We start from the raw sequence: 144,179 nt of genomic DNA, 5'->3' as shown, positions 1-144,179 counted from the left end.
TTTTAATAATGATTCCTAATTATTAATAATAATTAATTAATAATTATTTCTTCCCGATACTTTGGACCTTAACATTGCAAGTCTACAATTCTACAATTAGGAAAGATAATAGTAGGCAAATTGTTCACCACCATTTTAATTCTCTCATTACTCTTTAGTGTTGCCCATGGGACGAGACGGGACAGGCTTTTAAAAATTCGAGACGAGACGAGCTTGACCATGTGTCATAAAACAAACGAATATTTTCGAGACGAGACAGCATTTCCACGAGACTCCACGAGACGAGACAGGCCAAAGTCTCGTCTCGTGGGCAACACTACTCTACATCCTGTGTTCTTCTAAGGGGTCATTCATTCTTTTGATGCGAAGCTTATGTTGACTGCGTTTCTATTTCAACCCATTATCATGACACTGTGGAAAACAGACTGAATGAAAATACAGTGGAGATGGACATATTGCTTTTACCGTTGGGTGTACACTTAGCACTATACGAGCTACGAGCTAGCACTAGCTCGTACAATAATACTACCGAAACATTGGTGGTCACATCCAGTACTCCCAACAGCATTTCACCGACCAGGGTCGACCACCTGGTTAGCACAACGCGCTACGACGCTGTGGGTTACGGGTTCGAATCCAGGGTTGGGCATGGACGTTCTTTGTGAGTGTTCCGTGATCAATTTTCATCATATCATCACTCATCTTCATCATCGCGATCAGCCAAAAGTGTCAGAAAATCGACGTAAAATAACCTAACTCAACAAATCCAATAGCATTTCGGATGTTCTCTTTTGTTCCACATTTTCGGATCTGTCTCCAACCTCCTCAAACAAATTCTGGGTACGGGCCTGTTCTAGGAAGGAATAAAACAACGCAAGCGTTTAAATGTCTCGCGCTTGCTTCGTGCCAGTTAGAGGTGTTTGTTGTTAACTTATTAAAATCGAAAGTGCAAGGTCAAGATATTGAAGAGAATACAAGACAAAGGAAGTTCTATTCAATGAAAGAATAAATGTGTAAAAATGTCTAAGCAAGTTTTCGTAAATTTTTCCTAACTGTTTCACATGAGAAATACGACGATCATTTTTTACTTCTTTCGTGCCCCTTAGACTTAAGACCTGCCTGCCTGTATGTTATGTCTCTGATTGGACGTATTCATTCAAATTATAACGTTTAACTAGAATTTAAAACCAGATAAATACAGAATGTTTTAATATTGCTGCCCACAAAAAAATAGCATTTTCCATGACCCCCCCCCCCCACTTCTATTTATAACATTTTTCATATCAAGCTCCTTTAAGCGCGAAGTCCCGTGCGGTCGCGCACTTCTTCCACCCCTTGCTACACCCCTGCCTCTCAATGCCTTGGATTGTCTCGAAAGTGAATATTCTTTACGTTGCTAAACTAACATTTCCCCCCTAGGATGATCCTCATTAATGAAGCGACTGAAGAATGCGACGTATGTTTACGTTAATTTTAAGCGTTTTTCTACGTCGTAGGTTAATCGTTAATGAGCATTAATGGTGGAATCCGAATGAACACGATGATATATTCATTCCTCACCCAGGATTCAAAAGTAGGGCTTCTGGCTTCGTAGCCACTTCTTCATGGAGGCTGGAAGGTAAGTAATGAATACATTTGATTAGATGATTTTTAGCGTCGTTTTTTCATTTTTGGCTAATCCAAACGACGAGGATGAGTAATAATATGATGAAATTGATGAAGGGCACCGTCAAGGGAACACCATGCCATGTTCCTCCACCGCGTGTCGAACCCGCGACCCCTAGATACATCAGAGCGTTGTGTGTATCATTCATGTATCCTTCACTACGGCAGAGATCGAGAATGTGTGGAGCCATATCATTTGCTCGAATGGTGTCACGGCAGACTGCCATACACTGGGGAGAACTTTACCTTTTGTAGCAGTCGCCACATATATTTTGATGGCATAAAATCTTCGCTGTCCCTTCAAGTACAGTTGCTTCTGTAACTTTGTAAATATTGTTATATAAAGACCACACTGAGGGAAGGAATACGCTATCTTTCACTAAACCTGAATACTGTGTGACCATTTACTTCATTGCATTATTAATTATAAAATTCAATCAAATACACGGCTATAAATTATCAGGTTTAGAAACGGGAAGAGTATTTATGTCGTTTACATTTTATTTTGCCATCTAGAAAGTAATGTTTACTACAGTGGATTTAATATTTTCGTTAAGGTCATAGAAGGCAAATATGTTGTTTTCAGGCATTATATAAAAAATTAAATCGATGTCTTCAACTCGAGCTTTTTCCCTCAAAGTTTTCTGGTGGGGAACATTATCAAATGTACATGTCATTGTTCTCTCGGTTCTTTTATGCATAAGATGGCGCAGTGGTAGCGTCGTTGCCTTGTAATCAAGGGATCCCGGGTTCGATAACCGGTGGAAGCTCATAGTGGTTCGGATCCCACTTTAAACTGTGGGTCCAGTCCCGATTAGCCTTATTGTGCATAAAGTGGACTTAAAACACCAAATCAATCAATCAATTATGTATAAGCGAATATCTCTGCGTAAGCATTTGTATAATCTGCGTAAGCATTTGTATGTTATCTTTTTACATTTGAACTATGAAGACACACACGCAAACCGAAGTGACGAGCAGGACACAGTTCCTACTTTGTGAAAATAACGCAATGGAGAGATCAAGCGTAAGATACCGTGACAACAGACACAGCTGGGAAAATGCGCGGTGAACTTACTACAAGCAGGGAAGCGAATGTTTTGCCCCTGCGACGTTTTGGGGTAAAGACTTTCCCCTCTCGTTTAGTCGCACGTTAAACAGAGTGAGCGAGTACAGAAGACGTCAAATACGTGTAGCATGCAACGTCGCAAAAATACATCGCAGCTCTCTGTCCACGGTTTCGGCGCGGCTGCAGAGGCGAGAGTGAAAACTTCGCTTCACTTATCAGTGTTGCCAAACACGACTGTTAAAAAAAGAACTGCATTGAAATTAAATGTAGCTAAGGATTGCAATCAAGCCGTTAACTTTGAGAAGTATAAACGTTTGTCTTCGTGTTCTACGAATAGGGATCCTATGTTCGAATACCGTACGAGTCTTGGGATGCTTTCAGACCGAAGCGAGAAGCGACACGTGTCACTTGGAAACAAACACTCAATAATATATGCTATGCTGCACGGGTAGTGTTACTTCAGTGAGAAACCCCTCGTTGCTCGTCGCTTCGTCCCAATGGAACTTTCGTACCGAAGCGATAAATGGCTTTGGAAACAAAAATTCTTAAATAAATAAAACTTTCTAACAAATGTGATATGACAAACTACACGTGCCACTTGCATGTTTCACGCACTGGGGACGTTATGGTGTTACTTCGGTCTGGTGGTCATGCCTACGCATTGAATGCTTTCTTGCAGAGAGATTTTAAACCGAAACGACAGGCAACAAGTAGCAAACGACGGCTGCAAATGACACTGAAGTTCATACCGAAGTGACAAGCGAAAAGAAAGACAAGCCACTTCAGTCTTCAAGTAAGCATTCACTGTTAAAGCCCGAACACCAGACCTAGGCGACCCAATTCAGGATATTGACAAACGGAAGTAACAGGCGAGAGTTGCTTCTTCGTTTCGAAACGTGTCGCTTCTCGGCTTCCGCTTCTGAAAGTCAATGATGTCATGCAGCGTGTCGCCTTGGTCTGTTAGAGCATTTGAGAAAAACGCTTGCTTGTAGACAGAGGTATCGTGTCACTTGTCACTTCGATATGAACACCCCCTCCCTTTTGCCGGATCGCTTGTCGCCTTGGTCAGAAATCTCCATTCTTATCCTCATCATGGCCGAAAGGAGACAAGTAACGAGTTTCTACTGATAGCATCGTTTCCTGGTAATGGAAGAAAATGAGCTTTACAAATGGATTTCTGTTACCAGTATTATAGTAAAACCCAACTAATAATTTGTTATAGGCACATATAGAAGGGTCACATTTGGAGGAATAAATTCTATTGTAGCATTTTGTTTGATTGCAGGATTAAAGCCGACCCCCGTGGTGGAGTGGTTAACACATCGCTCTACGACACCAGGGTTCCCGAGTTCGAATCCCGGTTTGGGCATGGATGTTGTGGGAGTCGATTCATCAATTTCATGATATCATCAGTCATCCCCATCTTCGCAAATTAGCCATCAGTGGTACAAAAAGCGAAGTAAAACAAAACAAATCAATTACAATTACACTTGGAGGGTTAGAAGATAATAGAAAAACAGATCTGGTTCCAAAGTTTTAAGTTGGCAACATTGACAGCTCGGAAGCAACAAGACGGCCAGGCGAGAGGGGAACCCCGTCGGCATTTGCACGTACCTTTCCTCGCCTCTCAACCCCCTGGGATGTTCGGTACCAATACATGCGAAATAGATCCCAGATTTTACACACCCACACTTCCTGGTCCCAAGAGATGCGATTAAACCCCACACTTTTGCACAGACGTGAAGCTTCCAGAGCTGGCAGAGTTTAACACACACGTTAACACACAAATCGAACAAATAGCGACTTTTTGGTACCTTCGAAATACTTCGCGTACATGTCGAAAGGGGTCTCAGGAGTCTCGCAATGGCCTTCTCGCTGTTGGGACCGGCAAAAAGTCCCAACAATTTTTTTGGTCCCATTAAGAAAGGTGTTTAAACATACGCTGGTTCCCACAAGAATATATCTGCGTACTCACACACACACACACACACACCACACCCACACACACATATTTACTTCCGGTTTAAGTTCAATTGGACCCCAGGCTCAATTTGATTATCTAATATTAAAACAATGTAATTCTTCTAGAATTGCTCTCTGACTCTCTCATTTCTTACATCATAAACATATGATTTTTCCCCTATGAGAATAACACTACATATGGTGTCATCAGGTAATGCCTCATGGAATTCACAGATAATTTTAATGTTTGTCCTGTCATTAACCACAACTTGTTTCCTTTTTGAAGTGTTGATGACAAACATGGGTCTCTGTGCTTTGAATTCATCTGGTGTGTAATACATGTCAGTATTGCCAGTAGTGACCCTTTTGTATGCTGTAAATGCTTCATATAATTTAAGGAAATCATCCTTGGACATGTTTAAATTATAATTTTCTCTAGGGAATACCTCATTTCTGCCATTTTTAAGATATATGTTCTTGATGTTGCAGTTATCAAATCTACTTGAATTTTTTTCCTGATTATTATGTCTTCCAGTCTGAAACAAAACCACCACAAAATCCGGCATGTCATATTGTATACTGGAGAATGAATTTGTAGCATCAAACTCATAATAAGTACCAGTTGCAGGCTTCTGTACATATTGATATGTATAAAATTGTAAAGGAATTTGTGGATTTTTTATTATATCTGCTTTGTATTTAAGAGCATAACTGGCCTCATATTCAACAACCGGGATTCTTAGCTCCATAGTCTGAATAATGCATTTGCCTTCATCAGGTAGGGTATTTGGCAGAGCTTCCCCTGTAGAGTTTAATGTGCTGTACTTCATCAAAGCATTATTATCATTGGCAGCTCTTCTAAATGTGATTCTTAAACCACCCTTCCACATAATATATTTGTAATCTGAGAAGAATCCTGGCAACAGGCGCATAGGGAACAGCACTGTGTGGCTCTTGGTTAATATTTTATCACCAGCCTCAAATCCACATATTTTGTAGTAAGAAGCCTCGGTCTTGGATAATTTTAGTGTGGCCAAAGCTGTGGAGGTAATGCCGGGATAATCCACTCTGTTTATAACAACACCATGCTTTCTGATCTCAATTTCAGAGAACAGATGCGGCACAAATTTATCCACCAATCTTATATTTGAATTTGCCGGATAATCTGTTCCATCGAGCTTTACAACATCAAATTTGATGTATAGATCTGCTCTGTGGGGGTGTATAAAGCCATCCCCTACATCAAGATCAACCTCAATCTCTGTGTTGGGTTGATTTAAATTTGCAAATGTCCTCCTGCTTGGGGGGAATGATTGTAGCTCATAACTCTCAATATTTTCCATTTTTTTTGTATGTATTTTTATTTAAATATTAATCTCTATGATAGCAGTTGTTGTGGCTCCAGCAAAATCAACTAATTCTTCTTTTTCATTAGTGACCATCAATTCAATATTATCTATTCTGTTATGACACAGGAAAATATAATGTTGGGGATGGAGTGTAGATGATTGGCTCCATAAATTCAGAATTAGGTTTAAATGTTGCAATGATCCCAGTTTGTTTGTGAGTGCCTATGCCATTTGATTTTGTGATCATACCCTCGGCCACATTACAGTGAATATTCAGAGTCTCTATGGCTAAGAATTTAGGTATATTAATAGCAATGTGTTTGATGGCTGGTTCAAGTTTTGTGTTGTTCTCAAAGCCTAACAGCTCTCCTATAGTACCCAGATCCACTGTTTCTGTAGCAGATACAATCTCTACTCTGTGAGTGACAGAATTTTGAGTTAATACTATACCTCTGTGTAATTGAGCATTTAGAGTGGACAGATTATATTGCCCTGGAGTGATGACAATTTTTTGATCCCCTACTGCAATTTTGTTGTTGTGGTGTGTAATATTAGGGATTAAGTACATGCCATAAAATGCTCTGAGAGCTATTGTTTTGGGATACACTATGTCATCATGCAATTTGAGTTTCAATATTGAATTTTGGCTGGTGAGATGGAATACCCCCATGATGTTTTAAATACCACAGGGCTTTTTGAAAATTTTCAATTGATGGTTTATTTATTTGAGACATGTATCTGAGAACAGATAAACACAAATGTCCACAATTAACATCTTTGAAGTTTTGAACACGGGCATTATTGTAATAAAGATTAGCTGATTTTAAATATTTTACTAAATTTTCAGGTGGAACACCTCCAAATGAATCAAACACAAATGCCTCATTGTTTAAATATTTAAGATAACAGATCCAGTGAGTGCCCTGATTTTTGAACTTATCCAAATTAACAATGCCACACTCTTTGTTGAGTGGTTGCTCTGGTAAAGAATCAGACATGTACACACCTCTAAAATTTTTGATGCCCAGTGGCTTGATTAAAGCTTCAATATCTTGGTTTGTAAGCGGCTCTTGTTTTTTTTAAACTTATTCATGGCTCTCTTAACACCTTTGCCTTGTTTCTCCATGGCCAGGTTATGGCGCCTCTGCTCATCTAATTCTGCCTTATTTTTCTTGGCATCTATTAATGTTTTTGCTATGGCAGCTGATCCCCCGGCCAAGCTCCCCACAGCCCCGAGAGCAGCTAAGATGGCAGGGATAGTAAATATAAATCCCCCCACATGTGATTTTTTCCTGGATTGTTGTAATTTTTTTAATTGGGGGGTACTAAGCAACAATTTCATACCGTGGCCCTTTGCAAGACAAGAGCTTTTTTTCTTGCGCTGCTTTTTGGTTAAAAGACTATCAATAGTTTTAAGAGATTTAAGACCTGCTTAAGGTATTTGATACGTAACACCATTGGCCTTCATTGTAGGTTTATTATATACATATTCACAGCCCCCACCCCAGTTTTTGTTTGGTGTTCATAGCTATGGTAGTCCCAAATGCTGCTATTTTTTCACTTAAAGAAGCATCTTTGCTTACAAATCTACCAAATGCAGCCTCTTCTAATTTCTTGTCTGCAACATGTCTTTTGTCAAGATCAGAATGTGTGTTGTATGCTATGTCATGGTCTCTACAAGCCAGCATCTAGGGGATTAACACCAGGATCACCTCTGTTTAATCTATGGTCCAATTTTGTACCGGGACCACAATACTGATAGCCTGGAATGTGTAGTTCAAATGGCAGCTTGTTTATAATGTCATTAACCAACCCCCGACCCTCAGAAATATTCCAAAATTTAGGTGGTAGAGTATTAATAATTTTTATAAGATATCCAATCCCCTTAGTATCATTCACTATAAAATTAGACAATTTGGTGCTTATCATGTCCATAATTCCAACCTTTTCATTGTAAAAATTGTGGTTGCCAGCATTTTCCTCCCCAGCTATCACCAATAACCTATCTACAAGTTTTCTGACATCATCAACCCAGACAAATTCTTTAGGCAGGGTGTTGTATTGTTTGATTCCACTGCCAGTCTTGACCTGAGACCATATGGGCTTGATTAAATTGTTGTATTTTGCCCCACTGCTCGACTTGACTCTTTTTTGTGTGGGATCATTGTTCTGGTATAGAGCATCTGATTTTATTAATATTTCTTTGTAATATTCATAATCTTGATCTGTATAGCTGCCAGGCCTCTTCCTAGTCATCAGTTCCCACAATCCAGGCGTGCCGGGGTACTTAACAAAAGCACCTTTTTCTCCGAGACGAGATTCTGAATAAACAATCAGATCATCCCCCATAAATGTTACTCTGAAATTGCCAATTCTATGTATGATGCTACCATCACGCTCTGTGGCAGCATATAAGCCAAAGACCTCATCTTTGTTGTCTTTAGGTGTGGTTAAATATTTTTGAGCAAGAAGACCTAATTCAATAGGATCCTGAGTAGCTTCAATTCTTCTAGGAGCAATAGGACTAGGTGTATGAATACTGGAAAGTGGGGTGAATGGATAATCTAATATGTTCCTTGCAGCTACAGGTACAAGCTCTGTGATCAAATTTTGATTTTGCTCTGTAACAGTTTTGATATTTTTACCTAAATCACTAATAGCATCAATGATGGGCTGTTCTGTTTGTTTGTGTTTTTCATAAATTCCCCGGTTCTCTGATTTTTATCCCTTAAATCTTTTTACAAGATAATCTCTTAATTTAAGATCATCAATGATTGGCCTTTTCATGGTTATTTATTTATGTTTCAATGTCTAGAAAATTGTTGATTTTATTTCTGTATTTGCCACTATTGGGTTTTCTTGTCATATCAATTGTGACAAACCATAACTGTCCTGGTTCCAGCACCTACTGCAAAACTTGGAAAAATCATTGTAGCTCAAGTCCCCACCTACATATTCATCATGTATGTGTTTAAGGTTGGTATGATCTTGATGAAACACACATATAAAATTGCTGTTGTCTCGGATCAGCTGCTTCGGTATTTTTGAAAATGTCTGTGCCAGGTAGAAACAATCAATGTTTTTGTGCCGGCCCTGTGTAAAGAAATTTCTAACCTTGTTTTGATTATCCAGTATAATGTCATCAAACACAACAACAGAATTATCGAGACATTCATGAAGTGGCTTAACATCTGGTTCAAAAGTGGCTATATCCAATCCATCATATAGCTTCATCAGCTGCTGATATTTTAATTGTTCCAAGCTCTTAGAGAAGACATACAAGTGCCTATTTTTCCAGTCTAACCAGTTGGGTGCCAATAAAAAATTATCAACCATTAGTGTAGTTTTACCACAAGCCGATGGCCCAACAATAAGACATCTAATATTTTCAGGCAGCAACTTGCCATTTCCCTTAATCTGCTGTTCAGGTTCTGGCGGCCTTTTTATAACATCCCAGGTGCTCATATTATCACTTTGTCTGCATCGATCCAGCTGTGTTCTGGGAGTCCTAGCCATTTGACAAGTAACTTGTTGCCTTTTCTGCGGATGATTTTTTCTATGAGATATGTGTCAGGCTGTTTAGTTTTGCTGAGCTCTTCTTCATAGAACCGGCCTTTGAGAATTTCTCCTCGGTGATCTTTTATTATATATGTGTTAAGGGTCCCAGGTTTAACTTGAACCACTGTAAATAATTCAGTGCTCCAGTTTCTTGTAAAGCCTCTTTTGAATAAGTGCTTATATTTGCTGATTCTTACTTGATCACCCACCTTGTATTTGGCCTTTCTTGTTGTTGGCTGGTATCTAGGATAATAAACAGTCCTGATCAATTTTTGCTCATCAGATGAAGTTACTTCAGAGGGTTTCATGTTGATTGTGGAATGGACCGAGTTGTTATATTTATGTAGAAGTTCTGGAAGAATATTAATCCATTTATAATTACCTTGAAGTGTAAATTGTTTATACATAAGATTTTTTAGGGTTTTGTTGAATCTCTCTACAATTGCGGCTTTGAGATCACTGTAACTCGAATAATGTTGTATTGACTGGCTTTTAATAAATTGTTGGAACACAGAATTATAAAATTCTTTGCCATTATCTGTTTGCAAATAGCGCGGTGATCTTCCACTCTGATTGATGATTGTCCTGATGGCTTCTGTAACACATTTTCCAGTCTTGGATTTGAGTGGCACAGCCCAGGCAAATTTTGAAAATGTGTCTATTACAGTGAGTAGATACTTGTAGCCCTTGTTGATTTTGTCTAAGTTTTTCAGCAGTCCACTTGCCATCTCAATCAAGTCCCCTTGCCATAAATCATCTATGCCTTTTGTGACTACTGGCAGTCTCTTATAATTATGTCTGGCTTGTCTGTGTAATTCATCAACAATAATTTGTCTAGACATAATATGAAAACAAGAATATTGCAACTATGGGGTGTTCAGCAGCTGATACTACAGGATTTTCTAAATATAATTTGTCCCCTATTTGTATTTTAAATTCCAGAGAGCCATCATCTTCAACATAGGCTGTTTCTAATGTATTGGGATCTGTAAAATCTTCTAACTCTACACTGGTGATTTTTACTTTGTTGTCAGCATTTGTTATTGATAAGGTAGGGTAGTGGTGTGCCTGTGGTTGAAGCCAATATTTGATCTTGATTGGTCTCAGTGTGCCCCCAACAAAAAACTGGTAATAAAATTGTGCAGGGGACAGCATATATATTTTGCCACCTGGTGTAAATGGTGAATCATATTCTTTGTTGGGGATGCTGTACAATTCAAGAATTACTGTATGTTTTGGATTCTCGATTATGCCTGTTATTTCTTTTTCTGCTGTAAGCAATCTGCTTGTTACAGATTCAAGATGCTCATTGATGGTTCTAACAACATCATCATGGCCTGGCTTGATCTTTATGTCCACAACAAGTTTCTTGTATTGTTGCACAATCTCTTGAAGCTGGGTGGCAAAAACAGACAGAGCATTTGCTTGATTGAATTCCATGGTCCCTAGCTGTTGCTTGATATTAGCTACAATTTGTTGCAAATTTTCAATAACTGCCAATTTTGAATTTTGAGAAGTAAGATCATGGACCTGTCTTATGATATCCTCAAACAGGGCATGCAGTTCATTAATATGTTGATTAGTTGGTAGAGTGGCCACTGTCTGAGTGAGTCGTTTGATCTCTGTCTGGATATTCTTGATATCTTCTGATTTCAATATGCGATTCACTGCCCTCTTTATATTTTTAAGTTCCTGTGATGTAGGTAGATTTGATACAGTATTTTGCAAAGATTCAAGTGCCAATTTTACATTGTTTAATTCAGAAGCATCAGCCACATTTTGCATAGCATTTTGGAGCAGGGCTATATCTGCCTGAGTGGGTGTAGATTGTTGTAAAATTTCAAGTTTTGTTTGGATGTCATCAATCAAGTGATGAAAATGAGATAGTTCAGATTCAGTGTTGAGGTTTTCAAGCTTTGTGATCTGTTCCTGGACACTAACAAGGGTATCTACAATACCGGGCAGGCGGGATTCTAGAGATTCTTGTATATTTGTCAAATCATTTTGCACTGCTGCTATTGTACCCTCAAGATGGGTTATGGTACTTTGAATTTTTCCAAAATCTTCATATGTTTCAAGTTGCAGCTTGATATTTGCAACACTCCGAGTTATTGCACTCAAAGCATCAGAAGATGGCAAGTTGTTCATAAAATTTTCGAGTGTCTCAATTTTTTCTTTAACCTCAGCTATGGCATTGTTCAGAGGGTTCAGATTAGGTATTTGGAGTGATTGAATCTGTTCTTTTAGAGTGGAAATCACTAGATCAAAATTTTCTTGTGATTTTATGCTTTTGACAATTGTTTGGAGCTGTGTCTGGACATTATTTATCTGCTCTTCCAATTGCTGTTTCAATTGCTCAGAGTTGGTGGCCTTGGTCTTAAATTTGGCTTGAAGAGCTGCTACAGCCTCTTCTAAACTTTGAAAATTATCTAATGTGGCCAAGTCAGTATATTTTTGAAGCAGCACTTTGAGTTCAGAATCAATTTTAAGAAGAGGGTCCATGCATTGTGATTGTAAATTTGTAATTTCTAATTGAAGACTGGTATTGAGTGTGGTTTGTAAAGCTTGTAAATCACTTCTTAATTTCTTGACTCTGACATCAAGCATCAGAATCTCATCACTGTGATCTTCATGACTTGTATGGCCAAATATATCATTAGGCATTTTGTTTTAGTGGTTATTTATTATTGAATATCTTATTCTTAATTCTATAAAAAAGGGTATAAGCTTGTCATATGATCCCGGGACCTCAATATATAAGCAGTCACCAGCAGAAACAGTATATACAGTGCCAGAAATCATGTTTGAGTGCTTAATTCTATAAATATTTCTCCCCACTGAAATCTTGACATCACCCTCAGGAGTTGTAATAAATTGCAATTGACCACCTACAGGTAATTGGTAATGATTTAAATTATTGTTAAATATGTACAATGTTTTGCCTGTTTCATCATCAATATCTGTAAGTATGCTGTTCAGATGAATAATTAACAAAGCACTTAGTTTAGATATCATATCAGAAGAGGGTTGTGGTGTTGGCAGCTCCATAATAGCCTGTTTTTTGAACCCAAATAAGTTCATAGGCATGTTTATTTATTTCAAATCATGCTCTGTAATTGGGCATTGATTGCCATTTTTCAAATCACAATGCCCCCATGGTAGAGTATGTATGCCACATGATAAAATGCATCTCTTATCATCATGTGGGTCCAGAGCAACTTTTCTTACAATATTGCTAGTCAATAAGTGATCCACACTCTGAATTCTATTTTCTGATGTTCTGGTTGTGCTACATGATTTGAGACAATTTTTGTAATCCTCAAATTCAAGCTCTTTGTCAACAGTCACTCTGCCAATGCCCTTGGCCCTTTTTGGCAACAGCGCCACTACATGTTTCAAAACTGTACATCTTGGCCCTTAACCCAGCAAATGCCACAATAACATCACCAAGTGTCTCATCTTTTAACTTGCAAGGCACCTTTTTGTTGTGGTGTTTAATTTTTGTATGTTCACTGGTATCAAAGTATTTAAACAATTCAGGCTGTGTTATATCTTGATAAACATCTTCTGTTTGAATATCAAGAACAAAACTATCCGTGTCCATGTACATCAGTTTTACACAATCACCATAAAAAGGTTTCAACACATCATAATACAATTTTAACATGTGTAATTTCTCCAATTCCAATATCACAGCCCCTACATAAATAGGCTTATCAAATTTAATATTTGTTTTTTTCATGTTGAAAAGTGCCATATTTTCATCATAAATTCTTCTGTAATTGAAGTTGGGCTTTGCAATCAATTTTTTGCTCCGGCTGGGGTCAGTAATTATTTTAACATCAGTATGTTTTCTGACATTTTCAATTGTTTTGCCATACACAGAATTGACCATCAATTTAAACAAAGTTTTATCAAATTGGCTCAATGCAGATGTTCGAAGCTCTGTGTTTGTATCAATATATGGCTTCAACCATTTTGAGTGCCTGAACCTCAAAACATTTCCAACTTTGGTCACTTGAACACCATGATTCATCAGGAACTGGAGGTTTTTGTAATATATGACATAACCCTGTTTTGGCTCCAGAGTCATCATCAATTTCTTCTGTTTAGAGCCAGGTGAGCACTCAACCTCAGGAATTGGGGGCAGATCAGAAAGTATGTTGTGTAAATCATCAGGAATTGTCAGATCAACCTCTAAGAACAGGCCATAGTTACTGTCATCAAAGTCCTGAAGATCTTCAATATTAAAATCTTCAACCCACTCAAGCCCTGCATGTGGCAGTTTTTTCATCATAGCATAACCATAGAGGCTGTTTGCATCTACATACAGTATGTAATTTGATATCAGTGCTGGATCATAATCGGGAATATATTTGTTATTTGCTCTGGCATATCTCTGAGAACATTGCACCATGCCTCCTCTTATACATTGTTCCATAAACAGATACATATCTTGATCCTGGATCAGATCCAATTGCATTTTAGTGTTTAAAAATATTGCAGACCATGCTAGGCCCGGAGCACTGTAAAAATATATTGGATCCAGCTCATAATTTTCCATGGAAGATTTTCTGAATGCCTGCAATATATCAGCTAAGAGGGTCACATCAAGTTTTAAATAAGCCTTGTGATAATCACCAAATGTCTGGCATTTTAAATTGTTCCACATCAACTGGGCATGGTGATAATCTTCATCAGTGATTCCAGATCCTCTGATTTTGCTGTAAAACTCTTGTTGTGGTGGCAGAGAACACTCATCAAATTTAGAAAAATCTGTAACATAATCATATGGATATACACCCTTCCGCCTAATTAATTTCAGGTCCTGATTTGGAAACAAAGCACATGTGATTTTGAATTGATCATCAGATAATTGAGTGGCCAGTGTAGCCAGGCTAGCCGATAAAGTTCTGTAAGAATCAAGAAATCTTAAGTGAATAGGAACACCATTAACTTTAATTATTTTGTTAATGGCAATATATTTCTCATCATTTTCAGCTACAATATTTAAATTCTGCTTGTCAAACCCCTCGTACCTGATCAAATGATGGAAATCATAATTGGATGCTCCATGGCAAAATATAGGGACAAATTTTGGTCTCTGGGTCAGAATATTGCAGCTATTACACAGGGCCACTAAGAATTTACCATCTGTATGAGAATGGTGATGAACCTTGATATTTGTATCTGAAAATTCAGAATCACATACCGGGCATTTTTCTACATTGTTGAAATCTTCAATCTGTTTCTCTGTTAAAGGCAACATGGGTTTTGATTTTAATAAGATATTAGATGCTATGTCATGCCACTCATTTTCTATTCTATGTGCAAATTCTTTGATGGCATCTGCTCCCATGTATAAATATTCTTTACTAACCACACCACTATGTACAACCACATAATAAAAACTGGAAGGTTCATGTAGCTGGTATGGTGTAATTGAAGATTCCTCGGGGTCTGGGCTACAGAATGCAAGAGGTTTGAGGTTTGATTCAAAATCACAGACTATATATGCTGGGTGTTCCAACAGGGCTTCAAATGTTTTGAATTTGGCATTTTCACTTGGCTTTGGCATCACCATATGAATAGGTTTATGATTCCCACAGTATTTCAGATGCTCAATTAACTTGTTTTTAGCAATTTCTGCATTTTTTCACGAACCCCATTCACCATTTTTTGACCATCAAATACAGACAAACATCTTCTGCACAACTTGAATATTCTATTAAATTTGCCTTGTTGTGTTCTGACTAAAGCTTCAATATTATGAATCAGAGTGTAATGATTTGTACCATCCCCTTTAATTAAGAGCAGATCAATCGGAATAGCAGATTCATCATCAAGTGTACTGATTCTGAGAGGATCTATCAAGCAATTGTCACGGCCAGTGGAACAAATAAATACATTAATAGATAATTGTTTGCCATTGATGTGCCTGGCCTTTTTTTTTCAAATTTATCAATATTCTGAACAGACATTGGATATTCTAAACCCTCCATTGCCTCATCAAAATCATTTTCATGTTGTTTATAATAAGTTATTCTATCAGGATTCCTGGAAACTGGATACAAAGCAGCTAAAATACACCACAAAAAGCATTTCTGGTCATTATTTTTTATATTAACCACGGCAGTTTTGTTTTTGATATTGGCAGGTAATGGCACATAAGTGGAACCTTGTAATGGGTTGAATTCAGAAATATTAACATATAACTTGTGTGAAGATCCGCATAGGCTCCATCCTGACTCTTTTGCATTAAATTCAGAGTGTTTAATATTCAATTGATCTATCAAACTGCCTATTATTTTGTCTGAATTTGCATTTGAATATACAGGTACAGTTTCTGTTATGTGGGGCTGTGTAAATTTTGTGCCATATGGCTTCTTATATTGTGTAAACAATTTGAGAGACAGCTTATAAGAGCCATTTTGTGCATTTAGAATTGCCTGCACATCAGGATTTACACTGTTCAAAAAATTCTTAATACCACATCTTGGCTCTGATACAAACCGGTAATCCCTTAATTGGCCATTAAAACTGCTATGGATGGGTTCATAGCGTGGCTGCTTTGCCGGTGAAGCATTAACAGGTGTTTCATGCTTTCTTTTCAGACCAGATGTAGATGGTTGTGGGGGCAATATTGAAGACTGTGCAGAGCAAGTACCTTTATGTGTATATGTGAAGTATTGCATGCTATATTCTCTATGGCATTTAGGGCATATTTTTGTGGGAGTTCTGCATTTGTCTGGATTACAATTCCTTTGATGCCTGGCCCAATTGGGGCTGGTTATATTCTTTTTGCATTGATTACAATATTTTTGATTTGACATTTTTTGTTGTTGTTTATTATATAAAATTTCTTGGGGTTCAAATCAAAATTCTATGCTTAATAAAAAATATCAGTTGGGTTCAGCAGTGTGATTTTTATACTTAATGTGTGTGTGTGTGTGTGTGTGTGTGTGTATGTGTGTGTGTGTGAATATTTTTGGCTTTGGTATTTATATAAAATTTCCTGGGGTCCAAATCAAAACTCTATACTTAATAAACCTATGACAGGTTGTTAAAAATTCTATATATTAAATCAAATAGATTTGTAATTCAATTTTTACAAAAGTAGTGCAGTTTAGAGAGTTCTGGAACATCAAGTGGTGAGCTGAAGTGGTGAGCTCGCCTTAATAAATTTCTCTCGTAAGGCATGAGCTCTATTTGATAGCGCAGTGTTGCTAGCTTCTTACTCGAAAAAATCACCAAGGTTTTTGGGGTAACCTAACCTAAAACAAGGAGCTGGCAACTTTTTTCTTGCAGTGTTACCAACTCCTCACTCGAAAAAATCACCAAGGTTTTTGGGGTCTAACCTAGCCTAAAGCAAGAAGCTGGCAATTTTGCTTGTGCAATCAACCCGGTTGACCGCCCTCAAGTAAAAATCAGCGTTGCCAACTCCTCACTCGAAAAAAAAATCACCAAGGTTTTTTTTGGTCTAACCTGGCCTAAAGCAAGGAGCTGACAATTTTGCTTGTGCAATCAACCCGGTTGACAGCCCTCAAGTAAAAATCAGCATTGCCAACTCCTCACTCGAAAAAAAAAATCACCAAGGTTTTTTTTGGTATAACCTAGCCTAAAGCAAGGAGCTGACAACTTTGCTTGAGGCTTGCCTTACAGCGCATAAAGCAATGTTGCCAACCTACACACACTAAACAAGGAGAGCCGACAACAAATATGTACTGCCGTAAAAGAGAGAGAGATGGGTGGATGGTAATATAGTATGTGTGTGCGTGTGTGCGTATAATATGTAGCATTATTAACTAGAGTGTGTTGGCAATTTACTTACAACTAAAAAAAAAAATAGAGATGCCAACTTTGCTGTAAGATGAAGAGAGAGAGAGAGAGATTTATGGCCGGCAACAGTAACGAGCGAATGCGCCATATCGTAATTTTCCAACTCCGTATATCGTGACTTTTGTAAACCTCTCTCGGGGGAACGTTGTGACGCAAACAAACAAACAAAATAATAATTGTTGTTTTTTAGGATGCCTGGCCCCTATAACCTCGCCAGGGTGCGTGGTGCCCAACCAAAAATGTAAAAGTTTTCTAAAGGCTGCGGTTATAGATTACCGCACCTCTGTAGAGTTTCACGTGTTTTTTTTTTTATCTACAATCATATTTTTCTTATATATTTTTTTTTAAATTTTTTTACAGAGTTGATTAAAACACATATTTGAGGAAAACAACGCCACTCATATATAAATAAACCCCTCAAACTAACACTAATTAGAATTAGCCTACAAAATTTTTCTCGTAAGGCATTTTTTTTTGTAAACACTCTACCACCAACAGATCACATATAAATAAACATACCCCCCAAAAAAAATGCAATCAGAGAAAAGTTGCCCTGTATGCAAGATAACCATATCAAGCGCACATTTTGCAAGACATTGTCGTACCTGCGCACCTGGTAAGCGTGTAACCGCTAAAAAACCATGTCCCAGGTGCGGTATACATATTACCATTAATAATTTGAAGAGGCATATAACATCATGCAAAGTTGTCGTCGGAGCACCTGTTCCCCAACCGTCGACCAGCTCGACCAAGAGGAAGGCGGAAGCAGCCTCCATCAATGCACCACCCACGAAACGCGTCAAGCCTGTGGCGAAAGCGAACCAGTCTGCTTTCCAGCAGTTGTTAGAGGATTTTGTCATCACTTCGGAGGGCTCATGCGACGTACGTAGCTTTTTGGAGAACGTGCAAGCCAAAATCATTTCCATCCTCGGCGATGCGCTTGCAACGCACTCTACTAAATTCTACGCATCGCTACGTTGCCAGTACAAGAAGCCGTCTGACGAAATTTACAGCTTCTGCCACAATACTAAGGCGAAGACGCTGCATCTGGCGGATGTCGACAACCTCGAGGTCATCTACAACCAGTTTGCCGATGAGCTGGTGGCAAAGCAGGAGGAACATCAAGCGAAGGGCTCGGGGGGTTCACTGTGTGGCGATCCTCACGAACTATGCATCAAACTTTGCAAGTTCGTGCCTCTCTCCGCCTCCAGCTACGCCCCCTTACCACCTACCATTGCGGCAAAGAAGGCCGTCCTGAACATTCAAAACAGTGACGCCAAGTGCTTCGTCTGGTCGGTGCTTGCAGCGTTGCACCCTGTCGACCGGAAAAACCAACCACGCCGAGTTAACCACTACCTACCCTATGAGGCAGAGCTGGAAGTTGCCATGGCTGGGATCGACTACCCGGTGGCGCTTTCGGACATTCGAAAGTTCGAGGCTCGTACACACAACCCTCGGTTGGCCATCAACGTTTACGGTCTCACTGACGAAAATGCGGTGTACCCCATCAGGGTGAGCGACGTAAATGTTGATGGTGCGCAGGAAATCCATCTCCTACTTATCAAGGACGAGACCAATCACCACTACACCCTCATCCGTTCCCTCTCCCGGTTGGTGTCGAGCCAAACAAGCAAGCATCATGGTAGCATAGAAGTTTGTCGCAGGTGCTTGTCAACTTTTGACAATCAAAAACAGCAGGATTATCAGCACATCAAAGGTCCCAACATCGCTGCAGAGAAGCTTGACAGCCACAAGTTCTACTGTAGTAACAACGAGCCTGGTGTGGCAGTCTTACCCAAACCTGGCACCGTGGAGCGTTTCCACATGCACGGTGCCATGGTGGAGCACCCCGCTATCATCATCGCGGATTTCGAGGCCTTCCTCAAACCCCTGTCCACTTGCGATCCCGACCCTGAAGTTTCTTCCACCACCCCTTACCAACTCCACGAGGCTTCGAGTTATGCATACGTTGTGGTGCGACGTGACCAGCACATTGCCCCCGAGCCCTACGTGTATCGCGGTCCCGACGCAGCCAAACACTTCCTCGAGAGGATGGTTGTCGAGGCCAACGAGATAGGGAAGGTACTGTTGGCCCCCAAGTCTATGCTCCCACTGTCCCCCGATGATCAGCGTACACACGACGAGTCCATCGCTTGCCCTGTCTGCGTCAAGGAGTACACTGCCAAAAATCGTAAAGTCCAACACCATGATCACTTTAACGGTAGGTATGTTGGTCCTTGGTGCAACGGATGCAACCTCATGGCCCGGGACCCGCGATTTATCCCTGTGTTTTTTCACAATGGCTCGGGATACGACTTCCACCACCTCGTCAAGCATCTTGGGTACGACGACATGCGAATCAACGTCCTGGCGCAGAACGAGGAGCGTTACATCAGTGTGAGCAAGTGGGTGCGAATCCCAGGATCACACTCTACCGTCGAGCTTCGCTTCCTCGACTCCCTGAGGTTCCTCCCGGCCAGCCTCGATGCTCTCGCAGGGAAGCTTAGCGACGAGCAAATGCTCATCACCTCCGCGAACTTTCCGAACTTGGACGCAGGTCTCTTCAGGCGTAAGGGGGTCTATCCCTACGAATACGTCACAGATTCTTCCAAGTTCGCGGAGACGACGCTACCTTCTCGAGCAAACTTCTATAGCAAGCTGCGAGGCTCGGGCATCTCTGAGGATGACTATCACCATGCCCAGTCCATGTGGCGCGAGCTGGGCTGTCGAACTCTCGGGGACTACCACGACGCCTACCTCAGACTTGACGTGACGCTCCTTGCCGACGTGTTCCAGACGTTCCGTGCGACCGCAATGAAGATCTACAAGCTGGACCCCGCCTACTTCTACAGTCTCCCCGGACTGGCGTGGTCAGCCATGTTTCTGGTGACGAAGATCAAGCTGGAGCTTCTTTCGAACGTGGACATGATGCTGTTTGTGGAACGTGCCGTGCGGGGTGGAATGGTCCAGGTGTCGCAGCGACACTCGCACGCCAACAATCACCACATGGCCACCGGATGCGACCCCTCACAACCGTCCAGCTACATCATGTACACGGACGTCAATAACCTCTACGGACACTCCATGATGCAGCCACTCCCCTTTAGAGGCTTCGAGTGGGCTGACCCTTCCAACTTCGACGTCGAAAGCTTCGACGATTCGGAACATGGGTTCTTCGCCGAGGTGGACCTTGAGTTCTCCGAGAAGCTGCAGGATTTGTTCTGCGATCTTCCCCCTGCACCCGAGTTCAAGTGTCCACCCGATTCCAACCAGAAGAAGCTCGTCATAGATTTCGAGCCCAAAGAGCGTTATGTCTTGCATTACCAGAATCTCCGGTGGTTGATGCAGCGAGGGGTCACGGTCCGCGCAGTTCACCGCATCCTCAAGTTCGAGCATTCTCCATGGTTGAAGCCATATATTGAAGTCAACACCAAACACCGCACTGCAGCCACGTCCGAGCTTGATAAGGATTTCTTCAAGCTTATGAACAATGCGGTGTTTGGCAAAACTATGGAGAATGTACGGAATCGCATGGACATAAAATTGGTAACGAGGAAAGCACAATGTCGCAGGCTCGTAGCAAACCCATTATTCAAATCGAGGACCATTTATAATGAGCAGCTTGCTCTGGTGCATATGAGGAAGGGTGAGGTAAAACTCGACAAGCCAATTTATGTTGGTGCCTCAGTATTAGACCTGAGCAAGCTGCACATGTTCGAGACGTACTACGACATATTACGCCCACATTATAGCCACAACATCTCGCTTCTCTACACGGACACGGACAGCTTGGTGTACCACGTCCACTCAGCCGATGCATACAGGGATATAGTCACGGTACCAGCTTTGGTTAACCTTTTCGACACCTCGGGCTATCCCCAGCCGAACCGGTACGGCATCCTGCCCCGAAACAAAAAAGTGCCTGGCAAACTCAAAGACGAGAAGGACGGTGATGTAATTCTCGAGTTTGCAGGTCTTCGCGCCAAGGCCTATGCCATCAAAGCCGAGGGCAGCGTTACCAAGAAGGCCAAGGGTGTCGGCAGACAGGTGGTTCGGGAGCATCTCGCATTCGAGGACTTCGTCGATTGCCTCAAGACCAGGTCGTCGGTTCTAAGAGAAGAACAGCGCATCCAGAGCGTCGGCCATATCATCACCACAAACAAAGTTAGAAAAATTGCCCTGGATCCCAACGACGACAAGAGGTGCGTTCTCGAGTGTGGTATTCACACACTGCCATGGGGGCACTATCGCTTAGCAGAAAGCAAAACCTGCAACATATGTCCATCTTCAACAGAAGATTCATAAAACAAAACAAAACAAAAAAAAAATCATGTTGTTAGTTATTACAAAAAAAAACATTGACCGTATTCTTAAATAACCAGCATGCCTATGAATTTGTTCGGTTTCAAAAAACAGATCATTATGGAAACCATACCAGATCATGAAGTCTTACCTTCCGTGTTACCTAAACTCAACGGTCTGTTGATCATTCACCTCAACAGCATTTGGACGAAACTGAATGACGATGTGGGCAAGATGTTTTATGTTTTTAATAACAATTTACATTTCTACGAAATTCCGATCGACGGGAAACTTCAAATCACCGTGAATCCGGAAAACGCAGGCGAAATCAAAATATCTACCGGCAAGAATATTTTTCGAATGAAGCACGACAAGATGCTTTCTAACATTACGTACGATGTGTCCGCAGGAGATTATCTTTACATGGAACTCCTCGGAGATTACGACAAACTTATTCCTCTCTTCGTAGAATTACGAATCGTCTATCCTATTATAAATAACCGTTAACCAAAAATGCCTAACGACATTTTCGGCAACACCAAGCGTGTGGACCATGCAGAAGAGATTCTCATGTTGGACATTCGAGTTAAGAAGTTGAGGACTGATTTGATCGCTTTGCAGGAAACCTTAAACAAAAGTTTAGAGTCGGAAATCGCTACGCTCCAAACGCAATGTCTCGACCCCATTCTGAAAATCGATTCCGAACTGAAGACGCTGATAAAAAATTATGTCGACGTACCTTCTTACGACAGCGTTCAAAATATACAGTTGAGCGTGGATTCGCTTCAAAATGATTTGGCCAAATTACAGCAATTTCAATCGAAAAATGAAGATTTGGAAAAATTGAAACTCGAAATCGAAGAACGAACTTCCGCAATCGAAAAGAATTTCTCCGAACTTCAAACCGTGGTGAACGATATAGACGCAGAACGCTTGCATGTCGTCGTTTCCAAATTACAAGAAGAATTCGCCAGCACGTTGGAAGAAATTAAATCCAAGTTGCAGACTTTGGAAGATACCATGACGAACCTACCATCGTCAGACGAACTGCAGGTCATCGGCAAAAGCGTCGCGAACATAAAAATTCAACTGGAGGCTTATCAAGATTTCGAACACATTCAAACCACCATCGCTACGCTTCAGGCATCCTTGGAATTGATCAACGAAGAAATTAAAAATATTCACGCCGAAGCGAGAGCGTTGACGAGCATTCAAGACACGTTGAGCACGGTTCAGCAGAAGATCGAATATTTAGAAAATTTAAACGTCGAAACGAATCTCGCTCATTTTCATCACGTACTGGACAACATACAGGGTGACTTGGAATCGTTACGGACGAGCGTGCCTTCGAGCGAAGATTTGGAAAAATTGAAAACGGCCGTGACGGCACTATCCGATTCGAGCGACATCAAAAGTTCGTTGAGCGATCTCGAGAGTAAAGTAGCCAATCTCCCCACCTCCAAAGAATTACATGCTTTGAAAAGGAACATATCTCGAATGCTAAAACGACTGGAAACGGAAACGGCGAACGTGGAACAGATTCGAGACGAAATTAGTTCGCTGGTGTCGACGCTGCCCACTTCGCAGAGCGTCACCGACCTTCACACGCAGTTTACAGAAATGCGAAGCATCGTGAACGATCTTACCGAGAAGAGCTCGAAATTGAATCAAGTCGAGAACCTTCAGAACATCGTCGTCAACATCAGAGATCAAGTTGGAGTGCTGGAATCAACGCAGGAATCAACGCTGACCTCTTTCGGTGCTAAGTTGCAAGAACTCAACGAAAGCTACAAGCAGTTGAACGTGGAAGTGAAAATCAAACCGTCATTTTCTACCGTAACAGATACCATAGTCGAGCATTTGGTGCCCGTACAAAACACACTGGGTCAGCTTCACAGCAACCTCGTTAGCGTCGATACTAAATTCGCTAAACTGCATTCTCTGCAAGCCATCGAAATCAACAGCGTACCCAATCAACAGAGAATCTCCACATTCGTCGAAGGTAACAAACTGTACATGCTACATCCTTATCATCCGTACTACAAGTTTCTTCTCGATGGTACGATTCAGATAAACGAATTTTCGTACTGGTCTCACGGCAGAAAAGCTAGCGTTCCCACCATGACTTTGATATCGAATCGTGGTGTCCAGAAAGCAGGAAACATTCCTCTGGCACGTTGGAACGAAACGCGCAACATATATGAAATACACGAAGACGAAGATCTCACCGTTTTCGACGTGAGTGCCGGCGATAAGCTGATCATTCAAAACACGAGCGAAGTGCCACCCTCTTTGAATCCCATCACGCTTGTGCTTCTCTTGAAACGTAATCTCTAAGAAAATGTCTAGGCAAGCCATCGTCGAAGAATTGCATAAACCTGCACGCCGTAACTACGAACGTTTGGCTGTGGTAACCAAGGGCATCGACGACCTCTGGCAAAGTGACCTCGTGGAGATGAGCAGCGGCAATTTGAAAAACGTGCATAAATTGAACAAGGGCAACAAGTACCTCCTCACCGTCATAGACACGTTTTCGAAATTCGCATGGGCTCTACCTTTGAAGGCGAAAACGGGAACGTGCGTCACGGAAGCATTCAAGACAATTTTTCGCGAAAGCGGCGGCAGACGACCACGGTTTCTGCAAACGGACAACGGTAAAGAATTTTACAACGCCGTATTCCAAAAGTTTATTCAAAAACACAAGATTCGACATTATTCGAACTTCAGTCACATCAAAGCCAGCATCGTGGAAAGATTCAATCGAACCTTGAAAACACACATGTGGAAACGATTCACGCTTCGGGGAAATTACAAATGGGTCGACATCCTGCCGGAACTCGTCGACACCTATAATGAAACGGCACACAGAACAATAGGCATGAAGCCAGCCGACGTCACCAAGTCTGACGAGCAGCGTTTAATTTCTACCGTTTACTGTCCAAAGTACACACCCACGACAAAAAAAGCTAAATACAAAATTGGAGACCAGGTGAGGATCAGCAAATTCAAACGCACCTTCGAGAAGGGATTCACAAAAAATTGGAGCACGGAACTCTTTACGGTGGTTCGAGTTCTACCCGGAAACCGACACACGTATATAATAAAAGATAGTAGCGGCGAGATTTTGAAAGGAAGATTTTACGAAGAGGAACTCTCTAAAACAAAACACCCCGACACGTACCTCATCGAGAAAGTATTGCGTAGGAAAGGTGACAAACTGTTTGTCAAATGGCTGGGACTTCCAGAAAAGAGTTGGATCGACGCGGACGAAGTGATCTTGTAAGTACGTGGAACGTGGTGAAGCGTCTACCGGATCCGAAAAGTCAAACAAAGAAAAAGAACGGCGAGTTACTTCCCGACAGCATCCGCTGTCTGATCGTAGGTCCTTCGGGGTGTGGGAAAACGACACTGCTCGTGGACAATTTTCTCCTCGCACCGAATTGGTTAAATTGGAAGAACAGGCACCTGTACGTGTTCTCGAAAAGTTTGGAGCAATCCAAATACCAGCAACTGATGAAACTGTACGATGGTCTGGACATTGCAACGTTCGCCTCGGAAATAAAACCACTCGACGATTGTCGTGAAAATTCAGTCGTTGTGTTCGACGACGCCATCCTGGAAAATCAAAATGAAATTCGCAACTTTTTCACGCAAGGTCGTCACAAAGGAATGGATTGCTTCTACCTAGCTCAAACGTTTTCCAAAATTCCAAAACAGTTAGTACGCGACAACGCTAATTTCATATGTTTGTTTCGTCAAGATCACACCAACCTCAAGCACGCGTACGATGACTACGTAGGCGGAGACATGAACTACAATCAATTTTCGGAAGGCTGCTCTTCTTGCTGGAACGGTGACGATTTCGGATTCGTGACGATCGACATGACGAGAAAGCCCAACGATGGAAAATACAGAAACAAAATCAACGACTTTCTAAACGTTGCAACGTTGTGAGAAACGACGTATATAAATAACGTCATGAGGAAACGAAAAATCGAAGACGAAAATCTCAAGCTTCGCGATTACCTCGCGAAACGCTTCAAAGGTTGGAAATCCGAGAATCGCGGATTCTACGAAGAGAAGAAACGTCAGGATCAACCTGTGATCGATGCCATCAGCGGTCTAGGTAAAGAAATTAAAAGTGTCACGGAACAAAATAAAAATTTGATTAATGAACTCGTACCGCTCGCAGCTAAAAGTTACGCCGTACCCACGCCCATTTCGAGCATTCCTTCGACGCCGTTCGAACTGAAGGATGCACCGGCACGACGTCGAGCCATTGGTAGCACGTCGTCGTCTTCGGATAAAATCGAGTTGGGACCTTTGGCACGAGACTACCTGAGCACGGGGAAATTCGACAAGGATGAAGTGTTCGGATTGTATCCCAGCATGGAAACCAGCGAAGGCGGCGGTGTGGTGTGGAAGATTGGGAAATCGAAGGTGAGCTTCGAAGGCAACGACATTAAAATCAATTTAGGCGACAAGGATAGTTGGAACAGGTATCCGGGTACGGTGGGACTGTGGGAACTCGTCGCCAAAAAGCAGCCGAAAGATTACACCGACGAAGATTACCAAAGTTACAAGGAAATTCTGATCATGACGGATGCCTTGTACCAGAACAACGACGCCTCGCAGAATAGGGTGAAATCGAGCAGCGGCGAGAAGTACAGGAATCTCATCAAACCGATTTGGAACCAGGTCAAAACAGGCAGCGGCGTCAAACGCTACAACACGTTACCCAAAGAATTCGTTTGGGTGGACGACGTTAGGAAACTCGTGGACCGATTGTTGGTGATAGCCGGCGAAGAGAATGCAGGCAACCGTAATTTCTACAACGAGAAGGTTGGCATCGTGGACATGATCAGCACGAAACTTTCCAACTTCATCGTGAACGACGACAAGGGTATAGGTTACCTGATCAAAATCATCAACACGCTGCCTCCGAAATTTTGGAACGTGGCCGAAGGAAAGGGACTCGTGAACGACATCATCAACAAGTTACCTTTCGAGATGCATTTACCTGGCTACCAGTACTGCGGGCCGGGTACCAAACTCGAGAAAAGATTGGAGAGAGGAGACAAGGGTGTGAATCCGTTGGATGCGGCATGCAAAGATCACGACATCGCCTACAACACCACGCAGACGGATCTGGATGCACGTCACGAAGCAGACAAAAAATTGGAACATGCAGCTTTCGAAAGGTTCGTGAGCAGAGACGCATCGCTGGGTGAACGGGTCGCCGCACTGGGTACCACCATCGTTATGAACACGAAACAAAAATTGGGGTGGGGTATATAAATAACATACCGTAAAAAAAATAAACATGTCTCGCATAACTGATTTGCCACCCGAGCTACTATCTAAAATATTCAAAAAGATAGTAAACGGAGATGTTAATAAACTTCTAATCATAGCAAGAACAACGCCGGAATTTCGCATCCCTTGTGAAATGGTTCTCAAGGACCTTCTTCGGGAGATCAGCGGCCTGAGGTGCGGTGATCTCAACATTCTGCTTTCGGCTGCAGGGGAGAAATTAAACGATAGGTCGGACGAACTGTACGAGGCAAGGCAGGGAAGAAGACGGTATACTGATGATTGGTACAAGTCTATGCAGGAGACGGAAGATATCACTACGCACATCCTCGCGTTTTCCGAAGCACGGACTTTCTTCCTGTGTTAAAAAATAATAATATATATACGTGTCAAAAAAACTTGATATATAAATAACACACATCATAAAAAAATATTCTTCGGTATATATAAATAACACACATCGTGAAAACAATTAAATTTCTCTAACACACACACTGAAATTTTTCTCTTCTTCGATATGACAACTGAAAAAATAAGTGATCTCCAAGCATTAAAACAAATGCTAAATTTGTCAGTCGAGTATGTAAAAATTCGGGAATTAGAAGTCGACAAATCTTACACGATAACTTCCGGTTCAATCGTTTCTACCCAGTATGGTCCCAAGGTACGCCTGTTGCTCAACGCACAATACAGTCTATTTTTACCAGATCGATACGCTAACATGTTATCGGATGAGAAGCTATCTATTTTAATCGAGAACAAAACTCGAATCGTGTACAAGGGGACAAAGGAACTTCTTGGCAAGAAAACAAAGCACGTAATAGAATTTGTGTAACGACTGCGAGGCCTTGAAAATATATAAATAACATACCGTAAAAAACTACACAAAAAAAAATCTCAGAATATATATATAAATAACATACCGTGAAAATAACACATAGAGCATCAACATGAAGCCCAAGGGTGTCGTGTACCAGATACCATACTCCAATCTAAAAAATCTAGGTGCTCTCGATGGGTTACTCACCAAGAAACAACGCGAGAAGAAACGTTCTTGCTTGTCGAAAGGACATGGAATGAAATTACTGCTCAGCACACCTCAATTGAAAAGATTGCAGCGTTCGCGGAAACAGCAAAAGATCGGAGGTTTCATATTCAGCATCCCGGCCATCCTGGCAGCATTGGGGGCCGTTGGAAGTTTGGCCGGTGGAAGTGCCGCCATCGCGAAAACCGTCATCGACTCGAAGAAGAACAAGGCGGAATTGGAAGAACAGAAACGTCACAACCTGGCCATGGAGAAGAAGGGGAAAGGTATAACCAAAAAACAAAAAAGCAACCTCGATGCTTTGAAGAAATATAAAAAAAGAAGAAGCCCTGTCCAACTTCGATATTGAATCTCTGATCGAACCGTTGGGAATAAAAAACTTCAGAGGTGTTTTCATGTCCGATTCTCTACCCTCTGCTGTGAAGAAAAAGGAGTATGGCGTGGTCAACCTGGACAGTTACAAAAATCCTGGTACACATTGGATATGCTACCTCAAAATTGACGATAACAATGCATTTGTTTTCGATTCGTTCGGTGGCACACCACCTGTCAGGTTGGTGAAGTATCTCAGTGTTGCCAACCTCTACTACAATGACAAACGCATCCAGGGTTTCACCGATGTTAACTGCGGCCACCTATGCCTTTCCGTTCTCGCATACATGTCTAAAATAAATAACCCGTCGGTGGAACATTTTCAGAAAGCATTGTGGAACCTCAAACAGCATCACTAGGATGGGCGTGTTCCATCTCACGAGCGAATCTTCAATCTTGAAACTCACGCTGCACGACGACATCGTCTATCCTAAATCCATAGCTCTGCGTGCATTCTACAGCATGTACCTCATACCTAACGTCACCCAGCACAACAACAAAATTAGCGTCGGAAGCGAACACATCGTCGTCACGCCAGGACAATACAATCTTTCCACTTTGCAAGCTCAATTACCCAAAGGCACGTACCTTTCTCAAAATTCGGTCACGCACAGAGTGGAAATCCTATCCGCGACGGAGACCGTGGACCTGGGCACCATAGGAGAACTTTTAGGTTTCGAGAACGACACCAAACTCGAAGCTGGCATCAAGCACGTAGCAACCAACATTCCTAAATTCTTGGCCATAGAGACTCTGAACGTGCACTGTAACGTGGCCGAAGGTATGATGACGAAATCTTCGGACGGATTATTAGGAAGTCACAAGCAGACGGGAATCATAGCCACTTTCAAACCAAGTTCCGAGTTCATGGAACCGATCATCTACACGCCTTCTTCGCCGATCTATTTTCCAGTATGTCGCAACCGCATAGACGACATAGAGTTGGTGGTGACGAACGAGAAAGGAGACGTGGTGGATTTCGCAGGTGCCACTACGACGGCCATCGTGGAGATCAACGTATAATAAATAACCATACATGTAAAATGGAGCAAATCGAAAGTTACGAATTGCAATCTTTCCCTCCCAACCGTCGCACGTTCGCCAATCTGAACGAGGCAAACAGGGAGATCGAATACGACGTGGACGTAGGCGATGGGTTTGTTCATCCTCACAGAGCAGACCTCTACCTTCAATTCGACGTGGTGAAGAAAGAAAGCGGAGACGCGTTTCCCGCAGCAGCAAACTTGATACTCGTGGACAACTTCGTGCCTCACCTGTTCTCGCAGGTGGAGGTGAGGAAACACAACACCGTCATAGACAGAATCGATTATCCAGGCATCACGTCGACGGCAGTGGGAACTTTGAAATTATCCAAAACGGACGCAGCATACTACCAGGCCGGGGGATTCGAAGCAGGGACCAAAATATCGACGAGAAGTCACACGGTGCTCTTTCCCATGCGTCTGCTGCCTGGTTTCTTCTCGGACTACAAGGAGATCATGTGGAAGGGAGGACTGAGGATCACGTTTCGAAGAGCGGCCAACGACAACGACGCACTGATGCGATACGCTACTTTGGGTCCGGACGGCACCACGCCGATAGCCAACACTTTACCCGAAGCGGCGAAATGCGTCATCCGGAGCATGGAATTGAGAATGCCGGTGGTGGAATACGAAACGAACTACGCCCTCAAGTACAAAGCGGAGATCTTGAAAAGTCCGCAGGTGGCGATTCACTTTCACGGTTACCAGTGCGTGCAGAAGATGGCGTCGGGAAGTCACATGGAATTCGACGTGACGACGCAGTTCAACAACATACAGTTCGACATGCCAGATTTCGTGGTGGTGCTCTTTCAGACCGGGAGGGACAAGAATCAGGAAAAAGATTCCAGCAAATTCGACGACTGCAAGATCAAGAACGTTTATCTGAAGAATGGACGCAACGAAGTGTTCCCGCGCGAGAATTACAACCTCGACGTGACCAAAAACGATTACCTCAAACTTTACGAAGCTTACACGGCTTACAAGCGCGTGACCGAGGGAAGCGTGGACATGTACTACACGCCCAGCGAGTTCAAAATCCGCAGGCCGATGTTCGTCATCAATACATCTAAGAGGAAGAAGGTTGTGGTCAACGATCGAACCAACATCAAGGTCGTCTGCGAGTTCCACGATGCCTTGCCCGAGGATACCCTATGCAGTGTCATCCTGATTGCAGAGAAGTCCTTCGCCTACGACGTGAAGAACGAGAGGGTCACAGAGCAGTTTTAACAAGTTTTTTAACATCTATTTTCTTGCACAATAAGAAATTTTCTGCACTAGCACAATCAGTTACAATGGCACAATACGAATTTCACTAGTTCAGATCACTTACAAATATTAATTTCATTAGTTATCAGTCACAATATCTTTTTTGCACTATAGCACGAGACAATCAGAAAATTTGCACAAAAAAAAATTTGTTGTTGTTTTTTACACGTGAAAATTAACAATAAAATTTTTTTATCGTTTCAGATGCTGTCGAAACATCAAAAACACATACACACACTAAAAAAAAGCATGCAATTTTATTTACATACATTCTCCATCTTCATCAAGAAAATATTATAATAAACATAATCATTTTTTATCTATATCTCACAATAAAACACTATATCCAAAAATATCACAACATCAAATAACACTAGAGTCGTTAGTACACGTTGCATGCATTACGGAGGTCCTCTGTAGGGTTTCATGGAAGTTTGGGGGAAAAAAAAACACGTGAAACTCTACAGAGGCGCGGTAATCTATAACCGCAGCCATTAGAAAACTTTTACATTTTTGGTTGGGCACCACGCACCCTGGCGAGGTTATAGGGGCCAGGCATCCTAAAAAACAACAATTATTATTTTGTTTGTTTGTTTGCGTCACAACATTCCCCCGAGAGAGGTTTACAAAGGTCGCGATATACGGAGTTGGAAAATTACGATATGGCGCATTCGCTCATTACTGTTGCCGGCCATAAATCTCTCTCTCTCTCTCTTCATCTTACAGCAAAGTTGGCATCTCTATTTTTTTTTTAGTTGTAAGTAAATTGCCAACACACTCTAGTTAATAATGCTACATATTATACGCACACACGCACACACATACTGTGTTGCCATCCATCCATCCCTCTCTCTTTTACGGCAGTACATATTTGTTGTCGGCTCTCCTTGTTTAGTGTGTGTAGGTTGGCAAAAATTGCTTTATGCGCTGTAAGGCAAGCCTCAAGAAAAGTTGTCAGCTCCTTGCTTTAGGCTAGGTTAGACCAAAAAAACCTTGGTGATTTTTTTTTCGAGTGAGGAGTTGGCAACGCTGATTTTTACTTGAGGGCGGTCAACCGGGTTGATTGCACAAGCAAAGTTGTCAGCTCCTTGCTTTAGGCTAGGTTAGACCAAAAAAACCTTGGTGATTTTTTTTTCGAGTGAGGAGTTGGCAACGCTGATTTTTACTTGAGGGCGGTCAACCGGGTTGATTGCACAAGCAAAATTGCCAGCTTCTTGCTTTAGGCTAGGTTAGAGCAAAAAAAGCTGTGGGTAAGCTGTCGGTTGTTTAACTCTTCCCTCTCTCTTTTTTTTCTTGTAAAAGGCTATGGCAAAAATACCAGTGGGTTGGCAACCTTGCTTTATGCACTGTAAGGCAAGCCTCAAGCAAGGTTGCCAGTTCCTTGCTTTAGGTTACGTTAGACCAAGAAAAAAAACCTTGGTGATTTTTTTTTGAGTGAGGAGTTGGTAACACTGCGAGAAAAACGTTGCCAGCTCCTTGTTTTAGGTTAGGTTACCCCAAAAACCTTGGTGATTTTTTCGAGTAAGAAGCTAGCAACACTGCGCCATCAAATAGAGCTCATGCCTTACGAGAGAAATCCATTAAGGCAAGCTCACCACTTCAGCTCACCACAAGATGTTTGTGAACCGGCCTTATTGGACTACTTACAAATCTGCAATATTTTTGTGTTTAAAAAATATGAGCAGCACTGCAACAACACATCTGTACTCTTTAACAACTCTCACAATACTGGCTGATATGCAATGCAAAATCTCTTTATATACCCTAAGCACGGACCGCATTGAAAATATCTGAAACAATAAGCCAATCAGAATATAACACATCATCACATTATGTCATAACCAACCAATCAGAAAACAACACATGTCTAATACATAATATTGGGTAATAATTTGTTGCAAAACGTGATGCAATATAAATAAACCAGAAATAGGCCACAAGTGGACCAGAAGTAAATATGTGTGGGTGGTTGTGGGTGGGTGTGGGTGTGTATGTGGGTGGGTGTGAGTGGGTGTGGGTGTGTATGTGGGTGGGTGTGGGTGTGTGTAGGTGTGTATGTGGGTGGGTGTGGGTGTATGTGGGTGGGTGTGGGTGTGTATGTGTGTGGGTGTAGGTGGGTGTGTGTGGGTGTGTGTGGGTGTGTATGTGGGTGTGTGTGTGTGTGTGTGTGTATGTGGGTGGGTGTGGGTGGGTGTATGTGGGTGGGTGTGGTCAAGGTCAAGGTCAAGGTCAAGATCAAAATAATCGAAAAAATAATCGAAAAAATAATCGAAAAATAATCGAAAAATAATCGAAAAAATAATCGAAAAAATAATCGAAAAAAATAATCGAAAAAATCGAAAAAAATAATCGAAAAAATAATCGAAAAAATAATCGAAAAATAATCGAAAAAATAATCGAAAAAAAAATAATCGAAAAAATAATCGAAAAAATAATCGAAAAAATGGTCAAGGTCATCTCAAGGTCAAGGTCAAGGTCAGTGTTGTGTGTGTGTGTGTGTGTGTGTGTGTTAATACGTTTGCGTAGTTTTAGGTGTGGTCAAAAAAAAATATGAAAAGGGGCATATTTTTGACAAATTTATGGACAACAATCTCACAGAAGTGCCTTTTATAAGTGTAGGCAAATCAATCTGAGGGGGGCCATCATTTCTCGGGAACTTCCCGAGGGCATTTTCACAAAAATCTTGGATTAGACGGGGTTCCACACTTGAGCAAAAAGCTCATATGGGCATGTTGAGCCTGTTTTAAGTGTAGCCAAATCTGCCTGAGAGGGGCTCATTATTTCCTGTGCTGGTTATAGCATCAATTACACTACTTGTGTGCGTCACCAGTTAGTTAAAGATTGTCGCATCTACGAAGAAAATCCAAAACGCATTTCCACATCACCGTCCTCCATGGCTGAGTGGCTAGCATGGTGTGATGCAATGCCAGAGGTCTGGGTTCCAATCCAGGGCTGCGTTATTTGTGAGTGTATCTTCATCATTTTCATCACATCATCACTCATCCTCATGTTCGCAATTAGCCAAAAGTAGCATAAATGCAAAGTTAATGAACCAAATCAATCAATCAAACATTTCCACTTCACTTCCAAACACCTTGTGAAACCAATCCAAATTCTAGAAAAAACTTCAAGTGAATGTGAAAGTGAGTTCAATGCCATTAACCTAACGTTAACGGATTAGGAAAGGCATAGTTTTTAAACATTCATTTCCTTTCAATAAATAGCTGCCCAGTGCATTGCTTTGATGCAGAAACATTTTCAACAAATTGGATAAAGTCTAAGTATCACAATATCCTTGACAAGCTATCTGGCAAAGCAGTGAGCTTCACTTATTTGGTGCATTCATCTGACAAATGCAATTTTCTAACAGTTTGACTTTAGGGTGTAACGTAAATCAGCATTGTGTTTGTTTTGCATTCCATATCAAAATTAGATTTTAAGAAATTAATGTCCAATTCTAATTATACATAATACATAGGCAAAAATAAGTAATAAATTACAAATTCCATCATCTCGTTCCCTGTGTGGTGAGGTCCTTCTCGTTCTTTTTCTGCTTGTTTGTGTTTCGGTATCAACTCAGAAGTTACAGAAACTTATTCTATATTCACTTCATGGTTAGATAGACTGATCCAATATACGTATATAGGCCTATAGCCCAACTCCCATCACTACCTGACTCACTGACATAAATGTTCTCCATGAAGGAAGCCCCGGAGGCGAAAAATGCCCGACTTCGACCCCCATGAAATCGTCCCAAAAGACCGACAAAATTCAAAAATCACTCGATTAGCTCTTCCTTAAGGGTTAAAATGCCTTTTTCACGTTCCTAGCAACCGTTTACAGGGGCATTTTTTTGCAGCACACATTGTTTCCTTCAATTCTGAATTGTGTAGTTAAATACATTATATTTCTCACAGATCAAACACAAATGAATCAACTCCTGGTTCAAAAAGGTGCCCAAAACAAGGGTGACATCTACATAAGGAATTTCAACCCAGCCACAATTACTTACGTATATATTCGTAAACTCAATACAAAAATATCTACATCGTGGTTGATTTAATTAAATGTTTAGAGGTATAATAACATACAATTACTGTTTAGAGGTATAATAACATACAAATACTTAGAGAGTTTGTGGTGTTTGTTGTTCACCATGGAAACGGACGTTGCTAGGGAATTTTAAAAAAAGAAAGTTCATTTTCACCCCGAAAACTACTGTAAGTGAATTATGATAGACTTTCCGAATTTCAAAATATGACCGGCAGAATTTATTACAGAGGAGAGGTAGGAATTCGTGGGGAATAACGGAAAACAATTATTTATCAATTTCGTTTAAAAATGCGAAAATGACAAGAGACGTTACGGATTTAGTGTCGCTATTAAATTCGTTTATACAAAACAACCAACTAACTATCTTGAAACGGTTATTACTTACTTAATTTATTATTAAGAAAACATACAATATTTGTAACTTATTAGAGACTATACACACGTTGAAAACTTTTCAAATAAGCTAACCACGTCGGCGAGAGCAATAGACGCTCGCTTAGCCATTTTTAAAGGGTTAAAATTCCCATTTCATACTCCCTAGCAACGTTTGTTTCCGTCCTGGGGCTACAAATCCGCCATTTCTCCCTCATGGCTTTTACAACTTCTACATACCATAATTGCATTTGAAATTGACATACTATCTTTAAATATTTTTTTTAATTGCAAACGAAATTGGAAAATAGTTAATCTTGATATCTAAAATAACAGCAAATCTCCAACATATTTTTCGATTTTTATGAATCGCACAGATTAATGTAAGCGCAGATGTTGCAATGCTTGATTAAAAATATACACGGTCATATTCGACTGAGGCGACATATGATGTCCAAGAAAATAATAACAATTCAAGTAACTTGCACTTTGTATCTTTCGGTGCTTAGTTGAGAGTTTTTAGTGCAATCGAACATTTTTATTTTCCTCCAGGTAATCAATATCACATATGATTATATTCATAGTTAGAAAACATGCATCAGACAATAGTGACATCTACATACGAAGATTTAGTCCAGATATAACGTAAACAGTCATGTTTAAATTACTTAATTAGTACTCAAAATTCGATACATCTTGGTTATTTTAACTAAATGTTTTAGACATGTAATACTGTCTTGTTAGCCATGCCTGTAATTGAACTTGGAAACAGACGTTAAAAATGGTACCTTAATGTAATATTTCCAGTTGTGACGTCACGTAAAATATGACTCGTATCGACTTTCCACACCTTACGGAAAATACATTTTGTGAGGTAAATTGACTTCCAGAAGAAACCAAAGAATGTGGCCCATGTTGTTTAAAAGTGATTCATGTGCACAATAAGAATTTCTAACAATGTACCGTATAAAATTATGTGCAGTATCTAACAATTGAAGGTAACATATATTTCCTTAATTTTCATGTACGAAACACAAATGAACACGGATGTATAGTATGTTAGATATAACTAGAATTACCTTTACCGTAAGTTTAGGTTTTAAGTTTTGTGCAGAATATACATTATTGTGTTATCTTAAAAATCGACACTATGGAACTTAATAACCTTTATTTTCACCCCGGAAACTACTGTAAGTGAATTATGAGACACTTTTCGAATTTCAAAATATAAGGATCAGAATTTATTACAGAGGAGAGGTAGGAATTTAAGGGGAAGGAAGCAAAACAATTATTTTTCATTCACGTTCATAAATGTGAAAATTACAAGAGACGTAAAATATTGCTTTTCCGATATTGAATTAGTTTATACAAAATATCTAACTATCTTGAAGTGGATATTGCTTACCAATTTATTGTTAAGAAAATAGAAAATACTATTTTGAATGCTAGTAGCTACCATATTGAAGCCCATACACACATAACGTTACTTTCAAAACTTCCCAAATCTGCGAACCACATCGGCGAGCGCGCGGAATGACGGATGACAATTATTATTAAATTACGTTTAAAAATTAAAAAATGACAAAAGACGTAAATACTGCTATTCCAATATAGCGTTGCTATTCAATTATTTTATATGAAATATCTAACTATTTTGAAACGGAGAATATTTACCCAGTTTATTATTATGAAAATAGACAAAAACGTGTTGAATATTTGTATAATACCAGATCACTTCCACACATAAAGTTACTTTCTAAGCTTTTCAAATAATCCTCTTCATCCAATACAACATGCAGACATTTTCAAAGTCATTAAGATATATGAAGAACCCCATCTATAACATGATTGCGCTCACAACGTGGCCGAAGGTCACACATGCGTGCGTACAAGACGTGGCCAAGGGCCACGTTGAAAGTACGCGAGTCCGTACTGGATATACATATTAATGTAGATTCCAATGCACTGTACATGTGGGACCCCTTAATTACAAGGAGAGATATTTCTGCATTGACCTACGAAATGTTAAAGATAATAGACACATACGCTTTTGTCTCACCACTTAAAGTTTCACGACGCATGTGTGTTATTAAAGCAAATCTTTTTCTAAATAACGTTTCTTTGCTTTACGTCTTGTATCGACATTGCGAACCGTCGAAATACAGAATTTTATCCTGAATAGATGAAAAAGGCAAGACGGGATATCTATCAATTGTCACTATTGGATTAACTTTGCAGTTACAATAAACAAGACAGACTAACACTTATTTGAAAACAAAAATCAATAAACTATATGCTTGGTATGTCTGGAAATGAAGAAAAGTACAACCTTGGTGACAATGAAGTTCGACCAGAAAGGAATACGTGATTAAATGCACAGAGGCATAGGCGGTAGAATGGGTGACCCGCAGAAGTGACGCATGTGTGTAAGAGGAGGCGTGTGAGCAGGCAAGAATCGTGATCCCAGCATGTTGCACCCAAGGTCACGTAAAGAACGAAAACGGGGAACAATACGCGTGACATTGAACTTCGGCCAGGCACCAGACCCATACGGGAAATTCCAGATAGTGGCGTATTCGACGGAAGCATGACGTCACGGACACGATAAGGGTGTCCGCCGTACATAAGCGCGTGCTGTGCACCGAGGAACCGCAGTGCATCATCACCATGGCCAGGGGCAAACCTATTGAGAACACCGTGAGGAGAAGAGTGGTGGAGTTGCAACGGGATGTACTCAGTGAACGGGAAATAGGGCGCCAACTGAACTTACCCAAGTCAACCGTCCACTGCATCATCAAACACCACCAAAATACGGGTACTACAGAGCCAGGTAGGTGCGTGACCTACGGATATTTAGGCGCTATATCCAGACCAACAATCATGTTTCTGTGGCCGAATTACGACTGTGGACTCGAGAACGCTTTCACATTAAAGTGTCAACCAGAACCATTCGCCGTTACCTACAGCGATGCGGTTACCGAGTGTACAAGGCGAAACGTAAACCCTTCCTTTCCATGTTGAACAAAGGCAATCGACTACGGTGGGCACGAATGTACCGGGGATGGACATTTCGGCATTGGAACAGGGTTTTGTGGACGGACGAATCCATTTTCAATGTTGTGTACGGGAAAATACGAAAACGGTCATTCGTCGGAAGGAGGAACAGAATCAAGCAAAATGTTATGCACGTCGGGTACAGAAACCTGCGTCAGTGATGGTATGGGGATGCATGACGGGATCTGGGGTTGGCCCACTACACGTCTGTGAGGGCATTGTGAATACACACGCCTATACACGCATACTGGAGCGGCATCTTCCCACAGTGCGAAGGCACCTGTTCCACAGGCGGCGTCTCATCTTTCAACACGACAATGCCAGGCCTCATACAGCGCGGCTGACAAGAGAATGGTTGACTCGCCATCACGTGCGAACTCTGCCATGGCCACCATCGAGTCCCGACCTCTCGCCCATTGAGAATGTGTGGCGTGTTCTTAAGCGACTTGTGCAACAGAGGGGACCCACGACAGTGGCTGCTCTTATCGCCTGCCTGCAGGAGGAATGGCACCGCATCGATGTGGAATACCTTGAACGACTCGTCCGCAGCATGCCCCGACGCATTGCCACAGTTATTCGCCGACGGGGCGGCGTCACACCATGGTAACCAGGATCCCCTCTAACAGTGGTCGAACTTCAATGTCACGTGTAGATGGACGAAAATGTTTTATTTTGTGTGGACACCATACATTGCTGCGTTGCAGCGGAAATTTATGTTTTCCTTTGTTCCATGTAGCCTGCTGAATAAAATATGTTCAGCATATGCATGTGTTCTCCTTCTTTCACAACGCATTTGTGACTGGTCGAACTTCATTGTCACTAAGGTTGTAATTTAAATTTATTTGAAGCAATTTCTTCACGTACGATACCAGAGTTTCAAACGAGATCGTCTCGGACATCAACTATCGCCTCGCATTGATTTTGCAAAAATTTATTTTAGTCTTGTCTCGAAATTTGATAGGAAACAGATACTTTTCTTGTCTCAGTACCGTATAGCTTTCCGAACACATTCTTACAAATTACTGAAAATTATGGGTGAGGTACAGGAGTACATTTCACTGCCGAATTTGGTCTGTCGTTGTGTTGTTTTATTTGCATAAGTATTTATTTTGGGAAAATTTTATTTGAAAAATTCAAGAGATGAGAGGTTAGTCATACACTCTTCTGAAGAAGATTTGTATCTTCTCTTCGAATCGACGCAACCACTTCTCTAGAAAAGTCTCCCCACCCCCCCTCTCCCCTACGCAAATGAGCATTAATCTGAAGCGTGATTTTCAGAGAGTAAAGTTTATGAGATCCCATCGTACCACACATATTTTAAACATTTTCATCTTCTTAAAGAAGTATCCAAGAACACAGGTCAATGCAATAACTAGAAGCAAGCACAATGTAGTAGAAGAAGTTTACAATGGTTTGAATTCCTGTGGTAAGGAAGGTAATGCTTATCTCTCTATATATATACAAATTGATGTATGTGTTGATTTGGGTGTTTTAAGTCTACTTTATGCACATATAAGGCTAATTGTGACTGGACCTACAGTTTAAAGTGGGATCCGAACCACTATGTGCCTCCGTCGGGTTTCGAAACCGGGGCCCCTTGTTCACAAGGCGACGATGCTACCTGGATTTATGCCTGTATATGTATATGTGTGTCTGTATATGTGTTTTTTCCAGCATAATTCTCGAAATACTGAAGCTATTTCAACTAAACTTGGAACACGTATCACTTGCAATCTTGAAAGATATACTGTAGTGTAAGACACCCCTGGTACCCCTAGGGGTGTGGGTGGGAGGGCGGTGACATGTTAAAATAATCTAAAACGACCGATATTAGTGTGTAATCCACTGTTTGCCGGGTCGCTAAGATAAATAGTGACTATTCCAATGCCTCAACTCCAAGACACCCGTGGCACTGTCACGGGTGGGGTGGTAAGGGGGTGACATGTAATAATAATAAAAAAATACCTATATTACTGTGGAGTCCATAGTTTTTGGGGTCGATAAGATGAATAAGGACATTCCAAATGATGCTTAACTCCAAGAAACCGCGGGCACCCCTACGGCGGGTGGGGTGGGAAGGGAAGTGACATGGAAAAATAATCCAAAAGACCTATATTAGTGCGGAATCTATAGTTTTATTTGTCGATAAGTTGAATAGGAACACTCCAAATGCCGTTCAACTCCAAGACACCTCTGTTTCCCCAAGGGGAGGGGGCGGGAAAGAGGTGACATGTAAAACGATCGATATTAGTGTGGAAAACATAGTATTGCATAGTTTTCGGGGTCTCTTAGATGAATATTGACTCTCCCAATGCCGTTCATTATACAGGGTGGTGCAAAATTCCGTTTACAACGCGGAGGAGGTGAATCGCCAAGTGAAATGAAGACGAAAATGTAAATGGAATTTTGTCGAATGACGCACCGTGTCAGAGCTAGAGAATGCCGCAATCGTGTGAAAATGGACTTCACACCTCCATATGCCGACAAATAGTACTCATATAGAAGATGCGCACGATATGCCCTAAGAAAACACACCTGGGCTAGCGAATGATGCACAAATCGCGTGTCGAAAATGAATGCGGCAGGGATTCCGCACAAGAAGTGAGAGATTCCCTTCAATATGTCCGACATGGAACGCTATTATCGAATGGGGGTACAACGGGAAATGACGGATGTCACAGCACATGAAGAACATTTCGCCAGGAAGTGTCCGAAAAGCAGGCTGCAGAAGGGGATTCCCCAGAGAAGAGGGTACGCAGACAACATGTGCAAGAGGTGTATGATAACACACACGTACACAAGTATTATTCTTTATTGGCTGTGGAAATGACATACGATACCTAGCACAGACGTTGTTGAAAATGTCCGCCAGCCACACCTACACACACACACACAGCGTAGCAGGGACGCTCTGGTATGCTCAAATACGTTGGGCATGTCAGTGATCATCCCAGCAGCGAAGGTAACTCGAGCAACGATGTCCTCCACACTTTCCACCGGGGTTTCGTGGACCAGCCTCTTCATTTCACCCCACAAGAAGAAATCTAGCATTTTGAGGTCGGGTGACCGAGGTGGCCACAGAACAGGTCCACGGCTACCAATCCACCTATCATCGTATTTTTTGTTGAGTACAGCTCTGGCTCGGCGGTCAAAATGTGCAGAGGCACCGTCGTGATGATACCATACATCTTGCCTAATTGCAAGGGGTACATTTTAATACAGTTCAGGTAGAACTTCCCGTAGGAACACACAATAGTTCCCGCCGGACAAAGTATTCGTCAACAGGTACGGACCTATCAGGTTGTCCCCGACAATGCCACACAACACATTCACTGCAAAGCGTCGCTGAAAATGACGCTTAATGATTGCATGCGGGTTTTGCACATCTCACACCTAACTATTATGGGTATTGAAGATCCCTTCTGTGGTGAATAGTCCCTCGTCTGTCCACAACACTGCATTTGTAAAATTGTGGTTTGCAAGGGTTTGTTGCAAATACTACTGACAAAAATGAAGACGTAGGGTAAAATCCGTCGGCTGCAGGTGTTGCACCCTCTGCACTTTGTATGGGTTCATACCCTCATCGTGCAGCACGCGTAACACATTGGTATGGTGCGTGTGTCGCACATGGGAAATGGCACGGGTGCTGGTGCCTGTCGTCTTCCGTATCCTGTCCAACATTTCCTCCTCAAATTGGACACTGTGCACACTTCTTAGGGGATATCGTGCCGCATCTTCTGTATGAGTACTATTTGTCGGCATATGGAGGTGTGAAGCCCATTTTCACACGATTTCTGCATCTCTAGCTCTGACACGGTTCGTCATTCGACAAAATTTCATTTACATTTTCGTCTTCATTTCACTTGGCGATTCACCTCCTCCGTGTTGTAAAGGAAGTTTGCACTGCACCACCATGTATTTATTCTTGATCTTGGAGGTGGAGCGAAAAATGTTGTTCATAAATTCTTGTTAAATTTATATTTTAGTGAATTTGTAAATTATGTTACTTTATAATTTGTATAATGTACTTATACTTTTAAATACCTGTAAGTAAAATTAGTAACATTTTACGATATGGTTAGAATTCATTAAACACCCGGACAACTCTACGTATTCAGCTAGTAAGTTATAAACAATATAAACTTTTTTTATTGAGCGAATTAAAAATAGGTTATTTGAACAGTAGCACTTTGCGTCTGTTAAATTATATAAGGGACGAAAGGTACAGGGTATAGAATTGGATTTACGGATTAGGAAGTATTGTTCCCCCTTCAAAAATTGGGGGGGTAAATGTAGCTCTGTAACCCGATCCTCCGTTCCTACGCCACTGCTTACAAATCAGATTTTCACAGCGTGCCATATCATTATTGAAATACTGTTGTAAAGTGGCAAATTAACGAATATAAAAGTTTGATTCTTAAGTTTTATGGGGATAGTGCCCAGTTCTCTGCTTTTGGTATAAATTTTACTTTCTGGTCAAGAGTACAGGTTTTTATTTTCTGTTCTCCATGGCCGACGAGTAGCAACTGAAAAGGTTCACTAAAGGAACCGCTGTTCTGTCTTGTTTTATTATGGAACACGGCAAGCATAAGTTATCGGAATTTATTTAACATGTGTACTTTGGTATCACGATTACATACAAAAGAATATGCATCTCATGTTCTGTTTAGTATTTGAAACTCACCTTGTGCTTTTGTAAGGACAAGAAATGTATACTTCTGTGACAATGTTGTTGCTTTGTTTCGTACAAATCAACTGTAATATATGAAAATTTGTATGTATAATACCAAATTACGTTAACTCTTTGAGGAGCAGTGGTTACCTACGCTGTTCAAACTGTAACGGTTATTTTCCTGTTCGGTGGTTTACAAAACTAGCCACATATGTAGTATATACATTCAACACTACGTAGATGGTAGGTATTTAAAATTGGCTGTTTCGTTTGAGATTGGTTAAGCTTGTATCATTTCTTAAACAGTGCAGTGCTTGTAATCAATGTGCGTGGTAACGTCTTACATTCTCTTTCGCTTTTCCCAAAAACAAGTCCCACCTCAAAGTGATCGTGGATATTTTACACGTAATTGAGCTGCACTACTTGCACGTAAGAATTTGTGATTTGACTTCAATATGTGCCGTGACACTAATTACCTGCAACATTTGTATTCATCACCACCAACAGGCAACCCTTATGACCACCCTCGATTTCTTTGAGGAAAACTCCCGGGAGAAATCGAGGCTGATGTGACCGCACAGTGGACCATACTATATGTCTCGAGGATGTTCATTGGAAAGTAAAAATTACTACCAGCATGCTTCAAGGAAAACGTTATAAATATTAACATGACTTTTATTACACGTCTGTTGAACACAAATTTCAAAATGTACTAAAGTTAACAGAAATCCTTTGGAACCATTCTCACGATCCATTAAACACCTAAGTCAACTTAACTACCAGAACAACTATCTACTGTTTCACTAATTAGATCTAAGGAACTCTACCTTTACATTAATGTCGTTAGTGAACGTGCAGTGTATCTGTTACCCAGACGTCGACTGTTCCAGCCTTCCTGGTAGCTCTTGAACACTCGAGCTCGTATTACGCAGCACCAGTCCGATCACCCCTGACGTCACATCTACTTCTTATATTTAACCTTAGAGTTCGCTAGTAAACACAAATATATTAAGGCTTTCATTTCACTGGATCGGGGGTAATTTAAAAAAATTACACCTTCGGTTATGATGCCGTCCTAATTTAAGTAAGTAAGTTGTGCGTAGCCAACGCATTTATTCAAATAAATCTGGTTTTGACTGTCGCGACATAAAGCTAGTTGTGCAGACTCCACCTGAAATATACAAAACAAGAACAGTATCTTCGTAACTTTTTATGAACTGCCTTTTAAATTGTTATACAATAATTATATGTTAACCACAGTCGTGAACGTTTTGGGCACTAACACAGTCATGCGGTCCACAGGACCTCTATGAAAGAAAGGAAATGTATCAACAAATTCTTTAAATGATGTGAATTTAATCATGTCTTGCGCTTTGTTATTCACTGAACACAATTACGTAGTTTTGAGAGTAAAAATTATTTTTTAACTTCCCTCAAAAAATATTTTGTTTATATTGTGAGTTTAAGCAAAACAAATACATCAGTAGATAGTATTTGTACCTTTGATGACAACTCTGATTTCTTGACCACACGACCACCAAAACCTCAAAATCTCACTTTCTCTCCACGTTCCGCGCCTCATTTATTGCGCTGACGATGTTTCACAGCGTACAAAAGCCGGTACGAGTAAATTCACTCTCTCATCCTTGAAGTACGAATGCACCTTATCGTAATTTTCCAAGTCCGGGACCAATGTTTATATATCGTGACCTTTGTAAACCTCTCTCGGGGGAACGATGTGCCACACACACGCGCGCGTGCCTCTCATTATTTCCGTATTGTGACGCAAACAAACAAATAATAATTGTTGTTTTTTTAGGATCCCTGGCCCCTATAACCTCGCCAGGGTGCGTTGTGGTGGCGAAATCCTCACGAGTTTGGATTTGTATTGCGAATGTTGCCAAAAATTCAATCAACGTTGTTTATTCTCGATGTTTGAATCTTATATAGATTATTCCATGAAACATAAATCGATAATCCTGTGCGAAGCCCCCCAAAAGCATTCACGCAATTTTTGATGTTCGCGTGGATAGCGACGCTCGGTCGAACTGAATCTTTTCCGATTCCCGTAGAGAAATTGTGTTTTGTCACTCAATGTAATATTTTCATCACGGACCAAACGCTTTTTTCAAACCGATCCAAAAAAATGTTCTGCAGAACAAAACATTCGAAAATATCGAATGTCCTCGCTCGAGAGTGGTGCGGAAAAATTGAAATCGATTTTCGATTCGATGAGAGCATCACCCCAAACGTTAGTGACCATTCCGGAGCTGGCACGGCAAGAAACGTCCGGGATGTTGTTTTCGCGCAACATACAAAATATCTTGCAAGCGTTTCCGAAACTAACATCGTACAACGATGCAATTTTGGAAACAACGATATGTGCAGGTGGTAGTAGTGGTGCACAAATCCAACGTTCATCGTCATGGCTTCGGAACCTTACTCATTTTTTCTGCTCCGCGTCCGCATATTGGAACGATTCGCAATTTCGCTCGCAAAGCTTTTTTTTGTGTTTCCTGCAGGTGTGTGCTCGACTGGGTTTTTATTCGAGGACGCAAGAAATAATTGTTTCATCCGCATCGCAATCCATGCCCGCTTCCTCAGTGGACGACTCCACCCTCGGCAACACCCCCAGCAACCACAACGGAAACATCTCCCTCGAACCTATTCATCTCGCATCCGCTTCCACCCTAGGCGGATCTATTTTTTTTTCCGCCTCCACGGTCATGAATGAAGAATCCACCACATACCCCGATAACAATAGAATCAGAAGCGGATGCGGCGGAAGCGAGCACAGCAGCATCTTCCGCTTTGGAAATTTTATCTATCCACATTATGCTCGACCAACAAAAAGCTGCATTGTTGCACGTGGAATTTTTCAACCTTTTCGCGTATTATTTTTATGGAATCACAAGCACGAAACGAAGCGTCCACCGTTTTGTTTCAGGCATGGTTGAGTTTTGTGCTGGTTCTCACAGAGCTGGGGGGGTCGCCCGTTTCACACACCAGACCCTGACGGGGCGTGGAAGAGACCGAGGAAAAATGATCGACAACATGCATGGGTGGAACTGTCAACGCCCGTTCATTGCTATTTGTCCCCACAGGATATTGTGCGCATCGAAAAGTCTTTTGTTGAAAAAAAAAGTATAGCATTGTTCGTTTGTACCACATGCAAGAGTGAATCGGTCAACGGGGGTTTTATTTGTTAGGACATTGACTATAGCGCTCATTGTGTTTTCACCAAAGGGGGGGTCGCGTGGGGGTGGGGGTTCCTATATAACGTACCAGTTTCCTCTTTTGTACATCGTTATCATAGTGAACGTCAATCGTGGCAGTTCAGTATTCTTTAATTTGTTTGTCTGGCAGTATACATACGTACATATCATCGTGGAAGTTTTTTTAGTGAGCTACAAGTTTTATTTTTTGAAGTCTCTCTATCTCTCTTGAAAGGTAAGTTTTTATTTTTTCATGATATATTTATATTTTGTTTTGCGTCTGACACACACATATTCAGAGGAGTCATAAAAAATTGACACACACTTACATGTCGCATATTTTTTACCTCCTACAACAGTGCACACACACACACACACATACATACATACTGTTCGCGTCTAATATATATATATGTGGAAGGAAAAAAACGTCTAGCATTTTTCAACTTTTTTTTTCCTTCTGTTTCAGTGCGCTTTCCCCTACCACCACCACAACCCCCCCAAAAAAATTTCTCTGTATATATAAATAACAGAGAAAAAATGGAACCGCAACCAGGTCCCTCCGGTCTTTGCGGGAAAGTGGCATGTCGAAACTGTGGGAAGTTGATTTCCAAATCGAAATCGAACAAATCGAAGCATTTGAAAAAATGTCGTCTACCTGAACTTGATGTCGCCCCCCCGGCAAAGAAATCTCGCACTGATGCGCATGAAGGCGGTGCTTTGAATAAAAGTGCACGCATCATGACGTATATATCTGGAAGCGACGAAAAATGTGACTCGAGCACCTTCCTCGACAATGTGAAATCTCTGGTAGTCGATCAATTACGTGATTGCCTCGTTAATGTTGCAGTTAAAATTCATCTCGTCTTGACCCTGCTGTATGAGAAAGTTGTCTCGTCCGAGTCAAGCACTTTCAGCTTTTACGTAGGGTGTGAAGGCTTACACGATGACAATAACGAGGATCTTGACGAGATAGTGACACGGCTATTTGAGCACCTGACACAAAAACAAGAAGAGTTTGAAGGTAGAGGAAGTGGATGGAGTCTTTGCGGTCGCAGTCACATGTTAGAACTTCGAGTCTGCAATTTCAAACCGTTACGCAGCGCTCAAAAAAACAAACAAAAAAAAAAAGCAAAATGCAGTGTTAAACATAGAAAGTAACGATGCGAAGAGTTTTTTATGGTCTGTCATCGCCGCATTACACCCGGCTAATAATGATAAAAACCCGAAACGCCTGTCCAATTACAGAGGATATGAGGGAAGATACGAGAATATGATGAGAGGAATTTCCTATCCTGTGCCTCTGAATAAGATCAATCAATTTGAAAAAAACTATAGAGAGGAAAAAGGAGAAGATATCGATATTTCTGTCTTTGGGGTTGACGATTGCGACAACATTCGTGTGTTAAGACCTGCGAGAAGCCAGAATAATGTAATTCGACTCTTGCTTGTAGATGGCCGTTACAGTTTGATACGGAATTTCTCACGATTAGTAGGAAGACAGATCACCAAGCATCACGATAAGATCGAAATTTGCGATCAATGTTTGAGAATTTTTCGCGGGGGTAAGAAGATGAAAGAACAGCACAAGTGTTTTGGCTCCGTGAATGCAGAACCCGAAGATGTCATGCCGGAACCCGGAACCAAGATGAAATTTCAGAAACACCAGGCTCTTCTCCACCATTCCGCTGTCCTTTATGCCGATTTTGAAAGCTTCCAAGTTCCTATGACGTCTTGCAACCCTGATCCCTCTACCTCAAGTACAATCCAAATTTTTCACCACGAGCCTTGCAGTTTCTCCATCTACGGAGAAAAATTGAATGATGTCATCTTGTATTGCGGACCTGATGCGGCAAAACATTTTGTTAAGAAGATAGCGGAATGCGCGAGAGAACTTGCACCCAGGCTGAAAGGCTCTTACGTTTCTCCACCTGCTCTCACGACGGAACAACAGCGGAGACATGACGCGGCGACAAGATGCGCGGAGTGTAACCAGGCTTTCACCCCCGAAAATCACAAGGTCGTACACCATGACCATCAGAATGGATTATTCCTGAGCACGATTTGTAATTCGTGCAATCTCAAGATTAAGGAGTCGCATTTCGTTGGCGTGTTTCTGCACTACACGGAGAAGTACGATACGCATCTGTTCGTCAAAGAGCTCTACAACATAACTTCTCGAATCAGCATCATTCCGAGAACGAGCGAGAAGTATATTGCGGTGAGAGTGTGGATCCCTCTCGAAGAAGGAGGAAGTGTGGAAGTTAGAATCCTGGACTCTTAAAATTTCCTGTCCTCCAGCCTCGCCACTCTTGCATCTCAACTTGGCGACGAAGATCTTGTGGCCACCAAGCAAAAATGTTTTTCGGGGAGAGATGAAAATTTGAATCTGTTGCGTCGCAAGGGCGTCTACCCCTACGAGTACGTCAACGATTTCGACAAATTTGACGAGACGGAACTTCCACCCCGGGAGGCATTTTATTCTCATCTCACGGAGGACGTCTGTTCCGAAGAGGACTACGAACACGCTCGTAGTATGTGGACGGCCTTCAATTGCCAAACTTTTCGTGATTATCACGATCTCTATCTCAAATTGGACCTGACACTTCTCATGGACATTTTCGAATCGTTTCGCAAGAGATGCATCTCGATCTACAAGTTGGATCCTGCGTATTTCTTCACGACGCCGGGATTGACTTGGGAATCGATGATGAAATACACCAACGTGGAACTGGGGCTCATCGCAGAGAAGGAACAGTATGCCTTCACGGAGATTGCGATACGCGGTGGCATCGTCCAATGTCCCCGGCGCCATGATCAGGCAAATGATCCTCATACGCCTGGTTACGATGCATCGAAGCCCAACACCTACATCGTCTACTGGGATGTCAACAACTTGTATGGCCATTCCATGTCCCAATGTCTTCCCATCAGCGACTACGCGTGGATGACCGAAGAGGAACTCTCCTGCGAGGATTTTCTCAACTGGAGCGAAGATAATGAATGGGGGTGTTTCTTGGAAGTGGATCTCGATTATCCCGAAACGCTTCACGAGAAACATCGCGGATTGGCCCTGGCCCCCACCAAAGAGAAGCCACCTGGAGGATCATCGGAGCCAAAACTAATACTAAGCATGGAGAACAAGTTGAATTACGTTCTGCACTACCGACTCCTCCAATTCTACGTGAGTCACGGCTTGCAGTTGAAGAAAGTACATAGAGGATTGAAGTTCCGACAGAGCAAGCGGCTGGAACCCTACATAGCCGAGAACACGCGACGCAGAGCTCAATCGACATCGCCTGCAGACAAGGATCTGTACAAACTGTTCAATAACGCCATCTACGGCAAGACGATGGAGAACGTGCGGAATTACATCGACGCAACGTTGGTCACGGACGAAAAGAAATTCGAGAAGATAGTCGCGTCCCCCTACTTCAAAAACTTCACCATTTTCGATGAGAATCTGTTATTCGTCGAGAAGAACAAGAAGCAAGTGATGCTCAACAAGCCGATTGCCATAGGTGCCACAGTCCTTGAACTCTCTAAATTGCACATGTACCAATCGTACTACGATCAGTTTCAACCTTTTTTATGGAGATAACATCCAAATATGTTACATTGACACGGATAGCTTCGTTTTTCTCATCCAAACACCAAGCCTCGAAAATGATCTGACTAAGATGAAGCATCTTTTTGATTTTAGCAACTTACCATCAGGCCATCACCTGCATTCGACAGAAAATAAAATGACCATAGGAAAGTTCAAAGATGAAGCGGCTGGTAATTACATCAGCGAATTTGCGGGGCTTCGTGCCAAAATGTACTGCGTCAAGATTGCAAAAGAAAAAGAGATCAAGAAAGCGAAAGGGGTAGGAAAAATAAGTACCAGTAAATTCAACATGCAAGACTACAAAGAATGCCTGTTTCAAGGTAAAAGAAAACTCAGCACAGATCATCGCATTGCGAATAAATTACACGAATTGTACACGACGTGCGTAACCAATGTAGCACTGGATGCAAGAGACAACAAGTTACGTGTTCTCGATTGTCAAATCCACACGAGAGAGTGGGGCCACTGCAATGGAAGCGATAAATGTGACGTGTGTTAACTGTAACCCCATAGCCATGAAGTCCGCTGTGTCTTTTGCCATTCTTCAAAATTATACGGAGGAAAAGAGGGGCCCTCGGGCGATGAAAAGTTGCAAGTTGTTATTATGTCGTTAAGCCCTCTCTAAACGAGGCTCATTAAATTCAACTCTTACTTTTTTCTTCTTCATCGTGATTTAATGACATAATTACATGTTCGAGCCTTTTGAATTCATCGCCGCAGAGGAAAATCTTCTCTTGAAATTTAAATAACTAACAAGAACAATTAATCTTTTTGGTTTCCGGAAACAGACCATCATGGACACTGCACCACCAAATACCAATAACATCTTACCTTCCGTGTTATCTAAACTCAATGGTATACTAATTGTACACCTCAACAGTATTTGGACGAAATTGAACGACGATGTGGGCAAGATGTTTTACGTCTTTAATAACAATTTACATTTCTACGAAATTCCGATCGACGGGAAACTTCAAATCACCGTGAATCCGGAGAACGCAGGCGAAGTCAAAATTTCTAGCGGCAAGAACATTTTTCGAGTGAAGCACGACAAGATGCTTTCTAACATGGCGTACGATGTGTCTGCAGGAGATTGTCTTTACGTGGAACTCCTCGGAGATTACGACAAACTCGTTCCTCTCTTCGTAGAATTACGAATCGTCTATCCTATTATAAATAACCGTTAACCAAAATGCCTAACGACATTTTCGGCAACACCAAGCGTGTAGACCACGCAGAAGAGATTCTCATGTTGGATGTCCGAATTAAAAAGTTGAGGAGCGATTTGATCGCTTTGCAGGAGACCTTAAACAAAAGTTTAGAGTCGGAGATCGCTACGCTCCAAACGCAATGTCTCGATCCTATTCTGAAAATTGATTCCGAACTGAAAACGCTCATAAAAAATTACGTCGACGTACCTTCTTACGACAAAGTTCAAAATATACTGTTGAGCGTGGATTCGCTTCAAAATGATTTGGCCAAATTACAGCAATTTCAATCGAAAAATGAAGATTTGGAAAAATTGAAACTCGAAATCGAAGAACGAACTTCCGCAATCGAAAATAATTTCTCTGAACTTCAAACCGTCGTGAAGGATATTGATGCAGAACGCTTGCACATCGTCGTTTCCAAATTACAAGAGGAATTCACCGGCACGTTGGAAGAAATTAAATCCAAGTTACAGACTTTGGAATACACCATGACGAACCTACCATCGTCAGACGAACTGCAGGTTCAGGCGTCTCTGGAGTTGATCAACGAAGAAATTAAAAATATTAGAGTTCAAGCGAGTGCGTTGACGAGCATTCAGGACACGTTAAGCACGGTTCAGCAGAAGATCCAATATTTAGAAAATTTGAACGTCGAAACGAACCTTGCTCATTTTCATCACGTACTCGACAACATACAGGGTGACTTGGAATCGTTACGGACGAGCGTGCCTTCGAGCGAAGATTTGGAAAAATTGAAAACGGCGGTGACGGGACTATCCGATTCTATCGACATGAAAAGTTCGTTGAGCGATCTCGAGAGTAGGGTGGGCAATCTCCCCACCTCCAAAGAATTACACGCTTTGAAAAGGAACATATCTCGAATGCTGAAACGACTGGAAACGGAAACGGCAAACGTGGAAGAGATTCGAGACGAAATCAGTTCGCTGGTGTCGACGCTGCCCACTTCCCAGAGCGTCGCCGATCTTCACATGCAGTTTACAGAGATGCGATCGTGAACGATCTTACCGAGAAAAGTTCGAAATTGAATCAAGTCGAGAACCTTCAGAACATTGTCGTCAACATCAGAGATCAAGTTGGAGTGCTGGAATCCACGCAGAATCGATGTTGACTTCTTTCGGTGCCAAGTTGCAAGAACTCAACGAAAACTACAAGCAGTTGAACGTGGAAGTGAAAATCAAACCGTCATTTTCTGCCGTAACGGATACCATAGTCGAGCATTTGTTGCCCATCGAAAATAAACTTGGACAAGTTCACAGTAATCTGCTCGGCGTCGACACTAAATTCGCCAAATTTTTCACCTTGCAAGCCATCGAAATCAACAGCGTACCCAGTCAACAGAGAATCTCCACGTTCGTCGAAGGTAACAAACTGTACATGTTACATCCTTATCATCCGTACTACAAGTTTCTCCTCGATGGCACGATTCAGATAAACGAATTTTCGTACTGGTCTCACGCCAGAAAAGCTAGCGTTCCCACCATGACCTTGATATCAAATCGTGGTGTCCAGAAAGCAGGAAACATTCCTCTGGCACGTTGGAACGAAACGCACAACATATATGAAATACACGAAGACGAAGATCTTACTGTTTTCGACGTGAGTGCCGGCGATAAGCTGATCATTCAAAACACGAGCGAGGTGCCACCCTCTTTGAATCCCATCACGCTGGTGCTTCTCTTCAAACGTTATCTCTAAAAATGTCTAGGCAAGCCATCGTCCAAGAATTGCATAAACCTGCACGCCGCAACTACGAACGTTTAGCGGTGGTAACCAAGGGCATCGACGACCTCTGGGAAAGCGACCTCGTCGAGATGAGTAGCGGCAAGTTAAAAAACGTACATAAATTGAACAAGGGCAACAAGTACCTCCTCACCGTCATAGACACATTTTCGAAATTCGCATGGGCTCTACCTTTGAAGGCGAAAACAGGAAAGTGCGTCACGGAAGAATTCAAATTAATTTTTCGCGAAAGCGGCAGACGACCTCGGTTTCTGCACACGGACAAGGGGAAGGAATTTTACAATGCCGTATTCCAAAAGTTTATTCGGAAACACGACGTTCGACATTACTCGACCTTCAGTGACGTCAAGGCCAGCATCGTGGAAAGATTTAATCGCACTCTGAAATCGCGCATGTGGTCACGCTTCACGCTTCAGGGAAGCTACAAGTGGGTCACCATTCTTCCGGAACTCGTTAACGACTATAATCACACGGTGCACGGAACGATAGGCATGAAGCCAGCTGACGTTACCAAGTCCGACGAGCAGCGTTTAATTTCTACCGTTTACTGTCCAAAGTACACACCCACGACAAAAAAACCTAAATACAAAATTGGAGACCAGGTGAGGATCAGTAAATTGAAGCGAACGTTCGACAGGGGTTTCACACGAAATTGGAGCACGGAACTTTTTACCATGGTTCGAGTTTTACCCGGGAACCGTCACACGTATATAATAAAGGATAGCGGCGGTGAAATTTTATTGGGGCGCTTCTACGAGGAGGAACTGTCTAAAACTAAATACCCCGACACGTACCTCATCGAAAACGTTTTGCGCAAGAGAGGTGACAAACTTTTGGTGAAATGGCTGGGACTTCCGGAAACAAGTTGGATCGATTCAAACGAAGTGATTCTATCAGTGCGTGGAATTTTGTGAAACGTCTACCTGATTCGTAAAATCAAACGAAGAAAAGGAACGGCGAATTGCTCCCCGACAGCATACGGTGTCTGATCGTAGGACCTTCGGGGTGCGGAAAAACGACACTGCTCATTGATAATTTTATCCTCTCACCCAATTGGTTAGACTGGGAAAACAGACACCTCTACGTATTTTCGAAAAGTCTCGAACAACCGAAATTCCAGCAACTTATGAAACTGTACGAGGGACTGGGCATTGCAACTTTCGCAACTGAAATCATTCCACTGGACGATTGTCTCGAGAATTCCGTTGTGGTGTTCGACGACATGATCTTGGAAAATCAAAACGAGATTCGTAATTTTTTCATTTTTTTTTTTGATCGATAACGATCAGGAAAAAGATTCCAGCAAATTCGACGACTGCAAGATCAAGAACGTTTATCTCAAGAATGGGAGGAACGAAGTGTTCCCGCGCGAGAATTACAACCTCGACATGACCAAAGACGATTACCTCAAACTTTACGAAGCGTTTTCTGCTTACAAGCGCGTGACCGAGGGAAGCGTGGACATGTACTACACGCCCAGCGAATTCAAAACCCACAGACCCATGACCGTCATCAACACGACGAAGAGGAAGCAGGTGGTGGTCAACGATCGAACCAACATCAAGGTCGTCTCCGAGTTCCACGATGCCCTGCCCGAGGACACCGTGTGTAGTGTCATCCTGATTGCAGAGAAGTCTTTCGCCTACAACGTGAAGAACGAGAGGGTCACAGAGCAGCTTTAACAGGTTTAACATCTTTTCTTGCACAATAAGAATTTTGTACTAGCACAATCAGTTACAATTGCACAATACGAATTTCACTAGTTCAGATCAGTTACAATGTCAATTTCATCAGTTATCAGTTACAATACCAATTTCACCAGTTTTAATTTTTTGCACTATCAGTTACAATGTTTTTTTTGTTTTTTTTTTCATCACTATAGCACGAGACAATCAGTTACAATGAATATTTTTTTTGCTTTCTCATTTCAGGTGCTGTCGAACATAAAAAAAACACATACACATACACACACTAGAAAAAAGCAAGCAACTTTATTTGTAACACACACATATTCTCCATCTTCATCAAGAAAATATTATAATAAACATAATTTTTTATCTATCTCACAATAAAACTCTATATCCAAAAAAATTACAACATCAAAATAACACTAGAGTCGTTAGTACACGTTGCATGCATTACGGAGGTCCTCTGTAGAGTTTCATGGAAGTTTGAGAGAAAAAAAACACGTGAAACTCTATAGAGGTGTGGTAATCTATAACCGCAGCCGTTAGAGAACCTTTTACTTTTTTTGGTTGGGCACCACGCACCCTGGCGAGGTTATAGGGGCCAGGGATCCTAAAAAAACAATTATTATTTGTTTGTTTGCGTCACAATACGGAAATAATGAGAGGCACGCGCGCGTGTGTGTGGCACATCGTTCCCCCGAGAGAGGTTTACAAAGGTCACGATATATAAACATTGGTCCCGGACTTGGAAAATTACGATAAGGTGCATTCATACTTCAAGGATGAGAGAGTGAATTTACTCGTACCGGCTTTTCTACGCTGTGAAACATCGTCAGCGCAATAAATGAGGCGCGGAACGTGGAGAGAAAGTGAGATTTTGAGGTTTTGGTGGTCGTGTGGTCAAGAAATCAGAGTTGTCATCAAAGGTACAAATACTATCTACTTACATCAATCCAAAATATCTCTTAACTGAGTATTCACACACAGCTGATCAACGTGAATTTAGTCCTTACTTATTGTTTAACATTCATTCTTCAAAACTACGGGTCCCTCTATTCAGTATATGACACAAATAAAAAAATCTGCAATTCTCTTGTCTATTGATCGTAATAAATCATCGGTAATTTTAACCATCAAACACAGTCGTGACGTCCGCGGTACCGCAGTATATAAATAGAACACCACAGCAGCAGATAATGCAACCTTTCCCTTCACGCTTTCATAGCACACTGAAACTGAGAAAGGTACTGAAAGAGAGGTAGCCTCAAGTTAAAAATTACGGGCGGGGTACCAAGTAAAAGGAAGACTCCGGTCCTTGGGAATTCACAACTGTAGTTGAGGGTTAATCAATTTTCAACATTGTGTTTTGAACTATTAGATTACGTAATCTTTAATAACCGTAACAACAATATAAAAACAACTACATCAAATATATTACTGCGAAAATAGCAAATAAATAAAACATAATGATGGTAAAGATAAAAAAAGTGTTGCAACCTGTTCTTTTCATTCTTAATCTAAAATATTTGTCGTGCCTGACACCCAGAGACGTATTTCAGAAACGCACATGGGATTCTTAACCGGAGAGTTATCAGCCAATCAACGGTCAGGAGTGAAAAATACGTCATGTAGAACATGTCACCACCCACTATATGTTCAGTCGCGACTCGAGAGAGATATCGCAGCGCAGTACTAAAATCACTCTTTCTTTCCACCGCTCAATGTGCTGCTTCTTTTGATTGGGTGCGTTATATAACGCATCGATGAAAAAAAAGGAACTTAAATACCTTCTGTAAAAAAAAAATAATACTTCGGAGTTCCATCCGAAAAACCGCCCCCCACAAACAAAGAGTTTTACTGCTATTGGGAAAAACTATTTCCAATTCACGCAAAAGTTAATATTTTAAATGACTTGCGGAAAAGGTGAATTACATTTCTTTCTGTTTTAACGTTAATTACAATTCGGCACTCTTTATGGACTGTATTTATATGATTTCTTGTACAAGGCCCATTGAGCAATCGAAAATGAGGCTTAGTGAGGCTCGCAGTGTTACCAACTCAAAGGCTTTTACGGTGTATATTTACCTCACTGGCAGTGTTGCCAACTCAGCGTAGCCTTTCACGATGTATATTTTAAGAGCTATGGCCTTTTACGATGTATGTTAGACTCCCTGGCAGTGTTGCCAACTTATAGATGTTTACGAATCAGTGATGGCGAGTTATGTACTGTTTTATAAGTAGTGTATATTGGCCGGTTCTAAGTAGTACTTAGTAGGTATGCATTTGTAGCCTCTATTTTTTATCAATTGAATATCAGTTTTTGAAATATTTTGACAATTTTTTGTCGATGTTTTAGCGTTTAGCGATGTTTTAGTAAAATTTCCCTTTTTTCCCACTCGTACTTTGTAGGTATGCATTTGTATACTTTTTTTATCAATTGAATATCAGTTTTTGACATATTTTGACAATTTTTTGTCGATGTTTTAGCGTTTAGCGATGTTTTAGTAAAATTTCCCTTTTTTCCCACCTCACACTTGTAGGTATATCACGATCTTACGTGATATAACTTAACCTATTTATTTTTTTCGTGCTAAACTACACGAGAGCCTCTACATGCCTTGACCTACTTTAGAGTAGACCCAAATAGACAGTTCTGCAACCGAAAATGAGGCTCGAAGTGAGGCTCGGTGAGGCTCGACTTAATGGTTTGCTCTTGTAAGGCATAAGCCCCATTTTCTCGCAGTGTTGCCAACACCTCACTCGATCACGATCTTACGTGATATAACTTAACCTATCTTACGATTTTTTTACGATCTTCAGTGATATAACTTAACCTATTATTTTTTTATTTGCACACCGAACTAACTTACATTATATTTTATATAACCTAAAAAAAAATGTGTTGATTTTTTTTTTAGTATGTGGCAATTTTTTTTTTAGGAATTTTTTAAAACTGCTCCGTGACCCTCTCGTTCTTTACGTCTTGGATGAAGGACTTCTCAGCGACCAGGATGACGCTGCACAGAGTATCGGCAGGCAGCGCGTCGTGGAACTCGCAAACGATCTTGATGTTGGTTCGATCGTTGACCACCACCTGCTTCTGTTTCGTGGTAATGATGACGAACATCGGCCTGTGGGTTTTGAATTCGCTGGGCGTGTAGTACATGTCGACGTTTCCCTCGGTCACGCGCTTGTAAGCGGTGTAAGCTTCGTAAAGTTTTAGATAATCATCTTTGGTCATGTCGAGGTTGTAATTCTCGCGCGGGAACACTTCGTTCCTCTCATTCTTGAGATAAACATTTTTGATCTTGGAGTCACCAAACAGATGAATCTCCAAACAGATTTTTCCTAAGTCTTACCGTTTCCAAGATAACCCCACTTCCGGTCACAATTTTGGATTTCCGAGCATAGGTCGTATTCATATTTTACTTACATATAGGTGTACATGATGAGTCACCAAACAGATTTTTCCTAAGTCTTACCGTTTCCAAGATAGTGTATATTGGCCGGTTCTAAGTAGTACTTAAGTAGACCTAGTGGCCCGGTACTGGGCCATCATTTGGCGCTCGAATCATCATGTGGCGCTCGATCACCTTAATGGATTTCTCTCGTAAGGCACGAGCCTCATTTTCTGGCAGTGGAAAACGTCTTAAGACAAATATCTCAATCTTTAAGAAAGTCGACTTCCGGTATCTCAAGATGTTACTTCCGGTCTGTCAAGAAAATTTTCTTAAGACAAAAATCTTAAGACGTTTTCCAAGACATTGATTTTCTCGGCTCCTAATTGAGCTAGGATGATGATTTTAGGTTTTTACCATGGTTTTTTACAAAAAAGAGAGAGGAGAGAGAGGAAAGAGTTAAACAACCGACAGTGTTGCTAATATTTTACTCGAAAAAAATCACCAAGGTTTTTGGTCTAACCTAACCTAAAGCAAGGAGCTGGCAACCTTGCTTGAGGCTTGCCTTACAGTGCATAAAGCAAAGTTGGTAACCTACTGGTAATTTGCCATGGCTTTTTTACAAAAAAGAGAGAGGGAAGAGTTAAACAACCGACAGCCTACATACAGCTTTTTTTTTACTTAGCAAAAGCTACTATTTTTTTTAGGCTTAGCCAATTTATATACTGGCGTAACATACACACACTAAACAAGGAGAGCCGGCAACAAACACGCACTGCCGTAAAAGAGAGATGGGCGGATGAGTAGACCGTAGATTTTTTGACAGTGTTGTTAACCTACTGGGTTTTTTCACTGTAAATTTTCATCAAAGGGCCTGAGGGGTCCATGTACTCTTTATGTCTGGCAATACTGTTGGGGGCCTAGTGTTGGCGACCTGTGGGCTTTTACTGTAGCTTTTTATGAGGGGGACCCATTGTCCCCTTTTTATATTTGGCAATTTTATTGGATGTTTTTTTGAGGCTTGGGTTTTGCCAACCCATCCGAAGAAAATTCCACTATATGATCTTTCACTGGCTAAGCTAACCTACAAATAGGAGTTGGCAACACTGACGAGGCTCGAATTATTATTTGAGGCTCGAAATCATCATTTAATGCTCGTCGGTGTTGCCTACCCATTCTACAAAAATTCTATTATACGATCTTTCACAGGTTAAGCTAACCTACAAATAGGAGTTGGCAGCACTGACTTATAAACCCATTGGGTTCTCTTGGCATGTTTTTTTTTCATGATGTGTTGCTAGGCTATTGAGCATCTTGGCGTATACAATGTATATATCTTGAGAGGGGGGTTATAGCTTTTTATGCTGTACGAATACTGGAAGCTTGACAGTGACAACCAACAGAGTAGGTAAACCTACATCCAGGAACTGGCAACACTAGTTTCTGACAGTGAATTTGAAATAAAATATTAAACAAAAATACATGAGTAAGCACTGTGATTACAAATAGTACCAGTGTTTTGCCCCCAACTCCAACTGGACAACTGGGGAAAATAATTGTACAACAATTTGTACCTAATTGTACAATACTTGTACCTAATTGTACAACATATACACAGACATAAAAGAGAGAGCCTTCCCGTAACTTACTTCATGTACAATTTATATGATTTTACAACTGTGAAAAGAAAGCATATGTGTTCTGTATGCACATATTCATTCTTATTTTTCGAAGTTGAATGAAAGCACATGTTTTTACGTTCTCGTAATACTAACCTTGCTCCACTGATTTTAAATTGCTTCCATCCGTTTTTTTTCTGTGTTATTTCCGTATGCACGCAACATTCGCTTTCAATAGACAGAAGGAGTGTTAGTATAGCAGGCTCCGAGTTTACAATTTATTAAATTAAACAATAATTTTATGTAAGAATATACTTGTACTTACCGAACACAAAATAATAAAAAGCACATGTGAATATTTGCGTGTGTTCATGTTATATGACGACTGAGTAAAAAAATAATGTTGACTCCCCGAAAGATAAAAGTTCCCAGTTCGACATCAGATGCATGCAAATTTTATGTTTTGCTCTCCAAAATCTTGATTTTATGTTTGTCCTATTTGTCATACAGCAGAGGAGAAGAGGGGAGAGGGAGGGGAGGGCGTACTATTAGCGCCATCTATTAGCAAACAATAGAAATAAAAAGTAGGGTCAAACTTTTTCAACACCCAAACATTTTAAACGTCCTCGCTTAGTAATACGATCTAGCTGAAGATGTTTAAAAGAGTACTCTTAGTCGACGAAGCTAATTGCTAGGGCCCTTATATTACTAAAATATTCTTTAATTTGCATATTTCTCATACCGCCATATGTTGTTCTATTTGACTTCTTCCAAAAAAATGCTAATTAGCGAGAGTTAATTAAGCAAGGCAAGTAAAAGAAGCAAAATAGAACAATGTGTAGCGGCGTGAAAATATGTAAAAAATTCGATTCAGAGGTGGATCGAATTAAAGTTGGGGGATATTTTGCATTTTTTCCCTATAATGTACAAAACATTTACCGTACATAATCTTTTCCATTTACAACAGTATATAATAAGAGGAATGTGTGACAATATCCATATTAATTAGGAAAGTATGTTGTATGCTAGGTTAGCTAATTGTGTCTTCTACAGCTTCACTGTATAGAGGGAAGATGGAAAAAGAGAGCTCTACGGAAACTGACGCTCTTAACAATATTGTACGCCCGTGAAAATTATATATAAATAAGGCATAAGCGTATTATCTGCTTTCATGTCAGATTTTACCAACCTGTGAGCTGTAGTGTTTAGGTGACAAGCGACCTGCTCAAATATGATACTGTTGACAAATATTGTACGCCCGTGAAAATTATATATAAATAAGGCATAAGCGTATTATCTGCTTTCATGTCAGATTTTACCAACCTGTGAGCTGTAGTGTTTAGGTGACAAGCGACCTGCTCAAATATGATACTGTTGACAAATATTGTACGCCCGTGAAAATTTTATGTAAATAAGGCATAAGCGTATTATCTGCTTTCATGTCAGATTTTACCAACCTGTGAGCTGTAGTGTTTAGGTGACAAGCGACCTGCTCAAATATGATACTGTTGACAAATATTGTACGCCCGTGAAAATTATATATAAATAAGGCATAAGCGTATTATCTGCTTTCATGTCAGATTTTACCAACCTGTGAGCTGTAGTGTTTAGGTGACAAGCGACCTGCTCAAATATGATACTGTTGACAAATATTGTACGCCCGTGAAAATTATATATAAATAAGGCATAAGCGTATTATCTGCTTTCATGTCAGATTTTACCAACCTGTGAGCTGTAGTGTTTAGGTGACAAGCGACCTGCTCAAATATGATACTGTTGACAAATATTGTACGCCCGTGAAAATTATATATAAATAAGGCATAAGCGTATTATCTGCTTTCATGTCAGATTTTACCAACCTGTGAGCTGTAGTGTTTAGGTGACAAGCGACCTGCTCAAATATGATACTGTTGACAATATTGTACGCCCGTGAAAATTATATATAAATAAGGCATAAGCGTATTATCTGCTTTCATGTCAGATTTTACCAACCTGTGAGCTGTAGTGTTTAGGTGACAAGCGACCTGCTCAAATATGATACTGTTGACAATATTGTACGCCCGTGAAAATTATATATATAAATAAGACTTAAGCGTAATATCTGCTTTCATGTCAGATTTTACCAACCTGTGAGCTGTAGTGTTTAGGTGACAAGCGACCTGCTCAAATATGATACTGTTGACAAATATTGTACGCCCGTGAAAATTATATATAAATAAGGCCTAAGCGTATTATCTGCTTTCATGTCAGATTTTACCAACCTGTGAGCTGTAGTGTTTAGGTGACAAGCGACCTGCTCAAATATGATACTGTTGACAAATATTGTACGTATATTGTATTGTATAGGAGACTAGAAGCATATAATTTGGCGAAAAAAAAAACCCGGGTAAGGTCATAGAAAATAGTTAAAAAAAAAGTGAGCAATTATATTTTGCATTGCACAGCATTAGGTATTAAATAACATACCCCCAAAAAATCTCTGCATTATGCGTTCTGTAAAAAATTGCCCTACGTGACAAATTGCTATGTCAAGTGAACATTTTCAAAGGCACTGTCGTACTTGTGTGCCGGGAAAGCGAATATGTGCGACCAAACTGTGCTCTAAGTGTGGAAAAAATATTACTATTGCCAACTTCAAGCGACACCAGTGCAAGAGCAAGTGCACTGGAACATCTCTACCGCAACCTTCCAAGCGAAAGGTAGAAGTAACCTCCCTCGATGCATCGCCACCTGCCAAACGCGTCAAGCTGGCGAAGAAAGCAGACCGATTTGCGTTTGAGCATTTATTAGAAGACTTTAACATAACATCAGACAGCTTCTGCGATGTGCGTAGTTTTCTGGAGAGCGAGCGAGCTAAGATAATATCCATCCTCAACGATGCATTGGCTACATACTCCACTAAATTCTATGCTGTGCTATGCTGCAAGTATAAGAAACCGTCTGATGAAATATATAAATTCTTCCATGCCACAAAAGCAAAAACACTGCATCAGGCAGATGTCACTGACCTCGACAGCATCTACGACAAGTTTGTCGAGGAGTTTGTGGCAAAGCACGAGGAGCATCAGGCTAAAGGCTCGGGCGGTTCGCTGTGTGGCGACCCCCACGAACTTTGTCTGACACTTAGCAAGTTCCTGCCACTGGCAGGGTCTAGCTATATTGCCCTGCCACCCGAGGTTGAAGCAAGGAAAGCTGTTCTCAATATTCAGAACAAAGACACCAAATGCTTCCTCTGGTCGGTGCTGGCAGCATTGCACCCTATACCTAGGGAAAACCACTCGTACAGTGTTAACCACTACACGCAGTATGAGTCGGAACTGGAGGATGCAATGGCCGGGATTGCCTACCCTGTAGAAGTCTCGCATATTCGCAAGTTTGAGGTTCGTGCTCGTGACTTGTTGGGCCTGCAATTAGCCATCAATGTTTACGGTCTCACCGAGAACGAAAATGAGGTCCACCCCATCCGGGTGAGCAACGTGAGCAACAACAACGAGGTACGAGAAATCAACCTCCTGCTCATCAAGGACGAAACCCATCACCATTACACCCTTATCCGTTCCCTCTCTCGGCTTGTTTCGACCCAACGGAGCAGTGATAGTCGCCACGTCGAGGTGTGTCGCAGGTGCTTGGCTACATTTCATAATCGAGAACAGCAAAATTACCGGCGCATCAGAGGACCCAACATTGCTGCTAAGAAGCTAGCTCGCCACATGCTCTACTGTAGTACCAAGAAGCCTGCACGAATTATCCTGCCCGAACCTGGTGCAGTAGAGTGCTTTCGCATGCACAGTGCTATGGTGAAGCATCCTGCCTATATTGTAGCAGACTTCGAGGCCTTTCTTCAACCTCTTTCTAACTGCGAGCCCAACCCCGAAACATCCTCTACCATTCCTTTCCAAATCCACGAGGCCTCGAGTTACTCCTATGTTGTGGTGTGGCGAGACCAACATATTGCCTCCGAGCCCTATGTGTATCGCGGTCCCGACCCGGCCAAACACTTCCTGGAGAGAATGCAACAGGAAGCCATCAAGATAGGGAAGGTGCTGTTGGCCCCCAAGCCCATGCTGCCTCTGTCTCCCAAAAACAAGCATCAGCACGAAATGGCTCTAAATTGTCCTGTTTGCAACTCGGTCTTCACTGACGATAACAAAAAGGTCCACCACCATGACCATTATGGGACCGGAAGCTACATTGGCCCGTGGTGCAACAGATGTAACTTGAGAGCCAGGGACCCGCGCTTCATACGGGTCTTTTTTCACAATGGCTCGGGATATGATTTCCATCACTTGGTCACACATTTAGGGTACGACAATGCGAGAATCAATGTCCTGGCACAGAACGAGGAGCGTTATATTAGCATCAGCAAGTGGGTGCCGATCCCCGACTCAAGCAGCAGCATCGAGCTTCGGTTCCTCGACTCTCTGAGGTTCCTCCAGGCAAGCCTCGATGCTCTTGCTGGGAAGCTCAGAGACGACCAACTAGCCATTACCACATCAAGTTTCCCGAACTTAGATGTCGCACTCATCAGACGTAAAGGGGTCTACCCCTACGAATACGTCACAGGCCCTTCCAAGTTCGAAGAAGAGTTGCTGCCTCCCCAGGATAAGTTCTACAGCCAGCTGAGAGGTTCTGGTATTACCGACGAGGAGTACAAGCATGCTCAGTCTATGTGGGTCGAGTTGGGTTGCCGAACTTTCGGTGATTACCACGATGCATACCTGAAGCTTGATGTGACGCTTCTTGCCGATGTGTTCCAGGCGTTTCGGGCAACTGCGATAAACATTTACAACCTGGACCCTGTATATTTTTACAGCCTTCCTGGACTGGCATGGTCGGCCATGCTCCTGCTGACTAAAGTTAAACTTTCACTTATCTCCGATAATGATATCATGCTTTTCATCGAGAAAGCTATCCGGGGCGGCATGGTCCAAGTGTCGCAACGCTTCGCACACGCCAACAATCACCACATGGCCACTGGTTACGACCCCTCCCAACCATCAAGCTACATCATGTACACTGACGTGAATAATCTTTACGGGCACTCCATGATGCAGCCACTCCCAACAGGACAGTTTGAGTGGGCTGATCCTTTATACCACGACATCGAAAAAGAGTGCGACGAGTTTGGGTTTTTTGCCGAGGTGGACCTTGACTTCCCCGAGAAGCTGCAGGATACATTCTGTGACCTTTCGCCTGCTCCGGAATTGAAGTGTCCACCTGGCTCGGATCAACCGAAGCTCGTCATGGACTTGGAGCCCAAAAAGCGTTATGTGCTACACTACCGGAACCTCCAGTGGTTAATGCAGCAAGGGGTCTCGGTCAAAGCAGTTTACAACGTGCTCTTGTTCAGGCAGTCTCCATGGTTGAAGCCGTACATCGAACTGAACACCAACCATCGCACTGCTGCCACTTCGGAACTTGATCGCGATTTTTTCAAATTAATGAACAATGCGGTATTTGGGAAGACCATGGAGAATGTGCGAAATCGCGTTGATGTGAGGTTGGTGACGAAGAAAACACAGTGTCGTCGACTTGTTGCAAGCCCGCTGTTCAGGTCTCGAACAATTTACAACGAACAGATGTCTCTGATTCACATGAACCGGGGCAAGGTGCTACTCAACAAGCCCATCTATGTGGGAGCTGCAGTTTTGGATCTGAGCAAGTTGTGCATGTTCGAGACATATTACGGCATACTACGTGCACACTACAACCACAATATCTCGCTCCTCTACACAGACACAGACAGCTTGGTGTACCATGTTCGCACGGCCGATGCATATGGTGATATAGCCAAAGTTCCAGCTCTTGTCAAGCTCTTCGACACATCGGGCTATCCCCAGCTAAACCGGTATGGAATTCTGCCCCGGAACAAAAAAATACCCGGCAAACTCAAGGACGAGAAAGACGGGGATGTGATTGTGGAGTTTGCTGGACTTCGTGACAAAGCCTATGCGATCCGGGCTGAGAGTTCTGTAACAAAAAAGGCAAAGGGTGTAAGCAGGCAAGTGGTTCGGGAGCACCTCAAGTTTGAGGATTACCTCGAGTGCCTCAGAACAAAATCGCCCATTCTACAAAAAGAGCATCGTATCCAAAGCGTCGATCATGTGCTTACAACTAATATTGTCAGGAAAGTTGCTCTGGATGCACACGACGACAAGAGGTGTATTCTTGAATGTGGGGTCCATACACTTCCGTGGGGCCACTATCGCCTCCAAACTAGTAAGGCCTGCCCAGAGTGTAACAAAAAGTAATAGGCAATGCGAAAAAAACAATTTTAATTTACTTCCACTTCCTCGATTACATGCATGCATGGCACAGCAAAATTAAACTTCTGGAAACTGCTAATTGCAATTTGTACTTATATATATAAAATTCCATATTTCTTATTGTGTGCTATTTTTTTTATTTATTTAAAACTGTTCAGTTACTCTTTCATTCTTGACGTCATACACAAATGTTTTCTCTGCAATAAGAATGACACTGCACAGAGTATCTGCAGGCAAGGCATCGTGGAACTCGCATACAATCTTGATGTTGGTACGATCGTTGACCACCACTTGCTTCCTCTTAGATGTGTAGATGACGGTCATGGGTCTCCGTGCTTTGAATTCGCTGGGCGCGTAGTACACGTCCACGCTTCCCTCGGTCACGCGTTTGTAAGCCGTGTAAGCTTCGTAAAGTTTGAGGTAATCGTCTTTGGTCACGTCGAGGTTGTAATTCTCGCGCGGGAACACTTCGTTCCTACCGTTCTTCAGATAAACGTTCTTGATCTTGCAGTCGTCGAACTTGCTGGAATCTTTTTCCTGATTGTTATCGCGTCCGGTCTGAAAAAGCACTACGACGAAATCTGGCATGTCGAACTGTATGTTGTTGAACTGTGTCGTCACGTCGAATTCCATGTGACTTCCCGACGCCATCTTCTGCACGCACTGGTAACCGTGAAAGTGAATCGGCACCTGCGGACTTTTCAAGATCTCCGCTTTGTACTTGAGGGCGTAGTTCGTTTCGTATTCCACCACCGGCATTCTCAATTCCATGCTCCGGATGACGCATTTCGCTGCTTCGGGTAAAGTGTTGGCTATCGGCGTGGTGCCGTCCGGACCCAAAGTAGCGTATCGCATCAGTGCGTCGTTGTCGTTGGCCGCTCTTCGAAACGTAACGCGCAGTCCTCCCTTCCACATGATCTCCTTGTAGTCCGAAAAGAAACCAGGCAGCAGACGCATGGGAAAGAGCACCGTGTGACTTTTCGTCGATATTTTGGTTCCGGCTTCGAATCCCCCGGCCTGGTTGTACGCTGCGTCCGTTTTGGATAATCTCAACGTTCCCACTGCCGTCGACGTGATGCCTGGATAATCTAATCTGTCGATGACGGTGTTGTGTTTCCTCACCTCCACCTGCGAGAACAGGTGAGGCACGAAGTTGTCCACGAGTAACAAGTTTGCTGCTGCAGGAAACGCGTCTCCGCTTTCCTTCTTCACCACGTCGAATTGAAGGTAGAGGTCCGCTCTGTGAGGATGAATGAACCCGTCGCCTACGTCCACGTCGTATTCGATCTCCCTGTTCGCTTCGTTCAGATTGGCGAACGTGCGACGGTTGGGAGGGAAAGATTGCAATTCGTAACTTTCGATTTGCTCCATTTTCACTATGCGTGTTATTTATTATACGTTGATCTCCACGATGGCCGTCGTAGTGGCACCTGCGAAATCCACCACGTCTCCTTTCTCGTTCGTCACCACCAACTCTATGTCGTCTATGCGGTTGCGACATACTGGAAAATAGATCGGCGAAGAGGGCGTGTAGATGATCGGTTCCATGAACTCGGAACTTGGTTTGAAAGTGGCTATGATTCCCGTCTGCTTGTGACTTCCTAATAATCCGTCCGAAGATTTCGTGATCATACCTTCCGCCACGTTGCAGTGTACGTTCAGAGTCTCTATGGCCAAGAATTTAGGAATGTTGGTTGCTACGTGCTTGATGCCAGCTTCGAGTTTTGGGTGGTTGTTCTCGAAACCTAAAAGCTCTCCCATGGTGCCCAGGTCCACGGTCTCCGTCGCGGATAGGATTTCCACTCTGTGCGTGACCGAATTTTGAGAAAGGTATGTGCCTTTGGGTAATTGAGCTTGCAAAGTGGAAAGATTGTATTGTCCTGGCGTGACGACGATGTGTTCGCTTCCGACGCTAATTTTGTTGTTGTGTTGCGTGACGTTAGGTATGAGGTACATGCTGTAGAATGCACGCAGAGCTACGGATTTAGGATAGACGATGTCGTCGTGCAGCGTGAGTTTCAAGATTGAAGATTCGCTCGTGAGATGGAACACGCCCATCCTAGTGATGCTGTTTGAGGTTCCACAATGCTTTCTGGAAATCCTCGATCGTAGGGTTATTTATTTTAGAGAGAAACGCGAGCACGGAGAGGCAGAGATGACCGCAGTTCACGTCTCCGAAATTTTGAATGCGTTCGTCGTTGTAGTATATAGAGGTTTTGTTTGTTTTCAGATAATTAATTAAATTTGTAGGTGGAACACCTCCGAAAGAATCGAAAACGAATGCTTTATCATCATTTTTGTGGTAACATATCCAATGCGTGCCTGGATTTTCTTGACCGTCCAAGTTGACTACTCCGCATTCTCTTCTTTTAACGCTTGAAGGTAACGAGTCGGACATGAAAACTCCTCTGAAGTGTTTGATTTGTAACGGTCCGATCAGAGATTCAATGTCTCGGTTGGTGAGTGCTGTTGTTTCTTTTTTTTAAACTTCTTCATCACGCCCTTCCCCCCTTTCTTATCCATGGCCAGGTTGTGACGTTTCTGTTCTTCCAACTCGGCCTTGTTCTTCTTCGAGTCGATGACGGTTTTCGCGATGGCGGCACTTCCACCGGCCAAACTTCCAACGGCCCCCAATGCTGCCAGGATGGCCGGGATGCTGAATATGAAACCTCCGATCTTTTGCTGTTTCCGCGAACGCTGCAATCTTTTCAATTGAGGTGTGCTGAGCAGCAATTTCATTCCGTGTCCTTTCGACAAGCAAGAACGTTTCTTCTCGCGTTGTTTCTTGGTGAGAAACCCATCGAGGGCACCTAGATTTTTTAGATTGGAGTATGGTATCTGGTACACAACACCCTTGGGCTTCATGTTGATGCTCTATGTGTTATTTTCACGGTATGTTATTTATATATATATTCTGAGATTTTTTCTTGTGTAGTTTTTTTACGGTATGTTATTTATATACCCCACCCCAATTTTTGTTTCGTGTTCATGGCGATGGTGGTACCCAGTGCGGCGACCCGTTCACCCAGCGATGCGTCTCTGCTCACGAACCTTTCGAAAGCTGCATGTTCCAATTTTTTGTCTGCTTCGTGACGTGCGTCCAGATCCGTCTGCGTGGTGTTGTAGGCGATGTCGTGATCTTTGCATGCGGCATCCAACGGATTCACACCCTTGTCTCCTCTCTCCAATCTTTTTTTCTCGAGTTTGGTACCCGGTCCGCAGTACTGGTAGCCAGGTAGATGCATCTCGAAAGGTAACTTGTTGATGATGTCGTCCCTTTCCTTCGGCCACGTTCCAGAATCTCGGAGGCAGCGTGTTGATGATTTTGATCAGGTAACCTATGCCCTTGTCGTCGTTCACGATGAAGTTGGAAAGTTTCGTGCTGATCATGTCCACGATGCCAACCTTCTCGTTGTAGAAATTACGATTGCCTGCATTCTCTTCGCCGGCTATCACCAACAATCGGTCCACGAGTTTCCTAACGTCGTCCACCCAAACGAATTCTTTGGGTAACGTGTTGTAGCGTTTGACGCCGCTGCCTGTTTTGACCTGGTTCCAAATCGGTTTGATGAGATTCCTGTACTTCTCGCCGCTGCTCGATTTCACCCTATTCTGCGTGGCATCGTTGTTCTGGTACAAGGCATCCGTCATGATCAGAATTTCCTTGTAACTTTGGTAATCTTCGTCGGTGTAATCTTTCGGCTGCTTTTTGGCAACGAGTTCCCACAGTCCCACCGTAACCGGATACCTGTTCCAACTTTCCTTGTCGCCTAAATTGACTTTAATGTCGTTGCCTTCGAAGGTCACCTTCGATTTCCCAATCTTCCACACCACACCACCGCTTTCGCTGGTTTCCATGCTGGGATACAATCCGAACACTTCATCCTTGTCGAATTTCCCCGTGCTCAGGTAGTCTCGTGCCAAAGGTCCCAACTCGATTTTATCCGAAGACGTGCTGCCTATGGCTCGACGTCGTGCCGGTGCATCCTTCAGGTCGAACGGCGTCGAAGGAATGCTCGAAATGGGTGTGGGTACGGCGTAACTTTTAGCTGCGAGCGGTACGAGTTCGTTGATCAAATTTTTATTTTGTTCCGTGACACTTTTAATTTCTTTACCTAGACTGCTGATGGCATCGATCACGGGTTGATCCTGACGTTTCTTCTCTTCGTAGAATCCGCGATTCTCGGATTTCCAACCTTTGAAGCGTTTCGCGAGGTAATCGCGAAGCTTGAGATTTTCGTCTTCGATTTTTCGTTTCGTCATGACGTTATTTATACACGTCGTTTCTCACAATGTTGCAACGTTTAGAAAGTCGTTGATTTTGTTTCTGTATTTTCCGTCGTTGGGTTTCCTCGTCATGTCGATCGTCGCGAATCCGAAATCGTCACCGTTCCAGCAAGAAGAGCAGCCTTCCGAAAATTGATTGTAGTTCATGTCTCCGCCTACGTAGTCATCGTACGCGTGCTTGAGGTTGGTGTGATCTTGACGAAACAAACATATGAAATTAGCGTTGTCGCGTACTAACTGTTTTGGAATTTTGGAAAACGTTTGAGCTAGGTAAAAGCAATCCATTTCTTTGTGACGACCTTGCGTGAAAAAGTTGCGAATTTCATTTTGATTTTCCAGGATGGCGTCGTCGAACACAACGACTGAATTTTCACGACAATCGTCGAGTGGTTTTATTTCCGAGGTGAACGTTGCAATGTCCAGACCATCGTACAGTTTCATCAGTTGCTGGTATTTGGATTGCTCCAAACTTTTCGAGAACACGTACAGGTGCCTGTTCTTCCAATCTAACCAATTCGGTGCGAGGAGAAAATTGTCCACGAGCAGTGTCGTTTTCCCACACCCCGAAGGACCTACGATCAGACAGCGGATGCTGTCGGGAAGCAACTCACCGTTCTTTTTTTTTCTCGTTTGACTTTCCGGATCCGGTAGACGCTTCACCACGTTCCACGTACTCACAAGATCACTTCGTTCGCGTCGATCCAACTCTTTTCCGGAAGTCCCAGCCATTTGACAAACAGTTTGTCACCTTTCCTACGCAATACTTTCTCGATGAGGTACGTGTCGGGGTGTTTTGTTTTAGAGAGTTCCTCTTCGTAAAATCTTCCTTTCAAAATCTCGCCGCTACTATCTTTTATTATATACGTGTGTCGGTTTCCGGGTAGAACTCGAACCACCGTAAAGAGTTCCGTGCTCCAATTTTTTGTGAATCCCTTCTCGAAGGTGCGTTTGAATTTGTTGATCCTCACCTGGTCTCCAATTTTGTATTTAGCTTTTTTTGTCGTGGGTGTGTACTTTGGACAGTAAACTGTAGAAATTAAACGCTGCTCGTCGGACTTGGTAACGTCGGCCGGCTTCATGCCTATCGTTCTGTGTACCGTATCATTATAGGTGTCGACGAGTTCCGGCAGGATGTCGACCCATTTGTAATTTCCCCGAAGCGTGAATCGTTTCCACATGTGTGTTTTCAAGGTTCGATTGAATCTTTCCACGATGCTGGCTTTGATGTGACTGAAGGTCGAATAATGTCGAATCTTGTGTTTTTGAATAAACTTTTGGAATACGGCGTTGTAAAATTCTTTACCGTTGTCCGTTTGCAGAAACCGTGGTCGTCTGCCGCCGCTTTCGCGAAAAATTGTCTTGAATGCTTCCGTGACGCACGTTCCCGTTTTCGCCTTCAAAGGTAGAGCCCATGCGAATTTCGAAAACGTGTCTATGACGGTGAGGAGGTACTTGTTGCCCTTGTTCAATTTATGTACGTTTTTCAAATTGCCGCTACTCATCTCCACGAGGTCGCTTTGCCAGAGGTCGTCGATGCCCTTGGTTACCACAGCCAAACGTTCGTAGTTGCGGCGTGCAGGTTTATGCAATTCTTCGACGATGGCTTGCCTAGACATTTTTTTTAGAGATTACGTTTCAAGAGAAGCACAAGCGTGATGGGATTCAAAGAGGGTGGCACTTCGCTCGTGTTTTGAATGATCAGCTTATCGCCGGCACTCACGTCGAAAACGGTAAGATCTTCGTCTTCGTGTATTTCATATATGTTGCGCGTTTCGTTCCAACGTGCCAGAGGAATGTTTCCTGCTTTCTGGACACCACGATTCGATATCAAAGTCATGGTGGGAACGCTAGCTTTTCTACCGTGAGACCAGTACGAAAATTCGTTTATCTGAATCATGCCATCGAGGAGAAACTTGTAGTACGGATGATAAGGATGCAACATGTACAGTTTGTTACCTTCGACGAACGTGGAGATTCTCTGTTGATTGGGTACGCTGTTGATTTCCTGGGCTTGCAGAGAATGCAGTTTAGCGAATTTAGTGTCGACGCCGAGGAGATTACTGTGAACGTGTCCGAGTTTATTTTCGATGGGCAGCAAATGCTCGATTGTGGTATCCGTTACGGCAGAAAACGACGGTTTGATTTTCACTTCCACGTTCAACTGCTTGTAGTTTTCGTTGAGTTCTTGCAACTTGGCACCGAAAGAGGCCAGCGTCGATTCCTGCGTGGATTCCAGCACTCCGACTTGATCTCTGATGTTGACGACGATGTTCTGAAGGTTCTCGACTTGATTCAATTTCGAGCTCTTCTCGGTAAGATCGTTCACGATGCTTCGCATCTCTGTAAACTGCGTGTGAAGGTCGGCGATGCTCTGCGAAGTGGGCAGCGTCGACACCAGCGAACTAATTTCGTCTCGAATCTGTTCCACGTTCGCCGTTTCCGTTTCTAGTCGTTTCAGCATTCGAGATATGTTCCTTTTCAAAGCGTGCAATTCTTTGGAGGTGGGGAGATTGGCTACCCTACTCTCGAGATCGCTCAATGAGCTTTTGATGTCGCTCGAATCGGATAGTGCCGTCACCGCCATTTTCAATTTTTCCAAATCTTCGCTCGAAGGCACGCTCGTCCGTAACGATTCCAAGTCACCCTGTATGTTGTCGATTACGTGATGAAAATGAGCGAGATTCGTTTCGACGTTTAAATTTTCTAAATATTCGATCTTCTGCTGAACCGTGCTCAACGTGTCTTGAATGCTCGTCAACGCTCTCGCTTCAGCGTGAATATTTTTAATTTCTTCGTTGATCAATTCCAGAGACGCCTGAAGCGTGGCGATGGTGGTTTGAATGTGTTCGAAATCTTGATAGGCCTCCAATTGAATTTTTATGTTCGCGACGCTTTTACCGATGACCTGCAGTTCGTCCGACGATGGTAGGTTCGTCATTGTATATTCCAAAGTCTGCAACTTGGATTTAATTTCTTCCAACGTGCTGGTGAATTCTTCTTGTAATTTGGAAACGACGACATGTAAGCGTTCTGCGTCTATATCGTTCACGACGGTTTGAAGTTCAGAGAAATTCTTTTCTATTGCGGAAGTTCGTTCTTCGATTTCGAGTTTCAATTTTTCCAAATCTTCATTTTTCGATTGAAATTGCTGTAATTTGGCCAAATCATTTTGAAGCGAATCCACGCTCAACTGTATATTTTGAACGCTGTCGTAAGAAGGTACGTCGACATAATTTTTTATCAGCGTTTTCAGTTCGGAATCGATTTTCAGAATGGGGTCGAGACATTGCGTTTGGAGCGTAGCGATTTCCGACTCTAAACTTTTGTTTAAGGTCTCCTGCAAAGCAATCAAATCGGTCCTCAACTTCTTAACTCGAATGTCCAACATGAGAATCTCTTCTGCGTGGTCTACACGCTTGGTGTTGCCGAAAATGTCGTTAGGCATTTTTGGTTAACGGTTATTTATAATAGGATAGACGATTCGTAATTCTACAAAAAGAGGAATGAGTTTGTCGTAATCTCCGAGAAGTTCCATGTAAAGATAATCTCCTGCAGAAACATCGTACGTAATTTTAGAAAGCATCTTGTCGTGCTTGATTCGAAAAATATTCTTGCCGGTAGAAATTTTGATTTCGCCTGCGTTTTCCGGATTCACGGTGATTTGAAGTTTCCCGTCGATCGGAATTTCGTAGAAATGTAAATTGTTATTAAAAACATAAAACATCTTGCCCACATCGTCATTCAGTTTCGTCCAAATGCTGTTGAGATGAACAATCAGTAAACCATTGAGTTTAGATAACACGGAAGGTAAGAGGTTATTGAAATTTGGCGGTGCAGTCTCCATGTTGATCTGTTTGCGGAAGCCAAAAAGATTCATTGTCCTTGTTAGTTATTTAAGAATACGGTCAAAGTTTTTTTTTGTAATAACAGGCAAAGTTTTTTTTGTTTGCTTCCGTCACAATACAGGCACGCGCGCGCGCGCGTGTGTGTGCGACACATTGTTCCCGAAAGAGGTTTACAAAAGTCACGATATATAAACATTTGGTCCCACAGTTGGAAAATTACGATAAGTTGCATTCGAAAGTTTCAAAATATCATATAGTGGAATTTTTGTAGAGTGGGTTGCCAACTCCTATTTGTAGGTTAGCTTAGCCAGTGAAAGATCATATAGTGGAATTTTCTTCGGATGGGTTGGCAAAACCCAAGCCTCAAAAAAACATCCAATAAAATTGCCAAATATAAAAAGGGGACAATGGGTCCCCCTCATAAAAAGCTACAGTAAAAGCCCACAGGTCGCCAACACTAGGCCCCCAACAGTATTGCCAGACATAAAGAGTACATGGACCCCTCAGGCCCTTTGATGAAAATTTACAGTGAAAAAACCCAGTAGGTTAACAACACTGTCAAAAAATCTACGGTCTACTCATCCGCCCATCTCTCTTTTACGGCAGTGCGTGTTTGTTGCCGGCTCTCCTTGTTTAGTGTGTGTATGTTACGCCAGTATATAAATTGGCTAAGCCTAAAAAAATAGTAGCTTTTGCTAAGTAAAAAAAAAGCTGTAGGTAGGCTGTCGGTTGTTTAACTCTTCCCTCTCTCTTTTTTGTAAAAAAGCCATGGCAAAGTACCAGTAGGTTACCAACTTTGCTTTATGCACTGTAAGGCAAGCCTCAAGCAAGGTTGCCAGAACCTTGCTTTAGGTTAGGTTAGACCAAAAACCTTGGTGATTTTTTTCGAGTAAAATATTAGCAACACTGTCGGTTGTTTAACTCTTTCCTCTCTCTCCTCTCTCTTTTTTGTAAAAAACCATGGTAAAAACCTAAAATCATCATCCTAGCTCAATTAGGAGCCGAGAAAATCAATGTCTTGGAAAACGTCTTAAGATTTTTGTCTTAAGAAAATTTTCTTGACAGACCGGAAGTAACATCTTGAGATACCGGAAGTCGACTTTCTTAAAGATTGAGATATTTGTCTTAAGACGTTTTCCACTGCCAGAAAATGAGGCTCGTGCCTTACGAGAGAAATCCATTAAGGCGATCGAGCGCCACATGATGATTCGAGCGCCAAATGATGGCCCAGTACCGGGCCACTAGGTCTACTTACTTAGTACTTAGTACTACTACTTCCGGTCGCCATTTTGGATTTCCGAGCATAGGTTCTATTCATATTTTACTTACATATAGGTGTACATGATGAATCCGCAAACAGATTTTTCCTAAGTCTTACCGTTTCCAAGATAACCCCACTTCCGGTCGCCATTTTGGATTTCCGAGCATAGGTTCTATTCATACTTTTTCTCACATATAGGTGTACATGATGAATCACCAAAGAGATTTTTCCTAAGTCTTACCGTTTCCAAGATAACCCCACTTCCGGTCGCCATTTTGGATTTCCGATCATAGGTTCTATTCATACTTTTTCTCACATATAGGTGTACATGATGAATCACGTAACAGATTTTTCCTAAGTCTTACCGTTTCCAAGATAACCCCACTTCCGGTCGCCATTTTGGATTTCCGATCATAGGTTCTATTCATACTTTTTCTCACATATAGGTGTACATGATGAATTACCAAACAGATTTTTCGTAAGTCATGAATTGGAGGGTTCTATGACAACCTATATTAATTCTCGTAAGAGAACAGAAAACACACACACACAAAAAAACAATACTGTGGTCACTACAACAAATAGTCTTCTTCAACCCGAATCCAACAAACCAAAAATCATCATCCTAACTAGAACCATGTAACTATCTGCCATCTGTTAGAGGTTTTGTGAACTAAGTGGTGCTTTGTTTGTGTGTAAAAAAAAATGCAATGCTTTTTGCACTTGGTTATCATCACCTAACATGTTATTAATTGCTTTTTTAAAATTAATTACAACTGAGAAGTAATAATTAATATTATCTAAAGTTACTAATTAATATTATACAAGTAATTGATATATTTTTTTCTTGTTGCTAGTGTTGGGTAATTATAGTTGTTGCAAAATATAGCTCTCGCGTATGACAGTTTCTGAGTTTTGTTGGGTATATAAGAACAATTATACACGACCTCTCTCGGTTCTCCTCCGTAGCCGTGCGTGTTAAGGCGTTCACTCGTTCTTGTCATTGTTCGTTCTACGTGTGGCCTATAGGTTCGAACCCGGTCGTGGTCGAAAGTTTTTCAGCGTGTCTAGAAGTCTTGATCAGCGTGTATATTTACTTCTCTGTGTTGAGTCTACGGATTCTGAACGGGGTTGTTTAATGTATATGTTGTTCTTGATATATATATATATATATGGTGTTCATGTATGTATCCAAAGCACATTGGAAACAATATTCGATCATTAGCTGAGTTCAACCACTGCTGCGGTGGAGTGACCACCCCCTGTCCCCGGGGGTCCCACCTGTCCCTGGACCCCTGTCACCGGGGTCCTATCCCTGTCCCCGGGGTCCTATCCCTGTCCCCGGGCTCGTGTTCCCGGTTAAGTTAGGTTAAGTTAGGTTAAGTTGTCTAATGTCTATGTCCGGGCTCGTGTTCCCGGTTAAGTTGTCTAATGGCTATGTCTATGTGTAATATCTATGTCCATGTCTCTGTCTTTCCAGGTTTTTTTTTTGTCCTATGTCTGTTTGTCAAAAATTCGAGATATTTGCAATTTAACGCTGGACATAGAAAATTTTCGATTGATGAAATAAAAATTGGTTCCATGACGACCTATGTTCATTTTGGTATGGGTGGACAGAGGACACCGAGACTCGACCGACGCACTAAACCCGACCTCTCTACGACTATTCGTTCAAAAGTTACGAGTGATCAAATTTTTGGGAGGGGTGGGCTTACTTCTTACCCCTTGACCCCAGGACCACCAAAACTTGGTATACGTATTCTACACCTCCAAAATCGACAGGGAGGCATCTGACGATGCCGTATGGGGGTGTTTTTCGATATATTTTTTCGATAACTCTTACCATTTTCGAGATATTTGCAATTTAAGATTTTTTTAACGCTGGACTTAGAAAATTTTCGGTACATTTTTTTTTTGTTCCATGACGACCTATGTTTATTTTGGTATGGGGGGACAGAGGACACCGAGACTAGACCGACACACTAAACCCAACCTCTCTACGCGTATTCTACGTCACCAAAAAAGGTTAAAGGTTCCAAATAACAATAGTTAGAGTTTCCCCAATCTAGTAAAGTGGATTGGTTGAAATCTCCAAGGCGAATTTTGCATTTTTTTTTCAAATATGAACACGTTAAAACTAAACTGTCTCGGATTTTTGAGTTTTGTATTCGCCCTGAGAAAATTCTATATAAAATAACATACCTGAAAATTATATTCACAGTAGATTGATTTTTTTGAGTTTTGTAATCACCTCAAGAAATTCTATATAAAAGAACATACCTGAAAATTGTATTCACAGTAGATTGAATTCTTGAGTTTTTGTATTCGCACACAAGAAATTCTATATAAATAACATACCTGAAATTCTATTTACAGTAGATTGAATTTTTGAGTTTTGTAATCACTCCAAGAAATTCTATATAAAATAACATACCTGAAAATTGTATCACTATATACTAGACTTTTTGATTTCTGTGATTTTGGAGAAAGCAATGGCATCCACCACCAGTTTCAATCGTAAAAATGATAAAACTGAATGTGTTACTTGTGGGAAGCTAATCTCAAGGAACAATTTATCGGTACACAGGGCAAGATGTAGCGAAACAGGTTCGAGAATTAATCGTTCGTCACCTTCTAAGTCTTGTGCTCGATGCGGAAAGATGATTAGCATTACACATTTAAGTAAACACCTGAAAATTTGCAAACCATCGACCGAACAAGGAACAATGAAAAGAAAAATCGATGATCCAGGAACCGAAGCTTCTACTTCCAAACAAGTTAAATTATCGGATGAACGCAAACCAATTAGATCTGCATTCAACTACCAACTCCAGGATTTTTCAATTAAGTCAGAACCAGGCCGTGACATCCTTAGTTTCTTGGATGAAACGAAAACATCTGTACTAAATATTTTAAAAGATAAACTTGAAAACAACTCTATAAAAGTATACGTTGTTCTGTTTTCTGAATACGAGAAAGTTGATGGCACAACGAGTATTTTTTATCATCGTACAAAAAACCAGACTCTTCATTTGGCTGACGTCGAAAATTTGGACAACTTCTATTATAAAGTTTCCAAGGAGCTGGTTAAGAAACATGACGATTTCGAGGCTAAAGGGTCGGGATGGTCTCTCTGTGGAAGTCCTCACACGTTAACCGTTTACGTGAACCGATTCTCGCCTCTTCGCGCTTCCAGCTACGTTCCTCTTCCACCGAACATTCAACACAAGAGGGCTGTTTTAAATATACAGAACAGCGATAAAAAGTGTTTTCTTTGGTGTATATTGGCTGCTCTGCATCCTGTTCATTGGTCAAATAATCCAGAACAGGTTTCTAATTACAAACAATACGAAACCGACTTTCAAAGTGTAATGTCTGACATTGAATACCCGGTGACATTGTCGGATATAACAAAGTTCGAAAATCGTGCAGGAAAACGAATCGCTATTAATGTATATTCCTTCACGTCAGATAAATATCTCGTGCATCCCGTCAGGATAAGCGATATCGACGATGACGATGCTTGTGTAATAAATCTCCTTCTCATTTCCAACGAGGATGTCTATCATTACACGCTAATTCGTTCAATGTCTCGATTACTAGGAAGCCAAACAACCAAGCATGAACATTGCATCGAAGTTTGCCCGAGATGCCTAACCACGTTCGACGATCGAAAACAACTCAATTATCGAAATTACACTGGATGTCAAATTGCTATCGAGAAACTTGCCGAACATAAAGTTTATTGCGGTGACAACAGACCGGCTAGAATGTTGATGCCCGAAACGAACGAAGTCGAAGGATTCAAAATGCACAAGGCATTGTTAGAACATCCCGCAATCATCGTCGCAGATTTCGAGTCTTTCCTGAAACCACTCTCCTACTGCGAACCGGAACCTGAAATTTCCTCCACAACGCCGTACCAGCTTCATCAACCTAATAGTTTCGGCTATGTTGTTGTGCGACGTGATAAAATAAATGAAGCATATATATACCGCGGGTCAAATGTAATCGAACACTTCCTGGAAAAAATGGTGGAGGAGGTTGAGGTAATTGGTAGCGTACTGCTTACATCAAAACCGATGGCACCTTAAACTGAAAATGAACTTCAAAATTACAATTCCACTGAGGTGTGTCCGGTATGTGATCAAAGTTTCACTGATGAGAACAAAAAAATATTCCACCACGATCATTTCAGCGGAAACTACATAGGTGGAATTTGCAACACGTGCAATCTTAAAATCCAGAAACCTAAATTCATCCCCATATTCTTTCACAACGGAAGCGGATATGATTTTCACCACCTGGTGAGACATCTTGGCTACGATCTGATACGTATAGGTGTCTTGGCTGAGAATGAAGAACGCTACATTAGTCTCAGCAAGCAAGTGTCGATTCCGGGAACGAAAAATACAATCGAGATGCGCTTCCTGGATTCGTATAGATTTCTCTCTGCAAGTCTGGATGCTTTAGCGAACAAACTCACCGACGATCAATTTAAAATAACTAGAGCTAGTTTTCCCAACGTAGACATAGAACTCGTTAGACGTAAAGGGGTTTATCCTTACGAATATCTTAGTGATGGTTCTAAATTTAACGACGACGCTCTTCCACTTCTAAGAGAATTTTACAGCAGACTCAGAGAGAAAGGAATCACAGACGAAGAATACCAACACGCGCAACTCATGTGGGAGAAATTAGAATGTAGGACACTCGGAGACTACCACGACGCATACTTAAAATTAGACGTGACGATACTCGCGGATGTTTTTCAAGCGTTCAGGAAAACGGCAACGAATATTTATAAATTAGATCCAGCGTATTTCTACAGTCTACCGGGATTAGCGTGATCGGCAATGTTATTCGAGACAATATTATTCCAAAGAAACTTTTCTCACAACGTTGCAACGTTTAGAAAGTCGTTGATTTTGTTTCTGTATTTTCCGTCGTTGGGTTTCCTCGTCATGTCGATCGTCGCGAATCCGAAATCGTCACTGTTCCAGCAAGAAGAGCAGCGTTCCGAAAATTGATTGATCAACAGGCCGTTACGTTTAGATAACATGGAAGGTAGAAATTCATGATCTGCCTTGCGGTGTACAGTCTCCATTGTTTGCTTTCCGAAACCGAAGAGATTCATTGTCCTTGCTAGTTCTTTATTGTGTATGTGATAATTTGAGACAGTTAAAGTTTTTTTTATATTTTAGTTATAGTTATTTAAGTTTATTTTTTTTTCAATTGCAATGCCTACAATTTTTACTAATTTCCAAACGATAGTGTCCCCAAGGCAACGTGTCGATTCCACAAGACAAAATACATCTTTTATCGTCATGCGGATCTAATGCTACTTTCCTAACTTTGTTTGTTTTAATCACGTGGTCTACACTTTGGATTCTTTGTTCTATACTTAGTATCGTCGATTGTGAGTAAAGGCAATCGATGTAATCGTGGCAGGTGAGTTTGTTCTCCACCGTATTTTTGCCCACACCTTTTGCTTTCTTCGTGACGCTACTCTCTGTTCTCATGGCATACATTTTCGAACGCAAACCCGCGAACTCGACAATAATATCACCGTTACATTCATCTTTCAGTTTACCTAGGACTTTTTTGTTACGAGATGGAATTCCAAATCTGTTGGGTTGAGGATACGCAGAAGTATCGAAACACTCAAGCATGGAAGGATTTTTTATGTCTTCGTATAGGTTAGGTGTTTGTTTGCTGTAAATAAAGCTGTCGGTGTCCGTGTACAAAAGTGATATTTTATCATTGTAGAAGGGTTTCATCACGTCATAATGAAATTCGAACATGTAAAGTTTCGACAAGTCGAGAACCGTTGCGCCAACATAAATTGGTTTTCTGAATTTCATCAATTTTATATGTAGATTGAAAAGTGCCAAATTCTCGTTGTAAATTTTTCTCGACTTGAATCTAGGATCGGCTATCCACTTCCGACATTTATTCTTATCGGAAATTAATTTCACGTCTACGTGCTTTCTAACATTCTCCATGGTCTTTCCGTACACCGCATTGTTCATTAATTTAAAGAAGTCCTTGTCTAAATCGGAAGTGGCAGCTGTTCTATGTTGTGTGTTAGTTTCTATGTAAGGTCTTAACCACGTGGAATGTTTAAACTTTAGTATTCTTCTAACATTTACTATCCGAACACCCTTCCCAATCAAAAACCGGAGATTCTTGTAGTGGACGACGTATCTCTGTTTAGGGTCCAATGTTAACTAAAGCTTGTCTTGAACCGAGTCGGGTGGACATTTGATTTCGGGAGTCGGAGGCAAATCCGAAAACGTGTCGTGCAGGTGGTCGGAGAATTGGAGATCTACCTCTGCGAAGAAACCACACTCGCTATCGTCGAAATGAATAATGTCTATCGAAGTGGGATCTAACCATTCGAATCCCCCGTAAGGAAGTTTCTGAACCATGGCATGTCCGTAGAGATTATTAACGTCGGCGTAGAAGATGTAATTTGATGCTCGATTTGAATCGTAATCTTCTTTCATGTGTACGTTATTAGCTTTTGCATGTCTCTGTACGCATTGCACCATTCCACCTCGTATCCCTCTTTCGATAAATAGCAACATGTCAACGTCCGATATCAGTTCCAGCTTGACCTTTGTCTGGAATAACATTGCCGACCACGCTAATCCTGGTAGACTGTAGAAATACGCTGGATATAATTTATAAATATTCGTTGCCGTTTTCCTGAACGCTTGAAAAACATCCGCGAGTATCGTCACGTCTAATTTTAAGTATGCGTCGTGGTAGTCTCCGAGTGTCCTACATTCTAATTTCTCCCACATGAGTTGCGCGTGTTGGTATTCTTCGTCCGTGATTCCTTTCTCTCTGAGTCTGCTGTAAAATTCTCTTAGAAGTGGAAGAGCGTCGTCGTTAAATTTAGAACCATCACTAAGATATTCGTAAGGATAAACCCCTTTACGTCTAACGAGTTCTATGTCTACGTTGGGAAAACTAGCTCTAGTTATTTTAAATTGATCGTCGGTGAGTTTGTTCGCTAAAGCATCCAGACTTGCAGAGAGAAATCTATACGAATCCAGGAAGCGCATCTCGATTGTATTTTTCGTTCCCGGAATCGACACTTGCTTGCTGAGACTAATGTAGCGTTCTTCATTCTCGGCCAAGACACCTATACGTATCAGATCGTAGCCAAGATGTCTCACCAGGTGGTGAAAATCATATCCGCTTCCGTTGTGAAAGAATATGGGGATGAATTTAGGTTTCTGGATTTTAAGATTGCACGTGTTGCAAATTCCACCTATGTAGTTTCCGCTGAAATGATCGTGGTGGAATATTTTTTTGTTCTCATCAGTGAAACTTTGATCACATACCGGACACACCTCAGTGGAATTGTAATTTTGAAGTTCATTTTCAGTTTAAGGTGCCATCGGTTTTGATGTAAGCAGTACGCTACCAATTACCTCAACCTCCTCCACCATTTTTTCCAGGAAGTGTTCGATTACATTTGACCCGCGGTATATATATGCTTCATTTATTTTATCACGTCGCACAACAACATAGCCGAAACTATTAGGTTGATGAAGCTGGTACGGCGTTGTGGAGGAAATTTCAGGTTCCGGTTCGCAGTAGGAGAGTGGTTTCAGGAAAGACTCGAAATCTGCGACGATGATTGCGGGATGTTCTAACAATGCCTTGTGCATTTTGAATCCTTCGACTTCGTTCGTTTCGGGCATCAACATTCTAGCCGGTCTGTTGTCACCGCAATAAACTTTATGTTCGGCAAGTTTCTCGATAGCAATTTGACATCCAGTGTAATTTCGATAATTGAGTTGTTTTCGATCGTCGAACGTGGTTAGGCATCTCGGGCAAACTTCGATGCAATGTTCATGCTTGGTTGTTTGGCTTCCTAGTAATCGAGACATTGAACGAATTAGCGTGTAATGATAGACATCCTCGTTGGAAATGAGAAGGAGATTTATTACACAAGCATCGTCATCGTCGATATCGCTTATCCTGACGGGATGCACGAGATATTTATCTGACGTGAAGGAATATACATTAATAGCGATTCGTTTTCCTGCACGATTTTCGAACTTTGTTATATCCGACAATGTCACCGGGTATTCAATGTCAGACATTACACTTTGAAAGTCGGTCTCGTATTGTTTGTAATTAGAAACCTGTTCTGGATTATTTGACCAATGAACAGGATGCAGAGCAGCCAATATACACCAAAGAAAACACTTTTTATCGCTGTTCTGTATATTTAAAACAGCCCTCTTGTGTTGAATGTTCGGTGGAAGAGGAACGTAGCTGGAAGCGCGAAGAGGCGAGAATCGGTTCACGTAAACGGTTAACGTGTGAGGACTTCCACACAGAGACCATCCCGACCCATTAGCCTCGAAATCGTCATGTTTCTTAACCAGCTCCTTGGAAACTTTATAATAGAAGTTGTCCAAATTTTCGACGTCAGCCAAATGAAGAGTCTGGTTTTTTGTACGATGATAAAAAATACTCGTTGTGCCATCAACTTTCTCGTATTCAGAAAACAGAACAACGTATACTTTTATAGAGTTGTTTTCAAGTGTATCTTTTAAAATATTTAGTACAGATGTTTTCGTTTCATCCAAGAAACTAAGGATGTCACGGCCTGGTTCTGACTTAATTGAAAAATCCTGGAGTTGGTAGTTGAATGCAGATCTAATTGGTTTGCGTTCATCCGATAATTTAACTTGTTTGGAAGTAGAAGCTTCGGTTCCTGGATCATCGATTTTTCTTTTCATTGTTCCTTGTTCGGTCGATGGTTTGCAAATTTTCAGGTGTTTACTTAAATTTGTAATGCTAATCAACTTTCCGCATCGAGCACAAGACTTAGAAGGTGACGAACGATTAATTCTCGAACCTGTTTCGCTACATCTTGCCCTGTGTACCGATAAATTGTTCCTTGAGATTAGCTTCCCACAAGTAACACATTCAGTTTTATCATTTTTACGATTGAAACTGGTGGTGGATGCCATTGCTTTCTCCAAAATCACAGAAATCAAAAAGTCTAGTATATAGTGATACAATTTTCAGGTATGTTATTTTATATAGAATTTCTTGGAGTGATTACAAAACTCAAAAATTCAATCTACTGTAAATAGAATTTCAGGTATGTTATTTATATAGAATTTCTTGTGTGCGAATACAAAAACTCAAGAATTCCATCTACTGTGAATACAATTTTCAGGTATGTTCTTTTATATAGAATTTCTTGAGGTGATTACAAAACTCAAAAAAATCAATCTACTGTGAATATAATTTTCAGGTATGTTATTTTATATAGAATTTTCTCAGGGCGAATACAAAACTCAAAAATCCGAGACAGTTCAGTTTTAACGTGTTCATATTCGAAAAAAAAAAATGCAAAATACGCCTTGGAGATTTCAACCAATCCACTTTACTAGATTGGGGAAACTCTAACTATTGTTATTTGGAACCTTTAACCTTTTTTGGTGACGTAGAGTACGCGTAGAGAGGTTGGGTTTAGTGTGTCGGTCGAGTCTCGGTGTCCTCTGTCCTCCCATACCAAAATAAACATAGGTCGTCATGGAACAAAAAAAAATGTACCGAAAATTTTCTAAGTCCAGCGTTAAAAAAATCTTAAATTGCAAATATCTCGAAAATGGTAAGAGTTATCGAAGAAATATATCGAAAAACACCCCCGTACGGCATCGTCAGATTCCTTCCTGTCGATTTTGGAGGTGTAGAATACGTATACCAAGTTTTGGTGGTCCTGGGGTCAAGGGGTAAGAAGTTAGCCCACCCCCTCCCAAAAACTTTGATCACTCGTAACTTTTGAGCGAATAGTCGTAGAGAGGTCGGGTTTAGTGCGTCGGTCGAGTCTCGGTGTCCTCTGTCCACCCTTACCAAAATGAACCTAGGTCGTCATGGAACCAATTGTTTTTTCATCAATCGAACATTTTCTAAGTCCAGCGTTAAATTGCAAATATCTCGAATTTTTGACAAACAGACATAGGTCAAAAAAAAACCTGGAAAGACAGAGAAATGGACATAGATATTACACATAGACATAGCCATTAAACAACTTAACCTAACTTAACCGGGAACACGAGCCCGGACATAGACATTAGACAACTTAACCTAACTTAACCTAACTTAACCGGGAACACGAGCCCGGGGACAGGGATAGGACCCCGGGAACACGAGCCCGGGGACAGGGATAGGACCCCGGTGAAAGGGGTCCAGGGACAGGGGGGACCCCCGGGGACAGGGGGTGGTCACTCCACCGCAGCAGTGGTTGAACTTCGCCGAGAAGTCCTTCATCCATGACGTAAAGAACGAGAGGGTCACGGAGCAGTTTTAAAAAATTCCTAAAAAAAAATTGCCATATACTAAAAAAAATCAACACATTTTTTTTAGGTTATATAAAATATAATGTAAGTTAGTTCGGTGTGCAAATAAAAAAAGTAATAGGTTAAGTTATATCACTGAAGATCGTAAAAAATCGTAAGATAGGTTAAGTTATATCACGTAAGATCGTGATCGAGTGAGGTGTTGGCAACACTGCGAGAAAATGGGGCTTATGCCTTACAAGAGCAAACCATTAAGTCGAGCCTCACCGAGCCTCACTTCGAGCCTCATTTTCGGTTGCAGAACTGTCTATTTGGGTCTACTCTAAAGTAGGTCAAGGCATGTAGAGGCTCTCGTGTAGTTTAGCACGAAAAAAATAAATAGGTTAAGTTATATCACGTAAGATCGTGATATACCTACAAGTGTGAGGTGGGAAAAAAGGGAAATTTTACTAAAACATCGCTAAACGCTAAAACGTCGACAAAAAATTGTCAAAATATGTCAAAAACTGATATTCAATTGATAAAAAAAAGGACACAAATGCATACCTACCAAGTACGAGTGGGAAAAAAGGGAAATTTTACTATAACATCGCTAAACGCTAAAACATCGACAAAAAATTGTCAAAATATGTCAAAAACTGATATTCAATTGATAAAAAATAGAGGCTACAAATGCATACCTACTAAGTACTACTTAGAACCGGCCAATATACACTACTTTTATACCGTAATCTAAACTAACATCGTACTTCATTATGACTCTATCAAACCTAAATGGATGGCATTTTACTTATTATGACTTGAACTACGTTACCCTGGCAACCTGCCTGCTCATGTTTCCCTAGCAACCGAATCGGTGTGTTGTTGTTGCCCACGACCCAATCTTACCTAAAATGGATGGCATCTAAACTAATCGCGATGTGGCTCGTCTCTAACTTATCGGATGTTTAGCAGTTGTCGAAAATCTGCATGCACCCCCAACCACAGCCATGCTAACTTACTGTCGTAATGTTTCAACTTCCGTGTATAAAAATAACCATGCCTATGCACTTTTTCAGGTTCAGGAAGCAAACTGTCATGGAAGCACCAGGTCAGGCTGCATAGCCAAGCTTCGAACTTTTGCCTGCCGTCCATGTTGTCCAAACTAAGTGTTAAACTGTTAATCATTCACTTAAACAGCATTCGGAAGAAATACGATGACGACGTCGGCAAAACATTCTAATTCTCCAACAACAACATAAGTTTCTACAAAATTCGGATCAGCGGCAAACTTCTGATAATTATGAATGTGGATGAAGTCAATGTTCCGTTTTTACAAGAATATTTATCGCATCAAGCACAACAGGATGGACAGCGCCACCAAGTACGATGTGTCTGTCGACGATTGCCTGTATGTAGAGCTTCAGGGTGATAACGACAAATTCATCCCGCTCTTCATCGAGTTGCGAATCAACTACCCTATAATAAATAAGCATAGTAGCAATGCCTAACGATATCTTCGGTCACACAAAACGCGACCATCACGGCGACGAGCTTCTCATGCTCGACGTCAGGGTCAAAAAGTTGCAGAGAGAGCTGTAGGCCTTACAGTCCACGCTCAACTCCTGCCTCCAGACCGGGATAGTCAGCGTGCAGTGTCCGAGCCTGGATCCCATCCTCAAAATCGATGCCGAACTTAAATCTCTGCTGCAAAATTACACTCACCTAGCGTTCATCGACAACCTTGGAAACTTGGAGGCGAGCGTTCGCAATTTGGAACACGATCTCAAGGCGCGGACGAACAACAAGGAACAACTGAAACAGCTATTAGAGAATGAAAGGAGCAGCATCCAGATCGAACTGCAATCCATCGTTTAGAGCATCAAAGCTCAGGATCATTACGCGGATTTACGCGAGGAGTTTCAATTGTAATTTCCCACATTGGAAAACATCAAGATGGAACTTCGAACAGATGCCTTGCACGCAGACATTGCCGATGTACGTCTTACGAACTGGACGCCATCGCTCGAGGCGTAGCCAACATCAAACTCCAGCTCGAGACTTAAGAGGATTTTCGGAAAATTGAAGGCACCGTAGCCCACATCGAGGTTACCTTAGCAACCATGAAAAGAGATCTCTCGAACGTCCAGGAAGCTCTGAAATCGAAATTTCCCGGAATCGCGAAACTTTGACCACCGTTCAACAGCAGCTCTCCAAGTTGAAAAGTCTGAACACAGAATCTTAACGCTTGCATTTCCGCCACCTGATAGACTTGATTGATTGATTTAGTTTATTGTACTTCGCGTTTTGTGCCTCTTGGCTAATTTGCGAGGATGGGTATGAGTGATGAAATGATGAAATTGATGAATGGACATTCACAAACAACCAAGCCCGACCGGGATTCGAACCCGGGACCCTTGGCGTCGCAACGCGATGTGCTAACCACTCGGCCACAGGGTCGGGCACCCCCTGATAGACGATATACAAAGCAAGTTGGAAACGCTGCAGCGATCAACGCCTACCCAGGATGACGTGGCACAACTTCAAGATGTCATGCACACCGTGGCGGATGCCACCGAACTGGATGCCGTGAAAATGGCTTTGGAGTTGATTCAAAATACGGTGGCCACCATGCCAACCTGGCAGGAGCTGAAAGCTGTGAAGCGGACAGTGAACCTAATACTCGAATCTAACGACGACAAATACATCCAAGCTGAAATCGCACATCTTCGGGACACGCCTGATGCTTTCCCAACCAGAACGTCGCCGACCTACACTTTCTGTTTGCTGAGATGAGGACCCAAGTTCACAACCTCGCAACCAAAACTTCCAAGTTGAGGTTCGTGTAAAACTTGCAGTAGATCGTCGCAATCGTTAAGCTCCAGATCGGCACCGTCGAAAGCACACCAGGAATCTGCCTTTACCGACTTCGGTACGAAGCTTCATGAATTGAAAGAGCAATTCAAGCAGCTGTAGGTCAACGTGGGGATCAAACCCAGTTGCTACGAGGTTCTTCGCACCATCGAGGAACAACTGGAACTGGTACTGAGCAGATTGGACGATTCAGACCTGCGTCATTTGTTCTCCGTGGGGATTGTCAGGCTTCACAGCGTACCGAATGTTTGAGGGCATTTGAAGGTTGGAATACGGCGGTAACATTTACAAAATTGTTTTCTTACACCCAGTCTCACGAATTTTTTCTCAAAGATACCGTTCTGTTTCTCAAAATTACATACTGGAAAAACGGAAACCATCCAGAGGCGCCGCTCTTGACCATACAAAGAAAGAAGGGAGTGAGTATTCAGAGCGCTTCAAATACCGAGTGTATATTAAGACGGCGTGACCAACAAATATAAAATATACGAGGACGACCAATTATCGTTTTTTAACGTCGAAAGTGTAGACAGACTATTCTTCGAAGTCAAGCAATTGTACCAAGAGGATACCCCGTTTTCCGTAATTTTTTTCCTTCGGACGAAATCTCTCGATCCATGTCTAGGCATGCTATCGTTGACGAGCTGCACAAACCTGCACGTCGCAACTAAGAACGCTTGCCGGTAGTCACCAAGGCATCGACGACCTGTAGCAGGGGGATCTCTTCCAAATTAGCAACGGGAATTTGAAAAATTTGCACAAAGTCAACGAGGGTGAAAAGTACCTCCTGACCGTCACAAACACGTTTTAGAAGTATGCATGGACCCTGACGTTGAAAGCCAAGACGGGGGTGTGCGTCGCGAAAGCCTTCGACTCGATCTTCTGGCAACTTGGCAGGCGGCCAAACTTTCTGCAGACGGACGTTGGGAAGGTATTCCAAAACTCCATCTTTCGCGAGTTAATGCGATAGCACGACGTCCGACACTACTCGACGTTCAGCGACATGAAGGCCAGCATTGTGGAATTCTACAACCGAACATTGAAACAGGGCATGTGGAAACGGTTCACACTTCAGGGTAACTACTAGTGGGTTGATGTGCTACGGGACCTTGTGGACGACTACAAAAACTCAGTCCACCGCGCAATACACATGAAACCGGTAGACGTCAATAAATCCGACGAGGCATGTTTGATATCCACTGTTTACTGTTCCTGATGTCGACGAACGAGCAAGAAACCGAAGTACAAAGTAGCAGACCAGGAAAGGATCAACATGTTTAATCGCACGTTTGAGAAGGGATTCACCAGAAACTGGAGCACAGAACTCTTTACTGTGGTGCGAGTCATACCGGGGACGAGGTACACGTATCTAATAAAGGATGCTAGCAACGAAATCTTAAACGGAAGATTCTACGAGGAGGAACTCACAAAGACGAAACATCGGGACGCGTACCTCATTGAGTAAGTCCTGCGCAGGAAAGGTAAGAAGCTGCTGGTCAAATGGCTGGAACTCGAGAAGAGAAGTTGGATCGACGCGAACAACGTGATCGTGTGACCGGCGCGAGGGATGTTGTGAGTCGACTTCCCGACTCGGAATGACAGACTAGGAAAAACGACGAGCTGCTGCCCGAGAATATTCCCTGCCTCGTGCGGGAAGACAACTTTGTTTGTGGACAACTTTTTGCTTAAGCCCAACTGCTTGGGTTGGAAGAACAGACACCTGTACTTTTCCTCAAATAGTTAAGAGCAACCCAAACACCGGCAGCTAGCGAAACTGTACGAAGTACTGAGCATAGCCACGTTCGCTTCTGAATTGATACCGCTGGACCGTTGCCTCGATAACTTGGTGGTGATTTTCGACGACGTGATCCCAGAAAAAAGTACGAGATTCGCAACTTTTTCACCCAGAGTAGCCACAGAGGGACGGACTGCTTCTACCTTGCGCAGACCATCTCCAAGAATCCCAAACCGCTGCTCCAAGACAACGTCAATCTCGTGTGCCTGTTTGGTCAGGATGCCACCAACCTTAAGCATTTACACGACGACTACGTGAGCGGAGATTTGAGCTACAATAAATTTTGAAAATTCTGTGCATTGTGCTGGAACGGGGACGATTTTGGATTTGTGACGAGTAAAACCGATCGCCAGAAAATACAGGAACAAAATCAACGACTTTAAAAACGTTGCAATGTTGCATAAAATAACATAACATCCAAACATTGACGAAACGCAAACTCGTGACGACATCCTCGACTACTTGGCGGTGGAAATCCGAGAATCGCAGAATATACGAAGATAAAAAGCGCCTGGACCAACCTATTATCGATGCTTGGACTTGGTAAAGAAATCAAGGATGTCAATGAGGAAAAGAAAGACTTCATCAACGAGCTCGTGCCGCTCACTGTTCGAAATTATACTGTACCCACAGAGGTATCCAGCATTCACACTACTCCGTTCGAACTCGCATCGCTGCCGAATCGTCAGGCCCTCGACAGAACCTCTTCGGACAGACTAGTCGAGCTGAGTCCGTTACCGAGGGATTACATATGCATCGAGAAATTCGACAAGGACAAGGTGTTCGGATTGTACCTGACCATGGATCTAAACGAGGGCATAGTTTGGAAGATCGGAAAATCGAAAGTGACGGTCGAGGGTGACGATGTGAAAGTATGTTTGGGCGGAAGAACAGCTGGGCCAGGTATCCCGCACAGAGGGTTCCAAAACCTCATAAGGTACAGATGAAGAACACAACCACTGAATGACAAAGTTGCCATCTTCACCATTTGTCCATCCATATTCAGTAGGGCTTGGCACCGTATTCTTGTTTGCTTGCAAGCAACAGTTGCATATTGCTGCCTGGTAGTTGGCTCGTAGAACGTGCATGAAGAGACAGTCCCTGCATGGTAGTAGGTGGCTGGATTCAACCCCCTCCCTCTTGGTTGTCCCCGTTGGTAATGGCAACCTACATGCAGCACGTAAACTTCTCCATTTTATGGAAGTCTTCAGCACTGACGTCCCATGACTGGCCAAGCTGAATAAAGATATCCTGGTAGGAACGGTCTTTTTTAACTAGCTTCAGAGCCTTGAGCTTCCCACGACCCGCGAAGGCAGTGACAGTGTCACAACCTGTGAAGGCATGTATGCTTATGGATATGGTTTGTCTGATTGTCTGATTGAAATTGCTAACTCTCTGATGTCATTCCAGTGTGTCCCATTCTGAGTCCCATGCTTCTGGTAAATGGGACAGGAGATCTTATTTGGGAATTCCAGTCAAAGATCCATGACATTTGTATCTTGAGCTGTAAACAGGATTGTCTTTGACCCGAAATTTGCAGCATGCATAGCATGTAGGAACAGACTAGTGTCGGCTTTCTCTTGTGAGGACCGCAAACTCTTACACTTCTCTCCGCTCACTCTCCCTTATCTTGTAACAGGTTTCCTCGCAGGTCACGTAGAGGACTTTGGCATTGGACATTTACCCCCAACGCTGGGATTTCCACTCTTCCACTAGGAACTTAAAAAGGCTGGTCATTGAGAGGACTACACAAGAATTTTCTCCACTGCTGGATGTGATGTCCTCCTGCAATGCTCTATATCGGAGAGTTGTGGATGAACCTATGTTCAACCTTTCAGAACCTTTTGATTGAACGCTGACAGTAGACATCAAAGAAAACATCTACCCTTTCACTCTGTGCTCCCTCATGGAGGTCCTGGTAAAAGCCAACACTGCCAGCTGTGCGAGGGTTTAGTTGTTTCCCATAATTTTTTGCACAAGGTTCATCCCATCAATGATGGTGCTTGATGTTGCTGGAATATCTTTCGGCAAAGGCAACATTATTTTCGAGATCTCTGGCAAATGCGGTTTTGCTTGTCTTTTGAAGGGACCCATCAACATTTGCAGAGCCCATATTAATGGGCCCGGTGGGTGGGCCAGAACCTCTTTCATGTTTAGGTTCCTACTTTCTGCTACCAGGATCATGTCAATAAAGAGGTTTCGGTCTACCTTCAGAATCACTTCTTCTGATTTGCTTCTACAGACTGTCTTTGTGCAGACATTGGAGAATGTCTTCAGGTGTTGGCTCACCATCTCACAATGAAATTTCATGGATCTTCATCTAACCTCGTTCGATTAAATGCTTGGTAAGCTTCCTCTCCGACTTCAAGAGCCCTCAGTAGATCCTTGACTACATCCGATGGACCCATACTACCAGTGGACGGACTAACCAAGTCAGATTTATCAGGAGACATAGGATTCAGCCAGCTGTTCTCCATGAGATCAACTAGAGACTTCACATCTGCTTCGTCTCTCCTGATCCTTGGTCCTTGTAGATGAGGATGGAATAATTTGGACTTGCTTTGAGTTTCATGTCTCTCAGAGGCTTCATATAAATGCTTTTGTACTGAACTGTAAGGTAATACCTGTCCACAGAAACTTCCTTCAAACTGAACCCTCTTGTCCCTCTTGGTGTCTGGGTATCTTTGTTCACAGTTTCTTCAATTGTTTGGTAAACAGGGATTCGACCAAAAGTGTTGGTGGAGCTAAGTTGTACTGAAAATCCTCCTCGCGTGAAATCAGAATTCACATCTGGGTGTGTAGTTGTCAGTTGACCATCTGTGCATAGTAGTACGGGAGATAGCGTGCATAATTTAGTCTGCCATATGCAATCCACCATGATATCATTGCTAGTATGGATGATAAATTTAGTAGCTTATCCCCTTCTGTAAATGCTCGGATCAATCTTACCAAGATCTCCACCAAATCTAAATAAAGTGTCCAGAAGCGTGACAGGTTTTTCATTCTCACTTACAAGAAATTCACGATAGACTCCAAACAGATACATAATGATGACACATGAGGGTTTCTGGAGAACTTACATCAAAGAGGCTAGTGACAAATCTTGTCCTAGATCTTCAATGGTCTGCAGTGCCTTATACGAATGAACCACATCTTGTAAATTCCAGCCATGACAGAAAACCTTAGCCATGTCAATCGCATGATAGCCCCGTACACCAGTTGATGTGGCCGAACCTCTCCCGTTACCGATTTTACACTGAATAGAAGAATGACGTGTTTGGAAGGCATCAAGGACTTGGGGATGATGCCACTTTCAGATGTTTGTTCTTCTGGCCAGACTTCACGAGCGTGTAGGTTGTTGTTGTCTGCTCTCACTTTCATGGCTCCTTAAGATATAATGTCTTCAACAGAACTGACCTTCAGACGCAACTGCATACTCAGAGATTGGATTTCTATGGCAAGTTTGTACATAGACAGGTTATCTGGATAGAGGAGAAGTTTTCCATTGTAATCGAAAAAAATGTGTAAGGATCCAGAAAACTCAGTCTCCATGGTATGACTTATATGCTTCTTAGTATAGTCTTTAACTTCTGTAAAGCCCAAGCTGTTCATTGAATTAACCAATCTAGGAGAGAAATCATCCATTGTCGTCACCTAAGGCTTAGTAAAAAGTTATGTTCTGTTCATTGTATGACTCACACATAGCAGCTTCATATTACGCATCAGCATGATGATAGTCGTCTCCCTTATTACTGGCAAACTGTTCTGTAGTGACATCCTCTTTTGTGTACAGTCGATAACAAGGCCTCTGGTAATGCCCCTCAGCTACTACAAGTTCTCTGCCATGATTCTCTTGTCCTTTTTCTTTGTGGCTGCACTCCTTATCTTTGCTTCCACTCGCAATTACCGACACTGTATTGAAACTTACCTTGTCTTCTGTCCCTTCGTGTACTTCCTCATTTTGTCACTAAAGATGCACTCTGCTGAATAAGTTCCAGAAGTATTTGGACATTCTCGAGCTGATTTCATCGATTCTTTATCAGAAGTTGGATCAGTGGCACAAGACTGCTCATTTACAAGGATAGACTGAAGAAGTTTCTTCATGGTAAAAATACTGCTGTAATGGATTGTTGAAATCTGTCCATCTGGTATGTGTTTTGCAACTTCCAAACGTTGTGCATGTTTCCGAATTTCGGCTGCCCTCAGCATAGTTCACCACGAGTAAATACGTATTTTGAGATGAAACCAGTTTCTTCGTATCATCATCACAACTATGGATTATACACTCCACTGGTGCGCTATCTGCCGGGACATTGCTTGCCCCAGTCATCTTAATTTACAGATGTCTTATCAGCCACAGATAAATTAAAATGTTTCTCAAGTTTTATCAAGTTCATCTTTTCAGGTGTAATTTTCAAGCTAAAGAAATACTCGTATTACCAAAACGTTGAGATGGGAAAAAGTTAAACCCCACTGTTTTCATAGTAGCAGCAGCAGCAGCAGCAGTACTTCCACAACTACTACTACTACTATGCCATGTATGTATGCCATGGCCGTATTTAGAGGGGGGTTAGGGTTCAACCCCTCCGAAACATCTGGCATTTTGGATTAATGGGAGTTCTGAATATAACTTTTGTAACACATTTTCAAAAAAATATTCGCAGCTTCAAAAAGATACAAAAGGGACACAATTCTGAAATAATCTAAAAATTCTCAAACATTTTCAATTCTGAAATTTAAGATAAACGGATTTAATTCTCAGAATCGCAGCCTACCCGCGACCCCTTCATTTTCACTTCTGCTGTCCACTTTTCAGTGCTGTTCCTGGATCAGACTGAAAATTTGCTTGTAATTGTCAACTTTTAAATTCCCTGTTCGATAAGGGTTTAAATCCTCCTTTATAAGAGTTCAAACATAGGATATCCAGTTTGGTAGAACATTACATTCACTACCCTTCACCCAGCGGTCCATGTACTGCATACCTAGGTACAATTAACCTACAGAAGGTCGTTGGGGATCTCTGAGGACAATGTTGGAAGAGTGATAAGTTCATGAAAACCCATGTCGCCACCAACGATCATGCTCAATTAGAAAACCAGCATTCCGCGCTATAGCCCGACAACGTAATTTCCATTGCAACATACTTTTCCGAAGAGTTATCATGTCCAACTTTTCCCACTCCTCCTCACAGGCTTTCCAGAGGCCATTGAGAGTGCGTGGACGTCTTTCCTAAGACCCGTTTTAGGAGTCCAAATGCACAGAAGTCCATGGGTGACCCATCTGGCGCCTTGACCGGAATGTCGCTGTAAGGAATTGTACGGATGCCAGTTTCCACCTCCATTCGCTGTAAGAACAGACGAGTCGAACGGGAGGTATGGCTGGATGCTTTATCTTGGTGCATCCAGACCTGGTTTTCGGCCCCCGCATACAGTGCTGGAATATCTATGTTATAAATGGGTATTAAAACCTCATCCTGATAGTACGTGGAGTTCACCTTCACATTATTATCTACACGGCGAATTGCTAGCTTGCCATTATAGCAGTATCCAGCGATGATCATGAAACCCCGTGGAAAACTTTCCTGGCATTCTCGATACAATGTTTGATAATTGTTTTTGTCGCGAGGGCGGTAGTAAATCGCGCGGAGTTTGTGACAGTCACTAAGGTAGACATATGCTTCGTCTAATGTCACCACATTTTTCCATCTCTCCCCTGCAAGATAGATCTCATAGAGCTTTCTAGCGTTCGTGCGACGTTCCGCAATGTGACGAGGCAACAGCTTGTGAACTCGCCGCTTATGCCGCATTTCTAGTTGCAGGTCCTTCTTGATTATGGTGTTCACTGTTGACACAGACATTCCCAACTTACGTGCGATACTCCTTTGGGGGGCAGGGTAACCACCTGACACAAGGGCCTTCACTTTTCTCACTATGTCCGGTGTACGACTCCTAGCTGCTCGTGGATTTGCCTGTTTCTTCCCCTGTGGAATTAGGCCCAGTTGGCCTTTGCCTTTTTTGTTCAATACCGCACCGATCCCGTTCTTCGATATCACAAAACCAAGCTTCTTGCACATTTCTTTGATTACCGAATAGCTATATTTAGCATCGGAAAGGGCTGTTATGTAGCCCTCCCAGTATGGTTCAATTTTCTTCGGCATCGTTGTAGGTAAATGGCACAAGACTCTCCACACGCGTTCTCGGTACTGACGTGACTCAGCATGCACCGTTTGGACGGACTGACGTTGATAACAGGGCCGCCAGCGGCTTTCAAAATCGTCACCAGAGATCCCGAACAACCTTCTGTATATGCAGTCCTATAAGCACATATTTGTATAGTGCATAGTGCTTGTATATAATGATGTTTCGTAAGTATAGGAACAGTATGAGCGTCGGAAAGTGGGATCGAACTGGTCTCTAGAACTGCCCCGAATTGACATCGTTTATTGTAAGTTACAAAATAGCAGAACGTTTGTTAGTTTTATTCTTAATAACGGAAATAAAGTCCAGTTAGTAAGTATTCGAACAGAATAACCAAAGAAAAACGGCGTTAGATCGAAGTAATGAGGGCTCCAGGTTATGTTTTACCATTTCATCCAAAGAATAACTGGTCTCCACAGTTTTCAAAATTCTTAAAATTAAGTTTTATGCGAATGGTCAAACAACATAATCTTTATGACTAAAATATCTCTCTCTCAATATTAATAGCAAAATATTGTATCTGTACATTTCAGTACACACTGCATGAAAAGTAAAAAACAGTATTAAAGTCACAAATAAACTGTTTTGCTGCATATTCACACTTCTGATGGATAGAGTAGAAAAGTCATCTCAAGGATATAAGGATAGCAATAATAATAATAATAATAATAATAATAATAATACTATTACCTTTGGAATCAATTAGTTACCTATTACGAAATTTTAATTAGTATTTATTAATAATCATTACTGTTACTATTTCTATTATTCAAATTTCTTGCGACGCCCATGGGGACAATTATGAGTACACCCCCCGACTTTTTTTCCTGCCTAAAGCCATGTGTGTATGGGAGGGGTATGTGTGGAGTCGTTCAGCCAGTCTGCCGTGAAAGTGGCTTTAGATAAAAAAAAAAATAGTATAACAAAGAAATATGCAGAAATGTTGTCTTCCTTAATAGATGTGTACTAAAATATAACCTTTACTGTGACCATCATTTTGGGAAATGCCCATCACTTATCTATCCTTCTTACACATTAACAGTTAGAGAAACGAATCTGAAACATTTTTTTTTGCTTTCAAGAATGAAAAATTTGTTAATTCTCTAATTTGTCCTAAACACAATTATTTTCATAGTATGATAAGTTTGATGCTAAACTAGTTTCGTTTTTATATCCACTTTGAAATCTACAAACCGCCATCCAACTGCGTCCCCCTCCCTTCGCCCGACTAATGCCTCCACTGCGAGACTTACATCATCGTTAACATTACCATAAAATACATTACAAAAGTCTTTAGTCATCACGAAAATTGCTAATTATGAAACTGAAGAAGTTGCAGTCGAACAAGTGCTATTTGTTTAAATAACAATCCAATGGTAATAGGTATGAGCTAATAAAACTGCTACCCTCCACAACAGGTAATTTACAAAATTGCACTCATCCTAATCCTTACCATATTGGAAATGTGGCACGAGTTTGCTCCAATCTATTAGGTTAATCTACATGCAAATGTACTTCGAGGGGGATAAGGGTTCTCATGATTATTCACGTGAATGCTGGTATTGAATATTATCGCTGTTTTGACTGCAAGCAATTACACATGTTATTTACATTCATTCCATCGGCTTTAACCTGTGACGGTCCTCTGGATCTGCACATCTATAATTATACGTTTATTGAAATTATTAATTTCATTTAATTATTATTATTAATTCTATTAATTTATATTAACAGTTAAAACAGAGGTATAATATGTTAAATCTAGTTCGTACTTTGTGAATGAGAAGATCATGGTTTATTTTGTCAAAGGCTTTTGAAATATCCAAGTATATCACATATAGCGGGAATTTTTGGAAATAGCCCTAGTGGCATGTGAAAGGAGAACTGAAAGATTAGACAAGCAAGAGCTACCTGGAAGAAAACCGTGTTGGACAGTACTGATATGCGGAGATGTAAATATCAATAATCTGTCCTTCATGATTTTTTCACAGATTATAGACAGAGGTGACAGGAGTGATATTGGTCTGTATGATGTAGCACTACTTTTATCTCCAGATTTGTGAATGGGTACAACGTTGGCTTTCTTGAACATCTGAGGAAACACGCCTTCAGAGAAGCACATATTTAGCAAGAGAGAGAGAGGATGAGCCAAGAAGTCGGCAGTGTTACGGAGGAAAATCGTGGGAATTTCATCTGGTCCTAAAGTGCGGTGTATGGGTAATGAGGCAAGGAGAGATTTAACTTCTTGAGAAGAGGTTTTGATAGTGGATAGAGAGTGTGAACAGGCCGACTGCACGTTGGGGAGTGGGTTGGTTGTAGCATGCGAGGTGAAGTTTTCGTGAAAGAAACTGTTAAATAAGTGCACTATTTTATCTCCACAGGCTGTTTCCGATTTGTACTTGATTTCCATGGGGATGCGTGATTTTTGCTTTCTTGAATTTAGCAATGTAAAGAATTTAATTGGATTGGTAAGGCACTGTGCTGTTACGTTCTCTACGTATTCCTTGTATTTCTTCCTAAGTAAATACTTGGAGTGACGTCTAATGCTACAGACGGTTTGTTGTGTATGCACATTGGGGCTATGTTTCCACAGATTCCAGGCTTCCTTTTTGTTTTTTAACACCAGGAGAACTTCATTGTCAAACCACACTGGATATTTTGTAGATTTCGGTTTCTTGGTCGGCACAAAGTCGTTAATCACGGCGTGAAGTAAGTCCACAAACATCTACACTGAATTGTTGACGTCATCATCCTGCACCAGACACCAAGGGTAGAAATGAAGAGCTCGGCGAATGTCCTCCAAGGGTGCATTCCGCCACGGGCGATAAGGCTGCTCTTGTGGTAGAGGCTTTCTCTTCTCCACGGGGGGCAGGTACACAAGGACATCTAGCGAGTCGTGGTCCGATGGTAAAATGTTTTTTCCGGGGTTATTTCTGGATCAGGCAGTGTTGCCAGGACGTAGTCTAAGTAGCTATCACCGCGTGTTTTATGCATGTTGAATTGCTTCAGACCAATACCATTCACGAATGTGTCCATGAACCATTGGTCAGCCGGACAGTTTGCAGTACCAGACGTGGGAGTTTTCCAATCGATTGAAAGGTTAAAGTCACCAAAAAGCATTACGTTACCACACATTAACGCTGCCAAGACTGAATCCCTGCAGGCTTCCAGAATTTGCACGGGAGAGTTTCTGTTCGGTCGATAATACGAGCCAATTAAAATTTTCCTACCTTTTTCCATGTTAAGTTCAACCCACACGATTTCACAATCACGGTTCAGATCATTTCGAATTTTGCTTTTCCACTTCAGATTTACGCACACCATGACATCCCCTCCCCTTCCAACAGACCGATCCTTACGGAAAATATTGAAGTGATTCGCAAAAGCCAGTTCATTGTCTGGAACAGTATCGTTCAGCCAGGTCTCCATAAAAACCAAGCAATCATAGTTCAACAGCTCCGTCAGATGAGTAGTGCAGTCTGTGAGTTTATTTTTTTTTTTTGCTTTGAGCATTTTGGTAGTAAACTGAGAGGGAAGTAGCGTTCCGTTGGATGGGCCCGGTATTCAGATGGACGTCATCCGCGAGGCACAGGAAGTGACGGTAGCTGGCGAGGGTTGTTGACTTACCTCGAGGGTGCGGGTCCCGTTGTACCGGCGGCCGAGACATGGCTGCAGAGAGCTCGGGAACGATTTGAATGGCTGGAACAAAGTAACTTCTGTAACCAAGTATCCAGTTGGTGAATACAGGATCCCTAGCCCACGCTCAACGCTATATACAGGGTGGTGCAAAATTCTGTTTACAACGCGGAGGAGGTGAATCGCCAAGTGAAATGAAGACGAAAATGTAAATGGAATTGTGTCGAATGACGCACCGTGTCAGAGCTAGAGGATGACGAAATCGTGTGAAAATAGACTTCACACCTCCATATGCCGACAAATGGTACTCATATAGAAGATGCGGCACGATATGCCGTAAGAAAACACACCTGGGTTAGCGTATGATGCAGAAATCGTTTGTCGAAAATGAATGCGGCAGGGATTCCCCACAAGAAGTGAGAGATTCCTGGGAACATGTCCGACATGGAACGAAGGTATCGAATAGGGGACAAAAGGAAATGCCGGAGGTCACAGCACATGACGAACATTTCGCCAGGAAGTGTCCGAAAAGCAGGCTGCACAAGGGGATTGCCCAGAGAAGAGGGTACACAGACAACATGTGCAAGAGGTGTACTATGAGACACATGTACACAAGTAGTATCCAAGGATGTAAAAACAAAAATTGTTTTTTTTTTAAACAATTTTTTCCGAAAACTTTTTTTTTTCGAAAAACGATTTTTATCGAAAAACGAAAAACGCAAAATGATTTTCTATAAAAAAACGAAAAAGGATTTTTCTTTCGAAAGACAGGGCCTCCCCTTTGGCGCAGTGAGAGAGTCGTTGCCTTGTAATCGAGGGGTCCCGGGTTCGATACCCGGTGGAGGCACAAGTAGTTCGGATCCCACTTTAAACTGTAGGTCCAGTCCCGATTAGCCTTACTGTGCATAAAGTGGACTTAAAACACCAACTCAAATCAAAATCTTTCGAAAAACGACTTCTTTACATTTGAAAACAAAAACAATTTTTTTTTCGGAAAACGAAGTTCTTTTCGAAAATCGAAAACCATTTTTTTAAAACTATTTTTTTCGAAAATATAAAAACTTTCTTTATTCGAAAGACGAAATGGACACCATTAGAAAGTACATTTCATCGTGTATTACGTTAGTATTTTTTTAAAAATTAGTTCTTAATTCTTGTGATTAAGAATAACTTTTTTATGTCTATATGGAGATCAGTATTCGTAAAGAATGTTTACATATGAGTGGTTTTTCAGTTTCACATATCTACTTCACATACACACTCTATTTTTTTACCTCTCATGCCAAGCAGAATGCAAATCTCGGAGGTAGTATCAGTCCCATTCTCGAAAATGGCAACAGAAAACGGCTTGTTTCTATAGGACAATCTCGTTACTCTCTGCTCTGTCCATTATTTGTGAAAAAATCAACAAAGTCAGGCTATATAAATTTATTTCTCCGTACCTAAGCTCAAATCAACATGGTTTTCTTTCTGGTAGTTCCTGTCTTACGAAAATGTCTGTTTTGCTCTCGCATGCTATGAAATGTATTTCAAACAATTCACAACAGGACTTTATATATATTTTGATCTTGCCAAAGCTTTCGATATTGTCAGTCATTTTCTTTTGATTTACAAATTATGCAATAGATTCAACATTCATGGTAACTTTCTTAACTTGCTCTCAGATTACCTTAGCGATCGCCAACAACGTGTAATCCTTCCAGGAACTCTATCTAACTTTCTTCCCGTCCTTTCGAGAATACCACAGGGCAGTGTTCTCGGACCCCTCTTGTTCATATTGTTCAGCGATGACCTTGCCGACCCCCTCTAGTATTTACCTTCTTTTCGCAGATGACTGAAAGATTTTCAGAGAAATTTCCACTTCCAACGATACTCATCTTTTCCAGAATGACATAAGAACGTCTTTTCATGGTGCCTGACATGGGAACTTAAATTAAATCCTGAAAAATGTAGTACTCTCACCTCGTTTCTTAAAAATAACCTGTTAAAGTCATCTTACTCCTTCTTTGGCAATAACATCAAAGCAGTATCCTCTCATAAAGGCCTAGGCATTGTTTTCGACCAAACTCTCACATTTGAAGAACATGTTACAGGCAGGACAAAAGAGACTATGCGTCTCTTAGGTTTACTATATCGTTTCAAGGAAATTAGTAACATCTCAACCCTCACCTTGTACTTCAACTCATTCATTTCCCCAATAATAGAATACTGCCCTTCCGTCTGGTCCATGGCATGTCCCACTCAGCTCTCCAGAATCGATTCTGTTCTGAACTTTTCCTGGCATAGTTCGTTAAAGATTAACTCATTACGCACTTTTGCAACACCACATCTCCTATAATTTCTAATCTTTCATACTTACTATCAGCGCCTTTTACTGAATGATTTTAGGTATCTTTACAAAATTGTCAATTGCAAAATTCGTTACAACATGCTCTTCCAGGAATTCCACTTTTGAGTGCTTATGCGCACAACACGCAACACAAATCTATTTTACACAAAAAGCCTAGACTGGAAATTAAAGAAAAGATCGCTTTTCAACAGATTTCCCACTAAATATAACCACATCGCATCAAGTGCTGATGTATTTTCCACAGAGCCCGCCTTTCGGTAATCCATCAGAACATATGTTGCTAAATAATATTTAATTGCGCTCTCTTGACTTATTGATATTAAAATTTGTATTTTTGTGTTATTTTTAGTTTTGTTCCTTTTTAATCATTTCATTGTTACTGATTTCAGTATAAAATAGCTACGTGCTGTATCAGAAATCTTCTCAATAAATAAATATAGATTTGCAAGCCTCCCTTGATACAAAGCTGTGTTACGTATTATCTGTGTTATCCAAATTGCATACAATGGCAATATTAGATATTTGTTACTCAATAAGCAATTTATACATAAAATAGGGATGGCCTCTTTTTTCGAAAAATTGAAAATCTAAAAATTATTTTTTCGAAAATGATAAAAAGAAGTACGATTTTTTCGAAAAACAAAAAAGCCAGAAACCCTTTGTTTTTCGGAAAACTATTTTTTTCGGGAAACTTAAAACATTTTTCTCCCGCAAAACTAAAAACCATTATTTTGTAGACAAAAGATTTTATTTTCGAAAAAAACGAAATTCACTTTTTTCAATAGACCGAAACACGAAAAAAATTTCATTTTCGAAAATCGATAAACTAGTTTTTTTTTTCGAAACAGCCATACCTAGTTTAAATCTCTATCTTCCATATAACAAATACTTGCACCCGTGGCGGAGTGGTTTTCAAATATCACTACGACGCCAGGGATTCCGGGTTCGAATCCCTGCCTGGGCATGGACGTTTTTGAGTGCTTATTCATCAATTTCATCATATCATCACTCACTTCCATCTTGGGAAATAAGCCAAAAGTGACACAAGACGCGAAGTAAAATAAAGCAAATCAACGAAGACACAATTATGACCTTGAAACTTTCTGTTGTATTTTTCTTTAACTTGACATGTTTGTAAAGAATGACTTCAAATGTACACAGGGCTTAAGTTTTTAATGCTTTTCACTTATATTTGGCTCTTATGGATAGTATATTTATAACGTCGATCCAAGAAGAAGACATATTTGCATTATCAACAATAAAATAATTTGCTTTTATCAGTCACACATATCCTAAATACGAAATTTAATTAAATTGCAAATACGTTGATAGTTCCACCATAAAAAAAAATATAAATTTTAAAATGACCATTACAAATTTATGAAATAAATATTTTATAAAACCTTAACTGTTCCAAATAATTGATATGATTCAGATCAAATTACATATTCCTTACGTGTAATACATTTTGACGTTGCTTGTAAGGCAGCCTTAAAGGTGCATACCAAATTAAAAATCAAACGAATTTCTAAGTGACTACAATGATTTATATCTAGCAGAAGAAAAGTATATGCTTCTCTACTAGATCGCAGTTCACATCAAGGTACGAGAATAAAATTTAATTAGAAACTGCCATTATGAGCAGTGCTGCATGTATACAGTAGATACCACGTTTTACATGAAATCGAATGTGCGTGGCCATGCACAGTTTTAGTCGCAATTTTGATTGGCAACCTCTTCATTCTCCTAATTCTTAGTCGGTGGTATATATTCCGGGTCATTTTGGGAATCATATACACTTTCTTATTCGTTCTCATCTTTGCTTTTGCCTCAATACTCGCGAACTTTCTGAGACACGTTGCAATTCAGTAACAGCCGTTTCGCTGCCTTCTTTGCTACTTACCATACTTTACATGAAACAACTGGTAGATGCCATAACTTTCAACAACTCTAGCTCTGTCATCTGTTGACGAAACGAAACGCTTCGAGAACCGTTCGATTCCATTTACGATGGACTACACGATGCACATTGTAACTCCAAAATGACCAAAATGTCACTTACCATATTTTACTGCCGAGCCCTTCAATTGATAACGGCTTTTCAATGTATTTCCTTATGTTCAGTTTGTATATTGGGTCATTCCTTGCAAAGGAAATTAAGAACAATAATGCAATTATTATGCAGCGGTGGCTCAGTCGGTAACTCGTCTGCTCAAGGTCCCGCTTCGATCCCCGGCCGCTTTAAATCCGGGAACTTTTCTAACGATGGAAGCGGCCCCGGAGCCCACCCAGCGTCGAATAACATGGGTACCTGGGGGAAACCCTGGGGGGTAAAGGCGGTTACGGGCGTGATGCTGATCACATCACCCCCACTCACGACCAGATCAAGAAAGTGTGGGGCGTTACCCCCACACCCTCTATACGCCTTCATGGCCTGGTGCTAAGCACAGGTGAACACTATACCTTTTATTAATGCAATTATTTACACAATGAACCAGCAATATTATGACAAGGTGAGCTTTTCAAATCTTCGAGTGTTTACCTGTTCAGAAGGAAAGAAGAATCAACTTTTGTCTGAGAATTAAATTTACGAGAGTAGATACTGAAAAATAAAACTCTTCTGATTATTATATTGTGGAATTTAACATTGTATTATGTTTTAATTTGTTAATACTGGTAGGCACATATCTGTTTTTGTGCACGTTGTTGTCAAATGTCAGATAATATTGTGAGTAGATATAATCAGCCGCTTGAGAAACTTCAAGTGAGCCGCAGTGTCGCCACCCCACCCCAAGAAAATTTCACCATATGATATTTTACAGGCGAAGCTAACCTACAAATAGGAGTTGGTAACACTGACTAGTTGCGTCACAAACGTTTTGTGTTTTTAAACATTTTGCCATATGATATTTCACAGGCGATGCTAACCTACAAATAGGAGTAGCCTTCTAAGATGATAAGTATGCAGTAAAATGAAGAAGAATTAATGACGGTAACTGGCAATAGTGGTGGTGGTGCTATGTTAATGCTTCCTCTTCTTCTTCTTATCCTGCTTCCCCCTCTTCTCATTCTATTTTTTCTAGCATACTGATCTATTGCATGCTAACCAAACCTCTTAAGCAATGTTGGGGGGCAGGGGGCACTTGTAACGCCACGATGTATGTATGTAATGCGATTTGGGGGGGAGAGGGGGCCAATAGTTTTGAACTTACGGCTGGAAAAAGTTTCTATAACATCGTTTTCGTTCGAAGCAAATTCATACATGTTGTTATATAAATATTAATATTTTGCTATTAATTGTAAATACGTATATATACTTATTGTATTGTAGCAATCAATTTTTTGGTATCGAAAAGCGACTGTGCTCTCTCTCTGATCGTATTTGAAAATTATTTTTTCCGTGGACATCTAGAAACTACAATTTCGTACCCTCCCCACCCCCCTGCGTGCTAACAATGCTACTCAACAACAACTTAAATTATTACCAGTTCCCCATCTCCGGCAAACTTAAGTTTAACATGAATCCCGAGAACAAAGGGGAGGCCAAGGTTTCCTCAGGCAAGAACATCTATCGCATATAGCATGATAGGATGGATGCGACTACAACGTACGATGTATCTGCTGGCGATCGCCCGTACGTGGAGCTCTTGGACGACTACGACAAACTCATCCCTCTTTTCATAGAAATGAAAATCACCTACCCTATAATAAATAACCATAGTAACAATGCCTAACGATATTTTTGGTCACACGAAACGCGACGACCTCGGCGACGAGCTTCTCATGCTCGACGTCAGGGTCAAGAAGTTGCGAAGCGACCTGCAAGCCCTGCAGTCCACGCTCAACTCCAGCCTACAGTCAGAGATATCTAGCCTACAGTCTCAGTGCCTGGACCCCGTACTGAAAATTGACGCCGAGCTTAAATCGATGTTGCAAAAGTACACCGACCTCGCGTCAATAGACAACTTCGACAACTTGGCACTGATTGTAGGCAAGCTCCAAAACGAACTTGTGAAGCTGCAGCAAGCGCAAACTTCTGACGTGGAACAGCTGATGCGACACTTGCAGGATCAAACGAGCATCATCCAGACTGAACTGCAAAACATTATCCAGAGTATAAAAACTCAAGATGACTACGATCGCGTGAATGCCAGTATTGCCAAATAGCACTAACAGTTTCAATCGTTCGAAATTCCTACGTTGGAAAGCATCAAGGCTTAGCTTCAAACGGACGCGTTGCATGCAGCCATCAATAACTCAAAACTAAACTCCAAACGTTAGAGGATGTAACGAACCTGAGAGTTTAAGATTTTATATTTATAAGAAGTTCAGATTTTTAAAATGTTTGTTATTTCAAATAATGTTCAAGTTGTCACAGATAATTATACTTAGACTGATACAGTTGTAGTTGCAACTTTTATACATGTTTATAAATACGTCAAAATCTGTTCGTGTTGACGTCACTTTCTAATCTCAGCCTAGGAAGTGAACTAACCTGAATGTTTCTCACCTGACGACAGACTGAGTTTGAAAAACAATTGAAGGTGAAAAATAATAAGAACTTGGAAACGGAGAGAATTGAAGTATAGATTTTGGTTTTTCGAGTTTTCTTCTTGCCGATAAGTTGAAAGTAAACAATTAATTATGTTCTTTGACTTTCGCTTTATGTGAGGGAATATACCAACGTTAGTAGTGAATGTTCTAGTGTTGTACTGGTAAGTGATTATGAAATATACGCGTTTATAAAACTGCGTTTTAACTTTGAAAACAGTGTTGTGTTTCTTTTCTGCCCAGCAAGCCCTGATGATTTGCAAAGATTCTCATGTTCCCGACTAAAGGAGTAGCGGAGTAACTTTGTGATGACTGGTGTACAACCGGGGGACGTTGCATAGTTATTTTGGCGCCCAACGTGGGGCCCGAGTGCATAGTTATTTCGGCACACCAACGTGGGGCCCGAGTGCATAGTTATTTCGGCACACCAACGTGGGGCCCGAGTGCATAGTTATTTTGGTACAATCGTGGGGGCTTGAGTGCAAAGTTATTTTAGCAATTAAAACGTGATACCCGATTTAGTGCATACTGGAAGTGTTCGTGCATAGAATTCACGAAGGTGATTGTGAAAGTCCTTGGAATTCACGAAGGTAAAAGTGTGATAGTGAAGTGAAGGTATTAACTGGTAAGAGCTATAGACGGTGTTGTAGAATGGAGAAAGACGCGACAGGAATGAATCTGCGAAGCAGAGGAAGAACAACAATGGATGTAGAAACCAAGTTTGGATGCTGTGATGATCTTACCAATGACAGGGAATTCTTCCAGTGTTGCCAATGTTTGCAGAGGTTTCATAGTAGTTGTGATGGGCAGGAAGTAACGTTGGCATCAAATAAAGAGATGCGATGCACATCATGCTTGTCAGCACCAGAAACAGAACCAGAACCGAGCGTTCCTACCAAACCCTCATCAGATCACTGGCTACTTGATTGGTTGATGAAAGATAAAGCAGAGCGAAACCAGAAAGAAAAGGAGGATGAAGACCGTAGACAGAAGGAAAGGATAGAGGAGGAGAAACAGCGTAAGAAAGAGATGGCTCAGATAGAGAAAGTTCGAAAGAAGGAGATGATGGAGTTTAAGCTCATAGTTGAGTCTATAGAAGAGAAGAGAAGGAAAGAGAAAGAAGAGGAAGAAGAAAAAAGAAGGAAAGAGAAAGAAGAGGAAGAAGAAAAGAGAAGGAAAGAGAAAGAAGAGAAAGAAGAAATGAGAAAGAAAGAGAAAGAGGAGGAAGAGGAAAGGAGAAAGAAGGAAAAAGAAGAGGAAGAAGTAAAGAGAAGGAAAGAGAAAGAGGAGGAAGAGAGAAAGAGAAAAGAAGACTTAGATATTTTCCGTGCATTGATTGAAAACCAGGAAGAAAGGAGGATACAGGAGGATATGAAACTAAGGTCAGAGTTACAGGCTCTATTCTCTCAACATAAACTTGAACAGGTAGAGAGCATCAGAGGAGAGATAGAAAAGCTTAGTATTAAAGTCACTGAAAAGGTGGACGAAAGGGTAAAGGAAATTGTGGAAGAGCAGCTAGAGTTCTTAACAGTTCGGCAAGGACGGATAGAGAAGGAACAGGATCAATTGAAGAAGAATATGGAAACCTGCCTTGAAATTGTCCAGTCTGGAAGAGAATCTGAATGTGACCCTCCAGAGAGAGTTCAAGAATTAAAGAGTTCTGTAGAGTCATTTAATGTAGCACTAAAAACCTTTGGTGAACGAACAGAACTCATAGAAAATATAGTGCAAGAACAGAAAGTTGAAATAAAGGAAGCTGGAGAAAAGGTTAATTTTCTCCATGAGAAGGCTAAAAAGATGGAAGTATCTCTTCGCCAAGAAATTCAGGAACAGACAGTTACAATTATAAGTAGGGTCAGTGAACTGCAGGAAAAGATCCATAATTTACAGATTCGACCAGTAACCTCTTCCGATATACTGCCTGATCCAATCCGAGGACTGAATCCAGAAGCTACTGCCTATGAACCTCCTGTTGTACTTCCAAACCCATTCTTCCCCGGTAATACCACAACTTCTGATAGATGCAAGAGGCCTAGAGAAAAGGATAGTAATGACAGTTTTTCTCCTCGACGCAGAACAGAGTTTAAGATGCCCAGAATGGCTGATATCGCGAACATTCCGAAGTTTAAAGGCGATATCGAAGCTCAATCTGCCGAAAGATATCTGCGTGAATTAAATGTCAGTTTCGACTTAATGCAAGTGCCTGAGCACTATAGATTGGAATTATTACCTCGAGTTTTCACCGGCAAGGCTGAGCATTGGTTAGCTGGTAATATGGACAATTTTGTGAATTATGCTGATTTCTGCGCACGCTTTAAGGATGAATTTGCATCAGAAAAGGCAAAACAAAGACAACTAGCGGCTGTGAGGAACCGAAGGTATTCTCGCCTGGTCCACGACAACTTAGAAGGTTTTGCCTGGAGTGTCTACGCAGCGTACAGAAACCTATCTGACAATTTTAATGAGAGCGAAGTTCTTAATTTGATCATTGGACAGTTGCCGTATCGCATTCGGAATCTTTGTCTGGCGCACGCTCCACGAAGTGTGGATGAATTGACACACTTCTTAAAGGACTTCGATATTTATGATGACCCTGATTCCTGGAAGAATAAAGAAGACCCTAAGAATAAAGAAGCTGCAGGCAATAAAAGTTTTAAGATCCGGAATATCCAGACGGATTCAGAGAGTCGAGGAGGAAATTTCTCACGACCTCGAAGATTCAACAGAGGATTAGGCAGGAGAGGCTTCAACCGAGATCTGAACGAAAGACAGAGAAACTCCTACAGGCCTCGTCTAGAACAAAGGCAAATTTCTCCAGACAGATGGCGTTACCAAGAACGAAGTAATCCTACTTCGCCAAGAAGGTACTCTCCACCACGTAGAGGTGACAATTGTGGTTCCTTCTCACCAAGACATGACGTTGCCTCAGAGCGGGAAGAAGCAGTGAAGACTACCAGAGAGTTTCTGCACAACCAGCGATCTCAATCATGTCAAACAAACGTCGACCTATTCTAAGTGCCTCCTCTTCGTTTAGGCAAGTAAACTCGAAGGGACGAAAAATACAAGAATTATATGTAGATTATTTTTTTGCTGACCAAAATTGTATCTTCTGGCAGTCAAGTGCAAAAGGTTCCGAATACAAAACTGGTATTGATTTTCCGGAAGCCTTAAGAAGATAGTGCTAGGTGGTAGACAAGTAGAACCTGATATTAGTGGCATGAATTTTAGCACTAAAGTATTCATTTAAGAAGGTTTTGGTTCTGACTTCCTCTGGCGAATGCTTTTTATAAAAACTGCACCAGGCAGAAATAAGTATTAAGAAAAATGCAGTTGATGTGTTGTTTGTTACCACTCCTGATCAAATGAAGGAGGATTTTCCAGATATATATTTAGTGCGGTACATCCGAAAGGTCCAAGATGAGGATAGAATCGGGATGTATAAATCCGTAGACCTCTCAGAGAAGGTCCATATAGTAAATATTTGGATTGATTCCTATAAGCAGGAGTTATTATATTGCTGGTGTGGAATTTAAAGGCATTATTTTAGAAGCACAGAAGCAAGAAGAGTTTTGAGTTTGAAGTGCTATAGGAAAGTACTGATACAGTTCATTGCTTATCGAACCCTATACCGTTTTCTACAAAGTCTTTCTGGAGAAGAAACTTTATGGAAGCCTACTGTTCTATTAAACCATCATGGAATCAATCATTGCCTGAATTCACTGTTTATTGGTTGTTTAACTACCATCGATTACATTCTGTTTTTGATACTGTAAACTACGTTCCTTCTGAGCTGTTGTCAAATGAAGAGAAGCCAAGATTGAGTCATTCAATTGTGCAGATAAACTCTATATTTGAATGTTCTTTATATACTCAAAATTTTTTCAGAACTTGTAAATTACAATTTCTTCAAAAATTTTCCCCAGACGAGGGGCAATTGTAACGAACCTGAGAGTTTAAGATTTTATATTTATAAGAAGTTCAGATTTTTAAAATGTTTGTTATTTCAAATAATGTTCAAGTTGTCACAGATAATTATACTTAGACTGATACAGTTGTAGTTGCAACTTTTATACATGTTTATAAATACGTCAAAATCTGTTCGTGTTGACGTCACTTTCTAATCTCAGCCTAGGAAGTGAACTAACCTGAATGTTTCTCACCTGACGACAGACTGAGTTTGAAAAACAATTGAAGGTGAAAAATAATAAGAACTTGGAAACGGAGAGAATTGAAGTATAGATTTTGGTTTTTCGAGTTTTCTTCTTGCCGATAAGTTGAAAGTAAACAATTAATTATGTTCTTTGACTTTCGCTTTATGTGAGGGAATATACCAACGTTAGTAGTGAATGTTCTAGTGTTGTACTGGTAAGTGATTATGAAATATACGCGTTTATAAAACTGCGTTTTAACTTTGAAAACAGTGTTGTGTTTCTTTTCTGCCCAGCAAGCCCTGATGATTTGCAAAGATTCTCATGTTCCCGACTAAAGGAGTAGCGGAGTAACTTTGTGATGACTGGTGTACAACCGGGGGACGTTGCAAGGACTTCATCGACACGCTACCTTCGTCCAACGAGCTGAATGCTATTGCCCGTAGCGTGGCCAACATCAAACTCCGACTTGAGACCTACGAGGATATCGGGAAGCTGCAAGGCACCATAGCCCTTATTGAGGATGCTCTCGCTGTCATCACAAATGATCTGGCAAACGTACACGAAGCACTGGAATCTATATGCCTGCATCAGGGATACTCTGGCCAGCGTCCAACAGCAGATCACCAAGTTGGAAAATCTAAACACTGAATCAGAGTTGTCGCATTTTCATCACTTGTTCGATGACATACAGGTTAAGTTGGAAACTTTGCAACAATCCACTCCCACCCAGGACGACATAACACAATTACAAGAAGGCATACGTGCTGCTGCTGCTGCTGCTGCCTCAGAGTTGGACGAAGTGAAAAGTTTGCAGCAGATTATCGCCAATGTAAAAAAAGCAAATTGGCAGCATCGAGGCGAGCCAGAAATCGGCCACAACCAATTTCAGTACCCAACTACATGAGTAAAACGAAAAATTCAAGAGGCGTATTGTCGATGTCAAGATCAAGCCCAATTACGACACTGTTGTCCGTGCTATCGAGGAACACCTGGAATCGGTGAACGGTAGATTGGAGGATGTGGAGAGCGAGGTTCGAACCAATGTAAACACCCTGAACGCCAGCATCGACAATCTCAAGTCCACTGTTGTCAACGAACTGTACAGCATTACAAACAGGGAATTTTCTTCGCTCTTCCATCCGGGTGCCAAACTCTACATGCTGACCCCTGCCAAAGCCTATCACCAGTTTTTCATCGCTGGCACACTTCAGTTCGTCAAGGTTTCATACTGGTCTTTGCCTCACGCAACCCACTACCCAACCATGACCGTGACGAACATCAGTGACGAGCCTAAAATAAGAGGAGTGGAGTTGGTCGATTTCACCCACCCCGAAACTCGCGAGACTGCCTATGCCGAAGATGCCACTCAAACTATCGACATAGAAATAGGTGATAAGCTGTACATAGAAACCCCGGCATTGTCTGCAGCCAGAAATCCCATCCAAGCTATATTCTTATTTTCACGCAATGTCTAGGCAGGCTATTGTGAACGAGCTGCACAAACCTACACGGCGAAACTACAAACGACTGGGGTAGTAACCAAAGGCATAGATGACCTGTGGGAAGCTTACCTTGTGGAAATGAGCAGTGGCAAATTAAAAAATTTAGATAAAATCAACAAGGAAAACAAGTATCTTCTCACTGTTATAGACACATTTTCAAAATATGCGTGGGCTTTACCCCTCAAGGAAAAAACAGGAACCTGTGTTGTGGAAGCATTCAAAACTATTTTCTATGAAAGTGGCAGGCGACCTCGATTTCTTCAAACAGACAACGGAAAAGAATTCTACAACTCTGTTTTTCGACAATTTATTCAAAAACGAAATATTCAACATTACTCCACCTTTAGTCACATCAAACCCAGCATAGTGGAACGTTTCAACCGAACTCTCAAAACACGCATGTGGAAACAATTCACGCTTCAGGGGAATTACAAGTTGCTCGACATGCTTCCGGAACTTGTTAACAGCTATAATCACAGTTTGCTCCGCACGATAAACATGAAACCTGCTGACGTCAACAAATCTGACGAGCGATGTTTAATTTCTACGGTTTATTGCCCAAAGTACAAATTTACAAGCAAGAAACCGAAATACAAAATTGGAGATCAGGTGAGAATCAGTAAAGTTAAGCGTGTGTTCGAAAAAGGCTTCACAAAAAATTGGAGTACGGAACTTTTCACCATAGTTCGAGTCTTACCCGGAAACCGTCACACGTATATAATAATAGATAATCGCGACGAAATTCTGAAAGGAAGATTTTACGAAGAGGAACTTTCTAAAACAAAATACCCCTAGACGTATCTTATTGAAAAAGTATTACGTAGAAAAGGTGACAAACTGTTGGTGAAATAGCTGGGACTCGAGGAAAAATGTTGGATAGACGCAAACGAGGTGATTGTGTAACGGGTGCTTGGGATGTGGTACGGCGACTGCCAGATTTTCCATCGGAACGTCAGGATAGGAAAAATGGCGATCTTCTACCCGACAACATTCGCTGCCTTATTGTTGGACCTTCTGGATGTGGAAAAACAACTTTACTTATTGATAATTTTCTTCTTGCACCCAACTGGTTAAACTGGAAGAACAGGCACCTGTATGTTTTCTCCAAAAGTTTGAAGCAACCGAAGTATCGCCAGCTGTCGAAACTGTACGAGGGACTAGGCATAGCTATATTTGCTTCTGAAGTGATACCACTAGACTGCTGTCTCGAAAATTCGGTGGTGTTTTTTGACGATGTGATCCTGGAGAACCAGAACGATATTCAATTTTTTTGCTCAGGGTCGGCACAAAGGCATAGACTGCTTCAATCTTGCTCAGACTTTTTCCAAAAGCAGCTACTCCGAGACAATGCAAATTTCATTTCTTTGTTTCGTCAAGACTACACCAATTTAAAACATGCTTACGATGATTATGTAGGTCGGGAAATAAACTATAATCAGTTTTCCAAATTTCCCTCTTCATCCTGAAACCAAGATGATTTCGGAATTGACACAATAGACATGACGAGGAAACCCAATAACGGAAAATACAGAAACAAAATTAATAATTTTCTAAACGTTGCAACGTTACAAGAAACGTCTTGACCTATTATAAATAACTACATACAAAAAAATGAAACGCAAACTTGCAGACGACAACCTGAAGCTGCGTAGGTACCTGGCAAAACGGTTTAAGGTTTGGAAAGCCGAGAATCGCGGAATTTACGAAGAGAAAAAGCGACAGGACCAACCTATCATCGATGCCATCAGTGGACTTGGTAAAGAAATCAAAGATGTCACCGAGCAAAACAAAGAGTTAAACAACGAGCTTGTGCCTCTTACTGCTCGAAATTATACCATACCTACACCGATATCCAGCATTCACACTACTCCGTTCGAACTTGCTCCGGCTCCGAGACGTCAGGCTCTAGGCAGTACCTATTCGGACAAGCTAGTCGAGCTGGGTCCGTTGACGAGGGATTACCTAAGCACCGGGAAATTCGAAAAAGACGAGGTATTCGGAATGTACCCGACCATGGAACATAACGAGGGTGTGGTTTGGAAGATTGGAAAATCAAAAGTTACGTTCGAGGGCGACGACGTGAAAATTAATTTGGAGAGAAGAACAGCTGGACTAGGTATCCTGGCACCGTAGGACGGTGGGAACTTATCACTAAGAAGCAGCCTAAAGATTATAAAGACGAGGATTACCAAAGTTACACAGAAAGATTGATATTGACGGACGCCCTGTACCAAAATAACGACGCAACACAGAATCGAATCAAGTCTAGCACAGGAGAAAAGTACAGGAACCTCATCAAGCCAATATGGACCCAGCTCAAGACTGGCCACGGTGTCAATCTAAACAATACACTACCTAAAGAGTTTGTTAGGGTAGACGACGTAAGGAAGCTTGTAGATCGATTGCTGGTTGTTGCAGGCGAAGAAAATGCAGGCAATCGCAACTTCCACAACGAGAAGGTGGGCATCATGGACATGATTAGCACCAAGCTTAGTAACTTCATTGTCAACGACAACAAAGGCATAGGTTATCTTATCAAAATCATCAACACCCTGCCTCCCAAATTCTGGAATGTAGCCGAGTTTCGAGGTTTTGTGAACGATATTATCAAGAAGCTGCTCTTCAAAATTCACCTGCCAGGTTTCCAGTACTGTGGTCCGGTTACCAAACTCGAACAGCGACTGGAGAGAGGAGACAAGGGTGTGAACACCCTGGACGCAGCATGCAAGGATCACGACATTGCCTACAATACTCACACCGATCTTCACGCACGTCATGATGCTGATAGAAAATTGGAGCATGCAGCTTTCGGGAGAATCGTCAGCAGAGATGCCTCGCTAGATGAACGGGTTGCCGCATTGGGTACGACCATCGCCATGGACACAAAACGAAAATTGGGGTGGGGGCTGTAAATAAATAACACCCTGTAAAAAAAGCAACTTGTATAACCAACCTATCATCACTTTATTGTATTCGGAGCAAAGCCTTACCCTTTCACGATATATAAATAACATACTATCACCATGAAGCCCAAAGGTGTTGTTTACCAAATACCCTACGCAAGCCTCAAGTCTCTCGGAGTTCTTGATGGAATGCTCACCAAAAAGCAGCGCGAGAAGAAACATTCCTGCCTGGCAAAAGGTCATGGAATGAAATTGCTGCTTAGCATCCCTCAGTTGTGGAGGTAACAAATTTCGCGAAAGCAGCAGAAGACTGGAGGTTTCATATTCAGCTTCCCGGCTATCTTGGCAGCATTGGGTGCTGTAGGCAGCTTGGCGTGAGGCAGTGCCGCAATTGCCAAGACAGTCATCGATGCAAAAAAGAACAAGGCCGAGTTAGAAGAGCCGAAACCTCACAATCTGGCTATGGAGAAGAAGGGAAAAGGTGTGACCAAAAAGCGAAAACACAACCTCGAAGCTTTGAAAAAGTTTTAAAAAAGAAGAGCCCTTGTCCAACTTCGATATTGAATCTTTGTGCGAATCGTTGGGGTCAAGCACTTCAGGGGCGTTTTCATTTCTGATTCTCTACCCTCTGTTGTGAAGAAAAAAGAGTGTGGTGTGGTTAACCTAGACAGTTACGAAAATACAGGTACACATTGGATATGCTAACTCAAAGCCAACAACAACAAAGCATTTGCTTTCGATTCATTCGGAGGCATTCTACCTGCTGGGTTTGTAAAGTATCTCAGTGTTGTCAACCTCTACTACAATGACGAACGCATTCAGGGTTTCAGCGATGTGAACTGTTGCCATCTCTGCGTTTCCATTCTTGTCTTCCTCTCGCAATTAAATAACCCAACAATCGAGGATTTCCAGAAAGCATTGTGGCACCTGAAGCACTATGGGAGTATTCCATCTCACAAGCCAGACTTCGCTTCTGAAACTCGCATTTCATGACGATATCATCTATACTAAATCTATTGCTCTTCGTGCATTCTACAGCATGTACTTGATACCTAATGTGACGGTACACAACAATACCATCAACGTTGACAGCGAAAAGTCAGCATCACCCCTGGCCAGTACAATCTGTCTACCTTGCAGGCTCAATTACCAAGAAGTGTACTGCTGTCGCAAAATTCTGTAACTCACAGGGTGGAACTGTTGTCTGCCACGGAAACCGTAGACCTGGGTATCGTCGGAGAGCTTTTGGGATTCGAGAACAACACAAAGCTCGAACCTGGCATCAAGCACATCGGTGCTAACATTCCTAAATCTCTAGCCATCGAGACTCTGTACATACATTGCAATGTGGCAGAAGGTATGATCACCAAATCCTCGGACGACATCCCAGAGAGTCAGAAGCAGACAGGTATTATCGCTACGTTCAAACCGAACTCTGAGTTCATGGATCCCATTATCTACACACCCTCCCCACCGATATACTTTCCTGTATCTCGTAATCGCATAGACAACATAGAATTGGCAATTACCAACGAGAAAGGAGAGGTGGTTGATTTTGCAGGAGCCACGGCCACTGCCGTCGTGGAGATTAACATATATAATAAATAACCATCATGGATCAATTCGAAAGTTACGAGTTGCAGTCCTTCCCTCCCAATCGTCGTACGTTTGCCAACCTCAACGAAGCGAATTGAGAGATAGAATACAACGTGGACGTCGGGGATGGATTCATTCACCCTCACAGAGCTGATTTGTATATCAAGTTTAATGTTGTGAAGAGAGACAACGGCGAAGCATTTCTTGCCAATTGAAATTTAAGACTTGTAGATAATTTTGTGCCGTACTTATTCTCGCAGGTGGACGTTAGAAAGCATGGCACCATCATCGATAGGGTTGACTACCACGGGATTACCTCTACAGCTGTGGGAACACTGAAACTCTCCAAGACCGATGCAACATACTACCAGCAGGGGGATTCGAAGCAGGTACAAAAATCAAAACTCAAAGTCACACAGTACTATTTCCCATGCACCTGCTTCCTGGCTTCTTCTCCGACTACACAGAGATTATGTGGAAGGGTGGTTTGCGCGTCACTTTTCGCAGAAGCGCAAACGACAACAATGCGCTGATGCGTTACAGCACCTTGAGTGCAGACGGTTCAGCACTTCCCAACAAACTACCCGATCCTGCCAAGTGCATCATCCAGTCCATGGAGCTGCGCATGCCCGTAGTGGAATACGAAACTAACTACGCTCTCAAGTACAAAGCAGACATTTTGAAGAATCCCCAAGTAGCCATCTAATTTTACGGTTACCAGTGCGTGCAGAAACCTGCTTCCGGCAACCATTTTGAATTTGACGTGACACACAGTTTAACAGCATCCGGTACGATATGCCAGAGTTTGTGGTCGTGCTCTTCCAGACAGGGCAGGACAACAAACAAGAAAAAGATTCGAGCCAGTTCGACAATTGCAAGATCAAGAAAATCTAACTCAAAAATGGCAGGAACGAGATATTCCCGCGTGAGAACTACAACCTGAACATTGGAAACAACGATTACCTGAAACTGTACGAGGCATACACAGCTTACAAGGGAGTGACGTCCGGCAATGTGGACGTCTACTACAACCCCAATGAGTTCATAGTTCGCAGACCCATGTTAGTCATTAACACATAGAAGAGAAAGCAGGTGGTTGTTAACGATCGCACCAACATCAAGATTGTCTGTGAGTTCCACGATGCCTTGCCCGCCAACACCCTGTGCAGCGTCATCCTTATTGCAGAGAAACCTTTTGTGTATGATGTCAAGAATGAAAGAGTGACCGAAAAGTTTTAAGTACAAGAAAAAAAATCCTATAATTCTATAAAAATTATACTGACCGTAGGTTCAAACATTAGATTTTTGTTAACCTGCAACGCAGTGTCCAGGATGTACTGCGAAGAGCATACTTCATGGAACACCTTCTTACATTTGTGGAGAAGATTTTTTGAGGATAATCTGGATAAAAAATAGTAAAATTTAATTTTGATGCATTTTAGGAATAATCAGACTTGAGCGCACAAAAGGAACTTCCTCTTTTGGCCCTGCTTGTTCCCCTTTTTCGCCCCGTAGGACACGGCAGGGAGTTAGTTCCGTAAAAATATCCCAAACCTCCACCTGTTTGCATTTGAAGATAAAGACTATTGTTCTAGGATCTTGGCGATATTAAATTGGAACTTCTGTTACATGAGTTGTTGTTTTTTCATCCATACTATTTGCTACATTTGATGCATGTCTTACTAGTTTTTAGACGATAGTGGCCCCACATTTCAGAACACACCTCTTGTCGTCGCGTCCGTCCAGGGCAACCTTTCTCACCTCGTTCGTTGTCAACACATGGTCGACACTTTGGATGCGTTGCTCCACTCCTAGAATTGGCGTGCTAGTTTAAAGAGTCTTGACGTAATACTCGAACTTCAGGTGCTCTTGGACGACCCGCCTGCCCACACCCTTAGCTTTTTTTTTGTGAAGAATCCTCTGCCCGAATAGCATAGGTTTGGCGCAAAGACCGGCAAACTCAAGAATTACATCTCCGTCCTTCTCGTTTTTGAGTTTCCCAGACACCTTCTTGTTGCGAGCCAGGATTTTGTACTTGAAGAAATCGCGATCGAAATCAGAAGTAGCGACTGTGCAGTGTTCGGTGTTGAGCTCAATGTATGGCTTCAACCATGGAGAATGCACGAACATAAGAACTCGATGTACTGTGCGGACGGTAACCCCTTGCTTCATCAACCACCAGAGGTTTCGGTAGTGCAGAACATAACGCTCTTTGGGCTTGAAGTCCATGACGAGCTTTCTTTGGTTCGAGCTAGGCTGGCATTTGAATTCCGGGACTGGCGGAATGTCGCAGAACAAATCCTGCAGCTTCTCGGAGAACTCAAGGTCCACCTCGGCAAAAAATCCGAAATGCAAATCGCAGAAATCTACAACATTAAATTTGGAGGGATCAGCCCACATGAACCCTCTAAAAGTGAGTGACAGCATCATGGATTGTCCGTAGAGGTTGTTGACGTCTGTGACGTCTGGTCCAGCTTGTAGATGGTATTCGCAGTTGCACGAAACGCCTGGATCACATCAGCGAGGAGCGTCACATCGAGTTTTAGGTAGGCATCGTGGTAGTCCCCAAGATTTTGGCAATCCAGCTCGCACCACATGGACTGAGCATGGTTGTAGTCGTCCTCAGAGATGCCTGAGCCTCGCAGCTTGCTGTAGAACTTTGCTCGAGAAGGCAGCGACTTCTCCGCAAACTTGGTACAGTCGGTGATGTATTCGTAGGGGTAGACCCCCTTACGCCTGAAGAGACCGGCGTCCAATTTTGGAAAGTTGGCAGAGGTAATGAGCATTTGTTCATCGCTGAGCTTTTTTTTTCACCAGGTCATCGAAGCTGGCCGGGAGGAACCTCAGGGAGACCCTACATATTCCGGACCAAGATATCGCTAAAACAATGACAAAGGGTTGCCCACAGGGTTCCGTTTTGGGACCCCATCTATGGAACGTGAACTTCGAACCTTGCATCAAGACCTTGCAAGAAACACTGGAAGTAGTTAAGTGCATAGCCTACGCCGATGATCTGATAATTATCACCACAGGAAACTCAAGAGCAGAAATCGAGAAAAATACTACCACCGCGTTACAAAAATTGACACAATGGTGTGATAAAGCTAAATTAAAATTATCGGATACAAAGACCAAATACATAGTTTTGAAAGGAAAATTTAGCCAACATCGGAATCCATTAATAAGAATGAAAGGCAAATCAATAAAAAGGGTAACTGCGATTAAATACTCGGGAGTGACGCTGGAAGAGGGCTTACTTTTCAAAAGCCACATTGAGAACATAACCTCCAAAGGGGAAGCTCTCATGAACAAAATAGCTACCATTGCATCCAACAGCTACAGACTTCCTCCGTCAGTTATTAAAACTTATCTAGTGTCCATCTACTTTTCAATCATCACTTACGGGGCATCGACGTGGGCCTCATCGTCATTGCATAAAATAACGTACGTTCGTAAGCTAAGATCTTCTTACAGGAAAGTAATTCTCAGAGTTACCGGGGCTTTTAAAACTACTTCGTCGGAAGCGCTGTTTGTCATGATGGGAACTTTGCCAATTGATTATCAAATTAAGCTGAGGGCAATGACTTATCACTTCAAACGTGGGAACGAGAGGGAGATAACGGAACAAATGGGAGAATTCCTCCCCACCGTCCAGGAGATCAAGGCAAAGATTCATCGAGACTGGCAGCGAGAATGGGACGAGTGCGAGAAGGGTAGAAGACTGTATATCTTCCTCCCCTGCACGCAGGAGAACGTTTTTAACAGGGACGTCACGCCATCCAGAGGGCTGATACATCTTCTAACAGGGCACGGACCATACGGGAGTTACCTCACAAAAATAGGTAAAAGGGAAACCGACGTATGCCGAGACTGCCGGATGGAAAGAGACACGCCAGAACATAGAGTTTTTTCCTGCCCCGCCTCTGATGAACAGATAATATTGGCCATGAGAGACCTGCCGAATAACAACATCTTCGAACTGATAAGGAGCGAACATTTAAATAAGTTATGCGACCTCGCAGATTTAGTGTCCAATATCGAGTTGCGGAGGTACCTGACGGAACCGGAAACCCGGCGCCCACCAGCCACCCCTCCTCAACAGGAGCCCCGCAGAAGCAGCAGGATAGGAAACCAAGTCCCCACACCCCCTCCCCGGAGACCGTCACAATCGCGTCGGGAGCAGATACCACAGGAAGAAGAGGAGTCAGCACCGGAAGATTCAACCCGAAGGAGAAACTTCAGAGTGTCAACTGGGAGACGAGGAGCCGCCGCCAGGAGAGGGTTACCCCCGTCCAATCAGCCTGGAGAGAGCCATGAAGGTTGCCCGGAGAGAAGTCGTCGAAGATGAAAATGACCTAAAAACCATCTCTAGGGATAAAATAATACAATAGCATAATAACGAAAAAAACAACAAAAACAACAACTTTAAAAGTAATATCAGAACCCCACATTAAATCGTGACTAAAGTTTCTTTAATAATACATCCAAGATGAAGGGCGATAAACTCTTAAAAATTTAACTTGAAAATTACTAGACTTGGAATCTGCTGGAATCCAGTAGGCACCAAAGAGACTTAATATAAAAGGAAATTTCGAACAAACAAATTAAATTAAAATTCATTTTTTAACAATGTAAGTGTAGTAAAAACCATGAACATATATTTATATACTTATTATTAATTAATATAATCTAATATAAAAGTTTGTTTATCTTTTTCCTTTTTAAATTTATTATTATTATTATTATTATTATTATTATTATCAAGTCAATAATTATTTGCGTTTTTTATGTCATATTTATTTATCTATTACATATCTAACAATTACAGTTTCCGCATAATTAGCATTCTATCAAAACTTAGTACCCGTTAATTCACGTTAAATTGTGCGGCTGTGATTTCATTCTGAGATCTCATAGCAGCCTCAGTCTGCACGGACATTGAACCTCGCACGGCCACTGTCGCTCCCGTGGAATGCAGAGTCAGCTTCATGTCGCATAACCAAGTTGACACGGAGTGCTGACGCCGGTATCTTATCGGGCGTGTGTCCTCAACACATAAATGAAACAACGGCGAGATAAATAAGGAACTACAAAACCTCTTACAGTAAGTGTATATTAGGAATCGACATCCACTAAATTAATGAACTAGCCCAGTATTTCAGTGCATTTAACTTCCAAATAGCAAATTCTCCACACACACTACAATAAAGCCTGATCTGGAAACCAGACAGGGAACTTGCGTCTGTGCAGACTAATCCAAGCAATCATTCACCCCAATCTAAACTCTCACCCCATCATACTCTCCCCTCAAGCTTAAAACAGTTCTGGATACCAGAATGGTTGTCCCTCCTGTACATAGCATTTCCTATAGTACTATATATACGATAACTAAAACTAACCAATAAACTAACATAAACTAATCCATAACTACTATTAACAAATTTAATTAACTACCAATCATACAAATGCACAGTAACTTTACAAGAAATCTTTAAGACTTGTTCCGGTCACCAGAATGGTCTATTAAAATAATACAAACTAAAAATTATTAAATGTAGCTATGTATAGAATCTCCATGTATTTCATTTTATTTTTTTGTAATTGTATTTTATGTATGAAAATAAAGATGAGAAGAAGTAGGATAAAAAGGCGGGGGAACCGTTTAAATTCAGGAAACTGACGTCCTGGTTTATTTAAAAGGTACCAGGACATTGAGAGCATACCCCCGATAGTACGCGGGTGGAGGCGGGCTACTTCGGGAGGTTTCCCCCTTTAGATATGTATATGTGCTGTATGTGTATATGTGTATGTATATATGTATGAATATGTATGTGTGTATACATTCTAAAGGCCAATAAATTGTTATTGTCGATTTTTTTAAATAAAAAAAAACCTCAGGGAGTCGAGGAAACGAAGTTCGATGCGAGAGCCTGATTCTGGGATTCGCACCCACCCCCACTAAATCAAATAAAAACTCAAAATCTCACCTTAGCTCTTTCAATTTGCGCTGCCTCGTCAAGAACTGAACCTTTTCAAAGGACTTCAGATCCTTGAGCAACCCATGCACTAACTCCTAGTTCTTATTATAAATATTCCCTCATGTACTCTACTTGTAATTCTAAAAATATTAGGATCTGCTTTGAGAAGTAATGATTGATTGTCCCTTACATAGTTTGTAACTGGCTCACTTTCTTTATGCAGTCTATTTCGGATTTCTTCCTCGTTCTGGAGTTTATCTAAGGACAATGTAAACTATTCCTTGATTTTTTTTCTTTAAATTGTTATAAAAGCTGTCTTCATTTTCTTGTGTCACTGTCCACGTTTCAAACCATCGCAGAGCTGGCACTGCTAAAAGAGCAGGAAACATTTCCTGCTTTTTGGTATTATTCGAGCCATTTAGGATGGCCAGGCTGTCTACCTCATCCAAAAATTTTGAAACGTCTTCCCCGGCTATACCTTGAAATAGGATATCCTCTAATATTGTGGGGGAACAAACAGAGAGTGAGCCATAGTTGAAAAATGTGTTTGGCTTGAATCTCTAAAAATCCTGAAATTGTTGCTCTAAGTGTTTTGACCCTCTAATTGTTTATCGCGAAGATATTTCTCTAATAATTGTTGGTGAAGGCGTCTAGTTAGAATTTGGCTACGCTTGAACTTGGGGGTTGATCTAGCACTTGGACCACTAACATGTAGATGAATGCTTACAGACCAATGAGCTATCTCTAACAATTGATCCAACGCTTCATCCAGTTCGTCAGCAAGGTGAAAGCTCGACATCTGTTACGGCATAGCAAAAAAATCTCCTCACTACAGTTAACATGAATAAACTCTTAAACCCTTTATGTTCTCAGAAATAATTGTCTCTGTGACATACTAATAGCAAAATATAGGCAATAAATATTTGTGGGAGGGTGTGGTCTTTAAAACTTCTTAGGAAAGGTAAAATGTTCATTGATTTCAGAAGAAAATAAATTAAATACACACCTCCACCACGTATCATTCTACAGAATAATGGGATCGAACCAACCACTCCCAATAGATTAAATGCAAAATGTAGCTATTCACAATTCCTCCTCGTGAATCATGAGACCACTTGTCCTCATGACAAGTTGTACAACTGAAATACAATACCCAAATATTTTATTTGAAATGGCAAATAGTCACTCGTTTGATTTTTTGAACCTTTGAACTTGAATCATTCATGTTATGGTTAAGATAATTACCTGTCTACAATTAGAGGAACGATGATGATTATTAGGAAATGCAGAGTATTAAGCTTGCTCTAGGCTTCTTACGTAGTTCACCTAAGTCAGCCTGACTCCTGTCCTTCTCTCCTTTTTCAAGTCCTGTTACGTCTCTTGAATCCAAACCAAAAGTGAGTCCCTTGCCAGTCTGTCCTTCCTTCTCAACACCTCTCTCTGCAGACTTCCTATATGCTGATTAGTCAGTTATTACCTTCCTACTCATGTATGGTGCTTCTTGTAAACCTTGCAGCCCCAATAAATCAGGAGGTGGAAGTCTGCGTAACACACGACTGTGCATAATTCCAATATCTGAGAGGACTGGAAAGCTAGTGTAAACAAGTGAACGAACTTAGGTGAACTAAAGCTTAGTGAAAGTTAAAATGAAAAATAAAGAATAATACTATGGATTGATATGATACCCATCAATACTGTATGAGTGAGGTCCCAATTATTGAAGCAAAAAATGAAGTACCTAAAGCCCATTCTCTAAATACCTTATTTTTGTCTTCTAATGCTGATTTCCTTGTATAAAATCTAACTTCGTTAGTGCATATTTGTGGGTTTTCCAATTTTAAACATTTTATTGATTGAAGATTGAATCGCAAATTGTTGTGAAAGAAATCGAAGCAATTGAAAATATCAACTATAAATACTGAGTATTCCATCAACTATTCATTGATTTCAAAAAAGCATATGATTCGGTCAAAAGAGATAAATTATATAATATATTAGTAGAGTTTGGAATACCTAAGAAGCTTGTTAGTATGATAAAAATATGCACCAGTGAAACAGAAAGTAAAATTCGTGTGGGTATTAATATGTCTGACAAATTTACAATTCATAATAGCTTAAAACAAGGAGATGCATTATCTCCATTGCTCTTTAATTTTGCCTTAGAATATGCTGTTAGGAAGGTAAACGAAACTAAAGAAGGACTAAAATTAAATGGTGTGACTCAGTTGTTAGCATATGCAGATGATGTAGACTTACTTGGGGATGATGTGAATACAATTAAGAATAATGCTAAAATATTTTTCAAAACTGCTAAAGAGATAGGTTTGGAAGTTAACAAAGAGAAAACTAAATATATGCTTACACGCCGAAACCAAGTGTTAGGTAATAATCAAAATCTAATTATTGATAACAACTCGTTTGAAACAGTTTCCAAATTCAAATACTTAGGAATAATATTAACAAATGAAAATTATATTAAAGAGGAAATAAAAAGTAGGCTTAATTCAGGAAATGCATGTTACTTCTCTCTTCATAAACTTTTGTCTTCTCGTTTAATATCTAAGAAACTAAAAGTTAAAATATACAAAACCGTAATTTTGCCTGTAGTATTATATGTGTGTGAAACTTGGTCCCTTACATTGAAAGAGGAACATAAATTGAGAGTATTTGAAAATAGGATCCTTTGGAAAATCTTTGGACCTAAAAGGGATGAGGATACAGGTGAGTGGAGAAGGTTACATAATTTAGAACTACATAATTTGTATTCATGTCCAGACATTATTAGAATAATTAAATCAAGAAGACTTAGGTGGGCAGGCCATGTGGCACGAATGGGAGAAGAAAGAGGAGTTTACAGGATTCTTGTTGGGAAACCTGATGGTAAGAGACCAGTAGGAAGGCCAAGACGAAGATGGAGGGACAACGTCGAGATGGACCTAAGGGAAATCGGTAGGGATGGAAAAGAGTATATAGATCTTGCTCAAGATAGGGACAGATGGAAGGCCTGTGTTGCTGCAGCCATGAACCTTCGGGTTTAAGAAGGCTAGAGAGCTAGTTATTTAGTTAGTTAGTTATAAATACTGAGTATAATAACTTGTATTGAGAAGCCAATCGTTGAGCTATGAAAATTAAGAGCCTTATAGCTATAAGATACTCGTATCTAGGTGCCTTGCGTTACTTTTGAGTCTGAACATCGGGGAACGCGACTACATCAAAGACTGCCAGGTAGCATTGATACGGCTGGTTCAATTACTTCACCAGGGAGAACAGAACCCGGTTTTAGTGAGTTTTCAGAAAAACTGGTCAAGCATAAATCAAATTATAGAGATACAACTAGCGAGTTTTTCCATCATCTGATGTCGAGTTGAAGCAAGACAATGCTGAAGTACGGACTCTGGATCTGTGGATATGATTCCCAAACAGTTTGAGAGGTAAATAAATAATTAGTCCTTCATTTTCCTTCGTAAAATATTCAAAGTGAACTATAATTTTCTTGTGGGAATTTAATGAAGTATTTCATTTATCTCCACACACTGAGGTGGTTCACTTTTGCAAGGCACCAAATGGAAACCTTCAAAAAAAATAACTCTTTGTTTTCTTTAGCATAGTGTTGTATTTCTTATATTTTCCAAGCAAATTACTACACCAAACGGAATTGCAAATGTTTAAGTGAAGCGCTGTATGACAATTAACAATAACTAGTATTGAATATTTACATACTAACTAACCAACTCTCTAGCCTTCTTGAACCCGAAGGTTCATTGCTACAGCAACACAGGCTTTTCATATGTCCCTATTCTGAGCAAGATCTATATATTCCTTTACATCCCTACCAATGTCCTTTAGGCCCATCTCAACATTTTCCCTCCATCTTCGTCTTGGTTTTCCTACTGGTCTCTTACCATCAGGTTTCCAAAGAGGAATTCTGTAAACTCTTCTATCCTCTCCAATTCGTGCCACATTGCCTGCCCATCTAAGTCTTCTTGATTTAATTATTCTAATAACATCTGGACATGAAATCAAATTATGTAGTTCTAAATTACTTAACCTTCTCCACTCGCCTGTCTTCTCATTCTTTTTAGGCCCAAATATTTTCCTAAACATATTATTTTCAACTACTCTCAATTTATGTTCCTTTTTCAATGTAAGGGACCAAGTTACGCACCCATATAATATTACAGGGAAAATTACTGTATTGCATATTTTAACTTTTAGTTTCTTAGATATTAAAGGAGAAGACAAACGTTTATGAAGAGAAAAGTAACTTGCATTTTCTGTATTAAGGTTGCTTTTAATTTCCTTTTTAATATCATTTACTTTTGATAGTACGTATTACTCCTAAATACTAGAATTTGGAAACAGGTAAAAACGAGTTGTTATAAATAATTATACAGGGTGTCCCACGAACGGCGCAACTGGGAATTAAGAGTGGCGTTACTTTGTAACCGAAACCTGTACATACATAAATCATACACCAAATGTTAGCCCTGTCCAAGTAGATATTTTTAAACATAGAAACAACAAACGGGGTGCAGTGTTGTTCATTCAGTGTTGCCAAATGTAAGTGAGAGTGTAAATTTATTTTTCCACAAAGCATGGAAAATTGCATGTCAAACATTCGTACGGAAATTTCGACGTCAATTTCCACCTTGGGTAGGTGGACTGTTTCGCCATCTATAGTTCAGAGAAGAAAACCGATCGTTTTCGCGTATAGCCAATCCTGAAATGCCTCGTAAAGGCGTACCGGTCAAAATGGGTGTTTTAAAAAAATTATGAGGTACAGTGGCAACACTGTTGATGTTTGAAGCCAACAAAAGGCGTGTTTAGTGATGGTCTATGACATGGAAATACTGGAAACAGGAAAAAGAGAAAATGAAAAATATGGTAAAAGAAGTGTTACTTTCCTATTCCTGGCAACCATGCAATGCGCGTAACAGGCAGTGTAGCTTTACAAAAGATGTTGAAAATGATAACCATTTTCCCTGAGAAATTCATCAACACGTTTTATCATGTTGGACGCAACTTTATGCAAGGTTGATTGGTTTATATTGTTAATGGCTGTGCAAATGTTTATTTTTAGATCATCAAGTGTTCTTAGGTTATTAATGTAAACTCTTTGTATCAAACAACCCCACAGAAACAAATCTGGAGACGTCAGATCCGGGGAGCGATTGGGCCATAAGTTTTTGCTTATAATGTGATCGCCAAAAAACTCTGCCAACATGTCTAAAGTTTCATTAGACGTGTGACATGTTGCGGAGTCTTGTTGAAACCAACAATCACGTTCATCACGTTCCAACAGAGAAATAAACTGTGTGATAAGGTCACGATAAACTATTCCGTCAACTGTTGTGTTGAAAAAGAATGGACCGATTATTTTTCTCCGCGAAATCGCACACCACACACCGATCTTTTGTGGATGAAGTGATTTTTCATGTAACAAATGGGGATTGTTACTTGACCAGTGTCGCGAATTTTGACTGTTGACATATCCATTTAAGTGGAACCATGCTTCATCCGTGAAAAAAACCTGATCCAAAATATTCACACCATTGTCTCTAATAAAATTTCTAAACCACTGGCAGTATCATACACGTGCAACTTTGTCTGATTCCTCCAGTTCTTGCACAGCCTGTACCTTATATGCACGTAGGTGCAATTGTTTTAACACTCGGTGAGTTGTTGTTTTTGATACACCTGACTGTGCAGCAAGTTTACGAACAGATTTCCTGGGAGATTGTGATATTCTCTGCTCCACATCCTGCAGCACACCTTGTGTCAAAACTGGTGGTTGTCTGTGGTAGGGTTTGTCATTAACTGATCCTGTTTCACGAAATCTGGAAACAAGTCAATATATCGTCGAATTTTCTGGAACACTGTTATTCGGATATTTCTCGCGAAACAGTTTTTACACTAGCGTACGATTTTTAACAAAAATAATGTTCCACAATGAACACTCTCTCTTCCAAAGAGTACTTCATTTCACAGAACAATTCTAATCTTCCCCTACGAACAATGCGAATTGCACGGCTCAAACAGTTCTGAGTACACAACTAACTGATTCTTTTGTTCTCGTTCGGTGGGCGCTCTTATCGCATTGCATGGTTGCCAGGAGTAGGAAAGTAACACTTTTTTCACCATAATTTTCATTTTCTTTTTTCCTGTTTCCAGTATTTCCATGTCATAGATTATCACTAAACACACCTTTTGTTGCCTTCAAACATCAACAGTGTTGCCACTGTACCTCATATTTTTTTTTAAAACACCCATTTTGACCGGTACGCCTTTACGAGGCATTTCAGGATTGGCTATACGCGAAAACGATCGGTTTTCTTCTCTGAACTATAGATGGCGAAACAGTCCACCTACCCAAGGTGGAAATTGACGTCGAAATTTCCGTACGAATGTTTGACATGCAATTTTCCATGCTTTGTGGAAAAATAAATTTACACTTTCACTTACATTTGGCAACACTGAATGAACAACACTGCACCCCGTTTGTTGTTTCTATGTTTAAAAATATCTACTTGGACAGGGCTAACATTTGGTGTATGACTTATGTATGTACAGGTTTCGGTTACTAAGTAACGCCACTCTTAATTCCCAGTTGCGCCTTTCGTGGGACACCCTGTATAACACTTGGTTTCCACCTGTAAGCATATATTTAGTTTTATTTTTGCTAACTTCCAAACTCATCTCTTTAGCTTCTTTGAAAAATATTTTAGTATTATTCTTAAATGTATTTACATACTCATAAAATAATACGTATCAAGTGCATTCGAAACAAGTGTCGTGGAATAGTTTTCATTTTATAAAATTTAAATGGTGAATCGTAGTCATCTTGCTAGACTGATGAAAACTTTTGAATTAAATGTGCTACATGTCCTTAATGCTCTGTCTTAATATAACTTAATTAAAAAAAATACAATTTGTGCAAGTGAATGATATATCCATATTATTATTTTGGGTTGTCTCTCAAAATGCCCATATTACGTCTCCTCAACTCAGTATCAGAAATATAAATTCCATGCTGCAAAGATAAATTCAATAGGATAATCAAGGAGGATATGAAAGACGAAAGTATGAATGAAAAAATGACTACAAGAATATAACCCAAATTTGTGTAAATATCTTGTAAAGGAGGATACCTCTGTCAGAAAGATGGAATGCACAACACTGGAAATATAATACTATTTAACAAATTTATATAAGTAAAAGCAAGAAGCACAAGGCATAAAAAGACGGACGCAACATACACGCCATTATTCTCTGCTAAGTCAACTCGGGGAAACAATACTTCTGCATGTAAAGGTGTAGCTTACATAAAAGCTATAATATGAGCTGTTAATTAATATTAAAAATTTGAAAAAGAAATATAGTGAAATAAGTGTAAAATTAAACGAACAGGAACTGCCCGTTGGCATTTTGAGTAAAAGGAACAGAATAGTTCTTCATGTTCAAGAACATGACCGCCTTTTCGGTTCGCTCCGGTCTATTTCTTATGTTTACCGTAGAAAGGACAAGAACATTTCTTAAGTAACGTCGAAGTACGAAATCAAATTTCGTAACACAAGTTGTGGAAGGAAGATAACTGATATCTTACCATCCATTTTATTCATGCGAATTTCTTGTATTCTCTATTAACTTAGACGTTAATTAAAATTGTGGTTTGATACAATTACAGATTACTATGGATAAGCGCTGGTGCAACATCCATAGCTTGCAGTATAATAATAGTGATGATGTATTGGGAAAGCTTCCAGAGCAGTCCAATTACCGTAGTTGTAGAAGTAGCAGGCGAGATGTACTGGAGAATTTCACACCCTGCTGTGTTTGTTTGTCCAAATGAGGCTGTAAATGAAGATAGGTTCAGGAGATATATCGAACTGTAAGTAAACTTGATTTTTTTCTCTCAAATAGTTCCATGTGTACAGTAATTAAACTAATAGTTATCCAGAAAAATTTATATATAAATACCAAATAAAAACAATGGTTAAACCTACTTGTAAAACTGAGTACCACTTGGAAATATGAACAGGTCAACCCAAAACTCCTAAACTACCAGCTCAACCGTGCCCCTAATGTGGAAATCTTACTAGTATACTCAATTTAAACAGACATAAGAAGAATGGTCAATTTCAACCATCAACCAGCCAGACTAATCCTATAAAAAGACATACAGATATAGATCCAACTGAAGGTCCTAAAAGAAAACACAGTGGATTTTTGACTACACCTAATGAAACAGCTTTTGGTGGCCGTCTTAATGATTACCCCTTTGAACCAGAGCCACATTTGTAACATCAACAATTTTTTGAAGAAAATAAAATATTCAATAACAGAACTCCTGAGAAAAGAACTTAAATATAAATCTATCAAGTGTTATACTACTTTATCCTCTGAATATAAGAAACCTGATGAAAATCATCATATAAATCACCATTGTTCCAAGATTCAGCCTCTAAATTTTAGTCAAATAGATAATTTGGAACAAATTTGTGCCCAGCTTAAGGACACATTACTTACAAAATAAGAGGAATTTGAGTCTAAAATATCTGGTTGGAAATTACGTGAAACTCCCACATAAACTAAAACTGAAAATTAATCAATTCTCACCTTTTTCTGCTTCTACTTATGTCTTTCTTCCAGTAGACATTCAGAATAAGAAAGCAGTGGTCAATATAAAAAATAAAGGAAACATGTGTTTTCTGTGGTGAATCTTTACAAAATTTCCCCAGTTGAGAAGAAACAAAATCCAGAGCAAGTCCATCATTATACCGCGTGAGGCACCTAAAAGTACCACCTAAGATACCGAAGAAACCAGAAACAGTAGCGATGTGAGGTTTGCGGAAAACAATAATATCAAATGGGGCTCGTAAATCGGAGGTATGGGGTGGGTCGAAAAATATCGACAAATGGGGCATCTGGAGCAAAGTCATATTTTTTAAAATGGAACGATATACAATAACATGCATAATATAAAAGAGCACACGCAGAGAAACACAACGCCGTTGGTCTCATGCATCTACTGCACATAGGAACGATGATAAGGTCATGTGAAAATATGTAAACAAACTAACAAGTGGCCCACTTGACCGTCAGTACCACGGCATGTAGAAGTATGAGATGTCGGAAGCCATTAGACAAGATGAAGACAGAACGTGTTAAAAGAAGAAAAAATACAGTAGACATCGTCAGCACCATGTATTTGACAGTGTTACAGCATAATGAAAATGACCATGACAGTATGTCGAAGAACCACTGCGTAAGAAGCGAAAACCTGTTAAAGTGTGTGTTGAAAGTGGTGGCCGTCAGCTGCGATACAGGCAACGAGGCGCCCACGCAAAGATCGTTGCACAGAATGTAGCATCTCGTAAGGAATGTCCCTACAGGCCGCAGTAATGCGGTGTTGCATATCCTCTGGAGTTGTTGGCGCATCCCGGTAGACAATGTCCTTCAGCTTTATCCACAGGAAAAAGTCTAACGGTGTGTAATCTGGGGAAAGAGCCGGCCATTTGACAGGCCCTCCACGTCCAATCCAACGATTTTTAAATGTATTTTCCACACATGCTGTAGCGTGTTGCACTACGAGCTGGGTACCCGTCATGTTGGTACCACATTTCCCTCCTTGTCTGAAGTGGTATGTCTTCCAATAGTACAGGCAGTTCATGTTGTAAAAACTGTATGTATCTGTCAGCATTCAGTGTCTCTTGTATAAAAAAAGGGCCAATGAGATGTTCACCCACTATACCACACCACACGTTCACACTCCATGGGCGCTGGCGTTCCCCTTGGCGAAGCCAATGTGGATTTGTCACCGACCAATAGTGCATGTTCCTTAGGTTGACATTTCCATGATTGGTAAAAGTTGCCTCGTCAGTGAAGAGGATACGTGACAAATCTGGTGTGCCGAGTCGTAACATCCATGTGCAAAACCGAACACGGTCCACAAAATCATTCCCGTGAAGTTCCTGATGGAGGGAGATATGATATGGGTGAAACTTGTGTGTGTGCAGAATGCGCAATACACTTCGCTGACTCATCCCAGCATCCCTGGCAATTTCACGGGAGCTAACGTGCGGATGCACAGCAACAGCAGCAAGAACATTTGTTGCACCTGCCTCACCTGTAGTTGGCTTGTTCCGCACACGTGCTCGTGGTGTTACACTTCCGGTGTCTCTTAATTTAATAAATAACTTACCAAACAGACGTCGAGATGGCTGTCGTCTGTCCGGATATCTCTCTGCGTACACACGGTAGGCTTCTGAGGCATTCTTTCGGCATTCCCCATAAATCAGGATCATGTCCGCTTTTCTATGTTTGTGAACACCATAATCTTCGCTCTTACCACTACGACTGCTTGCTATGAACTAACACGATCTCGTGGACCTGCTATCAAAACTTGCTCTGCGTAAAGTCAGTTCTGTCAGGCACCTGACAAGTCTTACATGCCGTGGTACTGACGGTCAAGTGGACCACTTGTTAGTTTGTTTACATATTTTCACATGTCCATATCTTCGTTCCTATGTGCAGTAGATGCATGAGACCAACGGCGTTGTGTTTCTCTGCGTGTGCTCTTTTATATTATGCATGTTATTGTATATAGTTCCATTTTTAAAAAAATGTGACTTTGCTCCAGATGCCCCATTTGTCGATATTTCTCGACCCACCCCATACCTCCGATTTACGAGCCCCATTTGATATTATTGTTTCCCGCAAACCTCACATCGCTACTGTTTCTGGTTTCTTCGGTATCTTAGGTGGTACTTTTAGGTGCCTCACTCGGTATACAGTATGAGACAAAATTTGAGCATGCTATGTTTGGTATCCAATATCCTTTTGCCATATCTCACATAACAAAATTTGAAAAAAAAATCAAATTAATTCTTGGCAATTAATATATAGATATATATAGATATATATAGATAATAATGTTCTATATGCTCTCGGAATAAGTAAGATTAATAATAATGATGCTACTTAGATTGATATGTTACTTATTTCAGATGACAAAAATTTCCATTAGTGTCTAATTCGTAATCTTTCTCCACTGGTTAGAAGTCAAATAACTAAATATCACTGGGAAATCAAAATTTGTCGTAGGCGATGAGTACATTTAATATTTGTAAACAACAGAAATATCTTAAATAAAATAATCAAGAAACTGCCATCCAGATTCTGATCCTGAAATATATTCTATTACACCTTATGAACTTCGTCAGGTCTGTAGTTATGGTTACATAGTTGTGTGGCGAAATTCATTAAAACTTAATGAGCCTTCTTTATACAGAGGATCTAATGCTGTGAAACACAAAACCAAGAGTACCATTATCTACTGATGAAGAGCAATAATATGATGCTACTGAGATTTGCCCAGAGTGCAATTCATAGTTTACAAATGAAAATAAGAAAATGTATCATCATACTCTTTCACAGGAAAAAAATTGGGGATTTAGTAGAACAGCTGTAATAGCAAAATACAAAGAGACAAATTTGTCCCCATATTTTTTTCATAATGGCGGACGGTATGTTTTCACTATTTAATTATGCATAGAGTTATGATACAGAGAATATAGGTGATTTAGCAGAAAATCAAGAAAGATACATTAGTCTTAGCAAAATAGTATAAATTTCTGAAAACATTACAATTAAGATGAGATTTATAGACTATGAGATTTCTCTCTGCTGGCCTGGATGCCCTAGCCAACAAGTTATCTGATGAACAGTTAAAAATTACAATTCTTTCGTGGCTTAGGTATAGAACATATTACACAAATATTGGTCTATCCATTAGAATATGGAACTTAAAATACTAAGTTTAATGATGACTCTTCCTCCTTTCAAGGAGTTTTACAGCCAAATCGGAGAAAATAATATTAAATAAAAATTACCATCATGCACAACTAATGTGTAAGAAATTAGGGTATAAAACACTGGGAGATTACCATGATGTTTATCTAAAATTAGATGTGAAATATTTTGCTGACGTATTTCAAGCTTTTAGAAAATTGTCTATTAATATATATGAATTGGACCCTGCACATTTTTACTGTCTCCCATGGTTTGCTTGATCAGCTATGTTATACAAAACAAGAATTGAGTTGGAGCTAATTTCAGATGTGGATATGTTTCTTTTTATAGATAGAGCTATACGTGGGGGCATAGTAAAATTCACACAAAGATATGCAAAAGCCAACAATACACATATGACAGAATAAAATACAAATGAACCCCCTAGATATATATTCTATGTTGATGTGAAAAATGTAAATGGTTATTCAATGATGCAGACACTTCCGTATGGTCATTTGGAGTGGATAGACCCTACATCAATAGTCATAGAAAAATTTAATGTCACTAAGTATGGTTTCTTTGCTGAGGTGGATTTTGATTTCTCTCATGAGTTGCATAATCTACTTTCTGATTTACCACCAGCGTCTGAGTTCAAGTGCCTACCTGAATCAAAAGAAAAACACTTCTGATGACTCTTGACCCTAAAAAAGATGTCATACACTATAAGAATCTCAATTTTTTAATAGAGAGAAAGGTTGAGATAGTACGAATTCGAAGAGTTCTTAGATTCAAGTATTCAGAGTGGCTGAGGTCTTATATTGAAACTAACACTAGACACAGGACTCTTGCTACTTCTGATTTAGATAAGCATTTCAATAAATTAATGAATAATGTTGTCTATGGTAAGAGCGTGGAGAATATTAGGAAGTATGTAGATGTAAGACTAGTCTCTGATCCAGGAAAATGTAATATGTTAGTGGAAAGTCCTAAATTTAAATGAAGAATAATATATGATGAAGATCTGTTACTTTTCCAATTGGATAGGCCATGCTTCAAATTTAACAAACCTATCGATGTGGGAGCTGCAGTTTTGGATATGTCTAAGCTGCACGTGTTGCAACTTCACTATAATACAATAAAGCCATTTTATAAAGATGACGTTTCTCTTCTCTATATGGATACATATAGTTTTAGATATCTTATCAAGACACCTAATCTGTATGAAGATATAAAACATACAAGGTTGGTTGATTATTTTGACAAATTTTCATCCTAATTTTAATATTCCTTCCCACAACAAACATGCGTCAGGTAAACTAATTGATGAAAAAGGAAATGATAGTATTAAGAAATTTATTGGATTACGAGCAAAGATTGTATGCAATTAATCAGAAAAACATATTATTAAAAAGCCAAGGGAATAGGTAGAACTATAGTAGATGGTTATTACAACTGTCTCAAACCTAAGTCTCCCAAACTAAGGGAAGAAAAAAGAATTCAGAGTGTTGATCATTTATTAACTACAAATAAAATAAGAATTCCCTTGTATTCAGAGGATGACAAGAGACAGATTCTCTCATGTGAAATACACACATTACCATGGGGTCACTATTGCCTAGGAGATGACAACCAATGTAATATTTGCCAATAAAATAACCATGAATCTATGGAAGTGCCTGTTCAGTTAGCCTCACAAAATCTTACTAATCTCTTGTCTAAACTAAATGGACTGTTATCTTGAGTTGAACAGTATCCTAACAGAATATTATGATTATACTGGTAAAATATTTTATATGTTTAATAATAATCGGTTATTACAAATTCCCCATTGGTGAAACTGCAATTTACCATAACTCCTGAGATCAAAGGTAAGACAAAAATATATACCGGGAGTAATATCTATCGTATTAAATATAAGATAGACACTGCAACCTAATACGATATGTATGCAAATTATTTTTTTATATATGGAATTGCTGTGAGAATATGAAAAACTAATACCTATATTCCTGGAATTGAAAATAACTTATCCCATAAAAAATTATTACCAGATTAAACGTTTTATAAATAAACTACTATGATTGTACAAAGATTGTTCGCTTTATATCCGATCATTTTCGATTCGGTGCTGCCATCTGGTGTATCATGCTGGAACTATGGGTCTGCTGGCTGGAGCAGTTTTGTGTCTGACCCTGTAGGTGCGTGAGCTTTGGTAGTGAATGTTATCAAATGGAGCCGAAAATCAACCGGTATTGGGAGGGTTACGTAATGGCCCTTTTCCAGGCTACGTTTTCATACGAAAGCATTGTAAAACTGTGTCGGGAGAATGGGTTAATACTCGGGGTGACTACTGCGAAAGCACAACAGGCTCTCCTTGCGAAACATTCACCCATGAAAACCACCAGGAGAAGGGCTGCAAGCAAGTGTCACCCGTAGTGCGAAGGGGGGATAAGTCCATTGGCGTGACAAGAAAATCCCCCGACTCAACGTGATAAGGCCCACAGATTTCACCTAGCACCGTCAACTCTGAACAAAACAATTCGCAAGCCCCTCAGGTTGAAGTGTGTGCGGAAGGCCCGTGTACACCACTTTCTACTGCGGCACATTGCCGAACGCAAGACGAACTTCAGGAAACTGTATGAAAAGTACCTGACGGGTTCCAAATGGAAGAAAGTTGTCACAATAGACGAATCATATGTCCATCTCACTGCTGGTGGTCACATTCGGGCGATCACATACCGTGACATTCACGGCAATGGGAGCAGAAACTTTGTTCGTCAGTGCAGTTCACTCGTGGCTTTATGGTTGTGACGCGATTCGGATATGAGGGTAAGTTGATTTTACTCAAGGTGGACAAAAACGTGAAGGTGAATGCCAGATACTGCCAAGACTCCACTCAGACACCTATCCATCGGAGAGACATCTCACAATTGTATGGAATGGGCGCGAACCAGGCTTCAAGCCATACCGCCAGAACATCACTACGTTTTTATCAGGAAATGGCAGAGGAATTAGGAATTCGTGTCATGCCATTTGAAGACATTCCTGTGAAAAGCCCAGATGCCAGTCCAATGGATTTTTGCGCATTTGGACTGTTGAAACGACTTCTTCAAAATCGCCGCCTGCGCAAACTGGATGGTCTATGGAAAGCTTGTAGGGAGGAGTGGGACAGAATTCCCATGCCTGTTTTGCGCCGGAGCTTGCTGCAATGGAAACTGCGATGAAGGGCGATAGTCCACAATGCTGGGGGTCCAATAGAACATAATATGTGGTGACGGAGTGGTATATCTTAAGGTTAGTACCCGTCAAAAATGGTCGGATATATGTAACCTTACTGTAAGCAACATGAGAGAACAAGATACATGTTCTGTTACACTTGTTTTTCCTGATTGGAATGTTGCTTAGTGTTATAATTAGCCTTGGAAGAATAACTGCAATACAAAATCTGCCTTTGGAAAATCAATATCTCCATGTGCTAGATAGGACAGGACAACAGGGTGTGTAAAAAGTAATTTATACTTTTCAATAAGACAGCTATAGACTATGTATTCCCATAAGCAATAAGTTGTGTTAAGTAGAAATTACTTTTATATTTTTGATGAACAACTTAGGCTATGCATACACTTTCTTAATAAGGCAGCTATGGTCCATGTATCGACATAACCAACGCGTTGTGTTAACTAGAAACTTTTCTTAAATTTTTGTTGAACTAATTAGGCTATGGTGTACCTTAAAAGCAAAAAGAAACAACAGGGTGTGTTAAAAGTAATATACACTTTCTTAATAAGGCAGCTATGGTCCGTGTATCGACATAACCAACGAGTTGTGTTAACTAGAATCTGTTCTTAAATTTTTGTTGGACTAATTAGGCTATGGTGTTCCTTAAAAGCTAAATAAGACAACAGGGTGTGTTAAAAGTAGTATTTATTTTCTCAATTAAGCAGCTATAGTCCATGTATTCCCATAAGCAAGGGACTATGTTAAGTAGAATATATTTCTTACATACGTTTAATAGTTTAGAAAATAAGAGATTTTGGAGTAATATTGTAGTATATGGCCCTACCCAAGAACTTTTAAGTTAAAATTCAAAAACATATTTTTCAAAATTTTCTAAATTATCAAATTTTTCAATTCTTTCATAATTTTCAATTTTTTTTCAGAAACTCATACCTCTGTTTTATGGAGTTCAAAATTATCTGTTTTATAATAGATAACCATTACCAATATGCCTAATGATATTTTTGGTCATACAAAACACAATCATCACAGTGATGAAATTTTTGTATTTGATTTTAGAGTCAAATAATTATGTACTGATGTATGAACATTTCAAAGAAACTTTCAACTCTAGTCTCCAATCTGAGATAGCAAACATCCAGTCTCAGTGTCTGGATTTTATTGTCAAAATTGATGCTGAACTCAAATCCTTACTAGTAGTGCAGGTGGCCCGGTTCTAAGCCCGAAAGTGGGGCTCGGTGGGGCTCGCCTTAATGGTTTGCTCTTGTAAGGCATAAGCCCCATTTTCTCGCAGTGTTGCCAACACCTTACTCGAAAAAATCACCAAGGTTTTTTTCTTGGTCTAACCTAACCTAAAGCAAGGAGCTGGCAACCTTGCTTGAGGCTTCTTAATTTTTTGCTCTTGTAAGGCATAAGCTCTATTTTCTCGCAGTGTTGCCAATATTTTACTCGAAAAAAATCACCAAGGTTTTTTTTTGGTCTAACCTAACCTAAAGCAAGGAGCTGGCAACCTTGCTTGAGGCTTGCCTTACAGTGCATAAAGCAAGGTTGCCAACCTACTGGTACTTTGCCATGGCTTTTTATAAAAAAGAGAGAGGACAGAGAGATAGAGGGGGAAGAGTTAAACAACCGACAGCGCTGCCAACACCTACCTACAGCTTTTTTTTTTCTTGGTCTAACCTAACCTAAAGCAAGGAGCTGGCAACTTTGCTTGAGGCTTGCCTTACAGTGCATAAAGCAATTTTTGCCAACCTACACACACTGGGCAAGGAGAGCCGGCAACAAACACGCACTGCCGTAAAAGAGAGAGAGATGGGCGGATGGCAACACAGTATGTGTGTGCGTGTGTGTGTGTATAATATGTAGCATTATTAACTAGAGTGTGTTGGCAACCCACTTACAACTAAAAAAAAATAGAGATGCCAACGTTGCTGTAAGATGGAGAGAGAGAGAGACCTACGGCTGGCAACAGTGGTGAGCGAATGCGCCATATCGTAATTTTCCAACTCCGGCAATGTTTGTATATCGTGACCTTTGTAAACCTCTCTCGGGGGAACGATGTGCCACACACAAACACACACACACACACACACACACACACACACGCGTGCGCGTCTATTGTGACGCAAGCAAACAGACAAAATAATAATAATTGTTGTTTTTTAGGATTCCTGGCCCCCATAACCCCGCCAGGAGTGCGTGGTGCCCAACCAAAAAAGTAAAGGTTTTCTAACGGCTGCGGTTATCTACAACCGCACCTCTGTAGAGTTTCACGTGGTTTTTTTTCTCAAACTTCCATGAAACTCTACAGAGGACCTCCGTAATGCATGCAACGTGTACTAACGACTCTAGTGTTATTTGATGTTGTAATATTTTTGGATATAGAGTTTTATTGTGAGATAGATAAAAAAAATTATGTTTATTATAATATTTTCTTGATGAAGATGGAGAATATGTGTGTTACAAATAAAGTTGCATTATTTTTTTCTAGTGTGTGTGTATGTGTATGTGTTTTTTTTTTTTTTTGATGTTCGGCAGCATCTGGAACGATAAAAACGTGTAAAAACAACAACAAATTTTGTGCAAATTCTGATTGTCTCGTGCTATAGTGATGAAAAAAAAAGATATTGTAACTGATAATTGATGAAATTGATATTTGTAACTGATCTGAACTAGTGAAATTTGTATTGTGCCATTGTAACTGATTGTGCTAGTACAAAAAATTTCTTATTGTGCAAGAAAGTAGTTGTATTGATGATATTACTGGCGCGATGAAAGAAGAGCCCCCCTCAAGCAGATTTGCCTATACTTAAAACAAGCTCAACATGAGCATATGAGCTTTTTGCTCAAGTGTGGAACCCTGTCTAATCCAAGATTTTTGTAAAAATGCCCTCAGGAATTTTCTGTGAAAGGAAGTGCCCCCTCAGATTGATTTGCCTACACTTATAAAAGGCACTTCTGTGAGATTGTTGTCCATAAACTTGTCAAAAATATGCTTTTTTTGATATTGTATGATATCTTAAGTATAGTAACTGCTATAGTGCCCTAGCATGTATAGATTTCAAAATATTAACAATTTTGCTAATATTGCATTTTTCAGAAAATTCTATTTATAAAAATTAGGCATTTACAGCTTAAATATTGCATATATCAGAAAAATTATAGAGACAAAAAATGTAGAGAATCATACCTAGAATATGCCTACAAAATTTTAAGTCTCCAGTACTGATAGTTTTTGAAAAATCTCAAATTCAAAAAATTGTAGATTTTTTAACAAAACTTCTAAACAGCTTCTAGATTTCAAATATGCAACCCCCATGCACCTAACTTGAAAAATAGGCAAGTTATTCACGATCTAGAGAACAACAAGAGATTTTTGAAAAATTATAGAGATCAAAAAGTTGCATCTTGCCATGCCCAGGCCAAAGCAACAAACCCCATGTCTCTAGGATTTATGGTTCCAGAGATAATCAAAATCCAAAAAATTATCGATTTTTTAACAAAATTTCTAAACTTCAAATATGCAAACCCCATGCTTCTATCTTGAAAAATAGGCAAGTTATTCAAGATCTAGAGAACAACAAGAGATTTTTGAAAAATTATAGAGATCAAAAAGTTGCATCTTGCCATGCCCAGTACGAAGCAACAAACCCCATGTCTCTAGGATTCATGGTTCCAGAGATAATCAAAATTCAAAAAATTATCGATTTTTTGAAAATTTGAGTATGTTGCTCTGGGGAACATGCAGAGTCACCCCCATAAATATAACTGGCCTAGGATCAAAACTAGTGAAAATTGCAAAAATAAAATAATCGATTTTTTCAAAATTTCAGTATGTTGCTCTGGGGGCTATGCAAAGTCACCCCCATAAATATAATTGTCCTAGGATCAAAATTAGTGACAGAATGTAGAAACAAAAATTATAATAAGGCTTGGATACAGCTACCAGGCATTATATTTTTATTTTGAACACAGCACTTAAAACTAAGCCAAGATGCACCCCCACCCCCACCCACCCACACCCACCCCAACCCACCCACACCCACCCACACCCACCCCCACCCACCCCCACCCACACCCACACCCACCCACACCCACACCCACCTACATCCATACATATTTACTTCCCGGTCCACTTCTATTGCATCATGTTGTGCAATATTAATTGATTAAATGGTTATGACATAATGTGATGATGTGGTGTTTTCTGATTGGTTTAAGTAAGCAGTGTTTCTATTGGCTCTGTAAATCTATATAAGCCAGGGCACAGTGCAGATTCTTCACCATTGCTGGATCGGCAGTGGAACCCACATCGCGGGGGATAGAACCTGAACAGGCTCCACCAAAGTATAGGAGACTTGAAGCATATAATTTGGCGGAATAACCCAAGTAAGGTCATAGAAACAATATACACTGATACAATAAAAGCCAATTTTTGGCAGGGGGGCCAAAGTGGTTCCTAAATACAAAATAATTAATATCTCAAGAACTAATTGACATAGAGCTATGCGGTTTTTTTGTTTGTATTGAACCCAACTGATATTTTTTATTAAGCATAGAATTTTGATTTGAACCCCAAGAAATTTTATATAATAAACAAACAACAAAAATACCAAAGCCAAAAATATTAACACACATACACACACACACACAAAGCACAGTGCTGAACCCAACTGATATTTTTATCCAGCATAGAATTTTGATTTGAATCCCAAGAAATTGTATATAATAAACAACAACAAAAATGCCAAATCAAAAACATTGTAATCAATGCAATAAAAATATATTTAGCTCTAATTGGGCCAGACACCAAAAGATTTGTAACCCAGACAAATACAGAACCCCCACAAAAATATGCCCCAAATGCCATAGAAAATATAGCATGGAATATTTCACATATAAACATAAAAATACTTGCTCTACACAGTCATCAACATTGCCCCCACAACCATCTACATCTGGTCTGAAAAGAAAGCATGAAGCACCTCTTAATGCCAGAGCAGCAAAGCAGCCACGCTATGAACCCATCCATAGCAGTTTTAATGGCCAACTTAGGGATTATCGGTTTGTATCAGAGCCAAGATGTGGTATTGAGAATTTTTTGAACAATATAAATCCTGATCTGCAGGCAATTCTAAATGCACAAAATGGCTCTTATAAGCTATCTCTCAAATTGTATACTCAATATAAGAAACCAAATGGCACAAAATTTACACAGCCCCACATAACAGAAACTGTACCGGTATATTCAAATGCAAATTCAGACAAAATAATAAGCAGTTTAATAGATCAATTGAATATTAAACACTCTGAATTTGCAGCAAAAGAGTCTGGATGGAGCCTATGCGGCTCTCCACACAAGTTATATGTTAATATTTCTGAATTCAGCCCATTACAAGGATCTACATATCTGCCATTACCTGCCAATATTAAAAACAAACAAGCCGTGGTTAATATTGAAAATAATGATGAGAAATGCTTTTTGTGGTGTATATTAGCTGCTTTGTATCCAGTTTTAAGGGATCCAGAAAGAATAAGTTATTATAAACAATATGAACATATTTTTGACGATGCAATGGAGGGTTTAGAATATCCAATGTCTGTTCAGAATATTGATAAATTTGAAAAAAAGGCCAGGCATATCAATGGCAAACAATTATCTATTAATGTATTTATTTGTTCCACTGGCCGTGGCAATTGCTCGATAGAACCTCTCAGAATCAGTACAATTGATGATGAATCTGCTATTCCGATTGATTTGTTCTTAATTGAAGGGGATGGCAAATATCATTACACTCTGATACATAATCTTGAAGCTTTAGTGAGAACACAACTAGACAAATCTAATAGAATATTTAAGTTGTGCAGAAGATGTTTATGTGTATTTGATGGTCAAAAAATGGTAAATAGGGTTCGGGAAGAAAATGCAGAAATTGCCAAAAACAAGTTAATTGAGCATCTGAAATATTGTGGCAACTATAAACCTGTTCATATGGTGATGCCCAATCCAAGTGAAAATTGCAAATTCAAAAAGTTTGAAGCCTTGTTGGAACACCCAGTATATATTGTCTGTGATTTTGAATCAATTCTCAAATCTCTTGCATCCTGCAATCCAGATTCTGAAGAATCTTCAAGTACATCATACCAGCTACATGAACCTTCCAGCTTTTGTTATGTGATTGTACAGGATGGTGTTGTTAGT

Source organism: Lepisma saccharinum, chromosome 18 (assembly GCF_977018435.1).
Source record: "Lepisma saccharinum chromosome 18, izLepSacc3.1, whole genome shotgun sequence".
Taxonomy (NCBI): Eukaryota; Metazoa; Arthropoda; class Insecta; order Zygentoma; family Lepismatidae; genus Lepisma; species Lepisma saccharinum.
The sequence above is the reverse complement of the archived record's forward strand: the minus strand, read 5'-3'. Positions refer to the sequence as shown.